This window comes from Equus asinus, chromosome 22, assembly GCF_041296235.1.
Source record: "Equus asinus isolate D_3611 breed Donkey chromosome 22, EquAss-T2T_v2, whole genome shotgun sequence".
Lineage (NCBI taxonomy): Eukaryota > Metazoa > Chordata > Mammalia > Perissodactyla > Equidae > Equus > Equus asinus.
Genome location: NC_091811.1, coordinates 65,830,159 through 65,974,337, shown reverse-complemented (window position 1 = coordinate 65,974,337; position 144,179 = coordinate 65,830,159). Strand labels below are relative to the sequence as shown.

Below are 144,179 nucleotides of genomic sequence, written 5' to 3'. Positions count from 1 at the left end.
CATATGATCTCACTCATAAGTAGAAGATAAAAACAATGACAAACACATAGCATTGGAGATTGGGTTGGTGGTTACCATAGGGGAAGAGGGGAGAGGGGAGAGCAAAAGGGGTGACTAGGCTCACATGTGAGGGGATGCACTATAATTAGTTTTCGGGTGGTGAACATGATGTAATCTACACAGAATTCGAAATACATTATGATGTAGATCTGAAAATAAATTAATTAATTTAAAAAAAGAGAAGTGGTTGAATTAATGATAGTAAATCATATTAAAGAACATTATGCAGCTATTAGAAAGAAGTAAGTTAGATACATGGTTCTAAGCTGAAGGATGGCAATGCTGCATAATTAAGTGAAAGCGCCACGTTGCAGAGTAATGGGTAAAGTATTATCACATTTTTGAAAAACAAAAACAAAACAAAAATCCACAGAACTGTTTTAAGACCACAGGAAAAGTGTGGCTGGATACACACTAAGTTCTTAATATCAGCTACCTAAAAGGTTTGGGAATAGAGCAGAAAAACAATTTACTTTTTCTTGAAATACCTTTGTATTGTTTCATTCACTAAAATGTGCACATTATAGTTCTTATTTCTTTAAACTGCCGACAACTCCATAACAACTTGCTTCCTATGACCTCATCAGCCCATTTCATTCATTCCAGCATTTGCTGATCTCCCACATGTGTCAGGCACTATGCCAGATGCAGAGTTACAGGACGGACAGAGCGTGGTGGGGGTGGAGGGAGGCAGGTGTGCTTGTGTTATGTCCAATATGTATTTGGATTTTTAAAAAACTGAATGATTTGCCCCATTTAAAAATCAGAAGACTTCACATTAAAATTTTAGGCTTCTCTTAAATTGAGAATATCTGGCAATACTGGGCCTTCCTTCCCTTGAAGCAAGAGTCTGCTGAAGCTCAGTACTTGGCGCACCTTTCAGCGAGGCCTGCTGTCTCCAATTGGTCCTGGCCTTTGCTGCCCCTGCTAGTGGCATGTGTCTCCTCTCACTGGTTTCTCTCCCGTGGGCATCAACTCTCTGACTACCAGCCTCCGCTAAGGCAGGAGGTGGAGGCAAAGGAGGTGATGAGTGCAAGAGATGTTGAGTGGACAGACTCGAGAGGGCTCAGTGACCACTTGAGGGTGGGGGACAAGGAGACTTGGATGGGTAATGATGTCACTATCTAAGACACGGAACACAGGCCGAGAACCCAGTTTGTGAGGGAATGATGGAAAAGAAGTTTCAGTTTTGGACAATTTGAGGTGTCTGTAGAACATCTGGAAAAGATTTCTAGATAGCAGTTGAATATACAGATGCTAGGGAAATGGTCAGAACTAAAGATAAAGATTTGGGAGTCAAAGAGGTTGTTTTCATGGTCATTGAAACAGTGATAGTGGATGAGATAGTGTAGGGAGCATGAGAGGGAGTGAACTGGGAGGAGAGTAGAGGGAGGCTCCAGGAAAGGAGGCAGAGAAGGAGCAGCCAGGAGAAGAGGAGACAGCCAAGTGGAAAACCGTCATAGAAGCTAAGGACCTACAAGAGTTTCCCAGGAGAAACCAGTTTGTCTACTAGACAAACATCACAGAGCGTCCTATCACGTCCTTCAGAACCTGATCTTAGACACATACAGGAGTCCTGGCCCACCTCCCAGCTGTGTCACAGGCTTAGCGTGGGACCTTATGTACGGCTTTATAGTCTGGGCTGGGGAGCTACATCTGTAAGTAAGGAGGCTGGACCAGGCGATTCATCCCTAAGGTCTTTGAAGTACTAACATCCTAGGAGTCTTAGAAGCCTCCTCCTCCAGCAGGTTATCACTACTACCTGTCCTTCCTGAAGCCGTGCAGCTGTAAGTGTGTGCATGTGCGTGTGTGTGTTTCAATCACTTCTACATACAGAATAGTAACCGAGGCTAGATTCTGTCAGTTCTGCCTACATCGAAAGAGGAAGCAAGCAACTGCTCTCTGAGCAAAGGATTTAAAGAAGACCCTCTTGATAACTTCCCCCATTTCATAGATCAATTGGAAGATACTCATGAATTTTCATCCTTTGAAGTTACTTCCAGAAGTAGATTCATATTACAAAAACAATGCGTTACGAAGGGACCAGTTGTTTTCTGGCAACCTGCATCAACCAATTCTTAGAGGGAGGACCTCCCCCCTGGTTTCTAATGTTTTGTTTTATTAACTAGATTACGAGTTTCTTAATGGGGAAGCCTTTCTCCTACATAGTAGGCCCTCAATAAATGTGTATGGAAATGAACGTGTGTCTCAAATCACAGAATGTTCATGTTTATCAATTGGATTAAGAATGGATGTCTCCACTCAATTAGAAAAATGTTACATTTAAGAAGCAGAATTTCAAGTGATCTCTAACAAGAAAATGAGCCTTAGGGAAGAGGAAATGTCATAGGAAAAATGTGTGGAAAGTGGCAGATTCTGGAATAAGAGAATTGGATCGTTATGCAAATTGAAAGACCGCAAGATCAAGGAGAGAGAGCGGATGCAGGTTACAACGGTGACAGTGTGTGGAGTTAAACAGTTATTAATCTACGACCACACATGAGATGTTGCACAGCCTCTTTCAGCTGTTAGCATCTGCTGCATTGCTTGCATGGGCGACCACGTCTCCTGCAGGACAGGAGAGAGGATCTGTCACCCTGACTGCTCTAGGTTCCATGGCAGAGTCTTCCCCTCCAGGGCGAGCTTTATTTGGCTCACCTTCAGTTAGTCAATCCCCTGTGTGACGAGCACCCACATTTGATTTTTTTTTTTTAGATTGGCACCTGAGCTAACATGTGTTGCCAATCTTTTTTTTTTCTTCTTCTCCCCAAAGCCGCCCAGTACCTAGTTGTATATTCTAGTTGTACGTCCTTTCTGGTTGTGCTATGTGGGACGCCACCTCAGCACGGCCCAATGGGCGGTGCCATGTCCATGCCCAGGATCCAAACCAGAAAAATCCTGGGCCACTGAAGCGGAGCATGCGGACTTAACCACTCAGCCTCGGGTCCGGCCCACCACATTTGATTCTTGTAAGCTCACCATACCCCTTCCCCATCAAATCCCCTCTGACAGCTTCCTGATAAGGACCAAAGCCGCTTTTCGAGCATCAGGTTCACATGCGATGGCACTTAGAGTTGCTAGGCAAAATACAGGACACCAGTTAATTTGAATTTCAGATAAACAACAAATAATTTTTAACATACTTATGTCCCAGAGTGTCCTGTATTTTTATTTGCCAAATCTGACAACCCCGCACTTGGCATTCCATGACGTTTCTGACTTCCACATTTCAACCACCCCCTCCAGGGCCAGGGCTTTTGCGCCTCTGCTGCCCTCTACTGGCCACAGTTGGTCACTGGGAAAGGCGCGGTAGCTTGGGTCTGTAACAACGTGGGGAAATGGGAACCAAGCTGTCCACTGAGCAAACATTCACTGAACACAATGTTACTAAGTTCCAGGCCCTGTGCTGAGCTAGCGACCAATTCCATGCCCTCGAGGAACTCCCCGCTAGAAGATGAGAGAGATTTGTACAGAAAATATACTGGATTAAGTCAGAAGTCTCAAAGAAAAATGTTCTGGCCTAAAATCCATCACTGACAAGTCATTCAACTCTGAAGTCACTTAGACTTCTGGGACTTCCGTTTTCTCATCAAAATAGAGTATAGACAGCAGAAAGGAAAACATTACTGTTTGAAAAACGCAGTGGAGTTCATCTTGGAGATAGAATCCTTTCGGAAAACCCTTGGCTCTGCAAAGCCAAGACCCAGAGCCTAGCAAGGACGAGAAAAATTAAACATAAGTAAATAAAAGTGTTATAGATAAAAGGGAAAAGGGCATTGTTCTTGGAGGACTGATTTAGGGAAGGGGCTGGGGGCAGAGGGTTGGGGGTCTTAAAGAATGGTGGATTGAGGGGCCAGCCTGGTGGCGCAGCGGTTAAGTGTACACATTCCGCTTCTTGGTGGCCCAGGGTTCATGGGTTCTGTCGACAAAAATAATCCATAACCAATCTATAAATGAAAATTTGGGTGAGTTTATTCTGAGCTTAAATTTTAGGATTATAACCCGGGAGAGTCTTTCCACAAAGGAACAGAGCACTCCAAAGAAGTGGGGGTATAAGGGTGGTTATATACCCTCAAAGAGGGTGTTTCACATATGATTGAAATGTCTCTCCCACAATAGTCACAAGATTGCCCTGTCTGCACAGCGCTTGATGGACACAGCAGGTAGTGGGTCTGTGGGCATAGCAGGAGGCAAGTCTATTGTCTCGAGCTGGGCGGTCACAGGTGAGCGCAGCAATCAGTTTCTAGCCTAAGAAAAGATGCTTAATCCTTAAGGAGACGCCAATGTTGGGAGGGGGAGAGAAGTTGCACCTTTATCTCAAGGGCCTTTTGCTCTTGCCATAGGGAATCTCTAAAGCAGATATACAATACATGCTCAACGGCCTCGGTCAGGCCCTTTTGGAAAGACAAGGTCAGGCTGAATTAGGTTTACACCAAAATGGCTTCCTCATATATTCCAATATATCCTATTACTTGCCATTTTTATTTGACTGTTCGGATCCTGGGTTCAGACATGGCACCGCTTGGCAAAAGGCACACTGTGGTAGGCGTCCCACGTATAAAGTAGAGGAGGATGGGCATGGATGTTAGCTCAGAGCCAGCCTTCCTCAGCAAAAAGAGGAGGATTGACAGTAGTTAGCTCAGGGCTAATCTTCCTCAAAAAAAAAAAGAATGGAGGAGCAAGGAGCAAGGTGAAGAGGTTTGTGGTAAATGGAGCACTCTAGCACCACGGCAGCTGGTCAGGCCAAGGAGGCCAGGAGAAGACCAGCGGGGGTGAGGGAAAGTCTGATATCTGAGTCTAAAGTTTCTTATTTTGCTTAGTAATTCTACTCTATTTCCTTCGAGCCTTTGACAGAGCAAGTTACAGACAACAGTGCTGGGCTCATAGGGTCTTAGGAATAAAAGGCTGGAGCTGTGCAGCCAAATTAGAGTGAAGGGGTTCAGAGAGAGCTGGAGCACCCGGGAAGGGGAGGAAGGAGGTGACAGACAGAGGGGAGTAAGGAGAAGAGCGGAGCACCGGTAGTAACAGATGACAACAGGCCACGCAAACATCCTCCCGGGAACAGCAGACAGCAGACAGCGTTGGGCGGTGACTGTATTTCCCGCAGTTACACTGCATACGGGCCTGAGATATTTTATTTGTAAAGGAGGACCACAGAAGGTTGGAGCATTCTGCGACTCTTGAGGCTCATATAAAACCGGGTTGTTGCTAATCTGTGAGATCCTATGCAGATCCAACAGTCTATGGTTCCAATATGTGCTCCAACAGAAAGAGAAATGACACACTAAATGAGCACGGAGAAATGGGAGACATGTGTCAACTGCTGGGACCCTGGAGGGACTTCCTGACACGTGTGTTACACCTGACTCTCGTCCATGAGCTTGTTGAAGGGTTCTCTCCTCTCCCCAGTTGCTCAAGCTGAAACCCAGAGGCATCCTCCACTCCAGCCTCTTTCCTCCCCACCCACCCCAGCAATTTCCCAAGAAGCTCTCTGATTCTACCTCCTGAAAATGTGCTTGCTCTGTCCACTTCTCTCCATCTCCTCTGGACCATTCCCGTCCAAGCCGTCACTCTCTCTTCCTGAACAGCCTCCTAAAACGTCTTGCTCACTCTCTTATTGTGTTTCTCTGATCCTTTCTCCACAACGCAGTGTGAGTCATCCTAAAAATGAATCCCATGAAAACTTTCTCATTGCCCATGCATTAAAACATGATTCAAAGGTTCTTTCTGAGCTGGCTTGTGCCTACCTCCTGAGTTTGCACATCACTCCAGGCTCCAGCCACACTGAACTTTGCACACTTCCTCCATGCATTGGGCTCTCTCTCGCTTTAGGTCTTTGTGCAGGTGCAACTTCCTCAAAGGAGCCTTCCCTGACTCTCCCCTAGAGGGAAAGTCTCTCGTTCTGTAGAGACCCTTCTCCTAGTGATAATAAGGACAATGAGTGAAATTACAGTGCCCACTCAGCCAGGCCCTGGGCTGAGCTCTTCACGTGTGACAGCATTTAAGCGCTCCTATTCCATACTTTCCATATCAAAGAAATCAGAACATTTCATTTAATTTGCTCTCTTAATCATCTAATCCCCTCATTATAATGTGAATTCCAAAAATCAAGGACTCTCTGTCTTCACTCTTGGAGCTCCAGCATCTAGCACAATGACTATAATTCAAGCTAAGCCTTAAACATGGATGAGACTTTACTATCTAAAATCAGGAAAAGTGCTTTCTAGATAGAGTCAGAGTTGGAAATTGGCAGGATGTGTTTAGAGAGAGAAGAATAATTTGCTGTGGCTGAAACAGAGGGTACGCAGGAGGTAGGTTAGACGCTTACGGAGGAGGCAGGCCGTGGACGACCACTCCTAGGGAATTTGGAGCAACAGAAATTCTTAATTTTATTGCACTAAAATGCATCAATTTATGTTTATGAAAAGGCACTGCCGAAAGAGTGAAAGGCAAGCCACAGAGTCAGAAAGATTTTCACAACAAATTAAAACCAGCCTAAGACTTATAACCGAATATATACAGCACTTCTACAACTGGGTATTCACATGCAAAAGAATTAAGTTGGATCCCTATCACGAAACATATACAAAAATTAACTCAAAATGGATCATAGACCTAAAAGTAAGAGCTGAAAAAATAAAACTCTTAGAAGAAATACTAGGAGTAAATCTTCATGACATTGCATTAGGCACTGCTTTCTTAGATATGACACAAAAAACACAAGTAACAAAAGAAAAAACAGAGAAATTGGACTCTATTAAAATTAAAAACTTTCATGCTTCACTGGATGTCATCAAGAAAGTAAAAAGACAACACACAGAATGGAGAAAAATTTTTTGCAAATTATGCATCAGGTAAGGGACTGGTATCCAGAATATATAAAAAACTTTACAACTAAAAATAAAAGACAAACAACCCAACTTAAAAATGGACAAAGGATTTGAATAGACATTTCTCCAAAGAAGACATAAAAATGGCCAATTAGCACATAAAAAGATGTTCAAAAGATGTGCTAAGTCATTAGGGAAATGTAAGTCAAAACTAATTAGATACCACTTCATACCTACTAAGTTGGCCTTAAAAAACAAACAAAACTTGGGCTGGCCCAGTGGTGTAGCAGTTAAGTTCGCACATCCTGTTTAGGCGGCCTGGGGTTTGCTGGTTCAGATCCCGGATGTGGACCTATGCACTGCTTGTCAAGCCATGCTGTGGCAGGCGTCCCACATGTAAAGTAGAGGAAGATGGGCACGATGTTAGCTTAGGGCCAGTCTTCCTCAAAAAACAAAACAAAACAAAACAGAAAATAACAAGTATTGGCAAGGATGAGGAGAAATTGAACCCTTATACACTGCTGGTGGGCTTGTAAAATGGTGCAACCACTTTGAAAAACAGCCTGCCAGTTCCACTTCTGGGTATACACCCAAGAGAACTGAAAACACCTCTATAGAAAAACCTGTACATTAATGTTCATAGCAGCATGATTCATAACAGCCAAAAAGTCGGGCAGTGACTGCTAATGTGTATGGGTTTTATTTTAGAGCTGGTAAAACATTCTAAAATTGATTGTGGTAATGGTTGCACAGATCTAGGAATAGACTAAAAAATAAATTGTGCACTTTAAATGGGTGAATTGTCTGATACATGAGTTATATCGCAACGAAGCTACTGAAAAATTGAACCCGCCCCCCAAAAGCATGGACATGATTACAATCAGAGTCATGTGGTATTTTCCTTTGGGGTAAGGTTGGAGACCCTGACTAGGAAAGGGCTTGTGGGGGCTTCTCAGGTGTTAACAATACCCTATTTTTGGGTGTGGATGGTAGTTACATGGGTGTTTGTTTTTGTGATGACCTGCGAAGCCGTGCACTTACACACGTACAGCTTGTACGTGTGCTTTATTTCACAATAAAAAAGCGTTACAAAGTATACTAGGCAAACACTAATTTAAATAAGACGGAAAGGATGGGATGACAGTCTGACTCGGCCATTGCATGCCTGCCAGTTACCAGCAGTGTGCACCAGACACCGTAGCTCATCTCTTTAGCCTCAGTTTCTTCACCTGCGAACAGGGATCCTACTGTGCCTCTATCGTAGGTCTGAATATTTAACTGCTGGAAACGACCTCCCCATTTGCTCAGAACCTTACAGGACTTTCACATGATCTTAACACCAAAAAATGACCTGAGAAAATGCCCACTTCCTGACCACCAGCGAATCCTTCCTTCCATGCCCGATGTGGCGCAAAAGGCCCAGGAGCATTAAGACGTGGAAGAGACTCACACTGGGGGCAGGACGGGACCCTTTCTGGTGGGGACAGGAATGAGGCCTTCTCAGCTGAGTCCAAACAGAGACAAGATTGGGGCTGGCCTTCAAGCACCAAAGGGCATCTACCTCTAATGCAACAGGAGAAATGTATGTCCCTAAATCTCTGAGCCATGAGGATCAACCTCTGTTAATATCCAAAGAAAATAATTGAACCCTCCATCTCATATAATTCAGAAATTCCAGTACCTGTATGATATTTATCAGGGTATAGGGACGAGGCGGGTAGCTTGCCTCATCACCTCTTCCTGTGCTCCATTCTCCATCCTCTAGCTGTCTTGTTTCTTCTCTTGTCTGTGTCTGCCCTCTTTCCCTGAAACTTTGCCCTTGGCTTAGGCGCAGCTCTCCCTCTTTCCCAAAGCACTGATAACACAAGCCCGCTCCATCTGGCGGCAAATAAGGGTTTATTAAAGACTTGGGGATCAGGGGTCAATAAGCACAAAACAAACCATTTAAATTAAACATCAGGCATACCATCATATTTTAATGATGGCCCTGGCCATCCTCAAGACAGCAGGTACATTAGTAGCCACTTACCAGCTGTGCCTTGTAGGGGAGGAAGACATTTCCTCTTCCCAAATGGGGGTTCGTCTGGCCGGAGAACAAATTAAATTCACATGAGACAGAATAGCAAGAGGAAATTAAACAAAGCTTTATGAGGAACCATGGCCCGGGGCCTTTCTTCCCGAAGGAAGAAAGGACACCCAAGAAGTGGGGTGCACATAGTGGTTATATACCCCCAAACAGGGTGTTTCACATGTGATTGAAATGTCCCTCCCACAATAGTCACAAGATTGTCCTGTCGGCACAGGACACAGCAGGTAGTGGGTCTGCTATCTCCGTGGGCGTAGCCGGAAGCAAGTCTATTGTCGGGAGCTGGGTGGTCAGAGGTGAGCGCAGCAATCAGTTCCTAGCCTAAGGAAAGATGCTTAATCCTTAAAGAAATGCCAACGTTGGGAGGGGGAGGGAAGTTAGTTACAGGAGGTTACCAGACAAGCACAATAAAATGCAGATTTAAGTCCTTGCCTTTGGCATTGATTAAGAGTTTCTAGAGAGAAGGTCATCTCCTTCTTCCTGGTACAGAGAGGGAGGCACCTTTTACAGATAGAGATTTACCTTACAAGTGTAAATGTGTCCTAACAAAGGGCAAGTTCCATTCCTCCTTCCCTGTCCCAGTTTATCAAAAGTAATCAGCCTCAAATAATCCTGATGCCAAAGAGACATATCTTGGGGTGGCCAATTTCAGGTCCCTACAGCCTCCTTGGGTGAGTTACTTAACCCATCTATCAGTCTTAGTTTCCTCTCTGTAAAATTGGGGTATGAGTAAATTGCCTCCCAGGGTTCCTGTGAGGACTGCATCAGCAATATATTTGAGTACTTAGAATAGCTCCCGGCATCGTAAATGACACCAGTAGTCACAGTAGGAGAAGGAGAAAGGAGAGGAGATGTTGAGAAGAAGGAGAGGGGAGAAGGAAGAGAGAGAGAAGGGGGAGCAGGGGAGAGGCGGGGAAGTAGTCCTATATTCTATCTCCTGCTTGCTGACATAGTCCAGAGGTCCACTTCCTCCCCACTGCATCCCTTCTCCCATCTATTCCCTCCCTTGAATTTAGAATTCCAAGTCCCCAGCTGCAAAGGAAAACAGCCAGCATTTCTGTTTCTCTATTATGTAGAGCACTTTACCTTCCTTTTCCTCAATCCCGCCCACTGGGTATCATCCTGGACCTTCTCTGATTTCGTGTCCAAAAGATTCCTAAACAAAGGACCCTCAGCTCTAGAGTCAGGAGCTCTGTCTTTGAAGAACTGACAGAAACTCTGAAGATGGGGTTTTCTCTAAGCCAGTTGGAAGTCAAAGGACTTCTGCTCACCCCCCACCGCAGGGGAAAGGCCAGCAGGCGTTTCCTCCTCCCTTTCCAGAACAACCTATCTGTATTGCAGTTTCAAAAAATTCTGTATTCACCCTTTGGCACGTTCGTACCTGCATTTATTTATTCAACAAATAATGTACTGAATGTATTTTGCACCAGACACTCTGCTAGGGAATGGGGAGCAGACGTGTACCTGGAGCTCTCCGGAGCTTCCAGCTGAGTCCGGGAGTCAATAATTAATCAAATAATCGTCTCTGTTAAATTAATTAAACAAGGAGGCCATTAGACTGAGGGGGCTCTAACGCTGCAGTGGCAGTAAGCAAACCAAAATGCAAGTTGTAAATGCCTCAGGGTGACGAAACTGAAAGCTGAAGACAGCCGATCACAACCCCCTAGGCTTCAAGCTCGTGCCCATGGACCATTTCCTTTCTTGGCCTCCGCCCTTTCTCTATATATAGTCTCTCCCCAGCTCGGTCTGCCCAACACTCCAAAACACTCCTGGCTTGGCGCTGCCCGATTCCAAGGGGTTTTTGCTTAAATAAAATCTTAAAAAATTTTATATGCCTCAGTTTACCTTTTAACACCAGAAAAGCAATGCAAAATTGCAGTAGTGAAAAGTGCTGCAAAGGAGAAATATTTGGAGCCAAAAGGGAACTCAAAACAGAGGTTGGACCTCATCCGAGAGGTCAGGGAAGGTTTTCTCTGAGGAGGGGGTTGAGCCAAAGCCTGGAGCGGCCCCATGGGGCTGTCCCGGGAAGCGCGGCAGAGGGCACCCTGCCTGCAGGGCGAGCGCCCCGGGCGAGGGCGGCGACGTTGCTGCCCGCGCACGCGCACGCGGGGCAGCAGGTGGGAAGGAGAGCAGAGCTGGGGAGCGGCGCCGCTGCAGGCCGGATCCCTCCAAGAATTCTGCCCGAATCAGCTCAGCGTGGGCAAAAAGGCAAGCTGAGGCAGCAGGGCCTTCCCCTGAGGGTTGCACAAAGTGGTGTGACCAGCCCGAATACCCAAACCGCCGTGCAGTACGTGCATGCACATGCTAAGCTCACAAACGTGGATACACTCTCCCTGACGCTGTGGAGAAAGGGCCGCGCCCACGTGCGTCATGCCAAGGGGAGGCTTCTGTACCGGACCGAGATGCTTCATGGACTTCCCCAGAGCTGGCTGGACAGATTCCTCGCAGCCCATTCCATCAGGAAAACGTCCTTTAACTAATTCCTCCCTTGTGCTCCCACAGCACTTGGTCTGTGGATGCACTTACCTCGTGGCATTTAATAGTTTGTTGATGTCTCTCTGTTTCCTAGAAGGTTGACAGGCAGCGTAATCTCAGTGTTTCACCCTTTGCTGTGCTGTTACATATTCAGTGTTGCTAAGAACAACACTTTCCTTTAAAAACAGAATCTTGATACTGGAGAGGAAGAAGAAAGTTCCTCTACCCTCTAGGTCCTTGTGCTGGTCTAGGAATTAAAGTGACATGAAACAGAATAACAGGAGAAAAATCAAACACAGCTTTATAACATGCATACATGGGAGACACCCAGGAAAACTGAGCGACTGGACAGAATGGCGGAAGCTTCCACCTTAAATACCATCTTCAGCTGAGGACAAAGAAGGATGTCTCGGGTGGTAGTTTGGGCCTTCAAAGGGGAGGAAAGCAATTCACATGGAGATGGAAAAGCAAATGTTTGGTAGACAGAACTTTGATAAGAGTGGGCTTAGCAAGGATCATCTCAGTCTATGGATACCCAGAGTTATCCATAGTGATGGCCTGTCCTGGGGATGGGCCTTTATCTTAAATTCTTTTAGGCAGTTAGGGCGAAGGTCAAAGTTTCTTTCAGCATCTTTTGTTCTCAAAAATAATCAAGGCAAAGAGACACATTTTGGGGTGGCCAATTCTGATCCCCCGCAATACCATGGCTGCTTTGCAGGCCAGGCAGGAATATTGCGTTGGAGGGAGTAACCCAAATATTAAAGTATGATGTCCATGCTATGTGTATTGGTACTGCATTAAGAGGCTACCAATTCTTAGTAAAATCAGCTTCTCCCCCTTTGCCTCCCCTTATTTAAATCTCTGCGGTATTAGGCAGATCAAGATGACCAGTAAGAATACACCGTTAATTTTGCAACTGAGGTTAAGTGAAAATAAGTGCGGTAAAGAAATAAAGGTTTAGAACAACAGGTCTTTGGGGTGATCTAGAAACATATTTGAAATGAAATAATTAAATATTAACCTTATCTGAGGATGTTAACCTAAAAATATGGAAGAAACGTTCATAAAAATTCAGTGATCTGAATTCTTAATTTGCAAAATTAAATGTCATGTTCAATTTTGTTTTTTACACAAACATGAATATTGACATTATCCGTAACAGCAGAAAGAACTGGCAATCATACAGTGCTTCGAGGCTTGTGCGACATGGCAGAATTTTAGTTTCCGTTAAGTAAACAACAAATGACTTTAAAAATTAAACACAGAGCTGAATTTTTCATCAAGAACTGATTTACTAAGTGCCTTCACCGTTTCTTCCTAGAATGTACAGAAAGTGACCCCTAGTGGAATTCTGACAAAGTCTTTCTCCAGTGTTTTTCGATTGCTGTCTAGATGCTTCGGGTCTGCTGTGTGCATCGTGCTCAGCTGTGGGGACAAAGACATGACTGGAAAGTGGGGTTTGGTATGGCTGAGAGGCAAACAGCTATAGAAAAGACTGAGCAGAGCTGTGGGAGGGAAAGTTGGAAGTGGTGTATCTGGCAAGGGGCTGGGGGAGAGATGGCTGGGCGGCTGCACAGGGGAGGGTAGAAGTGGAGATGAGATCCAGAAAGAGATTCTGGAGCAGTATGGCACCTTCTGGAAACTGTCGGTGGTTTCCTTTGGCGAGGCAGAGCACTTACAGGCGAGAGTGGATAAGGCGGAAAAGTAGGCAAGGACCCTTATCCTACTGGACAGTGTCCCCAAACTGTGTTCCTCAGATATTAACAGAGTCGCACAAATACTGCACAAAACCACACTGAGAATATCAGGATGAATGGGGCCTTGCACAGGCATGGGAGACTCCTTAAAATGGGCCTCTTCAAGCTGCAGACCTCAGAAGGACCAGGTCAGGGAGAATAGAGGATGAGTCGAGTCAGGAAGTTAACATACTTCCTAGGCATGAGAGGAGTGGAGATCATGCAGCTGGCCCAGATGCTGCGAATATGGACAGAGGGAGGTGCCAGTGGGACAAGAAGAGGTCCTACAGTTAACACTACCAGCTGCTGGGAGGCAGCCTGTGCAGGTGAGATCCTGCAAATGCCCACAGGGCCTGGGTAGCAGTTACCTTTAAATAACATCACTTGAGCAGCACCAGGATCATTACCGTTTACTGAGTCATTTATACATGCCGGGAACTGTGCTTTTTCTGTGTTATTTTAATCCTCACAATAAGCCCACTGTATATATTTATTATTAGTCTCATGTGCAGATGAGGAAACAGCCTTGCAGAGGTTAACTGGTCTGCCCCAAGTCCATCAGCTAGCCAGCGAGTGGCTGCTCCATGCTGCTCTGGTCCAGTGGGCCTGGAAGCCAGCACCGTGGAGTCATCAGAAAGCAGAGGGTGGTTAGAGCCAGGATAGCAAATGAGTTCCTGGAGGGGGGTTGCGAGAGGGGGGAGGGGAGAGGGCAGAGGCGGAAGCCCAGAGGATGCCAACGTCTGAGGGACTGTAGAGGAGGAGGGGAAAGCAGAGAGGGAGAGGGAGAGTGAGGGAGGGGTCAAAAAGGTAGAAAGATAACCAAGAGAGAGCCATATCCTGGAAGGGAGAGAGAGCGAGCCAGCGCCTCCCCAGAAGCGGGTAGAATTCAACGACGACGTCAGACGCTGCGGAGAAATCAAGTGTGGAAAGTCTAAGAGTTGATCGCGATCACGAGGGTTGGCAGTTGGGAGGCCACTGATTATCTGAGAGAGAAACCTTAGTGGAAAGGAGGGCAAACCCTTCACTGAAGGAGCTGAGGAACGCAGGGAAGAGGCAGCAGCGAGGTAGGCAGCGCGAGAAGGGCATGAAACCTGCTTCTCAGAGAGCCCGGCTGAAAGGAGCGGGACACCAGAGAGGATGCCAGTGAAGAAGGGGCCTTCGCCCTGAGTACTGAAGATGTATTCTATGAAGGGTTCTATGTTGGGCAGAAGCGGGCACGGAAAATAAGAGGTGGAAGGTAAAGTGGAAAGGATAAGTGACAGTGAGGAGAGAAAGGGATCCGGAGCACAGAAGAGAAGGGCCGAGAAGAGAGGCGGAGGAAAGGAGGGGAGGAGGGGAGGCACGCTCCTGGGTCTGTCCTCAGCAGAGGACGAGGGGTGAAGCCCAGCGCCTGCCTTGTCCCTCTGAGTAGAAATCGGGGACAGCGGCTCCGAGTCAGAGGACAGAAGAGAAGGAGGCTCGAGGAGAAGCCTTCTGACAACTGCTGTTGGGTACGGCGGTGGCAGACGACCTGAGACCAGCACACAGACAGCAAGGCAGCAGAGGGGGGCCGGCTGATGCGGAGACCGTGGGTGTGCAGTGGCACACGTCAGCCTGGCAGAGACCGTGGGTGTGCAGTGGCACACGTCAGCCTGGCGGAGACCGTGGGTGTGCAGTGGCACACGTCAGCCTGGCGGAGACCGTGGGTGTGCAGTGGCACACGTCAGCACGGCCATGCACCTGACTTTCCAGGGCTTGGGCACAGGAGCAGAGGAGGCAGATCACAGGAACTAGAGAGGAGCCAAACCGCTGTTTGCAAATCAGTTGTTTCCTATTTTTCTGCCGTATCTGAGAAGAAACTGACGATCCTGCCAAGATTTTTGAAAAAGGGAAGTGAAGCCTGGAGATGGGGGGTGGGGACAGTGTCCCGTAGACTGACAGAAAAGGGAGAAATTGCCAGTCCGAAGATCTTGATGCTGGGTAAAAGGTAAGAGGGATGGGCAATTGTGGTCCAAGGGGGGAAACACTAGCCATTCAGTGAGAACGCCTGTGTGCTGGGCACCATGTGGGGCACCATGCGAAGGGTGTCCTAGATATTATTTTATTTAACCTTGCAGTAGACCTATAAAGTTAATATTACTCTCCACATTTTACAGGTGGAGAAACTGAGGCTCAGAGACAGCAGCTAACTTGCGCAGTGTCAGGCAGCTGGTGGATCCGCCCCACAGCTTGTTCAACAATCACAAGGCCGGGATTGAGAGGCTGAGGGTTGAGTAATGAAAGGATGGGGGCAGCGGACTCAGGAGGGAACTGTTCTCCTGGACTGGGTTGGAGGGTCGGTGAGATGGCGAGCTGGATGGAGACGGTCTGACACATGAGTGATGGTTACTGCACCATGGTGGCTTGGAGTGGGGATAAAGATACCAGCCGAAGGAGGAAACTGCATATACAGAGCAAGAGTGCTGAGGACGGAGAGTGAAATAGCCAGATTGCATGACATTGGTAACATTTTGGTACAGGGCTGGGTGAGGCTGGCTATGTGATTTGTAGGGCCCAGTGAAAATGAAAATGTGGGGGCCTTCGTTCAAATATACTGCTGTTAAAGGTACTAAAATATAAAAAGACTTTCCTTTTTTCTACAGCCTATCTCTTGACCTGTCATGGTGTTTTTATTTGCTGTTTCATGTCATGGTCCCTTGGGCACAGGGACACTTGCAGAGTCCATGCAGACCCTCACAGCCGCCCAGTGGGGGCTCTGTCCAGTGACTCAGTATGAGGCCTACTGACTTCCGAGTTCCACCTCCCCTGATATGCTGCACCCCAGCTGGATGCAAATGAACCGGTCTCCCCTTCCCACAGCCCACCACCCCAACCCAGAGCAGAAGGAACAACAACTTGCACACCAGGACATACTTGGTCCGGGGAGGGCGAGAGGGTCACCCTGCCACGTGCCCACCAGACAGACACACTGTGGCACTGCCAGCTGGAAATAGGGATGGTGCTGCCATGCCCTACCTGAAGATGCCGGGGCGATGATGTGTACCCAACCTCAGCCCTGCCTGCCCCTGCTCTAGTTCCCTGCCTGGGACAGAGGGCAACAGTGGGACCCGCTGGACTTGCTCTGCTGCCAGGACCCAGTCAGCCCCAGGGAGGCGACAGGAAGGGGCAGGCTGGGTGGGACCCAGGGTGCTGAGGGCAGGGGAAGCAGGAGGCCAACACACCAACCAGGGAAGGAGGGGAGACAGTGGGAAGTGGGACCCCACACGAACCAGGGCTCCAAGCCCCTTGAGCATGCTCCACTAGCCACCAGACTCAATGATGGCACCCAAATTAAAAGATGAACTTGTCATATTAGTTTGCTAGGGCTGCTGTAACAAAGTATCACAGGTGGCGCGGCTTAAACAACAGAAATTTATTTCCTCACATTTCTGGAGGCTGGAAGTCCTAGATGAAGATGTCGCTTGCATCTTGGTTTCATCAGAGGCCTCTATCCTTTAGCTTGTAGATGGCCATCTTCCCTCTCTGTCTTCACCAGGTCTTTCCTCTCTGTCTGTATGTATCCTAATCTCTTCTTCTTATAAGGACACCAGCCATATCGGATTAGGACCCACCCCAGTGACCTCATTTAACCTTAATTACCTCTCTAAAGACCCTGTCTTCAAGTACAGTCACGTTCTGAGGTACAGAGGGTTAGGACTGCAACATATGGATTGTGGGAGGACACAATTCAGCCCATATCAATTTTTAAGAGTTTCAAGATGGCAATTGCAGAGCATTAAACCCCAAGCACAGGCACGTCTGTGCATGGGACCCCGTGAGCCTGCACTGGACACGTGCCCATGAAGCCAGCCCTGGGCGGGGAGTTCAGTGGTATAGGAGCAGCAGTGTGGAGCTAGAAGGATCGGATCTCCTCCTAGAGCTGCAAGTGCCAGGCTCATGGAGGAATGAGCACCTTCATTGGACGGAATTGTAAAGGAAGCAAGGCGACGTTCTTGGTGAGAGCCAGGGTTTGCTAAGTAACGGGAAGAGTGACAATGTCTTCGAGCAGGCGGAGAATGAAAAGAAGTTTCTTCAAAAGCAAAGGAGCATTCCACGAGACAGAGCAGAAGGGTCTGGGAGGGAGGTCAGCAGTGAGTGAATAAACCCTGGAGGGAAGAGAAGCGTATGAGGATGAGAACATGAGAAAGAGGACACACCGGACGACTTCCCGTCTCATTGCTTTCGGTCATGCTGCTTTTAAATTCCCTGAATTTAGCAATTAAATTAAATTGAATTGAATTGTAGTTAAATATTAACATTCCTTGGGCTAACTTCTGCTGCATCTCACATACGAACCTGCTATTATTGATTGGCCAGTGCAAGGATATTTCATGCTGAGCTACCGCTGTTCTCTCGTGGTCTCCGTTCCAATCACGCAGCATTTGCAGAGGATGGACTGGGAAGGGGTACCTTCTGCAGCTTTAGTAGACGGCCTGCTCTCCCACACTGGAAACAAAATCGTAATTGTTATCACGTCACCGTAGTACTCTAACAAATTAAGCTTGGTTCCTTGAATATTTGCTTGGGGGTCATTATTCTCAATATCTTATTATAGTCACTCCCAGAGAACAACAAAAAAGCCTTGTCTGTATTTATATGGATAGAAATACAGGCGATTAATAAGTTTAAAGAGCTACTGCAGCGTCATATCAGTATAGGAAATTAATAACATGTGAAGTAGAAAGATAAAAGCAGCTTTACACAGAAGGCTACATAATGAAAATACTGACATATTGTTGCATATGGTTTTAATTTTCTAAAGTCCCATCAAATAAGATTACAATAATTAATTTTTAACTGTTCTAATAATGACAATCATTGAAAAAATTACGGTAAAACATGTTCATTGCAGAAAATTTAGATAAGCAAAAAAGAAGGGGGATTTCATTATAATCCTAACATCCATTTTCTTTGAGATTTGTTTTTATTTTCTTCTAGTCTTTTTTCTACAGCTATACATCCATATACTTTTCTTTTTACAAGAAGCAGGATCCTTTCTTGCATAATGTTGAGTAATCTGCCTTTTACCACTTGACAATGTAGGACAAACATTCTTGTATAGCATTGTGTTAATGACTACATTTAGTTATAATCTATTTAACACATTTCCTGTTGCTGGACATTTAGGTTCTTTTCAACTATTTACTCTTGTAGACAATGTAGCAATAACTATCCTCGTAGCTATAATGTGTGCACCTCTATGACTATTTTCATAGTATAGATTCATGGAAGTGTCAATAATGTGTCAAAGTGTGTGCATATTTTTAAGCCTTTTGAAAAAAATATTTTTAATAAGGTAAAAAAGGCTAAGAACTAGTCTGCTTGACTAATCATTGAGGATTTCCACATAGAAACATATAATAGAGAGCACAGCAGATTGGAGCAATAAGACCAGGGTTGCATTTCTGCCTCTTCCACTGCCAAGTTATAAGAACTGGATTAGTCCTTCAACCCTTTCAGGTCTTGTTGTCATTAAGCAGGGCTGACAATGAGGTGGAGATACAGTTGGCCATGGAGCTAAATTAGTTAAATCCACACACAATAAATATGAACAGGAACAAACCAGGAGAGCATCCATGAATATATAAATGGGAAGAATAGGAAGTCAAATACGAATATAACGTGGTCACCAGACATTTAGCGAAATTTCCTTAAGTACTGTTTGGGCAGAGAGATGTGGGTTGATCACAGCTGCACAGGAATTGGAGTGTTAGCGGACAAGTTGAAGGCGATCCCTCAGGCTCTGCCCAGAGAGTGGCAGTCTTGGCTAAGCAACCTCAAACATCACACTTTCCCGGGAAAGACCATTTCTCTAGTGCATGAGATGGTCTCAAGCTTCCTTCATTGAAAAATACTTAAGATCAACTCCTTCCCCTGTGCCATATCATGTTGCTTCATTTAGAACTTGCCTACAGGGAGACAATGCACTAACAGGTTGACCTGAGAATTTCAGTTCTCTGGACAGTTACATTTTTCATTATAAAGTAGTAAATTATTATGCTGATTTTTTTTAACCTCCAAGAAATTGGTCAGTGCAGATCCCCTATTGAGAGTAAGTCTATTCCAAAGACCAAGGAATTCTGGTCCTAAGATGGCAAGGCTAAGATGGACCCCAGAAAACTCACCAAGGTCAGTGCTACCTTGATGGAAGCCGGTCTGGGTATCAGTCAGTCCTACTGGATGCGACCTGCTTTCTTTAAACTCAACAAGCAATGAACAAGGTATTTCATTATGTTTTTCATTTATTCAATGGATATCAATGAGTATCTAGCTTCATATCCTGGAGGAGTTCACAGTCTTAACACTGAAAATAATATGGTAATGATTACAAATAATAAGAAAAATGTAAAAGTGGACAAACAGAGGAGGGGGTGATTAATCACTCAGGGAAGTTTGGGAAAGATTCACAGAGGAAGCGGTATTTATCCTAGATCATGAGTGAATGGTGTACAAGGATGCACCGGGCTGAAGGTGGGGGTAGGGAGAGGAGGACATTCCAGACAGCTGGACCTGCATGTGCTAAGCCATGGAGATGAGAAGGGACATGGTATGCTTTAGGAATTATAACACATTTAGCAGGACTAGAATGAAAGGTACAAGTCTATGGAAAGGGGGCAGGAAGGAGGTAGAGATGGGATTTAAATGATGGACAGATAGTTTGGGACCAGTTTGTGAAGGTTCTTTTACACTATTTAATGGAGTATGGATCATATCTTCTACTCAAGATAGAGAAATATATGTTGGAAAACGAGATGAAATCAGCGTTCGTTGAATTTATTTCTAAAGATTTCTTAATTATCACAAAGATGTTAGCCTGAGAGAGGGTACTTGGTGGAAAGCCACATGGTTCTGAGATCAGCTTTATCCTGTAGAACACTTTTTATCAATAAGTTCGTGGATAGAGAAAGCAACTTCATCAAACTGGCCAATGATACAAGTGTGAAAAGAAGAGCTAAAAGTTGGATGATTGAGTTAAAAATTTAAAAGAGTAGCTAATTCATGTATCTGAAAAATGTTTATTAAGCATCTCTTATGTTTCAGGGAGTTTTCTAGGTGCTAGGGATCCAGTGGTGAACAAGTCAAAGTCCTTGGCCTCACGGATTTTATATTCTGGGGAAGAAGATTGATGATTGACAAACAAATACATAATAAAATGCCATGCATTGACACATCAATTGAAGGAAACTGACACCTTGTAAAAGGTGACAGAGAGTAATACCAGAGGGAGAGATTCTGGCAGGAGAGAGTTCCAGGCAGGAGACCAGCAAGTGTGAAGGTCCTGAGACGGGAACAGCTTGCACATGAGAAGGCCAGTGTGGCTGCAGCTGATTGTCGAAGGGGAGACTGATAAGAAATGAGAGAGGTCGGAAATAGACAGTTAGCCAGGGGCTCCCTCCAAAGCTGGATAAATGAGTCAAAACAAAGATGGCATTGAACCACGATGTACATTGTCATTTAAAAATGGTTGGATAGTGTTATAACAATAAAAATACAATAAACTCTGGGTTTTATTTCATAAAAATCATTTACAGAAGGAAAGGATGAAGGGATAGGTGTTATCAGTAGTTTATGCAAAAAATGCCTCAAGACCTTGGTAGACCCACAAGCTCCACATGAGCTAAAATGAAATGATGACTTTGAGACACACACACACATACATACGTGCATGGACATACCTACACTTAGCACAACCTTAGACTGAATTAACAGAAACATACTCAAATTAAATAACAGAATAAACTAACGTTCTTTTTACCTACTGTATTTAAAGTATTTCATTTGATTTGGTATGAGAAATTTTAAGAGAGCTATTGATGATTTAAAATTTTTCCCATTGACCAGGATGCTGAGAAAAATAAAATAAAAATAGCTACTCATATTTATTTGATTTCCCAACTCTTCAACTCTGAGATCATCTAATTTAAAGGTCTTAGATCTCAAGGGAAAAATGATCCCATGTGGACACAACAATGGTTTCACTGACCTGGAACTGAGAGACTGTCACTTTGGGCTCCCCATGCCACATGCCACTGAACCAACGAGAGAGAAGTTGGACACTGTACTGGCTCTGGGTATTGATTGCAGTTACCCAGGGAAAATCAGATTGGTGAGCACAAAGAGCGCCGGAAGGTTTAAGTTTGGAATCCAGAGTGCTCGGAGTGCCAACAGGTCCAGGCACAGTAGTGAAAGCTAATGTGCACAAAAATAAGGGCATGACCACCAAGGACTCACACCGTCAGGAGTGAAGGTCTGGCGCACACCATCAGGGAGGGAAACATGGACAAGCAGTGTGCCGGCTGAGGGCCGAGGGACATGGACGGAGAGGGAAAGAAGCATCTGATCAATGCAAATCGCAGACTTGTGACAAATTATAGAAACAAAGACTACAGCAGCTGTGCTATTTCCTTTGTTCTGTATTTGTTTGTGTATGTTAACCAATTATGTATTTTTCCCTCTCTTTTCTCCTATATTATATAAGCATTGTTGGTGATGATTATCTTTGTTCTTAGAAAATTCAGGTGGAAGAAAAATTAAGATCACAGAGAGAAATGATGATTGATGGGACCTTGTGTCCCCTCTTTTGGGAAAGTGAAAGCATCTTCAATTATTTAAGGGATATTTGTATGATATTCTCACTGGAAGTTTAAATAGAGGGCAGAGGGGTGGGAATAAATGCTGAATAGCCAAAGGGTAGGATTTTTCTGTTGGCTCTTAGCTCCAATCTTGCCCCTCTGTGCTTTCCTCTGTAGTTCAGAGAAAACTATTTCCTAGATGTCCTTGACAGCTAACTTCTTGTTATGGACCACAAGAAAAATGGAGAAGCTTTTTCTTTCTCTGCTTCTTCTTGGGCCCTGGCAGTGACCACAGCAGCACAAGTGGCCGTCCAGTCCCGGTTCCTGCGTTCCTCCTTGGCAGCGCCACTCCAGAAGCATCAGCAGCAAGTGCTCAGGGGCCTTAGCAGGACAGTGGTCATGGACACTTAGTTGCACATTTTCCCTTTTTTCTCCTTCATCCAGAAGAGAGAGAATGGCTTCCTGAAGTTAATAATCTCTGGATAATTTCACATTTTCCTTTTTTTGCTCTTCTAGTCTTTCCAACCCTTTGATAACCAATTCCCAATACTAAATTCCACCTGTTTGAAATACCTAGTAAGGGTTCTATTTCTCCATGAGGGCAATCACTGATACAGACGAACCCATGGCCCAGATGATGCAAAGACAAACATGGAGTAGATAGGAGAGGAAGAGGATGGTCATTGACAGGCCAGGACAAAATGGAGAGACCAGATAATAGGAAGTTTTTATAAAGTCAGCGAAAGTAGACTATGATTTCTGGTGCGTAGCACTTTCAGGTGGTGACAGGGTCCAGCGTATGGCCTTGGGAATCATGGTTGAAGTGAAGCGTAAGCATAGTTTCACTGTAATTGGTGAGATCTTTTAACTATGATGCTGTGATGCTACTTGGTTTACTCCAACGACTATTGAAATCAGGAATGCTGATGCTGGGATTTGAGCAGGGGAGAAAGATGAGGACATGTCAGACTATATCATCTAAAATACGGTGATAATTTTTTATTAGGGAAATACATTTTAATGGCCAAGACAGGATACTAGTAATCACATGAATTATTTCTCTCTCTTCAAACTGCTAGACAAACACGTAATGAAAATGTCAGGGATGACTCCGCCTCCTGTCTCAAGCAATAGTCTTAGAGCTGCTGGCAGTGAGTTAATATAAACGTGCATATTTGGCTTTCCAGCATACTGGAATGTAAGCATACATTTTCCTCCATGTATATAAAATAAAGACAAAAAAAAGTCATAGATTAATATTTGCCCTTGGCTGAAGTCATTGCAGCTTTTTAAAAAAATCCTTTGTTACAAACATAAAAGAAAAAAAATACCACAACGTCCAGTGTTTAATCATCCAGCACGTGTGCCCTAATTAGCCTGCACACTTTCAGAATGATGTGAAATTATTCTTAGTGAATAAAGGGATTAAGAGGATTAAGAAGACTACCAGAAGTTGTTTATACCTCCCTCCTATGTGCTGTTCCGAATGATTCCATTTGAAGTGTCAAATTTAGGTTTGGGATTTAGGTATGGGATTCCTTCACTTCTCTCTCAGAGAAATTTTTGTGGGGATGGTACAGTTGGTATTACCTGGCATTTCCATTCCTTTGGTATCACATATACCACATTACTTTGGTATCAAAAGAACAAAATTTGTGGCTGTGTTCTGCTCTTAAGAAGCCAGCACTAATTTGTCTTTTGGCAGGATTTGCCTAGGAAGTGTTTTTGTCATTATTTACACACTCTGAAACTTAGTTTTGCCCACAAAGCAGTCCCTCCAGGTAGAACTCGTTAGAATCGGCATTTTGCCTGGAGGGTACTTTGCCATTTCCCTTTATAATGAATGCGTTATCATGGCCCCCATTAGCGATGTTACAAAGGCTCCATCTCCACCCGGCCGAGAAAAGTCACACTTTCTCTGCACTATCACAATCTTTGTTTTCAATGATAACTACAGAGCAGAGTCTACTATATTCAGTGAATTAAAATTTTATGTACCGTAAAAAGGGATACTGGGGCACAAATCTGGGGAATGGATATTTTATGGTAAAAAATTTATCTCCCCAAAGAGCTTTTAATTTAACTATAGGTTACTCCTTAAAGCATCGATTTGTAAGCATAGATCTTCAGGGTAACTTTCAAAGATTTCACCAAAACTAACTAATCTTTAATTACAAGTATTCCCAGTTGTGCACTGTGATCTGTTCTCCACTCTTCTGTATTTCAGCTTGTCTGGTTTTTGTCTCTTGAATTGCTTTTTTATAAGCCCTCTCAAAACTGGTTACTCAGGGGATACCAGACAAATCCACGTGGGAGCTCCAGTCACTAAGGTTGAAGACAGAAATGATAAAGGACAATGGCATAGTAGCATTATCACTAGTTGCCAGTTGTCACCAATGGCACAACTAAGCAAAGAGCCAGGCAAATGTAGAAATGTAGAAAACATTTTTTTCCCAAAATAAAAATAGCTTTATTATTTTTTGATAACAAAAATGATACATGCTCATTATAAAAATTTCAAATACATAAAAGTCTAAAAAAAGTAAAGATCACCCAAACACCATAGCCCAGAAAAAACCATCATTAACCTTTTAGCAAAAATCTCTCTATGAAACATATATTATTGAAAAATATCCAAGGTTATAAATGGACCCATATTAAACATGCCATTCTGTAGTCTGCTTTTTCATTCCATATTTCAAGGACAAATTTCCATAGCAATAAACACAGATCTAAATGGTCTTTAATGACAGTTGCATACACCTCTACTGTATATATGAGCCATCATTCATTTAACTCATCTTCTATTGAAGGATATTTAGGCTGTTTCCAATATTTTAATATCATAAACATCATAAAGTACATCTTTGTGCTCACGTTTACATACCTGTGAAATTTTTATTCATTAGGATAAATTCCTAAACAAATTGCTGAGTAAAAGTGTATCATAATTTAAGTGTTTGATACATATTGACAAATTTGATACATATTGCCTTCTAAAAAGGTTGTACCAATTTCCCCTCCTGCCAATAGTGAACAAGAATGCCCATTTGCCCACATTCTTGTCAATTGCTTTAATCTTGACCAATCTGGGAGGACAAAATTAACAATAATATTAAAACAACAAACACATACATGTATTTATTAGCTGTTTTCATTTTCAAATAGGGGATACTTTTAATTTTTAAGTTACCCCTTTTCAGAGCAGATATTTCCAGGGCTTGAATAAAGAGTTTTGGTTTGTATCCCCATTCCGTCATCGGTGTGACCCTGGGCAAGTGTCAACTTATTTGAGCCTCACTTTCCTTGATTTTAGAGTAACAGAATGCAGCTCAATAGGCATTTAAAGCTTAAATGATGTGTGAATGCATCTAGCACACTACTAGACACATCGATATTAACTGAGTCTGAATCTCCTGCAAGTAAACTCTTCCTACCTTCTTACCCTCCATCCCAATTAGTGGTCTATAAGAAAATTTTAAAATTAAGCATCCGATAAAAAACCTTGGAATTATTCTCGTGCTATTTATAGAGATGACCACAAAAGTTTGCAACAAAGCAGATGACGTCAGTAAGAATGCTCCTAAGTGAAGGTTAGGTAGGCAATGTAGATCTTTGGAATAAAAATGACTCCCAAGAAAATACTTGCAAGTCAAGTGTAATGGACCATCAAATATACATAAACAATGTGGGACAGACAAATGGAAACAAAATACAACTAACATGAGTTTATTCCCTGTCAAAATGCTGGTCCATCATTGCTTGGGCACGGTTTGGGATATTTTCCACCACGAAGCAAATTTATAAGCAATATACACACTGTCTAATTCCTCTTTTCAAAGACAGCTCAGATATCAGTATTTGAAATTAATAATTTTTATCCCAGAATGGTGAGATGAAACCATTTAAGCAAATGATTGATGATAGTCTGGATGTTAGATAGACAAACTTCAGGTGCAATCTAGATAGCAGTCTTGGTACACCAGATACCAGCAATTTTGAAGATATTGTGAAGAACTATATGATTCATTCATTTTACAAATATTTACGGAGCCATATTATGTGCCAGGTACTGTGCTGGCTTTTAAGGACAGAAAAATGAGCAGAATATAGGCCTTGCCCTCAGGGAAGTTTCCATGTTGTGGAGGAGAAGAGAGATGTCAACTGTCAATTCCAGTATGGGGCAATAGAGGGAGGCACGCATAGATTCCGTAGAAGCAGCCTGCTGAAGATGGCATCAGCCGTCAGGTGAATGCCCTGAAGAACTCATAGGTCAAGGGAAGAAAAGGCTGTGTCAGTGACTGCTTAGTGCACATTCACAGAAAAACGCTGGGTACAGGGGGAGATATCAGCTATTCAACAGGATAAGGGGAAAAGCTCTCTGAAACCCGACAGAGGAGCTGGCAGAGAAGGCAGGGTCTACATCCGAGAACACTCTGAGACGGCTTTGTGTGGAGAGCTCACGGAGAGCTGCCAGTCAGCGTTAGAACTGAGATGAAGCTCTCCCACGGAGTTCCCTATTCACCACTCGTTCATTTATTCCCTCAAACCTAAGTTCCACGAGGGCACGGATCTTAGTCAGATTCCATCTTGGCTGTATCCCCAGCTCCTAGAACAGTGCCCCTGGCACAAAGGAGGCTGTTGGTAAACACTTGTTCAATGAATGAATCGATGGATGAAAGAATTCACTTAACTCACATCAAATGACCACAGAGGTGGGTGCCCACAGCAGAGGAGCAGGATAATGAAAAGGGCAGAAGGCGCGGCGAGGCTTCTGTGCCTACTGAAAATTTCTGGAATCAACAAATGACTTTTCACATCCATTCCTTTTCGTAGGAGCTTGAATCTGCAGTGCCTTCTTTGTGTAATGTGCAGGACAAGAAAGAACACAGGCTTTGAAGTCAGACAGATGCGGGTTCAAACGCTGGCTCCTCCAGATCGGGGAGGACCTGAGGCAAGTCACACACCCTCCCTGCGTCAGTTTCCTTACCTCTAAAATAGGAATTGTATCTTCCGGTAGGCTGTAAGGGTTAAACAAGAAGAAACGTGCACAGCTCTGGGCCCCGTTCCCTTGGCCCTCATGCCACCCTTCTAGCCCCAGAGACGGGGCTGTGCAAAGCTCTGGTAGAGCCGTGGGCCTCCAATTCCCTGTGTATCCATCCTGGAGAGCTTCTCGGGCACTCTCCTATTTCTCTTAATCCCTTCTGTCTTTCCAGGAGCCTTCTCCAAGAGCCTTCCTTACTTTCTCAAAAGTGTACAGTAATCTCTACCTCCTTCCCCTTTTCCCCACCCTCACTTTCGGTTCCAATGATTTGTGGTTCACATAACAGATGTCACTGTTCTGTTCACTAGGGCAGACGCCTTTCCTTCCTTCCTAAAATGCTTGCATCTTACTTGGTACCCAAGTAGCCAACACGGTGCCTGGCTTCTGGCAGATGCTTAATGAACATGACTCATGGTAATCCTCACTTGCCATACTCACTGAAGCTCAGGTCAGGAAAGTCATATTACACAGGCTGATGTACCAACTGTGACACATCACTGTATGCAGTGAGTGACAGACCATCATAACACTTCTCAAGAAGCTAATACAACTGATTATGTCAGAAACCCCACAGCTATTTTCAAAGACAACATATTCTCCATGTTTGGGGGAAATTATAAAATGTGACAAAAACCCTAACAAGTACATAGGATCTGCCTGGAGGATTGCCCATGGGCGCTCCAAGGATAAAGATGAGTGAAATTCTTTACTCATTCCTGTTTGCTGATCGGAGAGAACATTCGGAGGCTCTTTCTTGGTTTCGTCATGTATCTTAGTCTCCATATCACGAAGTCATGGAAGTATTCTCTCATTGCCCACAGCAGGATGCAAGATTTCACTCCTATCAATTAACATTGATGAATGCACCAATTAGAAGGCAAATCTAGTCAGGAGGACTGGATCACTCAATAGAAAATTCTGGTAATCCAGCCACAGTGGCATCTGCTTACCATATCATTAATCGGTTATTGCTAATCTGACTTGGTCTTTAAGATGTCCACAACAGTCACACCCTAGCAGGGTGAGCTAGTCAAAAAGATCACTGATTAACAATATTTCTAGAGTTCATTCTCTATGCTAAGCAAAATCCTAAGTAATAGGGTGAATATAAAAGAATTAAAAGAAATGATTATCTCTCAAAAATCATACAAAGTAAATGGGAAACTAGAATCTACTGATCTATAACAACTTGAGGACACTTAAGGGAGTGATTCTCAAAGGGTGGCCTGCACAGCAGCAGCAGCAGCAGCACCTGAGAATCTGTTAGAAAGCCAAATTTCTAACCCCAGACCTACTGCATCAGAAACTGGGTGGGGCCCAGTAAGCTGTGTTTTTAACAAGCCTTCCACATCATTCTGATGCACATTAAGTTTGAGAAACTCTGCTTTACGTCAACTAAGCAAGTTCAAATCAACAGAACACCAAGAGGTGACACAAGTGCTGAGTAATGACACGGGCCTGGGTTATTCAGAGCATCCTCGATGACCTCTCTTTGACGGTACTGGCATATCCAGATGCAAAGCGAAAAGCAGTTTAACACAGAGCCATCAATCCTTGATTGTCTTGATTACCTCCTCTGAATTATTAGTGGCAACTTCACACGATTCCAGGCTCATTTCCCCAATTCAGCCAAAATACTTTCAGACTACATCACTAAGATAAGCTAAATTGGTCTCAGAATGGTTTACAATATATAAAGGCAAATTACTGCTTCCTTTCATAACATGTGTGATCCGGAGCTGCCAGACTAGGACAGGTCACAAGAATTAAAATCATACGAAGTCTAATCCAACTCCGTCCCCTCCTAGTCTTAGCACACGGTCAGTCTGGGAGCGTTGTGAACATGCAGGCCATGATCCGATGGGGAAGACAGCCAGGCAGGTCCCCTGCACACCAGTGGTGAGCACGGCCTCCCCCAACTGCTTACCTGGGGCCTTTATTTGGCCTGTCAATCAGACTAAGGCTTACTGTGTTTTGAATCTCAGTTCCTGTCCTGAGATCCTTTTTCCCAGCACTGTACCTCCAGGTTACTGACCTTGGTCTGTTAACCTGACCTGATTCCTGATGACTTCCTTATTAATCGTTCCTGAATCTGGACTCCAATCTGACTAAGATTAACGCAACCGTACTCATTTAGCAAAAAAAAAAAAAACACCAAAAAAACCCATGAGCCTATCTCTTTGATGCACAGAAGGCTAGGGATCTACCCTTTTATTATAAAGTCCTGGAGGGGGAGAGGCCATAAATCCTCTGGAAATGGTTTTCGTGCAGTGTTTCTATCTATCATCATAAAGACAGTCATTATCCCCACTTTGTTAATTTACTCAGCAATGTTTACTATAGCGAATTTTTGATTATGTGAGTTCATAGAGATAATTTAATTCAATTTAACTTATAAGTAAACACCTGCTCTGTATAGGATAACATGCTAGGCCCTGAAGAGATGGCCCTACACACTCAGGGAATGTGATAGACAGAGGAACGGCCCCCAAAGATGTCCAAATCCTGATACCAGAGACCTAGGAATATATTACTTTACAGGAGAAAAGGGACATTCAGGTGTGATTAAATTAAGGATTTGGGGATGCAGATATTTTCCTGGATTATCTGAGTCGACCCCATGCAGTCACAAGGATTCTTATAAGAGAGAGGCAAGGGGGCCGAAGTAAGAGAAAGAGGTGATGAAGACGAGGTCAGAGAGAGAGACAACTGGATTCAAAGATGCTACACTGCTGGCTCCAAGGATGGAGGACGAGGCCACGAGCCAAAGAAGGCAGACAGCTTCTAGAACCAAGAAAAGGCAGGGAACGATTCTCCCTAGGGCCTCCAGAAGGAATGCCAAGGACCTCTGACCTCCAGGACCATAAAATAATTACTTATGCTGTTTTAACCCACTAAGATTGTCATATTTTGTTACAGCAACAACAGGGAGTTATAATAAATACAGAGAGTTATAATCTAGAAGAGATACAAGATGACACAGACACCTTTGCCGTAATTCAGAAAGTGGCAAGTATAAAATAGACATTGCTATAGAAATGTGAATAAAATGAGTACTTCTGGCTGGAGAGATTAGGGAAGCTTCCTGAAGGATGGCAGTTCTGCTGGGCCCTGAAGGCTTGGGGAGGATTTCAAAAGGGGGAAATCCAGGAAAGAGAAAGAGCAAAGGCAGAGTTGGAAGGTACAGAATCAAACAAAAAGCCAACCTCAGCCCTTATGACCAGGCATTTTCTTAAGGACAAAAATCATTTGATGAAAACTTGATATATTCCACTCAGGATATAGTAGGTCTCCAAGTTTGTAAAAAAAAATTGTAATAGGGGCTGGCCTGGTGGCACAGCAGTTAAGTTTGCACGTTCCGCTTCTCGGCAGCCCGGGGTTCACCGGTTCGGATCCCGGGTGCGGACATGGCACCGCTTGGCAAGCCATGCTGTGGTAGGCATCCCACATATAAAGTAGAGGAAGATGGGCACGGATGTTAGCTCAGGGCCAGTCTTCCTCAGCAAAAAGAGGAGGATTGGCAGCAGATGTTAGCTCAGGGCTAATCTTCCTCAAAAAAAAAATTGTCATAGTACTCAATAACCATATTATATGTGATAATCTATCCTAAGAGTTTAAATACAGAAATAGAGATCTTGGGGAGGAATTCCCTCTCTCCACAGAACACGACAGAGCTGAGGATGAATCTGGCTCATTTTCAGTCAGGCAGGCTTGACAGAGATGGACAGAAACACTAAGGGTCAATCGAAATAAACAAGAAGGTAATTCTTTAAAAAGGCATCTATTACCGTTCACAAATTAGACATTTCCTAAGCCCTGGCAGGCAGATGAAACCATACAATGGACTCCAAGTGAACTGACCATACTCAGCAGACCGGAGGCTCTGAGCTCACGCGGATGCTGATAGAGACCATTAGGATCCAGTCCCTTTCCGGTAGGTTTTCATTGTTGTGCTTGTCCGAAGCCAGAGCCCAGGTTTGATCATGAAGCAATTATCCTGATAAAACAAATTTTTAAGCCACCCCGTTTTTCGAGGTAGAAAGGAAGGAATAGAATTTTCCAGATTGTTGATCAGCATTACCCAAATTCACCATCACTCATCCTCTTGGCATTACTCATGAAAGACAATGTCTCCCCATGATGACACCAGCACTCAGGTACCTCAGCAATATTTGCTTTCTTCCTTATCTTCTGGTGAAATTGACTCCTTTTTGTACTCTTCACATTCATTCCAGGAAAATTCAGAAGACCAGCTAATCTCCATTGGCCTGCTCCTGTAAGACTGGCCCAGAGCTTCTACAGAAGGGTCCATAGTCACACCACAGGCGCTGGAGTCCTGGGATGGAGCTGCATCCTTTGGAGACCAACTCTTTTCACAAGAAGAACTGGGTATGTTGCAAGCATCCTCATTTCTCTGACTCCCTGTCTTTCTCTCAAAGCCCAGAAACGTAACCTCAGACTGGCTACACTCAAAGGGAATTTTCTGAGTCATTCTCTCTTTTCTCCAACCTTTATCAGGAGGCAGGGAAGAGTTATTCTGGTTTTCATCATTTTCCACTGGAATACTTGGTACGTTGTCCAAGAACAGAGGAGAAGGACACCTGAAGGACTTCAGTGAGGCGGGAGGGTCTTCAGCAAAATACAAGCTGGCCGGAGCGCTCTCAAGAACGGTCAGGACCTGAGGAACCAAGAAGTCAACACTGAGTTCAGCTTGAGTCACCTTTCTTCCTTTCTTTATCTATCTATTTATTTATTTTTGTGAGGAACATGGTCCCTGAGCTAACATCCATGCCAATCTTCCTCCACTTTGTATATGGGACACCGGTCACAGCACAGCTTGATGACCCATGTGTAGGTCCACGCCCGGGATCTGAACCCCTGAACCCCAGGCTGCTGAAGAGGAGAGCACAACCACTCAACCACGGGGCTGGCCCTGAATAACCTTTCTTTTTACCTTCTTTCTGTCTACCTATTAAGGAGTATTCTCTGATGCTCACAAAATAAGTTCAACCATAGAATTTTGAATAAGAAGGGATTAAAGATTAGGTAAACCTCTTCATTTTAATGAGTGTATTGACATGAAGCCAAGAAACTACACTGAATTAAATTTCAAGAGACCTGACTTCAGACCCAAATTTGGCACCCACTACTCTGTGACCTTGGGCGAGTCTCATCATTCCTCACTTCCACCTTAATCTGTGGAGCGCTGGAAGGGGCTGGGGGACAGCAGACTCGATCTGGGTTCTCAGATGCCAGGATTATCTAAGAGAGCTTTCAGATCCCTTAGCCCCAACCTAAAGATTAGCATTCAAAAAATATGGAGATGGGGGGCCCAAGAATCTGAATTTTAAAAGCATCCCAGTTGATTTGAATGTGTAGCTCAAAGTGAGAACTGTTGACCTGATATAAAATTATATATAACATACCTTCATATACACATGTAATTTAAAAAAAATATATAGAGAGCTTTACAATTTACAAAGTGCTTTCACACACATCACCTCATTTTTTTTTGTATGCTTTTTGGTGAGGAAAATTGGCCCTGAGCTAACATCTGTTGCCAATCTTCCTCTTTTTTTTTTCCTCCCCAAAGCCCCAGTACGTAGTTGTATATCCTAGTTGTAGGTCCTTCTAGTCTTCTATTTGGTACGCCTCCACAGCATGGCTTGCTGAGCAGTGTGTAGGTCCACACCCAGGGTCCAAACTGGCAAACCCTGGGCTGCTGAAGCAGAGTGTGTGAACTTAACCACTTGGCCACGGGGCCAGCCCCACATCACCTCATTTAATCTGCATAAACAATATTACTATTCTCATTTTATAGATAATAAAGTTGAGGCTAAAAAAGGGAATCACTATCACCAGCCACTAAGGAAGCAGACCTGTTGCTTGACCTCAGAACACCTGGCTCCTGGTTCCACGTTCCTTCCACTATACATCACATAGCTCCTCTTGGTCCCAAGATTCCAGTTCACACAGGTCTTACTGGTGGTGTCAGGCCTAGAATACAGTTCTCCTGACTCTTAGGCAGTGCTCTGCATATTCTGATTAAGTCAACTCCTTGCTTAAAACCCTTTCATGGCTCTGTGATAAAATAGAAACTTCTGGAATGGAATTCATGTCTTACCTCCTGGAACCTTCTATCTTTTTTTTTTTCCTTTGGTGAGGAAGATTGTCCCTGAGCTAACATCTGTGCCAATCTTTCTCTATTTTGTATGTGGGACGCCGCCACCCCATGGCTTGATGAGTGGTGCATAGGATCTGAACTGGTGAACACCAGGCTGCTGAAGTGGAGCATGTGAACTTAACCATTACACCACTGGGCTAGCCCCCAACCTTCGATCATTTTACCCACGCCGGCTTTTCCCTCACCCCCTCCCACTTCCATGATGCTGAACTACCTGCAGTCTTAGTGCCTTGAAATCCATCACCTGTGAGCCTCTGCAGGTGTAGATTCTCTCTGCCTAGGATGTCCTTCCATCCTTACTGCTGCCTAAATCCAGTCTGTTCTTCAGATCACAGCCTAACTATCACCTCCATCAAGAAGCTTCCCTGACTTCCACAGGCTGGTAAGTATTCTGACTCTCTGCTCCCACGTGGGCCTGGACTCCCTTCTGCTTGAGGACAGCGACTATATCTTGATCACTTGTATCCCCAGCACCCAGTACAAAGTCTGGCACCTGCCGAGTAGGCACTAAATAAATATTTGTTGAACAAATAAATAAGTGAATGGCTGATTAAATCCCATGAACAGATGAGTACATAAAAAAATCAATAAGGGAAATACACACTGCATTTTTAATGGGCCAGATCTCTTAATGAAGGTTGAATAAAATATTCTCTCCAAACGACTTAGGTCTTTTCACTAAATTTTCTGTGGTGCCTGGTTCCACTCAATAATGACCCCTACCAGAGTATCAAATAATGTGACCTGTTGACCCGGAAAAGCTATCTATTCGGTTAGAGTTGTCTGTTGAGGGCTGGATTTGTCTCAATGATAAAAAATTCACTTAGACACACAATTTATCCAGTTTACATTTTCCAGGGGCTTAGTTTTGAATAAAACCATGTGCATACATACTTCATCCATCGATGGTCTCAACTTGGCCCGTGTTGCAGCACACTGGCCCGCCAAAGAGAACAGCTTGGCAGAGAAATTCCGAGGACAGGGACACACTTTCTTATCTAGATATGAGAGACATGAATCAAGGCCTCTCTTCTCCATCAATTCCATAAGAAGATCCCTCTAGGAACAGGAGAAGACAAGCTTATCATTTAGAACTCCATCGGAAAAACGACCAAGAGACAGGCGCAGAGACGAACACAATTCTTACCAGCTGGATGTGCTTTGGCTCATCCAACACCACTTTACAACCTGTCAGAACTTCCATGATTACCTACAAGGAATACACAGAAAGTCAGCTACATTTGTTAAATAGATACACACAATTGGTTGCAACAACTAACCTTGACGATGAATATAGTTCATTCTAATTAACGACTTTATATTTTATTGCTTGACTGACTGCATAATTTTAATGTAAAAGACAATAAGTAACAGGAAATCAATAGGTCTAAAAGTTAATGCCCTTAAAAAAATTCTTAGAATTTAGAGCCTTCTTGGCGACAAATACCCCCCTTGGTGAACTCACAATCCCAAAGCTGTAGACGTCGGTTTTGACGGTGAGTCGGCCCTGCCTGACGTACTCCTCGGGCATGTACCACAGGTGTTTCCTGTTGCAGCCGGTCACGCTGATGGTGCAGTGCTGGTGTTCAAGGTGGGGTCGGAAGTGAGCCACGGCAAAATCAGTTAGTTTGGGTTGAAACTGATCATCCAAAAGTATGTTTGCACTAAAATCGGGATCAAGGACAAACAAGACAAAACATCACAAAGGCATTCGGGTGAAAAACAATGTGACAAGCTCCCCTTCACATCTGGTTACTTCCAAGTGTGGACAAAATAAAGCCATATGCAATTTTCCACGAACTAGAGCACATTTTCCCATTTTTCTTACAGTATAAATCCAAGTGTTGTATAAAACCTAAAACAAAAGCCTGCCCTAGGAAGACTGGGCATTTCCTACTTACAGACACATACATGCAGTTGGTGGACACAGCCGATGGCTTGTCAACAGGAGAAACTAAAGTTCACCAAGCAGCTTTCCTTGGGCTCTCCTTACATGTGACAAGAACAGTAACGGAGCTCTAATCAGCTAACAATCACGTGTCTGCTGCGTGCATGGAGCTGTGTGTGCAACGCTCGGCTTAGCAGAAGAGAGCCACTAACCTGTGGTGATCTGAGGAATCTTTGGGAGACCCTGCCTTAAGGATACCCTACTGCACTATTCTACCTCCACGGCTTATTTGTGCTTGAGTCTTATTTAAAATGCAAATATCTGCAGAGGCCAAGGCCAAGCGCTTGGAGTCGGTGTTAGCTGTTCGTCCCATCAAAAGCTTAATGATCACTTCACCTCATGGCTGAGTGCTCCCTTCGGAGGGCCATCCCAGCAGGGATGGGAAAGGATGCGCCCATGCATTTCACGTGGCACACAGCCTGCATTGGGGCCAGCTCTGCCTTTTCCTGGCTCTGGAACCACTGGCAGGTTACTTCACCCCGTAAACCTCAATGTCATCTTTCCTCACATGTGAAATGAGGGAAACAACAGAACTGGCATGGAGAATATAAATAACCTACTCCTGGTACACCGTAATGCTCAACAGATGGTTGGTAAGACGAAAACGAGTAATTAATCATAAGAGAGCAGATGGATGTTGATAAAAGAGGTGGGTGGGCCAGGAGAAAGTTGCCCATGTCTCAGTGTTGGTTAGGGCTTTTTGTCCCCTGCCAACAAAGCTTCTAATACCAGGCCTGCCCATCCAAGATGCCAAGTGGCATAGTTGTAGTACTACACATTGTTATTAAAAGCGGTAATAGCTACAGGATAAGAAGAAGCAATTCTTAATGCTGAACAAATACTGGACCTTACAAAAGCTCCAGAAGCCCTTGCTGTCCCCGTACAAATAGCCAACAGGCAGACAGTAGTTCCACGGGTCTGAAGTGCAGGTATGATAACGATTCAGAGGATTCCGAGTCCTAGTTCTACTTAGAGGACGTGAAGCTAAGGCTTCAAGGATTCTAGTCCACACCTTGTCTAGCACTGTGTTGATGACAAACAAAGTGAAGAGACACCCTAGGGCCCTTTAAGGATGGAGAAGGACACGTTCTAGACTTTGTCCACTCTCTCTCCTCTAATGCTGGCAGGAAAATGGTGAGATCCAAAGGGACGCTCTTCGGCATGGGCCCCAGGGCCCTCACCGGATGTGTGACCCTTGGGTTTATGAGGAGAAAGTCAGACACGGCCTGGCCCTCCAGACTTGTATCAATAATCACAGTCCTCATTTTTCTCCTTGCTTTGTATTTTCTCCCCAGATACTTCAGGCCTGGCAGCTTCTAAGGCCAGCCTGGGCCTCACGGATCTCTGTCACTCCTCATCCATCCTCTGGTTTTCTCATCCAGAGAGCAGCGTTGACTATGCTGACATCCCCTGAGGATGAGGAGTACACCAGAGCCTACGCTCTCTCCAGCTCTAGATAAGAACAGACACTCAGTTCACAATTACTTCTTCCACAGGTGCACGCTTCACTAGTTCACATCAAGGCTGGGGCTCCTGGAGATGCCCTGACCACTCCAGAGTGCTGGGGCATTGAGTGCAGGAGACTGCCAGGGGTGCCGGGAGCTGAGGCGGGCACAGGGGGCCCCTAACTCTCATTCCCAGGACCCAAGCTTCTGACCCTCCAGCTGCTGCCTCACCAAGAGCCTGGCTCTCTTCTGCACACAGCCACCCTCCCTCGCCGTTTCTTTCAGCCCAGGAGGAGGATCGAAAGATTCTGAATGCCGAAGTTTCAATGTCAGACATCTAGCCCTCTTCCTCTTCCCCCCAGCTCTAAAGAAGGAATAAAGTCATAACACGCCAGAACCATGAGAATACAAAGGCTGAATTTGTGAAACACTTAGAATCTCTGAAGAACAGGTCTTTTCTAAAGACAAAAGGAAAAAAAAAGCAAAGACAACAAAACCCATAATCTAATCCATTTATTGACCCTCAGAACCACTGGGGGCAGCCTTCAGCAACTGGTGACTCATGCTTCTGTAAGTGTCGGGCAGTGTGCTGGGTGAACACAACGAGTTACCCAACAAACCACAGGGGACACTGGGTCAGGGAGAGGCCGTCAGGAAGAATGTGCAATTGTTCTAGGGCATTGCGTTTGCACTTTGAATAATGGTATTTGGTCAAAAGACAAGTTGTTTACCAGCGGACTTTAGGGTGTAACATAAATTTTGAGTCCAGTGATTTACTCTGTTCTAAATAAAGGTTAATGGAGCTGAGGAAGAATGTTCTGTTTTAGGAAAGTGGGAATTGCAAAAGGCCCTTCGACAATCAATTTTACCATAATTCCATCCCCTTCTTCAACCTTAAATAGAACGTTCAAACATAAAATGCCTTCAGCCACCATGCAGGTCAACTGATTACGTTTATCCTGTGGGCAAAAAAACAGACTAACAAAATAAAGACAATATAAAATAACTAAGATCATATAACGATATAATGCCAGAAACGGTGGCTTGCTAGCTACTGTGGTCACCAAAAGAGAGAAGAGAAACATCCCACAGCCTACACCTTCACTGTAGTGTTTCTACAACCTACTTCTTTTTTTCTTTCCCACGAGGCTACTTCCTGTAACAGAAAGGCCATCGCCTCTCTAGACAATTCCTCCAGCAGAAGGATCAGCCGTGGTGCACTAAAAAGCAGGTGGGGAAAATCCGACAGCAGGTGGTGAACTGGGATTCTGACCCTGGGGGTGTTACTTAATCTCTCTGTTGCTAGGGGTCTCTAGGACAACTCTTTCAAAAGCTACAAGAATTGCTTTCTTTGCTCACTAGGTTGTCTCCTAATTTAGTTGAAGCTTTTGGGCCTTAAATATAAAGGGAGATGATACACCTAGATTATAACACAGGATTTGAATTCAAGCGCAAATGCCACGTTTTATGTGTAAGTGCATGATTGGTTTTTAAAGATATTTATTTTTAAAGTATTTTAGGGGGAATTTTAAGTGCCCAGTAGTCTAGCCCCTGAGTGCCTGGCAACTCTTAGGAAAAGTTCAGGCTCCACCCAACCGGCCCCAGAGATAAAGAGGATCCAGCTGGCTTCTCCCTGACAGCCTGAAGCAATAGGACATCTTGCTGTCTGTGTCACTCCTGTTGCAACACCATGACACCCCTCACCATGATACCCTTCTTTCCCTCATCAGATGAGGCAAGACCCAGTTTCTCCAGGAACCCACAGGTTACTGGAAAAGGGCACACTCTCCTCCCCCATTTCAGCATGCAGCGCATCAGGCCTGAAGTGAATAAAGCTGAGATTGTTTACTCCCCACGGGGTTATGGAGCTTTCTCTTTCCTTCCCATGGAACCCAGGCACGACCGAGAGACATTATTCAAGCTTGTTTTTGCTTAACTGGTGCCTTGTGAGTCCAGGCTCTCTGTGTACAGGCCCAGCCAATAAGGGGTAGTCCTGCTTTATATGTGAAATTGTGTCTCTAACCAAACCAGCACAGCTTCCCTGAGCCTCAGTTTCCCTGCAGGAAAAAGGATGTAACAATGTTGACCTCACAGAGCTCCTACCAGGATTAAAGGAGAGAACGCAAGCAGGGCGCCTGATACACACGGAAGGCCTGGAAACGCACTTTAAAGGACGGAGCCTGGCCACTGTCCATCCGACCGCCGCCCCCCGTCCCCCACACCCCGCACCTTACCTTAAAGCCCCAGGAAGCCCCAAGGTACCCTGGCTGGTTACCGCTAGAAGTTCAGGGACACCAATTTAAAGGAACAAAGGTCCAGAGGGCGGCAGGATCACCCTGGAGATCTGAGGACTTTCAAGCCATCAGCTGAGTTTCACAATAGTTCCAGAGAAGTTGTAGAAGAACAGACTAAAGTAACATTCCCAGATATTTTAAGACCATGGAGAGAAAAAAATATATATTGTTTGGCAATGTATGTATCCATGTGTATAAATAAATGAATGTTGGGGTTTAGAGACGGTGGTGATAAATAGAATTAATAGGGGAAATTTTAACTTATGTAATATTTAATTGCTTTGGCATCCCTTAGAAAAAAATGAACATATTTAGATATTTTGGAAGAAGACAGACACTACAAGGAAAATAGGAAAGTCTGAGGAAAAAGAATTGTTAATACCTAAAATGTTTCTAAAAAACAAAAATAGTTTTTCGGGGGAAGAGAAAGAGAGGGAGGAGATTGGTTCATTAACCAGTCAGTCAAACAAACAATCAGACTCTGCATTCCCTGAGGACTTGGCCATCCCTGCCACCTGCCAACACTGCGGTGGGGGCAGTGAAGAGCTTGGGTCCTCAGGCAAGGGTATCGCAACGTAGGAGGGGGCCCACCTGTGGCTTCCTACCCTCCTTCCCAGCCCCTCAGTCTTTCCAGTCCCTCACAAAGGAAATCCTCCATGCACTTACCACGACCACACACCTCTAATCAATTTCTATTTTGTAAAAATTCATTTTTAAGCAAACAGCATCTTCCTTCCTTTCTTTCCTAGGCCACCTCCCTTGTACGAAAGATTCTTTCACTTGGCAGGACACAAACGACAATACCGACGAGAGAACACGATCCTATAGGAAACATTACACACGTTCACCAAGATTATCTGCTCGCCTTGGAAACGTTAGCAGGAAAGACTGTCTGGGATGAAAAATGCTGGAGATAAAATGCATTTCCATTTAAAATTGCTCATAAATGTGAAAACAATTAAGCTCGCCATGGGATAGGATGGAAATAACAAGAGTTTACTGCTTTCAGATGCTCTTATGTGATCCTGTAATTCGAAAACATCTTCGTTTCCCAAATAAAAATGTGAGGGTCTTTTGCCAAGATCGGAGATGTCAACTCTTCAAGATTCTTTCTTTTAAATCCTTTTCCTCCTCAAATTCTACCATCTGGAAATGAATTTTGTTTTTATAACATTCTCTTTGAAGAGTTCAAATTACCTAGACATTTTGTGCTAACTAAACCACCAGACTTCTTGAAAATACCTTTGAGATGTGGGCTTGGCTTCCTCCTTGGGTGTTCCGCAGCTGTGTCCTTGATAGTCTCTCCCGGGAAGGTTATTTACTCTCACTGCTTGAACAGGGCAAAGATGCCGAATGCAGATCTCTAGGCCGCATCCCCCTTCCAAGGCGGCTGCCTACTGACATTTCACTCGGAGCCCAAGGTCAACATTTCCGAATCTGCACCTACGAATTATGTTCTCTCCTGCCCAATTTCCCTGCCTCCGCCGGGGAAACCAACATGCTGCCAGGAATCCCGGCTCGGAATCCTTAATTACCTAAGAAGAGCGTGACTGGTGGACCCACACAAACATGGAACCCCACCTTCCTTCCCATCTCCAGACACGTGACAGGGCCAGACTAACCTCTCCAGTTCTCTGCTTTCTCCTCTGCCAGGCTGAGACCAGTGATACCTAAACTCAGCGTTGTTGGGAGCATTAATAAGTTATTCAGTGGGCTTTCACGTGAGGTCTAAAGTCCTCTGGCTTTGCTGAGCTCCCCAATCCGTCTGCAGCCCAGCAGCTCCCCTGCATGTGTTAGCATTTATCAGTGCAGTCAGGATAGACAGCGCTTACTGCGGTCCCCCTCACCTGCAAAGTACTCCCCGTCCCTTATTTTTATGGAAATCCTCTATGCAGCCTAAGATTCACTTCCTCAGGAAGTTTTCCCTCTAAAACTCTGGATTCCCGTGGTCCTCCTTTCTCCAAGTTCCTGCTGTACAGACTGTATTTACCATTTGGCACTCAGAGACCAACTAATGTTGTTTATATAAGCATAATGTTGAGTTTATAGAAGATACTAGGCAAACATTTGTTGATATCATCAGTCTGTTAGAGAGAATTTGAAACCATAAGTAGCCTTAGACCACTCTGCATGTGGCAAATATGTGGCCCAAATATCGCCAAAACTCCCTCCACGATTCTTGGCAGACATCACTAATTGAGTTCAGAACACACTCACTCCAGAGTCCCTTTCAACACTGCAGGTAGAAAGTCATTACCAATCAATCAAAGAAGAAATGTGAGACGAAACTCATTTGTCATCGCTGCGGGTTCGTTTTCAGATTCGGTAAATGAGGCCACGTGATTGAAATGACTTGTTCTATGCAAAATGGCTTGTTAGTGATAGAGCCAGGACTCCAGCCTCGCTCTCCTTTTTCCCTGTTCCATGCTCTGTCGATTTATGCAGTTAACTGGAAGAAACATCTTTTTATTCAGCTACTCATAAAAGATTAAAAAACTGTCGATTACAAAGCAGAAATGAAATGAACTTTTATCTCTTCTTTTCTTTAACTGTATGTAGATAATCCCAGTGGCAAAATAACGGCTGATGGGTGAGTCATAGGAAGACAGATTCTAGCTCAATATAAAGGAAGTTCTAAGAACTAGAGCTGCACCCACATGGAACTCTAACCAGGTGTGTGCCAGGATCGCAGGACGGAGGATGACATGCTTACGGGAGTGGGAGAGGCCAGTCTCCATTACGGGAGTAATCAAGCTCACTGCCAGCCCTGGGCTGCACTGTGCACAGATGACCTCACCTCATGTCACAAGCAGGAGGAGGGGCAGGCTGCAAGAGAGCAGACCCAGCCTCTGGAGCTACCTTACCCGAGGTTGCATGCTAGGAAGTAGAAGAGCAGGGATCCGGGCTGAGACCTGAGAGACCCCAAAGGCCACACCAGTGACCAGTGACAGGAGACAGGGACCTCAGTGAGGCCACTGCGGTGGTTCCTGAAAAAGAGGATGGGCAGAGAAAAGTCTAGAGAGAGAGTGTTTCTGGAGAAGAGGTATTTCAGGACTCTGCCTAACCTGCTCTCTGGAGGTGCTGCCCTAATTCCTGGGCTCATCCTTGCTCCGCAGCAGTGGGACTGGTAAAGCTTGGTCAGGATTCAGGAGAATGTGGGGTCATCTCGTTCCCCGGTCCCCAGATCCATGAGTCCAGAGCACAGTACTAGATGAGGCAGGTGTAAGATCACGGAATTTGGAAGCGCCAGCCTGACATCATCTCGGTTGATGCTGGAGGTACAAGTGAGAAAACCGTGACCTGAGAGGACAAGGCTGGGCGCACACAGTTGCGCTTTGCTCACACAAAGGGTGTTGCCCACACTTTGGGCTCCAGGCTGCTGAATAATGACCTTGCAATCTTCGTTTATTAAACTATTTTAGAAACCATGAAGGTATTAGGTTATCAAGCTCCTTTGTGGCTAGAAGTAATTACAGAGAACGAATGAACTGTTAGGGTACCTTAGCAATTAGACACTCCATCTTGGAACTTCTGATTATTCAGTTTGAGGTGGAAGGGTCTCATGGCAAGTTACTTTTTTCTAATAAATTTTATTTTTATTATAAGAGTAGAACATAATCCTTAAATATAATGTTTAAGACACAAAGTAGAAGTAAAATGCCATTACATAAAAAGCCATAGTCTCTCCATCTAAACAAAGCCTTATTTATATTTTGGTATGATTTACTTTTAATTTTTTTTTAATTCATGAATTTGTAGTTCTACAGAGTTATAATTGTGTACTGTATACTACTCAATTTGGCTTTTTTTCACTTACTCTCACTTAACGCATATCGTGCCATGTTATTTCATGCTGTGAAAAACGTTATTTAATAATGTCAAATGATGTAGGATAAACTCTTCTGTGATTCATCAGTCTGAGGCCCAAATGCAGGACAGAAAATAAAGGCAATAATATCTTCCATTGCTCACTCTAACAAAAACAGAGCCTTATAGAAAAAGTCACTATTTAACACATTTTGAGGTGTCCTTTTTAAAAATTTTTTGGTGAGGAAGATTGGCCCTGAACCAACATCTGTGCCAGTCTTCCTCCACTTTGTGTGTGGGTCGCTGCCACGGCATACCGGCTGATGAGTGGTATAGGTCCATGCCTGGGAACTGAAGTAGGGGTGGCAGAAGCTGAGCACGCTGAACCTAACCACTAGGCAACGGGGCCAGTCCCAAGGTGTCCTTCTTTGAGCCAATTCTCAGGGCTGTGCAATAAAAGACATCTCTCCTAGAAGCTGCCTTTCCCCATAAAGAATTATAAGATTAATGTGGCAAAGGCAGAAAAAGGGATTTCAGAGCTCCCTAAAAGCACTAGGCTGTCCATAGAGGGACCCAGAATCAGGGAGGCCCAAGTTCAGAGCGAAGTGAAGGATTCATTTAAAAGAGATTCGGGAGGGTAGTCTAGGTCAGCCAATTCACGTTTGGCCAGGACCGCTGGGGACCAAATGTCATTACCATCTGACAGATGCTCAGCACCCTGAATGAAATGAGTGGGTCTCATTCCAGTTTCTCGAGAGCAGCTGTGCACATCACCAAGGAGACGGGGAAACCACCTGTCAGAGTTGGCACTTATCAGCATCTTTGCTCTGGGCTCAGCAGAAGGGCCGAGAGATCAGTGGCTATGGAAGGGGCTCATTTGCTCTGGAACAGATGGGGACACAACGGTGAGCCCTTGTGAAACACAATTCTCAAATAAATGCCCGTGGCCCCAGAACTCCACACCCTGACACATGCCTGGGTGGGCGTAGTCTATTTATGATTATGTTTGAACCTCGAACCCTTTGGAAAACCCAGAAAAGCAACAATCATCAGCAGCCCCTTAACCAAACTGAAAAAATAAAATATGTTGCTAGCTGCATTTCCAGTTTATGTCCTGCCTCTTCCATGAAGGTCTGTCTCTGATCAGCTCTCCTTGGTATTCTGTATCTACACTGCCCCTTGGGCATTCTGTCCAGCAGTGCCATCTCAATGATTTTACAGTTCGGCACGACTAGACAAGTCCTGGAGATACTGGCCTGGAAGAAATGGCCTCCTTTTCAATTGTGAGACCACCTAAGAGACTCCAGAACCTTTCTGTTCCTACCTACACCGCAGAGAAGCCTCAGAGTCCCTTGCCAGAGCCCGGCTTGTCCAACCCAGGTCCTCAGCCAGTTATCATTCAAGGCTCCATGCCACCCTGTACCCAGCACATTCCTTACTCCTTTCCAGTCTTATCTTTCCTTATTCTCCAGCCTCATCCTTTCCTCTCCAATCAATTCATTTGTCTTGCTTTCATTATACACTTGGCAATTCTCTACTCTGTTTCCTTGAACAAATTATTGCCTCACCAGGAATATTCTCATCCCTTTTTTCAACCCATCCACTGCCATCACCCGTCTCCTCAAAGGCTTGGCCTGGAACTCTCTCACTAGAAGAAGCCCTCTCAGCCAGCCTTGCACTGGGCATCGGTAGCACCACACGCCTACTTTCTGTGTGTGCATTCTCTCTCTGATCACCAGGTTCAACCTTGAAGGACAGGACTATGGTCGTCACTGTCTTCCCCTGTGGTCCAGTACCATGCTCTGCACACAACGGATGTCCTATAAATACACGGGAACTAAAATGAATGTGACTTTCAAAATGTTCATAAACATGTTAACACAGAAGCGATTTTTATTAAAATAGAGCTCAGGTGGTGGGTCCACTTTTCAAACATGAGGACTTGATGACAGAAATAAGTGCTATGGACTGAATGTTTGTGTCCCCCTAAAATTCATATGTTGAAATCCTAACCCCCAATGTGATGGTATTGGGGAGTGGGGCCTTTGGGAAGGGATTAGGTCACAAGGGTGGAGCCCTCATGAATGGGAGCAGCGCCCTTAGAAATGAGGCCCCAGGGAGATCCCTCGCCTCTTGCACCAAGTGAGGACACAGAGAAAAGACGGCTGTCTGTGAACCAGGAAGCAGCTCTCATCAGACACAGAATGGACCAGTGCCATGATCTTGGGCTTCTCAGCCTCCAGAACTGTGAGAAATAAACATGTGTTGTTTATAAGCCACTCAGTTCATAGTATTTTTGTTATAGCGGCCCAAATGAATGAAGATAATAAGTAAAAGAGTGATAACTAAAAAGACTGACCATCACATCTCTTAGCCTCTATCATGGACACTCCTGCCACTTCTTCTTTTTTTTTTTTTGCTGAGGAAAGATTCCCCCTGAGCTAACATCTATTGCCAATCTTCCTGTTTTTGTATGAGGAAGATTTGCCCTGAGCTAACAATTTGTGCCAGTCTTCCTCTATTTTTTTTGTGTGTGGGTTCGTGCCATGGCATGGCCACTGACGAGTGGTGTAGGTCCACACCTGGGATCTGAATCCGGGCCACCAAAATGGAGTGCACCTAACTGAACCACTAGGCCGTGGGGCTGGCCCCACCTGCTGCTTCTTGACCAACTGCAACAGAAGCCACCATCTGAGTGAGTGCTCTTTGCCGAGCACCATATACACTCTCTGTCATTTAACCCTAAAAGATAGAAGCTATTATTCTTTTATTAGCATTTTGCAGAGGGAAAAACTGAGGCTTAGAGAAGTTAAGCAATTGGCTTAGAATCACGCTTTAAGGGGAAAGCTGACTTCTTAACTCAGATCTCTCTGATTTATACAACAGCGGACACTGAACTAGGAGGAAGGGGGGGAAGAAGGCGGGGTGGAAAGTAGATGAGAAGGGAGAATCATTTGGTCCCGTCAGCTCCTCGCCCACACCTGCAGTGGTTGCCATAGTGCAGCCCAGATTCCCGCCTTCAGGACCCAGAGCGGCACTCGTTCGCCAGCCAGGGAGGGGTGGCAGCTGGTGGCTCATAGCAGAGCCCCAACTGGGACCTGCCCTTGGGGGAAGGAAGCTGCCTCACCCAAGTGACAGCCCTACTCAGGGCGGGTTGGATGCCGGGGCACAAAACCCTGAGGCCCATGCTGCCTGCCTCCTTCCCTCCCTGACTTTTTTTTTTTTTTTTTTTTTTTAAGATTTTATTTTTTCCTTTTTCTCCCCAAAGCCCCCCGGTACATAGTTGTGTATTCTTCGTTGTGGGTTCCTCTAGTTGTGGCATGTGGGACGCTGCCTCAGCGTGGTCTGACGAGCAGTGCCATGTCCGTGCCCAGGATTCGAACCGACGAAACACTGGGCCGCCTGCAGCGGAGCGCGCGAACTTAACCACTCGGCCACGGGGCCAGCCCCCTTCCCTCCCTGACTTGTGTTGTTCCCGAGAGCACTCTGAAGAGTCTCCTGCAGGCACACCTCGGCCTCTGAGCCTATTTCCTGGGAACCTGCGTGCAGACACTACCTGACAATGAGAAAGCAGAACTCAGGGCCACAGCCTGTGCTCCAGCCTAAGACCAGGGGAGACGCCGGAGGGGCACGGGCCTATCTCCTCCCTGGTGGGAGCTGCAGAAGACCTGGTGGTGCAGGCGGAGCCTGGGTCTACACCCTCCACCCTGAGGGTCCCTCTGCCCCAGTCGGTGGCCTTCCCCGCCCCCCTCCCCCATCAAGTACCAGAACCTCGACACTCTCCCTTCTCACCCTCCTTTCCTGTCGAGCTACGCTTTCAGGAAAGGATTTGACAGACTCAGTCACACCACAGGAAAATTAATAAAATTAATGTGTTAATGCTTAATTAATACGTTAGTACTTAATCCTTGGCTTATTGAAAATAAGCTCATGCTCACTTTACACAAAGGAAGACTATGTATAGCAATATTCTAGGCATGCCTTTATTCGCTCAGTGAAAACATACATTTGAGCACCTGCTACGCCGAGCCTGTTGTGAGCTGTGTGGAGGAGGGGATGTTTCAGGTTGCGGGGCCACCTCAGCCCTTTGGAACTGACCCCAGGGGTTCATTCCACCGACCCCTGGACCTTCACTGTCCATCTTTGTCCCAGGTCCACGAGGTGCAGCAATGTTATGCTGCTTCTCTGGGCCACCAGCAGTTGGTGAATTACCACCCTGCAGCAGGAGCAGGCAGCGAAGGGTCGCTCCCCCTCGTCTCCCAGGACCGAGCGAAAATCTCATGTTTTTATGTGGAGTTCATTTCACCAGAAAAACAAAGAAGTAAGTAATCAGTCCCTCTTCTGCTCAACTTAAAAGCACACTCAAAGGTTTTTTCAAGATCCTGGGAGACGGTTCAGAAGAGGCGGCAGCCTTTTAAACGCAGTCTTCCCTGCTATTCAGCAAAGGTGTATTTACCCGCTCTTGGACAGGGTCAAGATGAAGGGCACCCAGGGAAACTCACCAGGGGGTTGCTACAGGGGACGCACTCTCTGTCGGAATGATTCTCTATGTCTACTGAAGAAGAAGAAAGATGGAAGATGTTGCTTCTGATTTTCTCATGTCTCAAAAACAAACTCTGGAGCTGCCGCTCGGCTAGCACAGAAGAACACATAAAGCTCGAGGGCAGCAGGTGCAGTGCAATCAGCAAGACACTGGAGACTCAAGGACCAAGAGTTTTAACTGCGTTTACTACCGTCCTCTTGCTAGGAATCCCTCTATAAGTCACTTAACCGTTCCTTAAACCTCAGTCAAAAAGAGAAAAGGGAGATGAATATAGACTCATTCCACAGTTTGGGATCAGGCATAATTAATAAAATACACAAATCTGTCTATCCTACATTATTCATTAATAATTCCCAAAGATAATATAAACTTTCCCTTTGGCAACACAAATGTAGCTTTTTAAATTTGGTAGACACACTTTCATTAATAAAAAGGTAAGATTTTAAATGCTTAGATGAGAGTTCTTCACACGAGCACATGCATAACGAGGGAAACTATGGACAGAAAATAGCGTGAAGGGTGACTCACTCGTGATGAAGAAAAGGGCTTTCGGGAGCAACCTAAAGCACTGGGCTCGCTTACCTGGAGATGCTGCCACAGACAACTGAGCACGGCTCGATGTTGTGCAAATACTGGATGGCCTTGCACGCTCCTATTAAGATACTGATTCGAATGTGCCAAGAGAGCGGGGCTGTGTTACCCTAAAAAGACACAGTAGATGGTTTGGTTGCACTTTCTGAGCAAAACCCATAGAAGTATGCCAGAGTAGAAGCATACGGTGAGGGGAGGGGGTGAGTCAACATTTTGGTTTGCCGTAACCTGTTTTTAATTCAAGGTAAGTTTTCCTCTACTACTGACGACCTTTCTAGGTCTCTTTATAACCAATGGAAAGACCCGATAATTTTAAAATTAGCTTAATCAAAATATGGCTAGTAACGCAACTGTGTTTAAAGTTTCATTAAGTAAGATTTTAAAGTTATTTGTGGCACGATAGTTTGGGTAATTGAGAATAATCTGTTTTTACGCTCATCTTAACTGAAACAATCTATTTGGAATCAATTTTTAACCTTAGCTTTCAAAAACATCTTGTGAGAAATCATGGCAATTATTCCACCTCCTTCTCTGCAAGGAGTCGGTATCCCCTTTATATCTCTCCTTTGTATTGAACGGTACTTTGTGCAAAGTTATGCACATAAGAAGTATCTGAGAAATAAGTTGATGCAAACTCATTTGAAAAACAGAATCAATAAAGAGTAAAGACCAGCAAATATTTTGGCCATTATGTTGCACAACACACAATAACTCAGATATTTATGCAGCCTTCTAAGAATAAGAAGTTAATTTATGGAGGCGTCCTCTGCTTTCTTGGGAAACCCATTGTTGCCTATCCCCTCATGCGGACACTCATTGGCCTCCGGCTCTCAGAAGGTTTCAGCAGCTCCCCTGGGGCTTCAGAGGGTCAGGGCATCAGGCAGAGTGATAGACAGGACTTACTACACACTGCAGTCTGTCAAAAAGGGACCCATTTCTCATATACGGATAAACCAGGCAGAACTTGTCACTCTCTGTAAAATATGCAGCCAACTCCAGAATGTTTGGATGATGAAACCTTGAAACAAAAGATTTTTAAATCCATCAAATTGTTTATTCAAATAGGAAATGAATAACACTCTGGTTGGGAGTGATGAAGTGGGGTGGGGAACTGGTCTAAAGCGGAATATAAATTTGACTAAGTGAGAAGTAATTTCACCAGACACGTGACACAGATTTGTTTTCCAAATTGGTCTAAGCGTTCTGACAAATACTAGCCACTCTGATTGATTATGATCATGCAAATATAAATAAAATATCCAAATATAATACAGAAAATTTAAGAAAGTAAAGCATTCTTAAGATTTGGGATGTTGGGAATTTTACAACACATAGACAACAATATTTTATATTAACTTAGTTTTATCAACATGAAACCCAGTATAACTTATTAATTAAATAAATTAAGATAATGCAACAGAAATGACCCATTTCATTGCTTTAGGCACAGATGTGTAAGCATAGGCACCAGAATAGAGTAGAGAAGACTGTTTTCATTCATCTGTTTACTGAGGACTACGGTGTCAGGTACTGTATGAGGCACCATTCACACAGCTAAGAGACCTCCAATGTTTTCACAAAGCATGTATGGTTATTGAAAATCCACGTGACCAGTAAAGTTTGATGTTGACAAACACATTACCGATTTTAATCACAGAATTCTACGTCAGTGTAATGCACATTTTTCAAGCTCCTTTCCTTAAACACTCTATTTCCTGAATGCATGCGTCATCACTGTGAAAACCAATGGGATGCAGGTAACAATTAAGAAATATAAAACAGGTGCAATTCACACACACTGTGAACTCAGTTCAATTCAACAGTTATTTATTGAACACCTTTTATGTCCTAGGCATGCTTGGGGATATTAAAAATAAATAAAGCTGTTGGGTTTTTTTTTTAAAAAAGGTTCTATTGTTTGTTTCTTCAGTATCAAAACTTTCCTATAAGACACGTACCACACACATGCTTACATCTGTGGCTCCCATATATACACGTACACACGTCTTCTGATGCTTTCTATTCCTCCTCTCAAACACAGAGAGAGACTTTCATTTCTAAATATGTAAAGAACTTCTGTGACACAAGATCCTTATACCTGTTATGATTCAGACCATATCTATATGATGAAAAGCAAACAGCTGAAAAGGAATTGAGCTAGTGTACTTGGCTGCTTAAGGAGCTAATCTATTCCACTAGTTGGTTGATTCTCCTGCAACTTAAAATATTTCAGAGAGAGAAATTTTTTGGAAAGCAGTAAATAGCAGACCTCATATAGACACAGCCATGGCCTGGGGCTCTGCTCTCCTGCTCACAGAGCAGAATGACCATTTGCTTATTTTAAAATATTACCAAGCAAGCAGAAAATGAGTCTATGGACCCATCTCACCCATCCTTTATTTTTAAGTCAATGGGATTTTAGATTATAGATCTGAAGGTCAGCAGATCTGACACCTTTTGAAATCAATTCAACAAGTACTTCTGAGTGTCTAGCACAGATAAAACAGGATCCAAGGCACCCTGATGTGGGAGAGCAGGAAGGTTTGAGCCTCCGACAAAGCTGGGTTTGAATCTCTGGTCTTCTTTTTATCCACTGTGTGAACTTGGGCAAGTTATTTCATCTCTACGATCTGCACTGTGTCCCCCACCAAATTCATCTGTTGACGCCCTACCCCCCATGTGATGGTATTTGGAGATGAGGACTTTGGGGGATAATTAGGGTTAGATGAGGCATGAGGGTGAGGCCCTCAGGAGGGGATTGGTGCCCTTATAAGAAGAAACACCAGAAGTCTGCCCCCTGTCTTTCCACCATGTGAAGACCAAGAAGGTGGTCATGAAGAAGACCAAGGAGGAGAGCCCTGAGCAGGAAGCAAACCTGCCTTGATCTTTCCAGCCTCCAGAACTGTGAGAAAATAAATCTCTGTTGTTTAAACCACTCAGGTTATGGAAGTAGACAAAAGACCCACTTCCCGAGATTCTTATGGAAATCGAATGAAAGGTGGAACCTTTAGGCAAGGGCCAGTTCCTCAAAAATTGTCAGCTCCCATCCCTTCCCTTGAGGAAGGTGGAAAAAAAAGAATCAGAAGCCACTAGCTAAGGAGTTCACAATTCTATTTAAAGGCACTGGGATTAAGTAGGTCCCTTAATATTAAATGAAAACAACTCTTCCTCAAGTCTCAGTTTAGATGTTACTTTTTCCAAGACGCCTACTCGGCTGCCCTCCCCACAAGCTACCATTTCCTCCTTCTTTGGCTCTGTGCCTCCTCAGCTTAGCACTTAGTTTACTGCACCTGCCTGTTTACTTGCGTATTTCTTGCCTGATCCCACTGCAGACAGTATGTTCTGCAAGGAGAAGGCTGCATCTGACTGACTCATGGGTAAACGTCCGAGGAGAGGAAGACCCAAGATGCTTTAGGCAACAAGATGCATCCTGTAAAAAAGTAGGATCTCCCTGAGTTTCCTAACTGCAAAATGGGGATTGTTGTGAGGATTAAAGAATTGCTACATGGGAAGCATTTGGTGTGGGGCCTAGAACTAAACAAACATTAGCAATATAAATAGTAATGATGGCACACCCTGAACGCTCACCGTCGTGGAGGTGTGAACCCTCTCTAAATTAATATGTAAGTACCTCACCAGAAGAAATCCAAATGGATCAGATATATATCTGTACAAAATGAAATCATAAAAGTGTTTGGAAAAAAAATGGCTGAATCATTTTATAACCTTCCAGTGGGGAAGGCCTTTTAAACTATGATATAAAACCCAGAATCCATAAAAGAAAATACAGATTAAATTTCAACTACACGAAAACCATTTCCACATGGCAAAAACTAGAATAAGCAAGAACAAATGACAATCTGGTAAAAAATTATTTGTATCTTGTAACATAAAAACGGGGCTAACTTTCTCTAATATATAAAATGTTCCTATAAGCCATAAAGAAAAATACCAACAGCCTAATTAAAAAATAGGCAAAGGATATTATCATGTATTTCATAGAAAGGGAAATATATCTCCTTATATGTGAAAAGATTCATTCATAATAGAAAAAGAAATCTAAACTTCACTGAGAAACCATTTCTACTTAGTGGACTGGCAAAAGTTAAAAGTTAAGAATAACACTGTGTTGATGAGAATCTGGGGAATCAGGCAGTGTCCCGTATAGCTGGCATAGTGTAAACTGGTATAACGTCTATTGGAGGACAATTCGTTAATATGTAATGCACATAACCATTTGGTCCTATAATTTTATGTACGAGAATTTATCTTAGATATATTCAAACAGGTATGAAATAACATATATATAAGGTTTTCTTGTTGCAGCACTATTTTTTAATAATAAAAAATTAGAAAAAAATCTAAAAATGCATCAATAGGAGAATGGATGATTAAATCACAACACAGCACACCAGAGAATACTAAAATAAGAACGAGAACAATGTATTTACACTACCTCTTGTGCGACAAGAGGAAAATAAGAAAACAAAACATATATATGCTTATGTATAACATATCCCCGGAAAGATACACAAGACACTGATGACTCTGTTGCCTTTGGGGAAATCAGCTGGGTGGCTGCATGGTAATAGTGGATGAAAATCTTTTCTTGGTTTACCCTTTTGCAATTTGGGAATTTTGAAATGTTCGAACTTCACCAAAAACACCTAAGCTTTATTTTTTATTTTACTTTTTTCTTTTTGGTGGGAGCCAAAAAGCAAATAAATAAAGCTTAAATATAAAAACCCTCTACTATTCCAATCTTGGTATAGTTTTTTGTTGACTAAATGATATATATTAAGTTTTTATGATTTTCCGGCCCTGGATGTAAAAGGAGAAGGATTTTGTGTAATGCCTTCCCCAACCCCCACTTCACATATTGGTTTAGAAAACATCTGAAAAGAACATTTTCTCTTCATAAAGGGTGATGAGTGAACTCTATAGGGTTAGGGGCCCTCGATGAGGCCGGCTGCACAGCTGCAGAGATGAATATATAAGAAAATGAAGTCATTCTCCTTTGTCTCCAAGGACTCCTAGGCGCATGAATGAATTCCCAGAAAATAATATGCACATCAAAAGCACTTGATTTCTTTGTCTAAATCTCTCTTCCTGAAGACGGTTATCCTGATGAAACAGTTTCTTTACTGGAATGTCTCTAAGGAAGGGGAAACGGTAAAATATATACAATTCTAATGTTCTAAGAATTACTTTACATTCAGCCATGTTAGTCACACATGATTTAACCCACTTCCTTGTGACAGTTTCTTGTTAAAACATGTTCGAGCGAATTATGTAAATGGTCTACTTTAAAATGTATTCTAAGGAATATACCAAGGCAGATGTCAAAAATTTACCCAAGGTTGTACTATCCAAGCGGCAGTTATGACATGCCAACCACGCCAAGCTCAGAGCTGCAGAATCAAAGATGAAAACCAGGCACAAAGGGAGAAATTCCAGACAAGAGATACTCACAGTAGTAAAACTTCAAGCTCAGATAAAAAGCTCTTCCATTGTTGCTTACATTGCATTTTTTTCTCCTAAATATCACACAGAAACACAAGAAAAAAATTCAGGAAAAGATCTCTATTTCTGGGATTCTTAACTCAGAGTCTACAGTCTCCCTGAAATTAGATCAAGTTTTTGGTGTAAACGCAAATGAATATTTTTCTGGGGAGAGGATCCTTAGCTTTAATCAGATTTTCAAATATCCATTAACCCCAAACAATCAGAACCACCGCTCTCAGGCTGTGCTTTCAGGGGCCATGTCTATAGTTCGTTACTAGAACCATTGCTCTTGAATTAAAAGTTTTTTATGCAATGTACCATGTTGTCATATTTTATATTCAAACTCTTTCACCATATTTTGCACACATTTACACAAATTCAAAAATGTTATTTGTATTCAAAGAAAATCCCATGACAGTTAGAAACTCCCCACTTGACCTCACAAAGAATCCAGTTCGTAATAGCTGTGTTCCGGTAAGAAGCGATTACACTAACTCGGCATTTATGACTTGGTCATTTGCATGTGTTGGTTCAAGTTTACCTTTGTACTAATTTTGAAAACATGGGCTTACGAAGCAAATGAAAAATATCACTCCTTACTTCAAGGAGGCTTCAGAAGCTAGCCCAGTGCCTGACACACGAATATTTACTGAATAAAATAAAGAATTCAGTAACGTTGTACTGAGCATCTACCCTGTACCGGGCACTGCCCTCGATGGCTTCTTATGCCTGAGACCACTGCACATCTCTGCATCTCAGGTGCCTAACTCCCACCACGAAAGGGTTAAATTAAGAGCACTCCCAGGCCCCTTGGCTGTGAGGTTCTGTCATTTACAAGCTGTGGGACCCGGCAGTTTGTAGAGCTCTCTGTCCTCAGGAAGAAAGGGAGAGAAATCCAACAGGAATTCTGGAAGCTATTTTCCAAGTTAATCCAGGAAGTCAGAAACAATAAACTAGGCTAACAAATCATTTTCAAGGACCACTTTATGAGAATTTATATTTTCAAAAACCCTTGACCTGGGAGCCAAGTGGATTGGGTTTCAGGCCCATCTCTGACACTCACTATTTGTGACTTTTTCTCACTTAACCTTCCTGAGGTCAGTTCTCTTAATCGGGAAAATGAAGGGGCTGGTTTGCGTGTTCATGCTAACCCAGCACGCTTGCTACGCAAGGTGTGGTCTGAGCACGAGGAACGTCAGCTTCACTGGGAGCTGGCGGGAAATGCTGAATCTCAGCTTCCTGCCCAAATGTGCTGAATCAGAATCCACAGTGTCAGAGGATCTGCAGGTGATGTGGATGCACCAATCTAACAAATCTAGTACATTCCCTCTGAGAAAGGTTATGGAAGTTAACGACCCAGTGGCATAAAACTGCACTTCTTGTAAGAAATGCTCTGTGACTAAGGCTTCATTAAATCATCTCAGCTTTCCTGACAAGTTTGTGTGTGTGTTTGTGTGTAGGACTTTGTACAGTCTCTAGGTCATTAGTAATTTTGTTCCCTCCTGTCTTTTGACTACTAGTGATCAGTAACTAAATTCATGAAAAGGACATATGTACTTCACTCAATTCATCCAAAAACATTTATTGAGCAATGACAACAGGCCAGGCCCTATAATAAGGCTCTGGGATACAAACATAAACAAGAGCTCTTTAAAGAAAACCATCTCATCTATTGGGAGAGGTGCATGGAGAAATCAATATGTACTATGAGATAATGCTATGATCCTGTGGCTACACTTAAGAGGGTCACAAAAACCATACTGGAGGGGTTGGAAGCAATCAAGGAAATGATGATTATCTTGGAACAGGAAGGGAAGGAGATCTAGGGGCAAAGACATCCCATTTTGAAGCCAGATGCCTGGAAAGAAAACCCCCAGAAGAGAGTGTGAGTTGGTGGCAGCTACAGAGAGATGAGGAAAGTGGATGGATGGAGCCTTTGGGGAGATGGCCCTGGGCTCAACCATAAGAGAATGTACAAATGGGGCCAGGAAGACACCGGCCCTAAGAGACAGGTTTCAGTTAGGCCTCCTCTCAAGCAACCACGTTTTTTCTGTTGAATAGTTTTACCAGTCGATTGTTTCATGACTTTATTAGACCATTCATCTTCTCAGGAATCTTGAGATGTTTATATAGAATTAGTGGCAAAATGCAACTTGGGGAAATAGAGAAATCAGGTTAATATTTTTTCTTAAAAAAAAAAAGACCCTGTAATGTCAGCTGCAAAATAAGACTCACCTTAGACCCCTCCTCCCCCCCCGTTTCCCAGCCCTATCTAACAGGTCACCAGATGTGGTCCATGTCATGTCATCTCTTAGGCTGACTTGCTCCTCATCATCCCCACTGCGTCTGTTCTGATGCTCAGTGGTGATCAACACTGGCTACACATCTCAACCACCTGGGAAACTTTTTAAAAGTACTGATGCCTGCCTCCCCACCACTACTCTGACCTAACCGGATGCTAACGGGCTCATTTTTTAGAAGCTCCTTAGTGATTTTGAATGTTAGAGTTGAGGACATTGGTGTAAGCCTTATCCACGTCTTAGTTTACACATCGGAAATATCACTCTACCACGTCTTTCTGCCTCCAGTCTATTCTTGCCGTCTTTCCTCCAATATCTCCTGCACCTTCAGTCCATCATCTAACCTGGAATAAAGTTGTACTTCAAAAACACAAAGCTAGTCCTTTCCCTCTCCTACTTAGAAACCATCCATGGACTTAATCTATCTTTCCAGTATCATCTTTTGTCACTACATTCCCACCCCCAACACTAAACTCTACTCTACTGAATGATCTGTTATCCATGAGTAAGACACACGTGTTCATGCCTGCTCCTTTAGGCCTTTGCACCTGCTATTTCTCCCTCACTGCCTGCCAAAATTCTACTCATCCTTCAAAATCCAGTTGAAAGGTCACTTCCTTTCATCCACTTTTCCGTTTGTTTATTGCAGAAATGTTCATTGAGGGTTACTCTGTGCCAGGCATCCTTCTGGGTGCTGGATGCGCCCCTCCTGCGGCTATCTTTTACATGCTCCCTTTTGGACAAATCTCTGCTAAAGTACTTCTCACACCGCAGTTGAATCTTTCTTTAGCTGGCTGTTTCCCCCATAACGGAGAGCTCCTTGAGGACGGAACTACGCTTCATTTGTCTTTGCGTGCTCAGCCCTCAGCCACAGAAGTTTAGTAAAGCTTTATTGACTGTTGACTAACAATTGAGGACACAATGAGCATTCTTCTGGGTGTATGCACCCTTATCTCTTCCTGACTCCTGAGTTTGATCCATACCTTTTCTGCTTTGCTGGCTGCAGTCACCCAGTGTTTCCTAACCTCCTACTCTGATCTCTTCCTACCTTCCTATCCATGTGACCTGTGATAGAAGATAATGTATCGAGGAGCACCGAATGCTGACCTGTTGCATTGCCTGTGAAGCTGCCTGGAGAAGACACTGCCCATCCTAAAAACCATGAAAACTGGAGCAGACCAGCACAATCTGACCATCTTAAGCAAAGTCCCGAAGGTCCTACAAAGCTTTTCAGAAAAGTCTTTCCCATACAGTACATCTGGGGATGGAACGGATCTAACTTCCACATTCCTGCAAGACATGCATTCATTTCTCAGTCATTTCTCCAGTCACCTGAGGTCATATATCTTATTTCCATTTATGAAATTTTATTTTCAAATACACCTCCTTTCAACATTGATGAAAAATGACACGTTCTATATGAAATATGAGCAAATAAATGGAGGCGATATCCTGCGATAGTAATTCTTTCCATACCTGTTTAAATAATTTAACGGCATACGTTCGGTTTTGGATCTCCACTCTGTACACCTCAAAAATCTCCCCTTCTCCAATTAGGAAGTCTTTTTGGAAATTTTTGGTTCCTTCTGTGATGTTTTGAAAGCTGATAGAAGGTTTAAACAATATTCCTTAGGAAGGAAAGTAGGGAAAAAATAAGTTACTTTTCTCTTTTTAAGAATCAATGCCATCATTAGAAAGAATTAGAAAGAACCAGGACTTCCATAGAGGAAATCCATCAGAGCCCAGTGGAAAGTCAGGAGAGCAAGGCCCAGCCCGCCAAACTGAGCAAGCCATCCACTGTGTGCTCTCTGCACATTTACTCGGGTCTGTCTCCGCCATTCCACACAGCAAATGGCTTTTTAGGTATTTGAACAACAGCCCTCTGATTCTATCACTTTCCCAAAGAGATCAGCTGAGGAGCTTAGTGAGGGAAACTTGTCCAAGACTCCGTGTCCTCATCATTAGATCAACAGATTCCTGTTGACCCACTATGGACCTAAAACCAGTTAAAAAAAAACTACCAAAGTGCAAATCTTGATATGACTAAACAATACTCCCCATGCATGACCAACAGAAACATTTTTCATGAGCCAAATCCTCTAAACGCCTAACTTATTTCCTCAGAGTAAATAAGGAAGATGCTTCAGCTTTTTAAAAATTCATCTAAAGCAGAGATTGGGAGAAAACGTTTAAAAGGTAATCAAATACAAATTCCAAGGGAAAAGCCTGGCTTAATCCCTCCGAGCCCAATTTTGGCTCTATTTCCACAATTCATGTTTGACTTAGACCTTACTGCTAAACCTCGAAGGACCAAAACCTTGTCTAACTTTTCCAGTTCTCTTTGGAACCAAAGAAGCATCAGATCTAGTGGCAAAGATTAGGCAAGGCAGCCTTAACTAGCCATTAAAGCTCATCAGGATGATTCTCAGGGAGAACTCAATTATTCTCCCTGCTAATAAAGTAGGAAAGTTGATATGGAAAAGAACTGGATTTTCATAGTGACCTTCAGCATTGCTCTTCACACATCTCTAAAGAGCACTGCAAGTGCTATAAAAATTTCTAAAACTATATAAAGCCCAATGTAATTTTTTAAATGTTTTCCCATGACACATAAAAATAGCAAATTTCACTAACAGAAAATAAGAAATCCCCGTAAGTGAAGAAACCACAAGTATGTTCCTCATTGGCCCATGGAGTTTTAACATGACAATAACATATCACCCATCAGAACCATGTGTCAGTCAAAATTGTGACTGTTTCGATATCCATGAAAATTTTATTGTGAATCTGCATAATAATGAATAGTTAATATGTTGATTGAATATTTCTCCCACTAAATTCACTTACAGGAAAGCATGATTTAAAGAAAAGTTGGGTTTTTGGTTTTTTTCTTACCTTTTTCATTATGTTTAGGAATAAGAACATTATCCACTGTGACATTGGTTGTTTCCTAAGAGAAGAAACACATATTAAAGTAATTCCATTTCATAAGTCCAGAAAGAAGAGAACCTCAACAGAAATCCAAAGCTCCCCTGGGACTATACAGTGCAGTAGAGTGGAATCTAATTTAGGAGAAAGCTAGTAGAAAGCAAAGTTATTCACTTCATTCAATAGTATTCATTGCCATATATATTTAAGGCTTCCATACCAACTCTAAAAACTCAAGTATCAATGTCATAGTCCATTACAGTCAATTTTTTTTTTTTAAAGATTGGCACCTGAGCTAACAACTGTTGCTAATCTTCTTTTTTTTTTTTTCTGCTTTATCTCCTCAAACCCCCCCCGTACACAGTTGTATAGCTTAGTTGCAGGTCCTTCTAGTTGTGGGATGTGGGACGCTGCCTCAACGTGGCCTGACGCGCGTTGCCATGTCCATGCCCAGGATCCGAACCCTGGGCCGCTGCAGCGGAGCGCGTGAACTTAACCGCTCGGCCTCGGTGCTGGCCCCTACAGTCAATTTTAAATGACTTCTACTGCTATAAAAATGATCACTGCTAATTTGCTCTAATAACAAATAGCAGCAACATGCAGAACGCCACCTAGAACAGAAGAATTAAAAGCTGGGTTAAGACAAAGGCGTAACTCAGAACACTCTTAATAGTTCTAAGTGTCCTCTCTGACAGAACGCCGAGAGGAGAAAGCTCTCAATGCTTCAAACAGCTACGAAGCTCTAATTTCCTGAATCCCCAACTAAACAAAGAATAATGAAAGAACTAAGGCTTTTCTGGTTTTAAAACAGTATTTGCACATGCAGCATTTTTCTATCTGATAATTTCATTCTTTATGCTCAATTATATATGCAACAGAGTTCAAGGGTCATCATCTATGCACACATACTCTACCTTGGGTAACATGCTTGGAAATCCATCTCCCAGGTGACTCTGCTCTGAAGGATTCAAGGCTGCTCCTGAAAGAGAAATAAGGGGAGCTGGATACAAGAAAAATTCTGTGTTCCTAATAAACATGTTTTTCTTTCCTTCTTAGATTATGAAAATAAACACCTTGATAGTGATGTCCATTTCTAAAGCTCAGTGTCATTTCCATTGAATGGTTACAAATGTATGTATGTGAATAGCTTCCTAATGGCAAATATTATAACAAACACACTTTTGTTCATTTAAAAATTAATACCTACCTTAAATTATTGCTAGACATCATTACAAATATTAAAGTATAAAGCCAAAAATTGAAAGAATAAAGCAACACTGTTATCAGCTTTTTGTACATATATTTCAAATTTTTACAGTTATGGGATTATACCTCCCTTAGTTTTTTTTTTATCCCATCTTGTGCCATAAGGTATTAGAGGTGTGTGTGTGTGTGTGTGTGTCTATGTGTGTGTGTATTATCAACCACAAACACCCACCACCCCTCCCCAGTTGTAGACTATAACTTCTGTCTGTTACAGTTCTGTCTGGGCTGAAGTAGTCTGTGTAGCTTCCTAAAAGATTAAAACCCTGCAATATTTTGCCATCACTTCTAACATTTTGGTTCAGGCTTTAGAAAAATTCTATTTCATCTTCTAGTTTTTCTTAGATTGTGTTCTAATGTTTCTTAAATTATTTTTCTTAGAAGATTGGCAACAAAACATAATCAATTAATAACAAACTTCCTTGAACAACACTATAAACAAATTAGACCTAATAGTCATCTATAGAACAAAACAGAAGAATATACACATATTTTGCAAATGCACACTGAACAGTCTCCAAAATAGACCCTATGTTAGGCAATAAAATGAGTTTCAGTAAATTTGGAAGGATGGAAATCATACCAACCATGTTCTCTGACCACATGGAATTAAAGTAGAAATCAGTAACAGAAGGAGATTTGGGAAATTCACAAATATATGGAAATTAAACAACAACTCACAAATAACCAGTGAGTCAAAGAAGAAATCACAAGGGAAATTAGAAAATACTTTTAGATGAATGAAAATTAAAACACAACATATCAAAACTTATGGGATACAGGCTCAGAGTGAAGGGGTGGAGGACAATACTTCAAGCTCATAGCAAGGAAAAAAAAGCAGGTGTTGCAATTCTTATAGCAGACAAAGTGGATTTCAAAATAAGACAGGTAAAGAGAGACACACAGGGACAATATATAATGATCAAAGGGACACTTCATCAAGAAGAAATAACGCTTATAAATATCTATGCACCCAACATAGGAGCACCAAGGTTCATAAAGCAGCTATTAACAGACCTAAAGGAAGATGTTAAAAACAACACAATAATAGTAGGGGACCTCAACACCCCACTCACATCAATGGACAGATCATCCAGACAGAAAATCAACAAAGAAATAGTGGAGCTAAACGAAAAACTAAAACAATTGGACTTAATAGACATATATAGATCACTTCACCCTAAAAAAGCAGAATACACATTCTTCTCAAGTGCACATGGAACATTCTCAAGGATAGACCATATGTTGGGAAACAAGGCAAGCCTCTACAAATTTAAAAAAATTGAAATAATAACAAGCATCTTCTCTGATCATAATGCTATAAGGCAAGAAATTAATTACAAGAAAAAAGCTGAGAAAGGCACAAAGATGTGGAGACTAAACAATACACTACTGAACAAGCAATGGATCATTGAAGAAATTAAAGAAGAAATAAAAAAATACCTGGAAACTAATGAAGATGATAACATGCCATACCAACTCATATGGGATACAGCAAAAGCTGTGTTAAGAGGAAAATTCATTGCAATACAGGCACATCTTAACAAACAAGAAAAATCCCAAATAAGCAATCTTAAACTACACCTAACTGAACTAGATAAAGAAGAACAAACAAAGCCCAAAGTCAGCAGAAGGAGAGAAATAATAAAAATCAGAGCAGAAATAAATACTAGTGGAACGAAAAAGGCGGTAGAAAGGATCAATGAAACAAAGAGATGGTTCTTTGAGAAGATAAATAAAATTGACAAACCCCTAGCCAGACTTACAAAGAAAAAAAGGGAGAAAGCTCAAATAAACAAAATCAGAAATGAAAGAGGAGAAATAACAACAGACTCTGCAGAAATACAACGGATTATAAGAGAATACTACGAAAAACTCTATGCTAACAGAATGGATAACCTAGAGGAAATGGATAAATTCTTGGACTCCTACAATCTCCCAAAGCTCACTCAAGAAGAAGCAGACAATTTGAACAGACCAATCACAAGGAAAGAGATTGAAAAAGCAATCAAAAACATCCCAAAGAATAAAACTCCAGGACCAGATGGCTTCCCTGGGGAATTCTACCAAACTTTCAGAGAGGATTTAATACCTATCCTTGTCAAGCTATTCCAAAAAATTAGGGAGGATGGAACACTTCCTAACACATTCTATGAGGCCAACATCACACTGATACCAAAGCCAGACAAGGACGCCACGAAAAAAGAGAACTACAGGCCAATATCACTGATGAACATAGATGCAAAAATTGTAAACAAAGTTTTGGCCACCAGAATTCAGCAATTCATCAAAAGGATCATACATCATGATCAAGTGGGATTCATACCAGGGACACAGGGATGGTTCAACATCTGCAAATCAATCAACGTGATACACCACATCAACAAACTGAGGAATAATAACCACATGATCATCTCAATAGATGCCGAGAAAGCATTTGACAAGATCCAACAGCCATTTATGATAAAAACTCTGAACAAAATGGGCATAGAAGGGAACTACCTGAACATAATATTGGCCATATATAACAAACCCACAGCCAACATCATACTCGATGGACAAAAACTGAGTGCCATCCCCGTGAAAACAGGAACGAGACAAGGATGCCCTCTATCACCACTCTTATTTGACATAGTACTGGAGGTCCTGGCCAGAGCAATCAGGCAAGATAAAGGAATAAAAGGAATCCAAATAGGGAGGGAAGAAGTGAAACTCTTGCTGTTTGCAGACGACATGATCTTATATATAGAAAACCCCAAAGAATCCATTGGAAAACTCTTAGAAGTAATCAACAACTACAGCAAAGTTGCAGGGTATAAAATCAATTTGCATAAATCAGTAGCATTTCTATATTCTAACAACGAACTAACAGAAAAAGAACACAAGAACACAATACCATTCATAATCGCAACAAAAAGAATAAAATACCTTGGGGTAAATTTAACTAAGGAAGTGAAGGACCTACATAATGAAAATTACAAGGCCTTTCTGAGAGAATTGGATGATGACATAAGGAGATGGAAAGACATTCCATGTACATGGATTGGAAGAATAAACATAGTTAAAATATCCGTTCTACCTAAAGCAATCTACAGATTCAACGCTATCCCAATCAGAATCCCAATGACATTCTTTACAGAATTAGAACAAAGAATCCTAAAATTTATATGGGGCAACAAAAGACCCCGAATTGCTAAAGCGATCCTGAGAAAAAAGAACAAAACGGGAGGGATCACAATCCCTGACTTCAAAACTTACTACAAAGCTACAGTAATCAAAACAGCATGGTACTGGTACAAAAACAGGTGCACAGATCAATGGAACAGAATTGAGAGCCCAGAAATAAAACCACACATCTATGGACAGCTTATCTTCGACAAAGGAGCTGAGTGCATACAATGGAGAAAAGAAAGTCTTTTCAACAAATGGTGCTGGGAAAACTGGAAAGCCATATGTAAAAGAATGAAAATTGACCATTCTTTTTCACCATTCACCAAAATAAACTCAAAATGGATCAAAGACCTAAAGGTGAGACCTGAAACCATAAGGCTTCTAGAAGAAAACATAGGCAGTACACTCTTTGACATCAGTAGTAAAAGGATCTTTTCGGACACCATGTCTTCTCAGAGAAGGGAAACAATAGAAAGAATAAACAAATGGGACTTCATCAGACTAAAGAGCTTCTTCAAGGCAAATGAAAACAGGATTGAAACAAAAAACAACCCACTAACTGGGAAAAAATATTTGCAAGTCATATATCTGACAAAGGCTTAATATCCATAATGGTAAAGAACTCTCACAACTCAACAACAAAAAATCAAACAACCCAATCAAAAAATGGGCTGGAGACATGAACAGACATTTCTCCAAAGAAGATATACGGATGGCCAATAGGCACATGAAAAGATGCTCATCATCGCTGATCATCAGGGAAATGCAAATCAAAACTACACTAAGATATCGCCTTACACCCATTAGAATGACAAAAATATCTAAATCTAATAGTAACCAATGTTGGCGAGGTTGTGGAGAGAATGGAACCCTCATACACTGCTGGTGGGAATGCAAACTAGTGCAGCCACTATGGAAAACAGTATGGAGACTCCTCAAAAAATTAAAAATAGAACTACCGTACAATCCAGCCATTTCACTACTGGGTATCTATCCAAAGAGCTTGAAGTCAGCAATTCCAAAAGTCCTATGCACCCCAATGTTCATTGCAGCATTATTTACAATAGCCAAGACATGGGAGCAACCTAAGTGCCCAGCAACTGATGAATGGATAAAGAAGTTGTGGTACATATATACACAGTGGAATACTACTCAGCTGCAAAACAGAACAAAATCATCCCATTTGCAACAACATGGATGGACCTTGAGGGAATTATGTTAAGTGAAATAAGCCAGTTAGAGAAGGATAATCTCTGTATGACTCCACTCATATGAGGAATTTAAAAATGTGGACAAAGAGAACACGTTAGTGGCTACCAGGGGAAAGGTGGAGTGGGGGGTGGGCACAAAGGGTGAAATGGTGCACCTACAACACGAATGGCAAACATTAATGTACAACCGAAATCACACAAGATTGTAACCTATGATTAACTCAATAAAAAAAAAAAAACTTATGGGATGCAGCAAAAGCAGTGCTTAAGGGAAATTTATAGCTATAAATGTCACCTTAAAAAAGAAGAAAGATCTCAAATCAATAACCTAAACTTGCACCTTCAGGAACTTGAAAAAGAAGAGCAAACTAAACTGAAAGAAGCAGAAGGAAGGAAAGAATTAAAATTAGAGTGGAAATAAATGAAACAGAAAATAGAAAAACAAAAGAGCAAATCAATGAAACCAAAATGGGTTCCTTGAAAATCTCATAAAATTAACAGTCCTTTAGTTAGACCGATCAAGAAAGAAAGAGAGGAGACACAAATCACTAAAACCAAAAACAAAACAAAACAAAAAAACAAAAGAGAAGACATAACTACCAGCCTTACAGAAATAAAAAGAATTATAAGGGAATACTATGAACAACTGTATGTAAAAAATTAGACAACTTAGATGATAGAGACAGATTCCTAGAAAGATACAAACTACTGAAACTAACTCAAAAAGCAATAGACAATCTGAATGGACCTTTAACAAGGTAAGAGACTGAATTAATATTTTACGACTTCTCATAAAGAAAATTCGAGGTCTAGATGGCTTCACAGGCGAATTCTTGGTGGTGGTGGTGGTACCATCAAGTGTATTCCAACTTCTAGTGACCCTGTGGACAGCACAGTAGAACCCTGCTCAGCCTCTGTGTGCCATCCTCTCACCTTCCAGCATTATATCAGACAATCCTCCTCTGCTATTCATAGGGTTTCAGAAGTGGGTGGCCAGGTCCTTCTTCCTAGTCTGGTCTAGAAGCTCCACTGAAACCTGTCCACCATGGGTGACTCTGCTAGTATTTGAAATCCCGGTGGCATAGCTTTCAGCATCACTGTAACATGCAGCCACCATATGTAGACAATGGCAAATGGGTTGTGTGGTTCCCCGACCAGGAAATGAATCTGGGCCACGGTGGTCAGAGTGCTGAATCTTAACCACTAGACCACCAGGGCTAGCGAGGTGAATTCTACCAAGCCTTTAATGAAGATTTGACACAAGTTCTTCAAAAATTCTTCCAAAATAGAAGAGGAGGTAACGACTCCTAAATCTGTCTATGAGACCAATATTATCCTAACACCAATGCCAGACAAAACACGACAAGAAAACTATAGAATAATAACTCTTATGAATCCTCCACAAAATATTAGCACAGCAAACCCAGAAACATATGAGAAAAATTATATAACATGACCAAATGGGATTCATGCCAGGAATCCAATGTTGGCTTAATACCAGAAAACCCACGAAATCCAATGACCTAAAATGATAAAAACCCTAGGAATAGAAGAGAATTTCCTCAATTTGATAAAGGGCATCTGTGAAAAGCCCACAGATAACATCATCCATAATTGTGAAAGACTGAATGTTTTCCCTTTTAGATCAGGAACAAGAAAAGAATGTTTCCTTTTGCTACTTCTATTTAACATTATACTACAGGTTCTAGCCAGGGCAATTAGGCAAGAAAAAGAAATAAACATCCTAAATAAGATATGATTGTGTAGAACAAAATTTGAAGTTTGGGGGCTGTAAGGGAACTAAAAGTCATTGCCCTTTTGTTGCTCATAAAAAGAGAGACAATACTTCATTGTCATATGAAATTGAAGATTCAAAATGGCTCATCTAAGAAGCCAGCAGAAAGCTGTGGATTTCATGTCAAAACTAGAAAACAACTGCTGATCACTGAAATATAAATGCAAAATGTGATATGTAAGGACATGCATGCCAGGAATATAATGACGGCAAGTGAAGATTCTAGTTTCTTGAACAACTTGCCTCTATCCTGAGACCCGCGGGAATGTTTTACGGATGAGACGAAAGCACCTAGTGGCAGACACCTGATTGCAGGAATAGTGACTGGGAAGAAATACAAGGCCTTTCTCAGCAGGACTCACAAGAAAATCTAAACCTACAAAGTGATCTCTGGAGGCTGGCAAATGAAGGGTAAAAAATTCCTCTAAAGTGAAAACCATCCCACCAAACTGAACGATTTTAGGGAAAGGTAGACAAAAATGGATATCTGGATGGATAAACGATTACTGGATCACAGATAACTCTGTTCACGGTAGCAACAAAGAAAAACTAGACCTTTAGATGCCTTTTCAGTTGGGAGCTCCAAGTCCTAACTCAGTGAGTAGGTCACGGGAGATACCTGTTCAGCAGGCTGCACGTAACGTTCCCAATGAATCAGCACACTGCTGCTTTTAATAAGCTATGCAATTAACATTTTTAAGATTATAATGCAAAGCATGCACTCAATAAATTGTAATTAAGTAATGCTGTTTTCCTCAGCAAAGGACTCACAGCAAGTGCTGGCCTCCTCTTCATCGCAGATTGACCTAATTCCTGGGACAAGGGCAGTAAATAACTGTCTTTCCACCAACTAGCTAATCTCACATTTTAAAAAGTGAAATCAATTTTGCATGTGCAATAGACCAGGAGGCAACCAAGAATGTGGAATTTCTGTTTACTCACAGTCCACATCATTCTCTGCTGCATAAATAAACCACCTGGAGAGTGGAAAGATACCTTAAAATCTATTCCAGAGCACTGAAGCATAAAACATACCCGTGTGTCCTATCAAATTGGTGTGAGTTTATATCGTGTGGGTGGTTTCAGTGGCTGGAAAAGGCTCAGATAATGAAAAGGCATTGCGTTTACAGTTCCCAGGGACTCTCTGCATTTTACTTGATCAGCCAGCTTCATAGTGAAGCATTCTGCTCAATGAAACTAAGGGAAGAGAGAGTGTGCAAAAGACAAAAGGGATTAGCCAAGTTAGACAGATAATATCATAGTGGAAGCGTATTGGGAACTGTCTAATAACCCAATAACACGAAAAATCTACAAAATTAGAGTCAATCTGAAGCTTCAGTTTTCTGGTACAAATCCCTCAGGATTTCTTCTTTGTGTTTGAAAGCTTTGGGTGAAAAGGTAGAAGCTTGGGTGCACTAAATATATTATCAAACAGTATGTGTGCAAATACACAGAACTAACAATATGCCTGGATGAAAGAGCCAAAGAAGAAGGATGCTGATTCAAAAGAGTTTCCAACCTAAGAGCCTGAGTCTAGAACTTAAGACCCCAAATCACTTAAGATCATTCTCGTTGAAGTGAAGAAATCTAGGGTGCAATCAACAGAACAGGTGACATTAGGAGATTATTTTATTGATAGAGAATGAATGGTGAAAGCTTCATGAGCTTTACGTATCAGGTTACTCTAAATGTAACAGAAACACAAGGCAAACAGAGGGAAGAATGAGGCCACTGTGGAATGGATAGCAAACGAGTAAGGCAGAGTTAGAGGCCATGGAGTAAAACAGCACTGAAGATAAAAGAGAGATCCCAGGATTATTCCAGAGGTATCATTTGCACTGAAATACAGAGGGAAAATCCAATGATACTTTTGAGTTCTAATCACATAGTAAAACAAATTATAGCATTATCTATATTTTTCTCGTGTTGTGATTCTGATTAGGTCTGTGATTCAGAGTTTTCAGAGTTTTGGACAGAGAGCTGATTCTCTTAGCTAAGAATGAAACATTTAAAAAAGTGTAGTTTGTAAGTAAATACTTTTAGAAAAATCCAAAACCATAAAGTAGTAGAAAGGAATCGGTTGTATAAGTTTGGCAATAAGGAAGGAAAGTGTCACACACAAAAAAGTGAAGCTGCAAAGCCCCCCTTCAGATAAAAGCCAGAGGTAAGAAATCACTGACACAGCCTGATCAGTCAATTTCTTGGATAAAACGCAATATTTACATTTACAAATTACAATTCCTATATAACGGACTTGAGAGCCACCTCATAAGAATCAGTGTTTACCATGGTTTGTAATTAAATGGATAGCTCGATGATGCCCCATCTCCTGGAGGATCTGTAAAAGGTCACCGATGGTCTTGTTTTTCTGTGCCCAGGACCAAAGCAATTCTCTCGTTCCACTTTTCCCTTGGTCTACATACTTTTCAATGTGACGAACATCCAGCCAGCTGCTTGAAAGTCGCTCCGCTGTGGAAAGTGTAACAGGAAGAACCAAAGAGTAGTTTACTTTAATTGGAATACTTGGTTTTGTGTACCTTGTATGTTTTATTTCATTTTATTTATAATTTTTTACTTTGAACTAATTTCAGCCTATACTCTCACCCAACTTCCCCTAATGTTAACACCTTACATAGCCGAAGTACCATGATCGGATGCAGTGACAACTGCAGACCTTATTCTAATTTCACAAGCTTTTCCACTGACGTCTTTTTTTCTATTCTAAGATCCCATCCAGTTCCCCACATTCCTGTTACTTTTCCTTCATCTGCCCCCATCTGCTGTTCCCGGATCTTTCAGGACAGTGAAATGCTACTGTGTCGGTCTCAGTGCATAACAAGGGGTTCATGATGTTGATGTCTCATCACTGGTGAAGTTAATTTGAGGGCTTGGTTAAGGTGGTGTCTGCAGGTTTCTTCACTATGGCTTCTCAAGAAGTTCCAGGCTCATTTTGTATTTCCCCTGCCCCAGCTTTGGAATTAATTACTTTTCCGACGAGTCTTGGTTCCCTTTATTGGAAAATGGTGTCTAGAAGGCAAGATCGAGATGCTAGCTGTGCTCTGCTGCTGGGGTTCCATTGCTTCTAGGCCCTCCAAGCAGGCGGAGCTCGGAAATACATGATGGACGCTACCCCATGCATCCATATTTCTCTGTCTGTACACTTAGGAAAAACTATGATTTTATACTGACACCTCGGATTCTAAGCCAACACCACATGGTTCATTTTAGTCCTTCCTCATTTATAACTTCATTCTCGGACAGCGAGAAACTTTGTTCTCATTATCTACAATATATTTACTTGTTTGTTCAATTCTACCATGTATGCAAAGTACTTTCAGAATTGCTAGCCCATACTTCTGTGAGAAACACATTAACTAACCAAATTACAGCATTTAGGTACAATTCTTTTTGTCCTTAGCCTGAGAATATTCAGGTCAGATCCTGTTTTCCAAAGTCGCATAGGTTAGTTCTTTTCTTGCCCCCTCCCCTCACTGTGATTACTCACTTGTAACGCAGTAGGTTCATCTGTTGAAGTTTTTATGGAATGCTGTTTTAAATTTGTTCTATACTGTTTTGCTGCTGAACATTTTGAGCAACTAAAAGCAAATATCTGGGGGGCTGGCCCCGTGGCCGAGTGGTTAAGTTCGCGCGCTCCGCTGCAGGCGGCCCAGTGTTTCGTCGGTTCGAATCCTGGGCGCGGACATGGCACTGCTCGTCAGACCACGCTGAGGCAGCGTCCCACATGCCACAACTAGAGGAACCCACAACGAAGAATACACAACTATGTACCGGGGGGCTTTGGGGAGAAAAAGGAAAAAATAAAATCTTTAAAAAAAAAAAAAAAAAGCAAATATCTGGACAGGGTCAGAGAAATGTTCCTCTGGGACACTAGGCTTTTAATTGCTTTAAAACAGTGTAAATGACTTATTTAGGGTCTGTTTAAATATCTTAAAGTTGTACTGAAAGTATGTGAGTTTTTGTTTTTGTTTTTTTTTTTTTTTGAGGAAGATTAGCCCTGAGCTAACATCTGCTGTCAATCCTCCTCTTTTTGCTGAGGAAGACTGGCCCTGAGCTAACATCCATGCCCATCTTCCTCTACTTTATATGTGGGACGCCCACCACAGCATGGCTGGACAAGTGGTGCCACGTCCACACCCAGGATCCGAACTGACGAACCCCGAGCCGCTGAAGCAGAACATGCGTACTTAACTGCTGCACCACCACGCCAGCCCTAGTATGTGAGTTTTTATGGCACCCTTAGTTAACAGGATTCTTCAGGTAAAAAATTATACTGCCTTTTTGGGAACCCTCAAACACTGCTGGTGGGAATGCAAACTGGTGCAGCCACTATGGGAAACAGTATGGAGATTACTCAAAAAATTAAAAATAGAAATGTCCTATAACCCAGCTATCCCACTACTGGGTATTTATCCAAAGAACTTGAAATCAACAATTCAAAGAAACTTATGAACCCCTATGTTCACTGCAGCATTATTCACTGTAGCCAAGATGTGGAAGCCACTCAAGTGCCCATCGACTGATGAATGGATAAGGAAGATATGGTATATATACACAATGGAATACTACTCAGCCATACAAAAGACAAAATTGTCCCATTCGCAACATGGATGGACCTTGAGGGTATTGTGTTAAGTGAAATGAGCCAGAAAGAGAATGACAAACACTGTATGATTTCACTCATATGTGGAAGATACACTAATACATAGACAAAGAGAATTGTTAGTGGTTACCAGGGGGAAGGGGATTGGGGGGGGGCACAAAGGGTGAAGGTGCGCAGTTATATGGTGACTGACAAATAATAATGTGCAACTTGTGAAATTTCACAATGTTGTAAACTATCATAACCTCAATTTAAAAATAACTAGATAAAACAAAAAAAATTATACTGCCTTTTCATACAACTTCCAAATTTTAAAGTGCATTTTAAGGCAAAGGAGGGAGAAAGAAAGCAAATGACAGATTGAAAGGGTGGCTTTCTTGTCCCTGGACCAACCCTCTCAGATTAGTCCAGTCCCGTTGAGCACTAAAAGTAGCAATGTGTTTTGGGGCCAGTGACGGTGACGGCAGCATCCTCTCATACCTTCATCCTCCAGAGAGTCTAAAAATCTTGGGAGGCCAGACACAGGTCTGTAGATAAAATCCACCTGTCATGGGGACCCCCAACACATCACCATAACTGGTTATGGCAATCAGCCTCCTCTCCCTCTGCCATGTACAAATTTGGAAGCTACCCTCCACCAGTAACCACGGTAACCTCGTTGAAGGACTCATCTATCCACCAATGATATTCTCCAAAGGCTGATGTCCTTTTAAAAGACACACAGGTGCCCAGAAGAGCAATAAGCCCTACGGAACTATGTTCTGACTCCAAAGTTTAAAAATTTCTTACGGAACTACTACACCAGTTATAGTACTTGAATCAAGACATCAGAATAGCAAATGTCTTCCACTTTAATATGGCATCCCCTCCCCCGACATTTTCAGTCCTACAGACGTTTGGTGGACTCTTCAATTTCCTTCAACTTTATGTTCCTGCTGAGACTATAAGCAAATCCTGAAAGTTGCAAGAGATCACAATATGAAACCACTACTGTTCTTTCTGTGAGCCAAAAATTGACTTGGTAGATATTGCTGTGGCAGGGATGGGAGCCTGGGGAATTGCACCCTGGTTCTTCGGTGTTTCTGGCTGGAAGAGACACATAGGCATAACTAACCCAGGGCAGGAAAGTCTAATCCTCTCTGACGGAGTAGAGGACTGGAAATGGTGATGGGCACTAGCAATAATAATATGGGATGCCATATTAAAGTGGAAGGCATTTGCCTTTCTGGTGTCTTGAGTCAAGTACTATAACTGGTGTAGTAGTTCCGTAAGAAATTTTTTAAACTTTGGAGTCAGAACATAGTTAGGGCTTATTGCTCTTCTGAGCACCTGTGTGTCTTTTAAAAGGACATCAGCCTTTGGAGAATATCATTGGTGGATAGATGAGTCCTTCAACGAGGTTACCGTGGTTACTGGTGAAGGGTAGCTTCCAAATTTGTGCATGGCAGAGGGAGAGGAGGCTGAGTGCCATAACCAATCATGGTGACATGAGGGTGCCTCGAGGTTGAAGCAGCTTGAAATGCTGGGCCACTACATGGAGGTCAGCTGTCCTGGACTCTCAGTGCTCTTCCCATGAGCAAAGAGTGAACTTCTGTTATGTTAACCACTGAGATTTTGGTGGTATTTGTTACTGAAGCATAACTTAGTCTCTCCTGACTAACACCCCCAAGTTTTATCTTGAATTTTCTGTTATTTCAGTCACATCTTGTACCAGAAGAAAGTGACGGGAAGTGACAGCTCTTGTGAGTAAATGAAACAGGGGAAGATAAAGTTGAGACATTCAATTTGAATGAATGCCATGACTGTGGGGGGAAAAACAGCTACAGTAAAATGTCTGACACCACTGAGTTGGAATGTCTTTGTCTTCCCTCCATATTTTAATTTCGGCAAGAACATACTTATTCTTCATCTCTTTGAAGAGATGATGTCTCATGAAGATGCAGGGACTATCCAGATGCCAATATATGTTTTAGATAGCTTATCACTAAAAAAATAGAAGGGAGATTCAAAACAAAACTATTTGGCAAGACATGATAAGTCTATTTTAATGTATTTCTTTTTAATAACGTAATCTGCCTATTTGGTTGAGGCATACTTTTCGTAAACACTTTATTCAACTATTTCTAGAAGCTCTTGGGCGAAACACTGCAAATCAGTGTAGTTTACACATTTGCTGAGTATTTACTGTGCACCAGCAGAACAGTAATTGCACGCACCATGTATGAGAGAAGCGTGAATCCCTAACTAAAGATGGGGACATCATGGAAAGCTTCCTAGAGGAGTGGTTTCTGGAGGCTGAGCCAAGTTTAAAACTATGAGTATTTCTAAAAGAGGCCAATTCTTAAGAAATTATTGGATAGAGTATGCTACCCTGGGGAGGAAAAAAAAATCATTGGGGTTTCAGATTGAAAACAAGACGAAGTCTGAGCCCCATAGACTATACTGTTTTCTAAGGAGAAAAGTCACCAGTCAAGATAGAGCATCTCGTGGGCCCCTGGGTATATGCAGGAACATGAGGGTTTACTGGTGGCTCTGCCATCCACCTATAGTGCAACTCCAGGCAAGTCGCAGCCTCACTGAGCAATCTCAGACTTCTCATCTGTAAATGTCCTTTGAAGGAGTCCCTCTCAAAACAGATGCTAAATTTGGTTGCCCTTGTCCAGCCTGCTGATTATATGAGCCCTGTCTTTAAAACGCTTCCCAGTCTCCAGATTAACATTCCAATGGGGGAAGGCTGAATAGGAAATTTCAGCAAAGGCAAAGTTTAAGTTTCCGCTTGTTATATTAGTAAATTAATTGGCTAATATTTGTAGAATATTAGGCATAATGTACTATATAAATTAATAGTTAATATGTATATAACATACTACTGCTTTTTTTCTTTTTTCTTTTCTTTTTTTAAATAAAACAGTTCCCTCTGCATTTTGAATCTTTGGGATAAGTGATAAGCACCTAACAGGGGTGAAGAAAGAAGATGCCCTTGTGGGCGACCACAGTCAGAGAGGGAGCATGCAAGTGGTGGGACATCGGCTGGCATTGAAACAGGAGTGGATTGGGGCCAGGTTTACCTAGGCTGAGGGAAGAGGGAAGAGCCTGTCCAATGGGGAATTGTTCTAGAAATGCAGAAAAGGGCCTAAAGGGGCAAAGAGGGGACCAGTGTGCTTAAAGCAGAGGGTTCATGTTAAGAATTGGTGAACTCCTCCGTGTTACCTCTGTAGGAATGCTCTTAGCACAGAGTCGATGTTTAATACGTATTTGCTGAATGACAGACAGAGGCCCTGAGTGTGAGCATAAGAACTGAGACTTTATTCTGAAAGTAGATGGGACCAATCTAAGATTTCTGAGAAGGTGCTGCAGAGATGGAAGCTTTACTTTTTGGAAGATCCATCTGGTGGTGATAGTAGCACAAATCTCATATACGACATTTACACATAAAAAGGAATAAACATTTTACAGCTCACAATTCTCACAGTAGGAGAGGAATAGTTTTATAACTATTAAGGAAATCTGGAAGTAACTTTTCAAGTCCCAGGGGGATGTCAGATTTCCCACATAATTCCATTCCTTGTTTTTCTTTTTCTTTTTTTAATTTCTGAATTTCCGTTCTAAAAATACAACAGGCCATGATTTTGTGCCCTCTGTCCTGTGACTTGGCTGAGAAATTGCTAATGTAAGATGTTCTCCCTTGAGCACATTTCTGAGACTGAGCTGGAGGGTGAATGAACAGATGCCAAATGAGCTGGGGCTTCTAGTTCCCTAAGACTAATCCTGCTCAAGGGCTCTGAGTCTGCGCGAAGTCTAAGGAAAGCTAGATTAGGCAAGGGCTTTTTTCTAATAGGAGTAGTTTACCGTGTGAAAATGAGCCGGGCTCCGTTCAAATGGATCCTGCAGGCATCGGTTGCTTTCAGGACTAGAAATGAAATCTTTGCTCTTTCTCTAACTGGTGATTCACAGGGCAACCCTAATAGCTTCTCTCCAGTGATGACGCATTCCGAACAGAAACACCACTAAAGAGTATTGTTAGCATTCATAAAATGTATGATTCATTAGATCAAAGTCTAGAAAACAATAACTTCAATTTGATGCGACAGGAATGCAAACTCTTCACGTTAATTATATTCTTCAATATTCATAGTTTCCCCTAATCCTTCCTACTTGTTTCTTCCCAGCACATAGAACTTTGTTTATTCACAGTACTAAATAAATAAAAATAAGGAGTAAACTTCTCAGTGACTGTGTTGTTAAAGTTAAGAACATTCTAAATGAAAAGATAAATTAAGAAAAACATGCTGTAGTTAAGCATCGTTTAAAACCATTTTGATGGAACGCAAACCTTTTATCTGAAAGAAATCTTGGCACAATATAAGCCAGAAAGTCGACCTGAGAAGTTCAGAGTTTATCCAAAGACGCCGATTTCTTACTAATCATTCGATGCTCCCCGTCCTTGAGGCTCTGTTTTGAGAGCGCAGGACTATCTAGACAGCGCTAACGGCCGGGAATTCAGCGGCACAAATCACTCTCCATATGCAAATATGTCTCTGAAGGGGTTTTTTAGAATAACGCAACACACCCCTGTTTAGAATCTTTGTATTTGCATATAGCCACGTGCCAAAACCCCTAGGAAACTGACAGCATTCTCACAAAGTTTGTTTTGAGATAACATAATGGGAAAAGGAAATGACGCCTCTCTTCTTTCTTCCTACAAAGCACACAAAGAAATTAGGCAATTTTAAAAAGAACATTCCAGATTGAAGATCTTTTTAATTCCAAAAGAAGTAATACAAAACTAAAAAGTGAAGGTTAGTTCAACTCCTCTTACCAGACCATAGCATTAACACCCACTAGCTAACGAATTTTACAAGAATACCAGGTACCCCTCCATCCGTGCTTCTCTCAATCCCAGACACAGGTCAGGACCGACTATTAACTACCTCTGGGAGAGAATTTAAGAACAGCTCACCCTCAACACCAGAGTTCCAGTCTAGAACTCAGAAGCTGTGTAATTCCAGACCCAGGAAAAGATCAGTACTATTTCCCCATACTTTCTTCCCTCATTAAACTTCTTTATAGCATCTATATAGGCCTGCTGCCTACATTACACTGGAAAATCTTTACGAGCAGGGACCATGATGTTATGTCTAGTACAATGCTTTGTCTAAGATTCTGCCCAATAAGGTTTTACATGTTTAATAGAAAACTGTTCATTCACGCATTCATTCAATCTACAGATATTTTCCAAATGCCTACTCTGTACCAGGTACCATTTTGGATGCTAGAGGAATAAGCAGGAGGCAAGGCAAGCAGAAGTCCCCCTGCCCTCAGGAAGCTTACTTCTAGATGGACAATAAACAAAGAAACCAAGAAATTATATATATATAATCTATAAAGTCATATATCTATAAAGTTATATATATGTATATATATAAAGCTATATATGTATGAAGTCTGTGAGGGATGATAAGTGATGTAGAGAAAAATAAAGCAGGAAAGGGGTATGAGGGTGGAGGGTGTCAATTTTAAAAGAGTGGTCAGGGTAGGTAACAATGCATCAAAAACATGAAGGAGGTGAGGAAGTGAGCCTCAGGGTGACCTGCAGGAAGAATGCTCCTTGCATGTCCAAGGAGGCCAGTGTAGCTGGAGTGGAGCAAACAAGAAGGAGGAAGTGAGAAAAGTGATGTAGGACTTTGGTGTTTACTGTGAGATGGGAAGCCGCTGGGGGTCTGACATAGGATAATGATATAATATACTTCGCATGTTTTACAGGCTCACTGGCTGCTGTGTTGGAGAGAGACTCAAGCAGGGCAAGGGCAGTGGCAGGGAGCCCAGTGAAGACACTGCTAAAATCACCCAGGAGGAATCTGCTGGTGGTGTGGACTGGGATGGCTGTGGTGGCAGTGGTAAAAGGCGGTCAGATTATTAGATAGATCCTGAAGGCAGAGTCAACAGTATTTGCTAAGAAACAGGAAGTGGTTTGTAAGAGAAAGTGAGAAGTCAAAGAAGAATAATATTTTCAGCCTGAACAAATGAAGGATCGTGTTGCCATTAACCGAGATAGGGAAAAATTGAGAGGGGAAGGGAGCATTTCTGGACTGTTAAGTTGGAAATGTCTGTTAGGTAGACAAGTAGATGGATGGAGCTGATGTTCAAGATACAGACCCAGGCTAGAAATTTGGGAGTTATTAGCAGAGAGATGGAATTTACAAGAGAGTGGGTATAGCAGATAAACAGAAGAGAAGAGGCCCAGGAACTAATCCCGGGGGCACTCTGAGAGACCAGAGAGATAAAGAGAAACCCATAAGAAGAGAAGAAAATAAAGAGAGTGTAATGCTCTGAAGCAAAGACAGTGCTTCAAGGAGGAAGGAGTGATCAACTGTGTCAAATAAGATAAAGACTGAGAACCGACCATTGGATCCAGCCAAGGTGACTTTGGATGAGAGGAATTTCAGTGGAGCAGTCAGGGGTGAAATCCTGATTGGAACAGGTACAAGGGAGAGTGGAGGAACTGGAGTATAAATAGCCTTTTTGAGGAATTTTACTGTCCAGCAGAAGACAGAAATGGGGTGGTAACTCAGAGTAGAAGTGAGATCTAGACAGAATATTGTAAGATGGGAGAAATAACATGGCAGTCAAAGAACACAGGTTCTACTCCACTTTCCAGGAGGGAAAGCATAACTCTCTATTCCTTAAGTGTGGGCTGCACACAGTCACTTCCTTCCAAAGCGTATAAGATGGAAAGAAGGGGAAAAAAGAGCAATTTTACAGTGCAGAAACCTGCCAGACACTGAGTCACCCATGGTTAACGTCAACAGTGGTAAGTCACATAAACAGTGTGATACGATGAAATGAAAAGGGCACTTCACTTCTGTGGTCTGCCTCCCCAAATCCATAACCTCAGTCTAATCGTGAGAAAAACATAGACAAACCTCTGTTCAAGGACAGTTTACAAAATAGTAGACCAGTACTGACCAGGACTCCTCAAAACTGCCAAGGTCATGAAAAACTAGCAGTCTGAGAAACTGTCACAGCCAAGGGGAGCTGAAGGAGACAGGATGACTAAATGTGATATGGTCTCCTGGATGGGACTGTGTAAGAGAAAAGGGACATCAGGCAAAAATGGACGAAGTCTGACTAAAGTATGGACTTTATTTAATAATAATGTATCAATATTATCACAAATGTACCATACTAATGTAAAGTGTCACTAACAGGGGAAACTGGGTGCTGAGTATATGGGACAAATATAGAGTATATGGGAACTCTTCATACTACATTCTAAATTTTTCTGTAAATTTAGAACTGTTCTAAACAATAAATTCTATTTAAACATGTTTTTAAGAAGAACATGGGCTCTGGAGCCCAACCAGCTGGTTAGAATCCTAACCAGCAATTTACTAAACTGTGACTTGTGGTAAGTTACTTAAACTCTCCATGCCACAACTAGAAGGACCTGCAACTAGGATATTCAACTACGTACTGGGGGGATTTGGGGAGAAAAAGCAGGGAAAAAAAAAAAAAAGATTTGCAACAGTTGTTAGCTCAGGTGCCAATCTTAAAAAAAAAAAAAAATTACTTAAACTCTCTAAAGTCAGTTTCCCTAACTATAAAATATAAATAGAAACAGTACCTACATTACAGAATTTCTGATAAATAAATGAGATAATCCACAACATTGCTTAGCACAGAGTGTCTGGCAAACAGTAAACAGCCAACAGATGACAGCTATTATTACTATTACTATTATTTTAAATCTTTATTGAGTATTCAAATACACATTTAATGTGATTTTACATTTAATTTCTTTTAAAGTGATTAATAATTTCTATGATAATTTTCATTCCTTTTTGGAGAGGAAGAAAATTGAATACAGTAATCCTCCCTTATGCATGGTTTTACTTTCCACAGTTTCAGTTACCTGTCGTCATCTGTGGTCCAAAAATATTGAATGGAAAATTCCAAAAATAATTCATAAATTTTAGATTGCGAGCCATTCTGAGCAACGTGAGGAAATCTCGTGCCATCCCGCTCCGTCCACCCAGGGACATGACACATCCCATGGACGCATGTCCAGCAGATCCACGCTGTATCGCCACCTGCCCGTTAGTCACTCAGTAGCCGTCTTGGTTATCAGATCAGCTGTCTTGGTAGCACAGTGCTTGTGTTCAGGTGCCCCTTATTTTACTTAATAACGGCCCCCAAATACAAGAGCAGTGATGCTGGCAATTCAGATATACCACAGAGAAGCCATAAAATGCTTCCTTTAAGTGAAAAGGTGAAAGTTCTTAATAGGGAAAGAAAGAAAGTTATATGCTGAGGTTGCTAAGATCTACAGTAACTTTTATTACAGTATATTGTCATAATTGTTCTAATTTATTATTGTTATTCGTAATCTCTCACTGTGCCTAATTCATAAATTAAGCTTTAGCATAGGTATGTATGTAGAGAAAAAAACATAGTATTTATAGGGTTTGGTACTATCCATGATTTCAGGCAACTGCTAGAGATCTCGGAACATATCTCCCATGGATAAGGGGGGACTACTACACACCCCATTACATAGTATCTATAAAAAGAGTTCTTTCTCGGTGTATCATAAACGTTGAGAGATTTTACAGAGTGAACTGGTCCAAACAATTTAATTTAAATACCACTCTATGGTAATGTAACGAAACAAGTCGTCACCAGAGGCTCTGTATACAAGTTATCATGTCTGGAAGGAAGTGTGAGATAAATAACATTCTCCAATTTGGGTTCCTACTTTCGTTAGAAAGCCATAAAATCATCAATATCAAACAGAGAATATATTATCTTGTGATTACACTATTTTTAATAACAATACTTGATAAAAGTAGTTTGAAGATTAATACATACAATGTGTTCAAAGATAAAAAGAATTAAGTGGAGTAGCAAAATAGTGCGGTAAAATGACTGTTACGTTAAGATGCTATTAGAGAAGAGAATTTGGCCTAAGCAATGGCTCCCAAACCAGGCTGTGCATCAGACTTACCCATAGGGCTTAGCAAAAAACAGAAAGATGCTGGACCCTCAACACAGACCTACCGAATCACCAGCTCCAGGGGTGGGGCCTGGGCATTTGTGTTTTTAAAAGATGGCACAAGAGATTCTGGTTTGTCAACGACTAGTCTACCTTATTGTGTATACACTGATCCTATCACAGCGCCTGCCACACGATCTACCTTTGTTGGAGCTGCCTTACGTAAATACAGCCTGATGTTTACCATCATCAAGAATCATGATCAGTTAGAAACAGTCTTACCTATTACCATTACAGTTGTTTGTTATATGGCGTAAATTTTGGACCCCCTATATCTTTAGGCTCTCCGTGGTCCTGAGCATAACAGAGACTGTCTCCTTGAGTCAGTCTTCCCACACACTCCCCTGTCCTCCTAAGGTCAGGTTTTCCCTTCCTGCACCTCGTCCCTCTTTCTCCTTCCACTGTGCCAATAAAGAAACTCAGCATCTCTAACACAGTTGGTTGCCCTCCACTACCCTGAACTGGGCCAGCCTTCCCTCCTCGCTGAGCCAACAATGCACAAAGCAGCTGGTCTGTTCCAGGTCTCCTTTCAGAGCTATGCAGTCCTGGCAGTCAGTAGGCACAACCCCCTGCACTACGCAGGGAGGAGACATTAGATTCTCCCCTGTGAGAGAACAAATACACGTAGGAACAATGGCCAGACTACACATAAAAATAGAGTTCTGACCCACACTGTGCATCAACCAGCCCAGGAAGCCAATCTCCTCCCTGCAGCAACTAGTCCAGGAAGCCAAACAACAACTCCTAGAGAATCGGCCCCAAACAGTCAGGAACTGATTAGTAACTGACAGCTTCCTTAATTTTTGCCCCTCCTTCCAACTCAGAGCCAACTGGAGAAAGCCAAATAAACACCCCTATACAATCACATTGAATGCCCCGCTTCTAGTTAGTCCGTCCACAGCTTCCCACGCCAACACCTCCGATCAGGGCAGGCCCGAAGCCTTCTCTTCTGTCCACTAGAAAGCTTTTCCACTCCTCCGCCTGCCTTTGCATCTGTGTCAAACGCAAGTGATGATGGCTGACTCCCTGGCCTTGAAGAAATAGCCTTTGCTTGCTCTCATTTGGGTGGTTTTCATTTATTTCCATGACTAGGAAAATGGGGCTGCATGTTTGAAATGGCTCACTGAATTGTTCTTTCATGGCTGTACTTTAGGGAGGCTGTGAGATGTAGCAATACTCATGACCTTTAGGAAGTCACAGTCAGGAAATGGAGAATAGCTGCGGGGTTAGGGCACAGGCCCAGGATCCAGACTGCCAAGGTTCAAGTCCTGGCCCTCCCACTTCCTAGCTGTGTCAATTTGGGCAAGTTACTCAACTGATTTGTACCACAGTTTCCTCACCTGTTAAAACACTGGTGACAGTAATAGCACCTGCCTCACAGGGTGATCGGAAGGGTTATATGAGACAGCCCACGTGAAGCATGAAATCTGAATATCAATGCTGAGAGGGAGAGAGACAGACAGACAGACAGACAGGGAGAGAGAGGAGATCCAGCAGCACTGGGCTGAACTTCCTGAGAAGCAGCAGTGACCCGGGACTGAGTACCAACAGCCCTGTCTAGATGAGACGTAAAAAATGGTCTTCCATTTTTCGGTCTGCACTGACCCACCTCACTTGTTTATGACACCTACCCAACCCCACTCACTGCCTGTGAACTGGACTTAAAACATCTTTCTCTCACTGATTTAGTAACTAGGAAACCACGGGGCACAAAAACTGCCCATGCCATCCTCCATTTCAAAAAGATCTGGTCTGGATGGATCTTATCCCTCAAATGCATACTAGAAATCTCTATGCTTTCCACATCCTATGCTTTCCAGAAATCAAAGGATCAAGTATCCTCTTCTGAGATGTTTACTTCAGGGCCATAATTTAAAATTACAGAGCTTATAATATAGAAAAAATGTTTATACAACCAGAGGCGGAATGCCACTTTCCAGAAAGTGTGGCCACATTGTTCATCAATCACAAATAAAACTCTTTTCCTCAAAGGTTTTCTGTTTTTCTCGATAAGAAAAATAGCTGTTTAAGAAAATCAAGGCTAAGTCATTTTGACGTAATTGTGTTTATTTTCAACTAACATTAATTAAAGACAGCCTCATGGAGTATCAACTGTAACCCCAAATGCCTGTACTTAACAAAACAGAGATTTTCGTCTGAATTATTTCTGATGATCACATCCGACTTCCAACAAGCAGTCCCTCAACATCCCAAGGACAGCATAACGTGCTTGAAGCCACCTTTCTAGATTAAAATAAAAAGCCATTCTCTAGCATAAACCTTCATTCCACCACATTGGGTAAATAAGCAAGATACATTTAATCAAGAAACCTGGGAGCCACGTTAATTACAAAGAGTATTTCACTTTAGTATTTCACCTGAAATTTAATTAAGCTGGGCACCTGGGAGTGCACTGAAAACACCAAAGGACAAATATTTTAAAGTTATAAAAAATGTTTTAATGTGAAAATTATATTCCGGGGTAATTTCGCAATTACAAGACATCACATATGCCTTCTGACATAAAGTATTCTGAAGCAAGCAAGGCAGGAAGAGTTGATAAACATTAGCCGCTGTCACGCGAGTGTGTTTCTACCAAGGCTCCGCTCACTGCACCCTGCAGCCTTACCCAGGGTCTCTTTGAAAGAGAAGGAGGAGCTTGGGGGGGGGGAGGTGGTCATCTCAGGGAGGATCCGGGTCCTGCCCCAGGCGAGGAAGGGGCAGCTCCCCCGCCCCACCGTCCAGGACCCGACGGAGAGACCCCCGGCGCGGGGCGCACGGAGCGTGCGCGGAGCCTCCAGTCCAGCACCCAGCCAAGCGACCCCAGGCACGGGGCGCACGGAACGTGCGCAGATCCCCTGGTCCAGCACCCAGGCAAGCGGCCCCTCGCACGGGGCGCACGGAATGTGCGCAGATCCCCCGGTCCAGCACCCAGCCAAGCGGCCCCCGGCGCGGAGCGGGGTGCACTGTGCGTCCACGGAGACTCGGTCCAGGAACGGGCGGAGCGGCCCCAGCACGGCGCGGGGCGCACGGAGCGTGCGCGGAGGCCCCAGTCCAGGGGCCGGTGGAGCGACCCCCGGCGCTGGGGGCACGGAGCGTGCGCGGAGCCCCCGCCCGCCAGGGCGCACTCACCGAGGCGGCGCCAGCCGAGCGCGCCGTCGCAGCTGTCCAGGACGGCGCAGAGCTCGCCCAGCAGCACGGGAGGCAGGTCGAAGAGGAGCGTGTGCGCCGAGAGCTCGCCGCGGGCCCCGCCGCCGCCCGCCGCCGCCGCCCAGGCCATGGCTCTGCCGCCGGAGAGCAGGGCCCGGTGGAGGAGGGAGACGAGGCCAGGCCGCTGCGCGCCCGCGGGGGGCAGTTACACAACCGCGGAAATTCTGCTTCTACGACGGCGGCCCGGCCGGCCGGCCCACGTGACGCCGAGCGCGCTCCCCGGGTGCCCGCGGCTGCAGGCCGGGCTCCCCGCCCGCTCCCGGGCGTCTGGTTGCTCCGGATGTGGGACGTGCCTGAAGAGGCAGAGCCGAGGGCGAGCTGCCCCAAGACCCGGAGGGCCGAACTATGGGGAGTCCGCCACCCCAGGTCCGTCCCGGCAGGGGCTGTCTCCTGGCGTGGATGGATAGGGAATCTGTCGTCACTTCTTTGTAAAGTTGACTTCGTGTTTTCCGTTAGAAAAGCGAGACACGTTCATTGAGGAACGCTTGGAAAACACAGAAAAGTCGCACGAAGAAAATAATCACTCAGCTGAAGACAGACACTCTCAACGTTTGGCACGTGTTCCTCCTGACTTTGACTGAATTTAAACAGATAAGCGTGCACGTATGAAGTGGTTATTGGAAAAGGTGGACGTAGATACAACAATAGAAAAAAGACAGAACCAAGTGGAGTGAAATTGTGGTCCTTGAAGAGGCTGCCCCTTCTCCATGCTCTGTCTGGTTTTACTCCCTTCTCTTCCTCCTGGGCTCTACTGATGAAAGCATGTTCGACCACGCTTCTGTTCCTCAGGGTGCTTCCTTTTAATCTTCCTTTTGCTTTGAACATGGAGTTTAAGTAAAACGGACTATTGTTCTGAAATCTCCTACTGTCCATGCAGTAACCTCCCACCGCATGCATGATGTAAATAAGAGGAGACGCTTCGAAAGTGGTCAGAAAAATCCCGACCTTAACGAATGAAGAGTGCACAATGGCCATCGACTAAAACCCACACCTGTTTGAAACCTTTCAGATTTGTACTCTTTGGGAACGGCGCCCCCTGGAGATCAACCGTGATGCTACGCGACCATTTAGTACCCCAACCTGAATTTCCAAGTGTTTCTCAGCTGAAGTATCCCGCAAAATACGCTTGAAAATTGATAAACCCAATACTGTTTGGGCAAAAGTTTCTGTATCCCTCTGTTCAAATAGCTAAGGTGTTAATGCCAATCTGTACGCGTTTAAGAAGCCCTATAGTTCTCAAAGAGGCTACTTGAATAAGTTGAGCAATAGAGCCAAGATACGATTAAGTACTTGGTAGGCATTGAATTGCTAGAAAAGGGGAGCCAAACTCAAATATGCAGAGGAGCCAGGAAGTCACTGTGGGTGAGTGAAGCAACCAGCAAGGCCTACTTGGCCACATGTTTTGATTCAGAGAGAAGCAAGGATTTTATGTGAAAGCCGATTTTGTGAAGTCTATATGGATTATGTGAAATCTCTTGTGTTTTTAGGGTTGGCAGTTACTATCAGACCGTGCTCTCTCCCTATTCTCTAAAGCTGCCTTTGACTTTTGAATTTTATATCATCAGGTTATGTGCACTACTCTTCACTGTCGCTGCCGGGCCCTTCTCTCCTGCACCTCAATTCCTCCTCATTTTTAGAACTCATTTGTTGAACTGTCTTGGCAAATCTACTATCCTGATTAAATCCAGTTTTCCAATTTTTGTCTCTGTACCCATGCACCTGAGTGTAGCTGGGGGTGAGGGTGAGGTGGGACAAAAGTGCTGTTAATTGGACTCAATTGAAAATCAAAGTCGTGACTCTCAAGTGTGTCCTTTATCTGCCAGCTGGTCACACTATGTGCTTTTGCTCCATTTACTCTTCTGGTCTCCTTGACAACTGTTTTATGACTTTTCTTTTCTCCTCAACTCCCATCACCTTCCTCCCCATCCTCATGCCCAGATGAGGGTCTTGAGAATATGGATGCATTGGGGTAAAACTTCCACAGAGTCATACTACCACATCGATGTAGCTCCTGGCATCTATACCGCCATATACTCCCTGGTCTTTTCCATAAATGAATTATCTAGGCTCCTATCCGAGTCTAATACCTTCACTTGTACACTAGCTCCTGTCTCCTACTCAAAGACATCAAGGGCGACTTTTCTTGTTCCCTGCTACATCATCAATTTCTCACTCTTTACTGGATCAATTCCATCAGCATACAAATATGTTCCACTTTAAAACAAACAAAAGAACTTTCATGCCACTTCCCTCTTCCATCAATCACCCCATTTCTTTGCTCCTTTTGTGGTAAAGAGTTGAATATTCTCACTGTCTCCAGTTTCTCTCCTCTCATCTTCTCCTGAACCCACTCTAATTAGAGCCACCCCTCCCACCTTACTCCACTGAAACTGCTCTCTTCAGGGTCACCTATGTCCACACCATTGCTGAATATAATAGTCAGTTGTCAGTCCCTCATCTTACTTGATCTATCAGTAGTTTTTGACACAGTTGATCACCTCCTCCGTGTTGGACATTCTCTTCATTTGTCTTCCGCATTCTCTTACATTTTTGCTTATTTCACTGGTCACTCTTCAGCTTCCTTTGCTGTCTTTCCTCTTCTCCATTAACACTTAATGTTTGGGTGCACCAGGACTCAGTCTTTAGTTCTTTTCTCTGCCTACACCCACTCCCTTGGTAATGTCAACCAGTTTTGAGGCCTTAAATACCATCTCTCTACCGAGGACTGCCAAATTTATATGTTTAACACAGACCTTTCTCTTGAACTTGACTCATGTCCAAAATTGAGCTCTTGATCCTGCCCCCTAAAACTGCTCTTTCCACATTCTTCCCCATTTAGGTTACTCCATCCTTCCAGTTCTTGACCCAAAAATGAGAGTCTTCCTTGACTTCTCTATTTTTTCATGGCCTGTATTCAATCCACCAGCAAATCCTGTTGACTCTATTCAAGATATGTCTAGAATCTGATACTTTTCTCCATTCCTGCTACTGCCATCACAGTTCGAGCCATCATATCCTGTCTGGATTACTATAGTTATCTCCTAACCAAAAGCGTCTTCCACTATTGCTCCCCACAGGCTTTCCTCAATACTACAGCCAGATTGATCCTTTTTTGGTTTTTGTTTTTGCTGAGGAAGATTCACCCTGAGCTTTCATGTGTGCCAATCTTCCTCTGTTTTGTATGTGGGTCACTGCCACAGCATGGCCACCAAGTTGTGTAGGTCTGTGCCCAGGAGCCAAATTTGGGCCACCAAAGTGGAGCCCCTCAAGGTTAACCACTAGGCCATGAGGCTGGCCCCCAGATTGATCCTTTTAAATGAAATCTGATTATGTCTTTCCTCTGTTGAGAAGCCGACAATGGCTTCTAATTTCAGTCAGAGTAAAAGTCAAACTCTTTATAGAACCTGCATTCTCTCTCCCTCTCCTTATTCCTCTCTACCCTGTTACCCTCTGATCTTGTTTCCTTGTTCATTCTGCTAGCCGCACTGTCGCCTTTCTGGTCCTTGAACACACCAGGCCGAAGCCTACATTAGAGCCCCTTTGCACTTGCTATTTCCTTGCCTGGCATGCTCTTCCCACGTGGTGAAGGTCCACCCTGACCTCCATATTTAAAATAGCAGTGGACCAGGCACTCAGATTCAGGCTGGCATGTGACTGAAATTGGCAATAATACATGGCTTGGTGGGACCAAATCTCATTCAGATGTCTCTCACTGCATCTGGGTAGAAACATGCAACAGCTCTGGCCTTGCCTGGAACCATTCTATAACGACAGGAGGTCAATATTAGAATGAAGTGAGCCCTGGAGATGGTCTAGTGAGAGAAAAGGCAAGATCCTTGATAACCTGTTAAGCAGCTCATTTATTCTATACCTAGAGAATGTCCTACTTGTGGCCTTCTAATTATATGACATAAATTCCCTTATTAAGTCAGTTTTTAAGCTGAGAGTCTTGTTATTTGCAGCCAAATGCATCCTAACTGATACCCTGAACGGACATTTCGTCATACTCCCTGATTTGTGGAGGGCCTGTAAAACCGATGGAAAGGAAACTGACCTCTGCCCCAAACTGGAGTTCAAATGTATACAGCTCCATCTGTGGAATGTGAGATGGTTGTGGAAACTGTTTTGCAGAGAGAGTCAAGTGGGCCCCCTGAGAGAAATAAACGTTAATAGAGAAGGATTCTGGCAGCGTGAAGTTCTGGAGGCATGTGAGACTGCGCTGGGATCCATGCAGACCCAGAGCCTGTACCACACCCCACCCACTCCAGCATACATGCTTTCCCGGAAAGAGAGGGCTGTGGCTAAGCCACAAAACATCGACCTAGCCCTTTGCCGTGGGATGCTCCCCAACTCCACCCCCCACCCTCCAATCTTGGATGCTAGAAGAAGACAGTGCTTCCATCCCAACTGGAGGGAAGACAGTAATGAACTGTAAAGAATAACAAACAGAGATGCTGAGGAAACCCTGAAGGCTGTGGTGACAATGGCACCAATACACGGTCTTATTAGTGTCCAAGCCACAGCCAAGCACAGGCATCAAAGCCTAAGAAATCTGAAAACAGGTGAGTCAGATAACAGCTCTTAACATATATGAGATGATTATCTTGGTGGCAGCTATTGATCCAGCGTCCCTAAGGATGAATGTTCAAAGGATACCCAGGCTTGTGGGACGTAGGAGATTTCCTGGTTTTGGAAATAATTTTCAAAACAAAGATCGATAACCTATCCCATCTTTGAGTCTCATCCCGTCCCCGAGCCTTAGAGGGTCCTAGGTGCACTGGGGTTTGGGGTGAGAGCACTGGTAGTGCACATTACTTGGTAATTTTAAGGAGTGAAAGTTGGATGGTTTCTTAGGCTTACATCAAAATGACCTCATGAAAATAACATGCAATAATTATTCCCCCAGTTCTGTGTGTGTGTGTATGTATTTTTAAAGGACATTAGGCTTGCATTATCTTGTAACCTAACCTTTTCTCATTTAAGATAGCAATACATTTTTCTAAAAATCTTTATTTCACAAGATGATGTCTACTAAAATTTTAGCAGTTATCCTCTTAGGGTTGATGGAAAGGATTACTGGTGATTTCATTTTCTAACTTTGTGTTTTCCACACTTTCTAAAGTGAACATATGTCATCTCTATAATTAGAAAACTCTCAACTGTAGAAAATAATTTCTTCCAACACCGTCATGGTCGATCCCGTTTGACTATTTTCTTTTTAAATCATTTTCATGGCACTTTTCACCTCAGACTATGTTGCTGTAATAACTTTTTCCTAGTCACTAGTGACTTTTAAAGGTCTGATTTTTATAACTGAATAGTTTTCAGTCAAGGTCTTTTCATAATAATTTCAACATTAGCTAATGTTCTTTTTTGAAGCAAACATTTATTTACCTCTAGAAGAACCCAAAACATGTGTAAAAATCTGAGATTATGGCGAAATATTTTCTCTTGCAGTAAAATATTTATGTGACTGAGCAAAAAGGGGCTCATTCTGCTCACCACAGTCTGGAGCCAATCAATTGCAAACAAGTTGGTGGTTGAGAAAGGAAAGTTTATACAATTAGCCAGCATAATTGGAAGATGGCAGACTAGTATCCTGAAGAACCATCTTAAAATCACACAGATTCTTGAGGCAGTTCTATTGGGGAAATGGGCAGGGAAGGAGGGTGGTTAGGGATGTCGACCATCTGGTGTGAAGAAGTTCAAGGCGCCACATTATCTCTTTCTTCTGTCATTCGTGATGGGTACCAACACAGAATTTTTCTTTCTGGAGATTGTCATGTTCCTGGGGAACTCAGAGAACAAAGTCGTCTTGTCACAGCTGGGAGATAAACATAAGCCAGAGTCACAGAACTAGCAGATCACATGTTTTGTAGAAGAGACAGGTGGTTAATCATCTAGGCTACCTGCAGGCTAGAATGTATTCACAGAGGCTAGTGAGTCAGGGCCATAGCTACAATATTGCTTCCTTTCCCTGAGCCAGCTTGCCCCACGTTAACTTAAGATCTAGCTGTTACATTTACTCAGACTGTTTGCAATTTGAGACTGGAAAAGGGCTTAGAGATCCTAGTCCAATTCCTGCATTTGCAGATGGTGCAACTGCTGCCAGTGAGGAGAACTCTGGATGCCCTGCTTGTTGGAAAAATACTTACAGAAAAAAAATCTCGTTGAAGATTCCCAAAATGTCCTTGTTAAGTTATAAGCATAAATCTAACGTATTTTCCCTCTCAAGGATTTGGCTCTCTTTTCCTTGCTGTTGAGTAAATCCCCCAAATAAATCCTGTATTCATCTGTTTGGGCTGCAATAAAATTCCACAGACTGCATGGCTTACATAACAGAAATGTATTCCCTCCCCACCCTGGAGGCTGCAAGTGCAAGACCAAGGTGTCGACAGGGTTCTGCTTCTGGTGAGGGCTCTGAAAGAGAGAGAGAGAGGGCTCTCTGGAGTTTCTTCTTGTAGGACACTAATCCTATAAGATCAGGGCCCCACCCTTATGACCTCATTTCACCTTAATTACTTCCTTAGAAGCCCATTCTCCAGATACAGCCACACTGGGGATTACAGCTTCAACATATGAATTTCGGGGTGCGGGACACAAGCATTCAGTCCATGACAAGCCCTCTGCACAGAAGTTCAAGAAATGATGTCGCATCCTCAGGTTTCACAGCTCACATCCTCACGACCTTGGTAGTGAGTTATCCACATCTTCTGGCCTTTCATAGTGGTCATAGTTCCTCTTGTTCTATTACTGAATTTATTTCATTTTTGTGAACCCTTGAAAGAAAAATAAAAGCTTGGATTTTAATCTGTTGCCTTCATAATAAAGGCAGTAACAACTTTGTATATGAAAATATCTAGCATATTTGGGTCTAAAACTGTTAGTAATTTTTCAGATCAAATGGCCTTTCCTCGGGGCTTATTCTGACAGTACCACAGCATTAGTCCCTCATCATACCATCTTTCTTGAATTTTTGCCTTTTTTGTCCTCTATGATGATATTCAGTATTTTATTTCTACATTATTGATTGTTTCTTCTGTTTTCTTAACTGATTCTTCCTCTGGCCTGTGCTATGCACCTGCAGGCCGAGTTCTTTGATCTTTTTATTCCAGGTCTTGGAGATTCATATAATCTCATTCTTCATCTATTATCTCTACCTGGACCATTCTCATATTTGTGTCCTCAGCCCTAACCTGCCCTAAAGATCCCTTTTGCAACTCCTTGTCTCCGATATTTATTGAATAACTTCATTTAGATTTCTTGCTTTCATTTCAAATCAGCATGCCCCAAGCTGATCATTTCCTAGAAAATGAGCCTCCTTGTTTCTGGTCGCATCTGCCAAGGGAATTCCTGAAATTTTTATCGACCGATTGACATATTCAGAAGGCTGTAGTGAGTACCTGCTGTGTCAGACATTGTGCTAGGGGCCTGTATCCCATAAGTCAACAAACCTCGTTCTTTTGTAGTGTCTCTCACATGTGAGTCCTTTCCAATTTGTCTGTGGTAGTTACTTCATGTTTGGATTTTTTTTAGTATCTCCTGCCTGGTGAACTCCTACTCATCCTTTAAGACCCAATTGAAAAGTCACTACCTCTGTGTTGTGGGTTGACCCCCCCAAAATATATATTTTAATCCTAACCACTGATACCTTTCAATGTGACCTTAATTGGAAATAAAGTCTTTGCAGATGCAATCAAATTAAGACAAGATCACACTGGATTAGGGTGGGCGCGAACCCAATGACTGATGTCTTTATAAGAAGAGGGAAATTTGAACACAGAGGCACAGAGGGAAGAAGGCCTAGTGATGTTGAAGCCGAGATTGGAGTGATACAGCCGCAGGCAAAGGAACTCCGAGGATTACCATGCCAGCAACCACCAGAACCTACTAGAGAGGCATGGACCAGATTCTGCCTGAGAGCCTCTAGAAGGAACCACCCCTGCTACACCTTGACTTCTGACTTGTGGCCTCCAGGACTGTGAAAGAAGAAATTTCTGTTATTCTAAACCACCCAATTCATGGTAATTTGTTACAGCAGCCCTAGCAAACGAAAACACTCTGAGACCACTTATAATCTCCCTGGAGTTAATCACTTCTTTCTTGGTTCCATAACAGTCAGTGCTTATTTCTGTCATAACTGTTTTGTTTTAGGTTTTTCCTTATTTCCCTGTGGGCTTGTTGAGGGTTGGAGTGTAGTGGAAGAGTCATAGTCATCTTTGGGTGCCTTTTATACTCCTTGGCACAGAGTAACTACTCAGAAAATGTCTAATGAATGAAAGAAATGATGGCTTTGCATCTAACCAGTAATAATTACAGTTGCCATTTATTGAGCACTCCCTGTGTAGCAGGCATTGTGTCAGTGCCGTACATACTATGTGCTGACAACTATGTTCTGACACCAGTTGGGTGTGCTACAGTTCAATCCAATTCTAACACTAACTACTGGAGTTAGCACAGACCCCACAAGTTAAGGGCAAAGTCCTCCATTTCTGACACTAACTTTCCAGTTAATGCAGACCCTGCAAGTTCAGGGCTCACTTCCACCAGACTGCTCCCACTTCAGATGCTGGCTGCAAGTCGCAGGTATCCCCAAGCTACTTATACTTCTGCCTATTTGACTACAAATTTAGAGTTTCCCATGACCCCACCCCCAAATTTGATAATTTTCTAAAATGACCTACAGAACTCAGGAAAGTGCTATATTTATGATGACCATTTTATTGTAAAGGACACAAGTGAACAGCAAGGTGAAGAGAGAAACAGCACACATGGCGAGGTCTAGAAGGGTCCTGAGCTTCCGTGCCTTCTCCAGGTGCGCCATCCTCCCAGCACATTGATGTGTTCACCAACCAGGGAGCTCCTCGAGCCTCACTGTTTACGAGTTTTTATCTGGGGTTTCATTACATAAGCACAATTGATTAAGTCATTGGCCACTTGATTGAACTCAGTCTCTAGGAGATGTGGCTGACAGTTCCAAGCCTCTAATCGCGTACTTGGTCTTTCTGGCATGGCCAGGCCCTTCCTTGTAACTATCTCAGGGCCCACTATAAGTCACCTCATGAATTAGCATAAATTCAAATACGGAGGAAAGGGGCTCATTATGAATAACAAAAGACACTCCTATCATTCCAGAAATTCCAAGGCTTTTTTAAAGCTCTGTGCCAGGAACTGGGGACAAAGACCAAATATATTGTTTACTATACCACACATGTTATCACATGAGGACTCCTTGAGGCAGGTATTGGTGCAGCCTGCATTTCACAGACGAGGAAACTGAGGCTTAACCTCAAAACTGTGCTGCCTTTCCAGCTCAGCTTTCTCCCAATTCTTTTTATTTCCAAATTAATCTACATTAAACAGAGTTTTCACCACATGACTTCCTCAGAACCTCTTCAGTGGCTCTCTGTTACATAAAAAGTCCTGTCATTCAAGGCTAACATCTATTTCATGGTGGTTGTGTTCGTTCCTACCTCTGCCCGTTTTCCTGCCCCCTTCTAATATTCTCTCCATTCCTCCATAGCTGTCAGATCCACCTGTCCTTTTAGGTCTAGGGAGGGAGTGATAGCAGAGTACTTACCACCACAGAGGTAAGCGCTTTACAGATGTTGTCTCATTTAATACTTCAACAACCCCGCAGGTTAGGTATTCTAATTCGTAGTATAATTCTAATTTTTAGGTGTTCTAATTATCTCGTAGGCCTGGAGATATTAGTTTAGGTGCTCGAAAGTTAGTGAGTGACTGAGCTAGGATTCAGAGTCAAATTTATTTAGCTCTAAAAGCCTATGGGGGACTGGAATTGGCCACCCCAAGATGTGTCTCTTTGGCATGAGGATTATTTTGGGCTGGTTACTTTTAAAAACTGCAGACAGGAAAGAAACTCTGAAAAGTAGAATTTACTTACCCTTTGTTAAGAGACATTTACATGTGTGAAGGAAATCTCCATCTGTAAAGGTGTCTCACTCTCTGTACCAGGAAGAAGGAAGGATGACCTTGTCTCTAGAAACTGTCATCAATGTGGAATGCAAGGACTCAAGTCTGCTTAATAACCTGACTCTTGTTTACTGTACTTGTGTGGTAATCTCCCATAGCTGACTCCCCCCACTCCCAACATCCTCCTTTGTCTTTAGCTGAGGGTGGTATTTAAGGTGAGAACTGCCGCCATTTTGGTCAGTTGCTCAGGTTGCCTGAGCTTCTCCCATGTATACATGTTATAAAGCTTTGTTTAATTTTCTCCTGTTATTCTGTCTCTTGTGAATTTAATTCGTTTTCCGGCCACAAGGACCCAGAGTGGGTACAGGAAATGTCTATAAGCCCATGCTGTTTTTCTGTAATCCATGAGATTTACAAACCTCCACTGTTCTGACCCCTAAAGCTGAGTTGTAGATAAAACTTCAAAATAAGAAATTTTAAAAAGATGGTAGTAGTTAAGTCTCCACTGCTTTAAATGTCAAATGCAGGTTATTATCTAAAAGCCAAAAAGAAAATTATATGCTTTCTAGTCAATCCAGGAATAGAACAGAATTATAGTCTGAGAATAATCTAGAAGAGATTTTAGCCTGGAGTTGGTAGAACAAACATATTAGATAAAAAGAAGAAAGAAAGATGAAGAAATGGGTATAAGAAAGAGGAAAGATGCAAATAGGTCTTTAAAACCACTAAAAATCCTTTTAGATCAATGACTTTATTTACAAAGCACTTTCCTTGAAATTTCAGCTGTAAAGAAATAGCGGATACTGAGTTATTGGGTTCCATATCTGTAAGTAAATGCTTATTGTGATACCTTTCTTATCTAAACTGAGAGGGAGAAAATAATATTTTTTTCACTTTTTAAAAAACAATTTAAACAATTTAAGTATAATACACAGAACAGGACATAAACCCTAAGTATAAACAGCTTGCTATGTTATCACGAAGTGAACATACGTAATCAGCTGGGAAATAGAACATTACCAGGATCCCCAAGTCTTTCTAAGTGCCTCCTCCCAGTTATTACCCTCCCCAGAGGTAAGGCATTTCCTGACGTCTAAGTCCACGGAGAGATTTTGCTTTTCAACTTTACATGGAATCGCACAGCATATATTCTTTGTATCTGGTTTCTTTTGCTCAGCATTATGTTTGTGAGGTTTGTTCCTCTTGTGCACAGTAGTAATTTGTTCATTTTCATTGTAGAAAGTATGCAATTATATGAATATACCACAATTTATTTATCCATTTTCCCAATAGTGGGCATTTGGCTTGTTTCTAGTTTTTGGTTATTATGAATAATGCTGCCATGTGTATTGTTGGACGTTTTTTATAAACATGTGCATGCATTTCTGTTGGGTATATACTCTACCTAGGAGTGGGATTGCTGAGTCATAGAACTTGTTGTGTATGTTCAGCTTTGGTAGATTCTGCTAAACAATTTTCCAAAGGGCTGGCTCCATTTACACTCCCTCTAGCATAGCCAGCTACATAATATATGGAGCTCAGTGCAAAATAAAAATGTGGGGGCTTTATTCAAAAAAAGCAGGAAAAAGTCCCACTAAAAGTACTAAAATATAAAGATTTTTCATTTCTTAGAGAGTCTCTTGACTTCCTATGATTTTTTTACTTGGTATTTAATGTCATTTTAAGTAAAGAAAAAATATTTAAAAATATGAAAACAATTTTACCATTCATCTTTATGTTGTGCAATGCCAGCTTTAAATGCTAACTCACCAAATTACACAATTTGTATTTCCTAGCTCGTATATGCATATGTATTTCATTCTTACTAGAACTATGGAAAAGCTGCCCAAAACTAACTCAAATCTTTTTATTTCACTTCTTGATGCATGCGCATGCTACCAACACTCTACCTTCAGCTTACTGATAAGGATGGACTGAAAGGAAAAGAAACTACAGTTGCCCTCTTTCCCCTTCCTTCTGTATCTTCGTTTTTAGTGTAAGTTGTTGGGTAACACTGGGAAGTACACAAGTCAAAAAGGATATGATAGGATTCCTTGGTAATTCTTGTTTCTTAGAACATCATTGCCTTCTTTCTGCATTCAAAGTAACTTCTGATTTGTAAGGAAAGCTTGGTCTCTTGGGGCTGTCTGCACCCTCCCTCCTCCTCCCTTTGCTAAGTCGTAGATGTAACACACTTATCTTGTACTGGTTTTGAGTCTAGCCTAACTCCTGTGCACTGTAGGTCCAATAGAATTCTCTGCTCATGGGGCATCATGAATGCTGAATGCTGGTGGTTGGCAAGGAAGAGTGAACACTCCTATATTGTGTGTACCTCTTCTGTTCATGCTCATGTGCTATTGTGCTTTCACTTATAAAACATAAGTTCAAAGGCAACATCATTAAGAATTTCAAAATGGTGACAACTGACCATTAAACCAGGTACAAGGTCCATCTGAGAGCAGGGCCCTTTGCATAGCTGCCTTTGCAGGGCATTTGCACAGGTTGCATGCCTGTGGTGCCAGTTCTAGTTTAAGAGTTCCAATTAATCTACAACCTTTTCAATACGTGGTATTATCAACTTCTTAATTTGAGCCATTTGGTGGGTGTGTAGGGATATCTCACTGTGCCATTTATTTGCATTTCTCTTATCATTAATGAGGGTTAGGATCTTTTTAATATATTTATTAGGCATTTGGCTTGTGTGTGTGTATGTGTGTGTTTGACGCCTGTTTGAGTCTTTTCTCCATTTTTCTATCGGCTCCGTCTTTTTTTTTCTTTCTTTGTAACAATTGTTTTTATATTCTGGAAAGGAGCATTATGTAATAATATGTGTAGCAAGTATCTTCCTCCATTTTATGACTTGCTTTTCACTCTCTTATAGTATATTTTGATGACTAGAAGTTCCTAATTTTAATATTGTTTAATTTATCAATCTTTTCCTTTGAGGTTAACTGCTGGTTTGTATCTGGTTTCAGAAATCTTTGCTTTCCTTCAAATCATAAAGATGCTCTCCCATATCATCATCTTGAGTTTTATTGTTTTGTCTTTCACATTTAGATCCACCTGGAATTTATATTTTGTCACTGGCAAGAGGTGGGGGATCAAACTTTGCTAATGCTGCTTTTGGTCAATAAAAAGATGGGTTCCCAGTTCAACTCCAGTTATTCCTATATAATAAATCCCATTATTATGATTTCATATTAAAATGAATAATATGCTTGTAAAATGTAAAAATCATAAGAGGTAAGGTTTTTTGCTCTTTAGGAAGTGAAGTTAGTTCTTTTGACAAAAGCTGCCACTAACATCAAGGATTTAGCTTCAGAACAGACAGTTCCACAGCTATTCTGAGTTCCACATAGTACATCTTTTGAGTGTTATGGTTAAAGTGGGGACTGGGAAAATGCAGGTGGGTTGAAGTAAACTTATCAAAGAAATCCCAAGGGACCCTGGGATGATATTACTCTGGGTATATCTACATCTCATCTTTGTATTGGAATGACAGCAATACCATGAATATTCACTCTGATTCATCGTATTTGCCACGGTCATTTCTTTTAGATTAATACAATATTCCCTCTTCCCTGCCTTTGATCATGACACTCTCCAATGTTTTCTACATTTGGCACACAGTGGTCTGGCTGTTGTATATCTACCCATCCTCATGCTTTGACATCTGTACGCTACTCCGACTGAGCTTTGCCTCCTCCCCGACCCCTGGTGGATGTTGGTCCCTTGAGAACCTGCTTACATCACTCTACTCTTCTCTCATTGGCTCCTACTTGTCTTCTAGAAGTAAGCATTGTGTCATTCAGAAGGGCTGCTTTAAAGAAAGAGCTCAATTTTTGGATCATTATTATTATTAAAAATAATAAAATTAAGTGTCTTCCTAGTGCTTATTGAATGAGATGGGTATTTGTTGAGCGGGACTTCGAGTTGGTCACTTTTAGCAACTCCCCAGGTGTGACAGATGACACGACTGGAGCCATATTATAGTAGGGACAGGGCAGCTCTATTCCAAGGAATTGCCTTGCACGGCTTGTCTTCTTTATCTTCCAAACTGGACCAAACCCTCAACATTCCAAGAAATCAGCAAAGACAAGAATATCTTGTTTGTAAGAACTGATGGCACTGGCCTTTGCTGATGACCAGATTGCTAACCAATCAACGAAGCACAAGTCTAGCCTTTTGCCTGATGATGGAATCTCAGGCCAATCAACGAAGTACAAACCCAGCCTTATCTCATCAGCACCAATGAACTCCTCCTTAACACAACTCACCTCATCCTCCTTTTCCCCTACAGAACCCCAGGCCCCTCTCCTGTAACTGGGACGCTATGTCCCAGTTTCCACCTGAATCTGTGCTCTCGGAATTGCAATTCTTTGATCCCAAATAAACCCTTTGCCTCTTCAACTGGCTTCTGTTTTTGTAGGTGGACACAGGTCAGAGGATTTCGAAACTTTGTCGAGGAAAATCTGAGAAAAGTTTCACTTCAGATGCGACCTCGAATGTAATTTTTCTTCCTCCCACCCTAACTGGCAGCAAGCAATCTTTTTCTCAGCCTAACTGGATTGTCCAGGCGACATCACATCGATTAGCTTGGGCTTCGCTCCGCCCCGGCGCTCCGCTGTTTCGGGCTGGAGCGCGGCATCCCGGAAGTGGGCTGAAGGCCTTTAGGCGTCGGCGTCGTCGACCTGGAGCAGCGGGCCGCCTGGGAGTCCCACTGCCGACATGGCCCCCCAAGACGCGCGCTACCCCTGCTCCTCCATCGAGGACGACTTCAACTATGGCAGCTGCGTGGCCTCGGCCAGCGTGCACATCCGCATGGGTAGGTGGCGGCTCCCCGGCGCCCCTCGCCCCTCGCCCCTCGCGGCCCTGCTGCGCAGTCGGCCCGGGGAGGCGGATTTCTGGGTTCTCGCGCCCGCGCGCCCCGGCCCGCTCGGAGGGCGAGCGGGGTGCGGGGGTTCCGGGGCAGAGCCCTTCCGGCCTCCGCTGCCCGCGGGGCTCCGGGGACGCAGGCTCTGCCGGAGCGGCGCCCCGAGGGCGGGGGTCTCCCAGCCGGGCGCCCGAACGGCAGCCTCCCGCTGGAACCCTGTCTTCTTCGGTTACACGGCCACCCCGGAGAACTTCGGCCGCCTTCGCTTGGCAGCTTTCAGTTAAAAGAAACTAGGGGTTGCTTTTTTGGTGAAATAGGTTTATTGGGCGACCGTGGTGACGTCCGCCCGAATGTCGGCGTCCCCGCTGCGTGGCTTCGGTTTCGGTTTGGGGACCGCCTGTCTCGGGTCTGTCTGCGTGTCCTTGCGGGACTGTAGGACGGTGGGCGCGGGGGCCTGTGTCCCCCGCGGGGCCTGGAAGGCAGCGTGTGTCCGAGCGTTCCCGGGGCGCCGCGGGCCTCCCAGGTGGATCAGGATGCCTGCTTGGTTTCAAGTTGCTGTGCAACCTCCAGTGGGCAGAAGTTATTATGAATTTGAAATGCCCAGCTTCCCGTAGGGGGGATTCATCATCCGCTCTGGTTCAGCCAGTGGGTCACAGAAGCGTCCCCCGGTGTTCTTCCTGTCTGGGCACCTGGAACTTGTTCTGGAAAAGGAGCTGTGAAGCTCTGATAAACTAGTGATCTCTATCCCTACCATCGCTATTTCTGGAATCGAATTTTGGGATTATTTTGGCAAGTGAGCTCAGTTTTTTTAATTAAAAATTTTGATTTTTGGTGAGATACAGATAGCGTGAAGAATGTGCCAGTGGAACTATTTTTGAGTGTACAGCTCAGTCGTGTTAAGTGTATTCGCGTTGTTGTGCAACCGCCCTCCAGAACTTGTCCTTCTACAAGACTGAAACTGCATCCATCGAACAGCTCTTCATTTTTCGCCTCCCCCCAGCCCCTGGCAACTGCCGTTCTGGTTTCTGTTTTGTGAATTTGGCCACTCTGGATGCCTTGTATAAGTGGAATCGTACAGTATTTGTCTTTTTGAGGCTGACTTTTTTCCATTAGCGTGTTTTCAGAGTGCATCCGTTATGTAGCATGTATCAGAATTTTCCTCCATTTTAAGGCTGGATAATATTCCATTGTAGGTATAGACCACATTTTGTTTTATCTATTCATCTGTTGGTGGACGCTTCAGTTGCTTCCACCTCCTTGTGAATAATGCTGCTATAAACATAGGTGTGCAGGCATCTCTTCGGGACTCTGCTTTCAGCTTTTTTGGATCTATACCCAAAAGTGGAATTGCTAGATCATGTGTGTTTTAGTGAGAAACCTCATTTTTCCTCTCCTGAGTAGTTCTTCCTCCTGTGTTTGTCCTGTGCTACTTACACAGAACGCAACTTCTGAAACTTCTGGTCACCAAAAGCATGGGGGTGTTTCCCCACACCAAGCAATTCTCCACACCACCAGCTGGGTGTTCTACAATTTGACTCAATTCTGACACGATCTAGTATGAGATGGTGTCAGATCCCACAAGTTAAGGGCTCAGTCCCACAAGACTGCCCCCCTCCACTTGAGGTTGGAGTTGCAAGTAGCAGGTCCCCAGGTTCCCCACAGCTTCTGTCAGACTGGGCTACAAATTGGAGGTTCCCAGAACCCCCTTATTAGGTTTGATTAATTTGCTGGAGTGACTCACAGAACTCGGGGAAACACTTACATTGACCAGTTTATTAAAGGATGTGATAAAGGCTGCAGACGAACAGCCAGATGAGGAGATAAACAGGATGAGGGCTCAGAGGGTCCCAAGCCTGTTGTATTGGGGTGCATCACTCTCCCAGTATGTGGATGTGTTCACCAACCTGGGAGCTCCGCAAAGCCTGTACTGTTGGGATTTATGGAGGCTTCCTCATATAGGCATCGTCAATTATCAACTCCATTTCTAGCCTCTCTCCCTTCTCAAGAGAATGGGAGGCAGGGCTGAAAATCCCGAGCTTCGAATCATGGCGAGGTCTTCCAGCCTTCATGCAGGAGGCCACCTAGAGTCACCTCATTAGAACAAAAGACACTCCTATGGCTCAGGAAATTACAAGGGTTTCAGGAGCTCTGTGCCAGGAACTGGGGACAGAGACCAGGGTATATTTTCTGTTATCTCACAATGTGGTAATTGTGTTTGTAATTTTTTTGAGGAACCAGCATACTGTTTTACGTAATGGCTGCACCATTTTATATTCACACCAACCTTACACAAGAGTCCAAGTTTCTTACATCATCACCAATGCTTGTTTTTTCCCTGGAAGTTGCCATCCAAATGAGTGTGAAGTAATATCTTATGGTGGTTTTGATTTGCATTCCCTAATAATTAGTGACCTTGGGCATGCTTTCATATACTTATGGGCCATTTGTAGATCTTTGGAGAAATGTTATTCAAGTACTTTGCCCATTTTTTAAAATGGACTTTATTTTTTAAAGCAGTTTTAGGCTCACAGCAAACTGAGTGGAAAGTACAGAGAGTTCCCATATAGCTCTGCCCCTACACACAGCCTCCCCTACTATCAACATGGTGCACCAGAGTGGGACATTTGTTACAATCCATGATCCTAAATTGACACCTCATTATCACCCAAAGTCCATAGTTTATATTAGCTTTCATTTCCTGGTATTGTACATTCTATGCGTTTTGACAAATGTATGATGACAGATCCACCGTTATAACATCATACAGAATAGTTTCAGTGCCTTAAAAATCCTCTGTGCTCCACCTCTTCATCTCTCCCTCCCACCAACCCCTGGCAGCCACTGATCTTTTTACTGTCTCCGAGTTTTGCCTTTTCCAGAGTGTCATATAGTTGGAATGATACAGTATGTAGCCTTTTCAGATTGACTCCTTTCACATAGTAATATGCATTTAACATTCTTTGTGATGCTATTGTAAGTGGAGTTTTTTCTTAATTTCCTTTTCCTTTCCAGCTTGCTCATTGTTAGCGTATAAAAATTCAACTGAGTTTTGCATGTTGGTTTTGTATCTTGCAACTTTGTTGAATTCATTTATTAGTTCTAACAGCTTATGAAATCTCTAGGGTTTCTACATGTAAGATCATGTGCGTGAACAGAGGTAATTGTGCTTCTTTCTTTCCAGTTTGGATGCCTCTTACTACTTTTTCTTGCCCAGTTACTCTGCCTGGGACTTTTCTGTTGAACAGAAGTGGCAAAAGCAGGCAATCCTGTCTTGTTCCTGATCTTAGAGGAAAAGCTTTCAGGTTTTTACTGTTGACTATGATGTTAGCTGTGGGGTTGTCATATATGGCTTTTGTTATGTTGAGTTAGTTTCCTTCTCTTCCTATCTTATTGAGTCTTTTTATCCTGAACAGTTGTTGAATTCTGGCAAATGCTTTTTCTGCATCAAGTGAGATGATCATGTGCTCTTTTCCCCCCATGACTCTGTTAAAATGGTGTGTTACATTGATTGATTTTTGTGTGTTGAACTATCCTTGCATTCCAGGAATAAATCCCACTTGGTTGCTAATTCTTTTAATCTGCTGTTGAATTATGCCTGCTAGTCTTTTTGCTGAGGATTTTTGCGTCAGTATTGATCAACGATATTGATCTGTAGTTTTCTTTTCTTGTGGTGTCTTTGGCTTTGGTATTGGAGTAACGCTGGTTCGTAGAATGAGTTTGGAAGTATTCCCTCTTCTTTGGTTTTTTATAAGAGTTGGAGGAGGATTCGTGTTAAAGCTCAGCTTTTTATTATATGTTTTTTAAACCAGTGAGGCATTCTCTGCTTACATCCATCTACAGCATGGACGGTGATGATGTGGTGTGTTAACGTAATTGAGAACTGGTGCTGCAAGTACTAGGGGTGGTTTAGAACTCCTGGCTGTCTCGTGGCTGTCAGATGAGAAGGAAGTTCTCTGCTGATCCCAGAAGTGATAAAGAAAGAGAATGAGTCCCTTCAGGGAGGGGCAGGGAGAGAAAATGGCAGCCACTGCAGGACATTAAGTTTCTGTGGAGATGGTATTGGGTGTGTGAACAGAAGGCATTTATTAGAGAGATCTTGAGTCAGGGTGCTGCCATTAAGGAAACATTTGGATCATTAATATACATTTAATGAAAAAAATGCTTTATTTTTAAAGCCATCCCTTTTTACTGCATGTAAAGGTAGTGAGAAATAAAGTTTTGGAAGTCACAGTTGCTGTCCTTAAGGCATTAGGTAGGTTGGCCAGTAGCCAAACTAATCTGTGATAGCAGGTCGATTAAATCCTCAAGTGCCAGGTCTGGAGGGAGTGTAGGGAGGGAAGTGAGAGTGTGTGAACTGGGATAATCTAGGAAAGCTTCACGGAGGAAGCGGAATCCCAATGGAGAGCTGGGTTTGGACATATGAGTGCTAAACAAATTTTGTAATAACAACATTATAATTTTCCTTGGAATTACAATCCCTAACATAATATATACATATGTTTTTCAGAAAACCTAAGTTTCAAAACACTTATCTAAAACAGCACAGTTGTTTGCAGTGAGGCTGGGGGGCCTAGAAACCAGGCTTCATAATCCCCAGATGAGTGCTCTGTCCACCTGTCTTGGATATAGTTCCTTAAGAACAGCTCCTATGAGTTCATTTCCTCTTGAAGACTCTGGAACTAAAGAGACAAATTATCTGTACCTATACATCCAATGTTAGGACAGGCATAATTTGGTGGGTATTTTTGCCAATAAAATTCTTCAGAAAGCTTTGTGGGTCTCCTGTGATTCGGTACATAGTTGTGTATTTTTAGTTGGGGGTCTTTCTAGTTGTGGCATGTGGGACGCTGCCTCAGCGTGACCTGATGAGCCGTGCCATGTCTGCGCCCGGGATTCGAACTGACGAGACCCTGGGCCGCTGAAGCAGAGTGCACGAACTTAACCACTAGGCCCAGGGCCGGCCCCTCCCATGATTCTTATTAGCTAAAAGCCACACCCGAAAATATCTTAGAGTGAGTTTGGCTGAGACTGCTGAGGGACAATCCTCAAGCTTCCCAGAAGCCCTATTGTTTAAATGGTTTTTCTGAGGTACAATGTTGGATATTTGTGAGGTTTTAACAAAGGGTTTTAAAATCGCATCCTCTGTCTCTCCTCTTGCATTTTGGTATAAGCAGCAAGAAGCCAGCAAGTACCTTCAATGCTTTGTTTGGAAATCACCTTAGTTTGATCACCCACTTCATTAGGCACATTTTTCTACTTTCCATGTTCCCACAGGTGACAGTGTTGCTACATTTTTTGTCGGTTCATAACAGGGATTCTCTTCCCTGCAGTTTTGTAAGGTTTTCCTCACTTTCCTTTCAGCCCTGACCCGCAGCCTCCTCAAAGGCGTCATCCTTCTACAAACAGTTTCTTTAAGGCTTTTTGAGCTTTCACCTCAAGGAACTGCCAACTTCTATTCACTGAGTGATTCCAAAACTCTTGCATATTTTAGGTTTTTGGTATGGCAGCACCCCATTTCCACATACCAAAAGCTCTGTTAGTTCTCTGTTGTGTTAGCAAATCACCACAAAACTTAGTGGCTTGAGTAAACATTTATCATCGGTTTGTAAGAGTCAGGTGTCTGAGTGATTCCAGTTCAGGGTTTGTCATTGGCTGTGGTCAAGATGTTGGCTGGGGCTGTGGTCATCAGAAGGCCTGACCGGTGCTGAAGGACGTGCGTCCGAGAAGGCTCACTCATCACGAGTAGCAGAAGGCCTCAGTTGCTCCCTGGCTGTCGCCACCACGTGGATCTTTCCATGGGGCTCCTGGCAGCGGCTTCTCCTGAAGCTGTCATTCTCAGTGGGGACAGTTTTGCCTCCGAGGGAGTGAAAATTGGCTCTTGAGGTAGAAGGCAGAAGAATCTCAGATACCGCAGTGGTTCGCAGCCTTCCAGAGAGCGGCCGTACATAACCAGATGGACGGTATGTCTGTGGCAGTAAAGTTTGATTGAGAGGCTGTTAGGAAAGCAAGGTCCAGAAGGCTCTCCCTAGGTGGGCAGTGATGGAACAAAGCGTGAGGAACTGCCCTGCTGCGAGTGAACTAAGAAGGAGCAAGTAGGTGCCCTGTTGCCTTTTGTGGTTGTCGAGATATAATTGACAGGCATTGCCTTTTGTGACTCAGTCTCAGAAATAACACACACTGTGACTTCTGCCTTATTTTTTTGATTAGAATTGAGTCACTTGAAGGGAGTGTCAGAGCATGTGGACGTATTTTAAACCGCCATTCCGTGTGAAGAAAGTGAAGGGCGTTCCAGGCAGAGGAGGCAGGAAGGGCAGAGGCCCCGAAGCAGGAAGGACTGGGCGTGGTTGGGGAACCGAGAGGCAGCCACTGTGGGGGAACAGAGTGAGGAAGAGGAGCAGTGGCGTGAGAGGAGGTTGGAAAGGTTCGGTACCACGCAGGGCCTTGGAGGCCCCGTAAAAGCTTTTAAATTTTATTCTAAGTATAAGGGAAGCCATTAAAAGAATGCAAGCAGAAAGCCACGTGATATGGTTCCTTTATGAAAAGATCACTGACAGCTGTGTGGAGAGTGGATTGGGACAGTAGGTGGCGCACAAGTGAGAGCAAGGAGACCAGTAGAAGGCTGCTCCTGTCCAGGCCAGAGATCATACCGACATTGACTAGGGGGGTGGCCGAGGAGCCCAAGGAGGTGCATGCGCTCTGCGTGGCAGGTGGAAGCTGCAGTAGTTGCTGCTGGAGGGGAGAAGGGCAGGGAACCGGAGAGCACTCCGAGGGTTTTGGCTTGGGGCTGTTGGTGCTGATTACTGATGAGAAGGCTGCACAGATGTGGGTAGAAATGAAGAGTTCCTGTTTTGGCCATGTTAAGTTTAAGTGGAAAGGGGAGAAATAGAAATAGAAAGGGGGAAGGTAGAAGAGGAGAAACCAGAATTCCAAAAAAATGGAAAGATATTACTGTTTGGCTTATGTTCTTTTCGTATCGGATCTTTTATTTTTCCCTGTGAGTATATCCTTTGCCACTTTTTGTATTAGTTATTCAAAATGGGTGTCAAGTGTTGCTTTTTCTTGGGTTTTGGTTTAAGGTCCCATTTTTAAAGAGTATAGGAAAGTTGTGATCTAGAATATCTGTGTAAGGATTATTTTTGTGATGAATCTATTGGCTTAGCCAGGTTTCTTTAAAATTTTTTCTATTATAAAAGTAGTGTTTATTGGTGATATATAAAAAAACACAGATTAGCAAAGAACTGAACATGAAACTCATCCTCAGTCATACTGCATGGAGAAAACCATTGTTGACACCTTGGTGTATGTCTGTTCTTCCAGTCTTTTTTTATGTACGCACTGGGGCATACATGCATATACAAATAAACATTAAACACGTGTTTTGAACTGTAGGACACTTCTGTGAAACGATAAGGATTAACGTTAACTTTCACTCTTGAGAATATATATTAAATGGAATAGATTTGAGTTACATGAGGTATGTAATAGCGTATCAAAAGTAAAGAATATGAGTTTTTTGCAGTCCAGAAAATCCCTTGGGGGAATACGGTTTGACCTTTGGTTTAGGAATTAGATTCACAGAAAGATAGCCCAAAGAAGAGTGCCCATGGCAGTAATATATTCTTTTGTCTGCTTTTGTGGAAAAAGTGGACATGACCTCCCAAAGCATGCAGACATCAGGGCCTTTCTTTCTTTCTTTCTTTTTTTGGTGAGGAAGAGTGGCCCTGAGCTAACATCTCTGCCAGTCTTCCTCTACTTTGTATGTGGGACGCCTGTCACAGCATAGCTTGATGAGCGGTGTGTAGGTCTGTGCCTGGGATCTGAACCCACGAGTCCCAGGCCACCGAAGCGGAGTGCGCAAACTTAACTACTGAGCCACCGGGCTGGCCCCATCAGGGCCTTTTAAGAAAGTAAGTTGTAGATCTGTTGTGGAGATTAGCACGGTTTATCTCCTTTTTGTTCCAGATGTATTCCTACACCTAGGCCAAAATACAGCTGATACTCACTGTTACGTGAGTCATTGGTTAATTAAACTGTGTGTTGAGGAAAACCTGTTTAAGACATTAGGAAAACCTCACTGTATATTTTGGAAAGGGTGCCAGAGGAAATATTGATTAAGATTTAATTTGGGGGCATTTTAAGGATTAAGTCTTTAGTGTTTATGAAGATCCTCCTACTCTTGTAAAATATTTCTTTGTTACTTGGTATTTGGCTGACATGCCATCAGAGCACTTGCTCCTTCCTTGGGAAGCCAGGTCCTCAGTAGGCCTGGTCTCAGAAGGAACATTTGTCATCGCATGTTGCCCTGAGAGGCAGGAGACAGCCTCACATCTTCCTCTGCTGGGCACCTGCCTGAGCACAGCGCTCTGCAGAAGTTATGTGGCTCCATTGTTGCTTCAGAATCATACCTTTTCTCTCCCGGACTGGCAAAATACACCTTTCATTAATTCAATGTAAACTTATTTAAAAGTAAATAAGATTCAGTGAGTATTTATTCCGTGCCATCCACTTGGCTGGGTGCTGGGGTGGGAGAATGACTGAGACGTGCCCTGTTACAGGGAGCTTTTCAGTCTACAGTCTCCTGGGAGTGAAGGACAAGTAGTTAATAGTTAGAGAGGAAAGCGACGTGGAGTGTGTTCAGGGTCCCTTGGGCATACGAGGAGGAACATTTAATTCAGACTGGGGAGCTGAGAAAGGCTGAATCTCGAAGGACTGTTAGCAGTCGGCTAAGGGAGTGGGGAGGGTGGTGCTGGCATCGCGTATACGTGGAGGAGGTGCGACTGTTGCTGTCTTCTTTCTGAAGCTGGTGTGAGCTCGGTGGCCACTGTATTCCTTATATCATCTATGCATCAGAAGACTTTAATGAGTGTTATTTAATCATTAAGCCTTGGAGTCAACTTAGAGATGTTGATAATAAAATATTCTGAAAGGGAGAGTTTCTTATTGTATAAAAACCAGAGGCAGGGGGCCGGCCTCGTGGCCGAGTGGTTAAGTTCAGGCTCCGTTTCAGTGGTCCCGGGTTTCACCGGTTCGAATCCTGGGTGTGGACATGGCACTGCTCGTCAGGCCACGTTGAGGTGGTGTCCCACATGCCGCAACTAGAAGGACCCACAACTAAAAATACACAACTAGGTACAGGGGGGCTTTGGGAGAAAAAGGAAAAATAAAATCTTAAAAAAAAAAAAAACCAGAGGCAGAGGTACTAAAAATGAAAAGTAAAAATAGGTGAGAGAAAATAAATTTGTATATTATTTGCCTTTTAAGGATGTTTCATTTTGGGGCAACATTTCTACTGCTTAGAAATTAAGATTTCTTTTTTCAATTTATATCCAGCCATAAGCTTTCTGTTCTTGCTTTTCAGTTTCAAGATAGATTTGTTCTTTAAAAATGTCCCATTTTGGGCTGGCCTGGTGGTGCAGCGGTTAAGTGCCTATGTTCCGCTTTGGTGGCCTGGGTTTCGCCAGTTCGGATTCAGGGTGCGTACATGGCACCGCTTGGCAAGCCATGCTGTGGTAGGCATCCCACGTATAAAGTAGAGGAAGATGGGCGCGGATGTTAGCTCAGGGCCAGTCTTCCTCAGCAAAAAGAGGAGGATTAGCAGCAGTTAGCTCAGGGCTAATCTTCTGGGAAAAAAAGTCACAGTTTTAAACTTTTGCTTTGTTGTATGCTGCTGTGTACAAATAAGCATTTAATATTTTCATTTTATTTTGATGAAAACATTTGCCTTCCACCCCATTAACAGTTTTTTTTATGCTCATACTTTTGGGAGGGTAGTTATCACTTAGAATTTTTTATTCCTTTAGAAGTGTTTTTTTTTTTTTTTTTAGTTTTAGTTACAGATTATGTGAATTAAGAATTAAAATGTAGAAAGAATACATATAAAAATGTAATGTTTCTAAGAAGAAATTTGATCTCGCTGTTCTATGATAAATGCTTAAGAAAATAGTCACGTGTCATTGTTTTCTCTTTCAGCCTTTCTAAGAAAGGTCTACACCATCCTTTCTCTGCAAGTTCTCGTAACTACAGTGACGTCTGCACTTTTCTTGTACTTTGAATCTATACGGACATTTGTACATGAAAGGTAAGGTAATGCAATGATTCTGAATCATTTTCAGCCACTGCATATGATCAAAAGGGCATACCATAAACAAAGTTCATTTTTTCTGTTAACGTTTGAGGTTAGAATGTAAAAAAAAGTTCATTATTAGCTTCTATAACTAAGGTTAGTTTTGTTTTGATAAGGAAACTGTACTACAACATGGTATTTACCTCTGCACTGTATAGCTTACGGTTTCATTGGGCTAAATCCTCATCTCCTGGAGTAGCATTAAGGATTTTTACTTTATGCGGGTTTTTTTGTCTTATTTTTTTGCTTTTATTAGACTTATGCCCTGTCCCCAAAGCCTAAGACAGTGCTTGAAAAATAAAGGTGCTTAGAAAATGTGTGTTTAATTTATGTCAGTATTGGCTCCTAAGTAGGATAATTTCACCCAGGAGTTTTCAGAGGAGCCCCGTATGATTCAGCCCTAATTTGTTTAAGATCTCACCTCCAGAGTGATGATTTCCATGGCTAGAAGTGGTGTAGAATCTTTATATTGAAGGAAAGGAGAAATAAAGACTGAATACTTTCTTAGAAGGAGACAATTTCTGTCCTCCTTCCCCTCTGAAAGGGGGGCTTCACTCTCTTAGTTTCCTATTTGGGGTGAAGTTCTTTAAATTACAGCTATGTAGTAAATACCCTAAAAAAGTAGTTAGGTATAAAATTTATTATTTAATAACTTTTCTTTATTGTGTTTTAGTTAAAAAAAAACAGTATGCTAATTGCAAAAATTCCTCAAATATGCTAGAAGTTCATGCAGTAAAAGGAAAAGTCTCCCCCTCACTGGGGGCTCTTTTCTTTCTGCTGCTCCTCCCGTAGCACACTCTGCACCTTCCCAGATGGGGAAATAATTGCTTTTGACAGTTTGGTGTGAATCCTCCCAGATGTTTTTTCCTGTACTTTCACAAACACATAAAATAGACAAATTTTATTAAATTGGATAAAACTATCTATGCTATTTTTTATCTTGAAAATGCATTTAATTTTATGTCTTTCAGTCCTGTCTTAATTTTGGTGCTTTCCCTTGGATCCTTCGGTGTGCTTCTGGCATTGACTTTGCACAGACATAAGCATCCGCTTAACCTGTACCTGCTTTCTGGATTTGTGAGTACTTCACAGTATCTGTCCCTTTAACATTTATTCCTGAGTTTTAAATTTATTTCATTAAATGCATATACATATATAACAGTAGCAGAACAAAATTGAGTTTTTAAAAAACCCAAATATTTTAGGAAATTACTTGTAATTTTCTAGTCTTTTAGAATTTTTACCATCCATCAATTTCCTTGTTTTTCCTGTCAGTATTATGATATAGTGGAAAAATAATGAATTGGAATCACATAACGTGGCTTTGCCACTCTCTGATTATGTGACATTTGGCAGGGCATTTTACCTGTCTCTACCCAAGTTTTCTCACTTGTAAAAGGAAAATATTAAAGTAGATTATCCCTCTGATGTTTTTGACCCATAATGTTCTGTAATTTTCTTGGGAAAAAGGAGGTGGCCTTGATCTTGTGGCCTTAATTTCATAGACCTTAACTTCAAATCTTTCTGATTAACTCTGTTATTTTTATCATATCACTCTGTTCTTTTAAAGGAGCACTTTGCTCTGTTGATATGCTTCACTAAGTTGTTTCAAAATCGTAGTTGGGACAACTCAGCCTTAAGTCATGTTTGTTGAGATATTAATGAAAATTAAACGCAACTACTACCTAAAAATTCAGTCTTAGAATATGACCAGAGGAGTTGCTAAGGCTCAGGTTGCTTATTTGAAAAATTATTTTTTCTGTTCTCATATCTAATATGACTTTGGGTTCTGACCTCAACATTTACTTCAAAACATTGCAAACTAATATTAAGGATATTTATCGTCAAACAACAGTGAAAATCTCTTTATCAGATTAAAGTGCTTTCAACTAAAGGAAGTCTGTGAATTCTGATAGCAAGTTTATGTTAATAAGATGAAAGAAAAGCTCATGACTTTGGAGCTTCTAAGAAAGGTTATTCATTTAAATCTTAGGCTCTTTTGTTTGCCAGGGATCAATACCCTAACCCAAGTTATCTCAGGTAGCAGGGAGTTTATTTTAAGCTTATAGGAGCTTGGGCACCCACCAACCCAAACCCACCAGGCCTCAAGAAGAAAAGGAACTAGAGGAAGTTTCTAGAAATAATGCTGTTGTAGGGGGTTCAACAGCAAGCGTTTGGGGTCTTCTCTCCCTTCTTCCATTACATCTCTTCTCTACCGTACATCTGTCCTTACACATAGTTTTTTCCTTTGCTGTCTTTGGTTTTTATATTGTCCATTGTGGGTCCTCATATGGTTAATTAACCTTTTAGCTTTAGCTCCTGCCGCCATTGCTTCATTCTCTGAGTTTAGATTCCTAAGTGAGAAAGAATCTGATTGGCACAGCTTATTATTGGCATGGGTCACATTGTAGATTGTTAGCCAGTATATGGGTTGGCAGCCTTTGGGTTAGATGCCAACTCCCGTCTCAGTCAGCTGTGTCCTAGGAGAGAGGGAGGAAGTACAAAAAGAAACAGCATCATAGAGTTCCTGTTCAGCTCTACACGGAGCCAGCCTCCTTTCAAAGACCGTGATTGACTTCTGTCTGGGAAAAGGGCATGGACCACCTTTGGTCCAGCAGAAAGAGGACTCACTGGAAAAGCATCACCCAAATGCTTAAGGGCAGGTGATCATTTAACTGCTGCAGCTGTTGAACATGTCCTTAGCTAGAATGGCCTAACAAATAAGGAAGCGTGTAAAATACACTTCAGATCTCAGAGACCTCTGATACTCGGTGATTTTGTCCTGCTCCCCCTAAATAGGAAAGGAGATGGATCTTATGTCGCCTTAGAAGGCGTGTGTCTGTGTGTGTATAGACACACATTTTAAAAGGGGCATTATTTGGGGGCAGTGGTGTGTTTTCCTAGTCCAGTCTTTTCTCCTGTTTACACTGTCCTGTTTCCTTCAGATACTTGAGTATGGGGTAGGATTTCTTACCTAAATCATGTCACAAATATCAAGAATGTAGTATAATGATAGTGCCCAGAAAAAATATTTCTGTCATCTTTTGCCACCACTTCTCTGACCCTACCCAACAACGTTATAACAAAATGTGGCAGTGGCTTCATTGCCTCCACATTTGTATACAAGTTCTCATACCATTTTTGCTGTGGTTCTGATGGTTTCTTGATTTCGGGGAGGGGAGGGTCTGGGGAGTGCTGCTACTCGGACTGTGATTACACAGCCACTGTTCTTAATTTGGCTTTGCCTTTATGATCTGGTCTGTCAGATGGTTGATAAAATCTAACTAGAGTAAGCATATAAAACAAGAAAAGATATGTCACTAAGGGGAAAGAACTAGAGGGTAAAGCTCAACATCCCTGAATCTTTCATTTAGAATGGGAGTTCAGCTACTTGTGGCATGACCTAAACAAGGACAAAATAACAGTGGCTTAAACAAGGTGGTTTACTTCTCATTTGTGTGACACTCGAATGACTGTGGGCCCGGGCACCTGGTTTGGTTCAGGCACTGCTCAAGTGCTGCACGGTGTAACGTAGCTCACCGCTGTGTCCACATTCTATCCTGTTATTTTTAAAAAATGAGAAGAGAAAGGGGAGAGCAAACCTTGTTGCTTTTAGAAGTTGCACACTTCTCTACTCACATGCAGTCAGCCAGAACAGAGTCCTGTGACCGGATCTAGCTGCAAGGGAGGCTTAAAAATGTAATGTTTAGTCTGTTTAATGTATCCAGGTAAAAATTCTGTTACTAGAGAAGAGAGAATGAATCTTAGGAGACAGTTTCAAGACTTTCCCACACCAAAGTACTACCTAAGTATTCTATTCTTCTATGTTTGTTTGTGTGAGATATTGGGGTTTTTGTAAATGTGCACATGATTTGCAATTTTGCTTTTATTTGCATTACAGAGAGTGAGAAAAATAGAATTTTCTATGTTATTTCTATAATCTTCCTGTTACAGGTAGGAAAAGTCCAGTGAATTTAAGGAGTGATGGGATCACAATTAGAATCTAAATATTCTGAATACGTTGAGGTCTCATTTTCGCTATGGTGGGCTTATTATCTGTCGCACATTGTTCACAAGGCAGCTCTGAAGTTAAAGTGAGATCCTGTGCATGGAGTCACATTGAACTCCCAGAAATTAGAGCGTGTGCATGACATAGGGTACATTTTATGTATGTTTGTGTAATTTCAGTTTCTTTCTTGTAGACTCTGTTGGAAGCTCTGACTGTGGCCTTTGTTGGTAAGCCATTATTGTACTTCTCTATGTTACAGTAACTTTTTTTTAACTTTTTCTTGAGATTATGATAGTTTACAACCTTGTGAAATTTCAGTTGTACATTATTCTTTGTCAGTCGTGTTGTAGGTGCACCACTTCACCCTTTGTGCCCGCCCCCCCCACCCCCCCCATTCCCCCATTCCCCTGGTAGCCGCTAATCTCTTCTCTTTGTGTATATGTTTAACTTCCACATGTGAGTGGAGTCATACAGAGATTGTCTTTCTCTGTCTGGCTTATTTCGCTTAACATAATACCCTCAAGGTCCATCCATGTTGTTGTGAATGGGACGATTTTGTCCTTTTTTATAGCTGAGTAGTATTCCATTGTATATATATATATATATATATATATATACCATATCTTCTTTATCCAGCATCAGTTGATGGGCACTTAGGTTGCTTCCACGTCTTGGCTATTGTAAAGAATGCTGCAATGAACATAGGGGTGCATGGGACTTTTGAAATTGCTTATTTCAAGTTCTTTGGATAGATACCCAGTAGTGGGATGGCTGGGTCATATGGTATTTCTATTTTTAATTTTTTGAGAAATCTCCATGCTGTTACAGTAGCTGTTTAATGTGGGAAAATCTTTTGGGTAAAAAGGTGTTTGGGGCTAACGCTTAACATCATGGAATGTCGTATTTCAAAAGTATGGCATAGGGTGAAGATGTCCTAAAATAGAAGCAAAAATTAAATGTTTGTATTCACGTAGTTTAGCTGAGCTTAGAGGCAGTGGAAGGAATTAGGAAAGCAATAAGAATGGAGAACAGTATTCATGTGCATGTATCCATTTATAAAAATAAGACAACCGTGGGTAGTCTTTTTCCTAATTTAAAGGGATCTTAGAGGAACCAGAAACACAGGTTTTGAGCCATGTGTGTTCATCACATGGGCTTAGCCTCTGAATTGCCTGCACTGAACTGTGCTGTATGGTTGTATCCTCGGATTTTGTCAAATGGCGCCTCAAGAAACAGTGGTAATTTCTGTTTTGCATTTGGTGTTAAATATGTGTTTGAAAGGGAGTGTCTGTTATAATTACTTGAGGTACCCTATGTAATGCCTCAAGTAAAAAATGTCATGATTTGTTAACAACAGAAATTCCACTTGTCTCAAAATGATTGACCTGGTGTACCAAAAAAGTCAGAATTAACTATTACTTTCAACAACAGTAAATTGTTAATCCTTTTGGTTAATGTATTTATCTCTCCCTATTTTGTCATTACTGTTTTTAACCTTTCTACGCCAGTTTTATTCAATCTGTATATTGTTTGTATCTTCCTTTTATAAAAGAATCAGAATATAAGCAAATAATAATAACTACTAAAATAAATAGGATTGAAGTTTATTAACATAGAAAGGAAGTATTATTAATATTTACTTATTATTAGTGTTATTATCTATTAATGTTACTTTCTGTAAACCTTATTATCAAGTCTGTCTCTGGCCTCCCCTGCTCCTACCATTCATAAGGGGCACGAGAGAGATTTATTTCAGTGTTATTGGAATTGGGGCCAGAAATTTATAGATGGGCTAATCTGAGAACATCATTTTCTTCATTAATTACAATATTCTTTTCCTAATCATATACTGAAATTACTGACAAGAAGCAAGTATTTTCATGTTTTATCTTTTCTGTGGTCACCTTCCTAATCTTATAATGGCATAAATAGAGAAATTCCAATAATGTAGCATTTAGGAATAGAAAGAACTTGGATAATTAATGCTGAAAGATTAAAAATTGGTTAAATGGTTTTGGGTTCAAAGCACTTAACTTGCTTTAAAGAGGTTATAATTTAGCATTCTGTTAAAATGTTAAGCAGTTGTTTTACAGGAGTCCATCCAGTCCATCCAGATGGTCCTTCTAAAATTACAAAGGGGAATTTGGTATATATTCGGTAAACCACCAGTAATGTCCTCCAGGGTCCTGTAGATGTGGGTCGGAAGCAGTTAGTGGTTCATTTCTGCTCTCTGCAGGGTCAGTGAATGGCGGGTGAGCCCAAACAGCCCTAGTATTTTTCTTGCCCAGTTTTTTTGATTTGGGCTGATGAACTGGGTGTGTAGTTACCCAAGTGATTGCTAGAGTCGCTGCTGTCCGGAATTCCCAGCCAGCTGCAGGACGCAGAGTCATCCCTGTTGGTGTTGCAGTTATAGTGGACAATTGCCACAGATGGTCAGAGACTGCGGCTGGGACGGGGATGGGTGAGAAGCATTCCCCCGTGTCCCAGAACTCCTAACTGGCTAGCTGTGTCCTCTCTCGCCATCATTTCTTTAACGTCCTCATGATATGACCTCCCTATTTTGTATGAGTGAATATTTTGGAGCCTGTTTATTGCATTAGGGGTGTGGTTTTACTGTACCAATATTCAAGAGTGAATAAGGCATCTTTTCATAATTATTTTTATTGGCAAGTAGTACAGGAGAAAATAAAGCATTTCTGTTAAAAGCCAGAAAAAAGCTGTTTTATAATGAGTATGTTTATATGCGTTTTTAATCAGTGTTTTGTCATTTTACAGTTACTTTCTATGATGTATATATTGTTCTGCAAGCTTTCGTACTGACTACCGCGGTATTTCTTGGTTTGACTGTATACACTCTACAATCTAAGAGAGATTTCAGCAAATTTGGTGCGGGGTAAGTTATATATTCCTGGCTATGATAGATAGATACCTTTAATATTATAGGTGGTTTTGAGAGAAGTGCCACACTGTTAGCTTTGGATACTGTCTTTTAAAATGAGGGGTAATGAGAGGTCATCTTTTTGAGTATTAGGGCCAAAGCCTATGGTCCCAGAGCATAGAAAGAGGTGGAAAGTGGCTTCGAGTCATTTGCTTCCCCTCTACACTGAAGGGCAAGTGCATGTCTTTTCAGAGTGGCTAGGACTGTGTGCTTTATGAATGGTATGGAATTTACCTAAATTATTTAGGTCTCTGCCTTAACATAAATGTTACCAAGACCATCCACATTTTTGTGGCAAAAACAAGGTAACTGTGGGACCAGCCTGGTGGCGCAGCGGTAAAGTTTGTGCACTCTGCTTCGTGGCCTGGGGTTCGCTGGTTCTGATCCCGGGTGCAGACCTAGCATTGCTTGTCAAGCCGTGCTGTGGGGGCGCCCCACATATGGAGTAGAGGAAGATGGGTGTGGAGATTAGCTCAGAGCCAATCTTCCTCAGCAAAAGGAGGATTGGCAGCAGATGTTAGCTCAGGACTAATCTTCCTAAAAAAAAATAAATAAATAAAATAAGGTAATTGACCCAGGTGTTGGAGATGTCTGCATGAACTTTAAAAACTTTTTGGTCCATGTAAATTAACCTGTATCTTTTTTCAAACTAATAAATATATGGAATCATCCTTTTTATATTTGGATAATGGTACTGTGTTGCCCTCACCTGTTGAGAATGTATAGACTCTTTTCTAAGCTCACAATGGCTTTCTGTTGGCACATAATCACCCAACCATTTTCTGTTCTTTTTCCTGTTACAACACTGAAAATTTATAGAAGTCCACTCTTGCAAAACTTTCTTCCCTCCCCTTTTTTTCCCCCTGGTAATCCAGATTACCAGAAATCTCTATTGGGATAAAATATAGTTGGTCAGCCAACATGGACAATTGTGCAAGATGCTGAAATAGTTGTATTAGAATGGAGATTGATTTAGGGAGAGGCAACACTGTTTCTCATTTCCTTGTGTGTGTGCGTGGGGGATGTTTCATACATGTTTGCGTGTGAGATGTGCTGGAAGATTTGCTCTCGCTTCTCTTTTCCATCCCAGTCTCCAACTGTGCTCCTCCCCACCCGTCCTAGCACGCTCTCTAGAACTCCTGTTCCGCCAAACAGTCTCCCCTGTATTTCAGCCTCTTTATGATAGATTCTTTCTTCCTTATCTCAGCTGAAACTTGAGTCCTCCCTGAGAAGACTGTTCTCCAGCTGCTTGCTGTCTCACACCCTGTGTGGTTTGGGGTGGGGGTTACTGTTGAAACTGTTTCGGTCCTCTAGTACCATTTCACTGTTCCTTCAGCGTGGTGGAAATTCATTGCTTTAACGCTTACGCTGTCTGGCTGTGCACTTCCCACCCTTCCTCAGCACTGGCACCGATTCCCTTATTGCTGAAGCCTCCCTCATTCTTTGAAGACTTTTGCATTGAACCACTTTTCAGGCCTGTCCATCACCTTAGCTTCTCAATATCTCTGGCCTTCTTCTACTTGAGCACCTTCTGTCTCCCTGCCATGGCGACATTGTGGACCTTATCATAACTAGGGATTGTGCTGTTGCTGAAATCTTAAATGCCAGCGTCCCACTTTCTTCCTTCAACCTTCTGTCCTTCTAGCTCTCTCATTTCTTTACTGCCATGACACCTATCTACTATGCCTGTTCTTGAGCTACTGCTATTGCTGTAATAAACTATCCTTCATCTCAGACCTAGGAGTCTCCTGTCTTCTACCTTTATCCATGAAACTGTGCCAGGCTAACTTATTAGCTTGCAAGTAGGGTAAAATCTCAGATGCTTTACCGTTCCTAATACCACCTTCCCCGTACTACTTGGTGAAGAAGCTTTGGAGTTTCCCTAGGGTGTAGTAGGAAAAAGCAAGTCCTGAGTCTCCTTCAGTCTTGAAGGATCTATACTGCGAGGTGGCATGATACTTCATTCTCACTTAGATATGCTAGATGTATCCTGAGAAATTTTGTGGCCATTCCAGCAAAAGAACTGAGAGCTGGAATCTCACCATGCTCTCAATTCACCTTGAGACGTAAGTGTCTCATAAACGTCAGTTAGGTCAAGTTGCTTGACAGTGTTGTTCAGGTCTTCTGTATGCTTACTAATTTTCTGCCTATGTTTCCTATCAATTAATGTGAACGTGGTGTTGAAATCTCCAACTACAGTTATGGATTGGTCTGTTTCTCCTGTCAGTTCTATAAGTTTGGCTTCACGTTATTTGAAACTGTTTTTAGATGCATAAACATTTAGGATTATGTCCTCTTGATGACCCCTTTATCATTATGAAGGGGTTATCTCTGGTAATAATCTTGCCCTAATCTCTGTTTTATTAATATAGCACCCTGGCTTGCTTTTGATTATATAGCATGGTATATCTTTCTCCCTCCTTATATTTTTAGCTTATTTGTGTCTTTATAGTTAAAGTAGTTTTCTTTTAGGCAGCATATCATTGGATCTTGCTTTTTTTTAATCCAGTCTAACCATCCCTGATATTAATTGGTGTGTTTAGAGTATTTACATTTAATGTGATTATTGATACGGTTGGGTTTAAGCCTACTATCTTGCCATTTGTTTTCCTTCTGTTTGTCCAGTCTGTTCTGTGTTCCTTTTTTCCTCTATCCTTCCCTCTTTTGGATTTGATTCCATTAGTCTCCTTTATTGTTTATTAGCTATAGCTCTTTTAAATAGAAGTTAGGTTTTACAGTATACCTCTTTAAGGCATCATAGTCTACCTTCAAATCATAGACCATTTCATATCCACTGTACTTTCATCTCCTCTCCCTACCTTTGTGCTGTTGTTGTCATAACTTTTAGTTCTACAGTAGGTTATAAGCCTCATAACACATTGCTATTATTTTTGCTCTAAACATTAAATTATCTTTTGAAGAGATTTAAGAAACAGATGAAGTCTTTTATGTTCACCCATATATTTACCATTTCTCTTGTTCTCCATTTCTTTGTGTAGGTTCAAGTTCCCATCTAATATTTTCCTTCTCCCTGAGGAATTTCCTTTTAACATTTCTTATAATGCTGTTCTATTGCTCTCAGCATTTGTGTATCTGAAGAAAATCTTTATTTTAGGAAATATTTTTGCTGGGTATAGGATTCTGTTTGGGGTTTTTTTTTTTCTTGCTTTCAGTGCTCTAAAGATGTCACTCCGCTATCTTCTGGCTTTTTCTGACAGGAAGTCTGCTGTTGTTTGTTCCTCTGTGTGTAATATGTCTTCTATCCCCTAACTACCTTTAACATTTCCTCAGGAATTTTCAGTAATTTGATTAACGTTTTCAGTAATTTGATTATGATATTCCTTGGCATGGTTTTTTTCATGTTCCTTCTTCTTGGATCTGTCAGTTTAAAGTTTTCATCAGATTTGGAACATTTTCGGGCATAATTTCTTCAGATATTCTAATGTTCCTCCTTCTTTCTCCTCTCTAAGACTCCAGTTCCAGGGGTGTTAGGCTTCCTGATGTTGTCCCATAGTTCACTGATGCGCTCTTCATTATTTTTTCAGTCTTTGTGATTCATTTTGTTTAGTTTCTGTTGCTATTTTCAAGTTAAATAATCTTTTCTTCCTTAGTGTCTAATTTGCTATTAATTCCAACCAGAGTACTTTTCATTTGACAAACTGTATTATTCATCTGTGGAAATTTAGTTCAATTTTTGTGTTTTAAAAATATATATCTTCCATTTCTCTCTTCATGGTGATGCTTTCCTCTGCCTCCTTGAACATATGGAATATTTTTTAATGTCAATGTTTACTAATTCTATTATTGTGTCATTTCTGAATTTGTCTCTATTGATTGACTTTTCTCCTTGTTACAGGTCATATTTTCTTGGTTCTTTAGCGTGTCTTGTAATTTTTGATTGGGTGTTGGTCATTGTAAATTTTACATTGTTGGTTGCTGAATTTTTTTGTTTTCCTTTAAATATCTTTGGCTTTGTTCTTCCAGGAAACAGTTAACTTCCTTGGAAACTGCCTGAACCTTTTGAGGCTTCCTTTTAAGCTCTGTTAGGCAGGTCCACAACAGCTTTTAGTTTAGGGCTAATTTGGCCCCACTACTGAGACAGTGTCCTTCTGAGGATTCCTCCAAGCCTCAGGTCTTAGGAGGTCTCTCCACTCTGGCTGATGTGAAGGTGAACTGTGTGAGCTCTGTGTGAATGCGAACCTGGCCTTGTGTGAGCTCTAAGGGTTGTTAGCCTGCTCCTCTCTGGTGGTTCTTTCCCCAGCCTTTGTCACTTCCTCACATGTATGCATCGATCAGTACTCAGCTAAAGACTTGAGAGGAGCCTTCTGTATATCACCAGAGCTAGCTAGCTGTCTGTATAGCTTCTCCTCTCTGGAACTTTGGCCTGCAAATTCTAGCCACCTTGGCCTCTCCGACCTCTGAATTCTTGTCTTCACCACTCAGAGAGACCACAAGGCTCCATATGGGTTCCTGTCCCTACACTGTGGCCTCGAAACTCTCTAGCTGGGCCAGCTGTAGAGCTCACCTCCTTTGTTTCTCTTATCTCAGGAATCACTGTCCTGTGCTGCTTGCTGTGCAGTGTCTGAAAACTGTTGTTTCATATATTTTGTCTGGTTTTATTTATTTTTTAAAGATTGGCCCTGAGCTAACATCTGTTGCCAGTCTTTCTTTCTTCTTCTTCTTCTCCCCAAAGCCCCCCAGTACATAGTTGTATATTCTAGTTCAGGCCCTTCTAGTTCTGCTGTGTGAGACGCCGCCTGAGTGTGGCCTGATGAGCAGTGCTAGGTCTGCGCCCAGGATCTGAACTGGCGAAACCCTGAGCCATCAAAGTGGAGCGCACGAACTTAACCACTGGGCCATGGGGCTGGCCCTATTTCTGGTTTTTATTTAAGGAGGGAAAGTAAATTTGGCCCCTGTACTTCCTTGTGGCCTGAAGCAGCAGATGTGCATTGAGGCCTCCAAGTCTCATATTTGATAACCAAGGGCTGAGTTATTGGACATCTTTTGTCATATAATTATACTTTATATATATAATATGTAATTATACTTTATATAAAGGTGTGAATGACAGCTCATAAAATTATAGCAGTGGCAAGTTTACGTGCATAAAATTAAGTTCTTTAATACATCAGAATGAGAGAACATGGGGAACTTTAATGGATGTGCATGTTCACAGAATAACTTACTATTGTTATTTGGTTTAAAAATGCAATTAATGTCATTTATTCATGTATATATTTTCTAGAAGTTTTATGGATCTATGAATTAAAATACTTGTAATGGTATTTCTGCTTATATCCATATTTTCTTTGTATTCCAATTAAAAACTTTAAAAATGATACTCTTAACTAGTTTTGTACGCCTTAAAAACAAATATTGAATAGCTAGCTATTCTTTCAATTTCTGGGTATTCTGTAGTATTCATTATATGTTTATGAATTCTTATATTTCAGTTATTCTTTGGCAAATATCAGGATGGATTTATTTCTTCAGAAAATGTTGAATGGGTTTACAGAGGTTTTTGGGAAGGAATAATACTCTGAATTATGAATGTTTTGTTTTTATAGATTGTTTACTGCTTTGTGGATTTTGTGCTTGTCAGGAATCTTGAAGGTAAGTTATTTTAAAATGGTAACTTGAAATAGAATTCTGGTCATGTCAATATAAATAATTTTTAAAAGCTATAAGAGGTACTCTTATGTTAGGACACTTATAATTATCTGGAACATTTGTATATAGAATGATTATAAAATTATCCTTAAAAAATCAAAGTCTTATGTTAATCAGTATTATTGCGTGAAAGAAAGATGAAGAACAGATGAGCAAAATTATACAGAAAGAGGCCCTCACATGTAATTGCTAACCTCCAAATGGCACATGTAATTCTGAAAATGAAATATATTTTTAAATAATTTATATTTGGAATGCTAGTGTTCAAAGTCAAGGGGGTAATTTAATAGAAAGGAGGATATCCATCAATTCATCCATTCATTCTTTCATCCAACAGAGGCGAGGGTGGACCTGCCTTGCCTTTTTCTCCTTTTAACATTTGTATTCAGAGTTGTACAGCATTATTACATATGTATGTAGCATATGTAACTTAAGAATTCTTAATCCTGTTCTGAACTATAAACTTACTACTTTAATCTCTCGCCTGTAGTTCTTTTTTCACAGTGAGACAGTGGAGTTGGTCATCGCTGCTGTAGGGGCCCTTCTTTTCTGTGGATTCATTGTCTATGACACACACTCGCTGATGCATCGGCTGTCACCCGAGGAGTATGTATTTGCTGCCATTGACCTCTACTTGGATATCATCAATCTATTCCTGCACCTGTTGCGGTTTTTGGAAGCAGTTAATAAAAAGTGATTGAAAGAAATGGATTCATTAAGTAATTAAGTTTGAAATATAATTAACTATTAAATACTTTTATTACTTCAGATCTATTACTATAATATAGTATAATAGCAATGTATGTATTACTATTATATATACTAATTATATAGTTATGTGCAATATAATATTAAATGTATAATATAATTACTAGATTATATAATTGTAAATCTTACTATTCTTTATGGTATCTTGTTTCTAAATCCTTGATTTAGAATCTCAGGTAAGAGATATCAATATTCTATTTTTCAATCCTAAATTTGCCATATATAGATTGTTCATTTGCAATTCAAAAATAATTTCATGAGTAGATTAGTTTAAGAATACCAATTTATCTTTGTCTAGTGATTTTATCTAAATTTTTTCTTAATTAATTAACATTAGATTTGATTTTGATTTTAAAGTACTTCTGTCCTTACCTATATAAAGTATAAATCTCCTTTTACTAGGAGATTTTAATCTTATTTAGAAAGAAAAAAATATAAAAGATAAATTCCACAGAGAATTGTTCAGTACTATATTAAAATTATATTAAAATGTCAATGACATTTCATTATAAAATGATGTATTAAAAATTAAGTCTTGGGGCCGGCCCTGTGGCTGAATGGTTAAGTTCGCATGCTCCGCTTCCATGGTCCAGGGTTTCGCTGGTTTGGATCCTTGGCGCGGACATGGAAATGATGCGGGGTTGGCGAGCCGAAGAGTCGAAAGAAAGATTTCTTAGACTCTTAAGATCTGGCAGTAGTGCTCTTTTATTTAGAGAATAGTAAGGAATAGCATGGGGACAGGACCCATGGGCAGTCAGAGCTGCTACGTGGGGACAGGACCCACGGGCAGGAGGAGCCGCTGCTGCTGCTGCTTCTGCTGCCCCAAGTTGAGGGTTAGAGCTAAATTTAAGGCATAGGTATGTGAGTTATCTCTTTACAAGACAAAAAAAAAGTTAAAATGGTACCAGTGCCGGTAGGGTCCGGCCATTGGGCGGTCCCACAACTTTTAGATAAGAATCAAACAGGATTGAGTAAATGGTAGAAGTCACCGCTCAAATATTATCTTCAGCTAAAGACAAAGGAGGATTTTGGGGTGGGGGGTCAGTTACATGAGGTTGCCAGACAGTAAACAACTTAAGTTCTTGCCTTCCCCATTAAGAGTTTCCAGAGATAAGGCCATCTCCCCTTCCTCCTGGCGCAGAGAGGGAGGCATGGAGATTTCCTTCACAAATGCAACTGTCTCTGATCAAAGGGCAAGCAAATTCCACTCCTCAGAGCCTGCTTCTCATCTGCAGTTTTAAAATGAACCAGCCTAAAATCCTCATCAGTACCACTCATCAGGCCATGCTGAGGCGGTGTCCCACATGCCACAACCAGAGGAACCTACAACTAGAATATATAACTATGTACTTTGGGGAGGGCTTTGGGGAGAAAAAGGAAAAATAAAATCTTTAAAAAAAAAATCTGAAAGTCAGGTTTTTGACATAAAATTTGACATTTTTTCAAGTACAGATTTTCCTTTTTAAAATTACAGCAGTGTACCAGTGGCCAATGAAACTGGCAAATTCCCAAAGAACCACGGCCGGGGGCGCTTAAACAGACATTAATTTTCTCACATCCTGAAGGCTAGAAGACTGAGATCAAGGTTTCGCAGGGCTGGTTTCTTCTGAGGTCTTGCTCTTGGTTGATAGATGGTCATCTCCCTGTGTCTTCACATGGGCCTCTCTCTGTACTTGTCTCTGTCCAAATTTCCTCTTCTTATAAGGATACCTGTCATATTGGATTAACGCCCACCCTAATGACCTGATTTTATCTTAATTACCTCTTTAAAGACCCTATCTCCAAATATGGTCACATTCCAGGGTGCTATGGGCTAGAACTTTGCAGTGGTCTGAATGTTTGTGTCCCTCCAAAATTTATGTTGAAACCTAATGCCCAGTGTGACGGTATGGGGAGGTAGGACTTTTGGGATGTGCTTAGGTCATGAGGATGGAGCTCTCATGAATAAGATGAGTGCTCTTATAAAAGAGACCCTACAGAGATCCCTCACCCTTTCTGCCACGTGAGGTGACAGCGAAAAGACCAGTCCATGAACCAGGAAGAGAGCCTTTAACTAGACACCGAATCTGCCAGCACCTTGATCTTGGACTTACAGCCTCCGGAACTGTGAGAAATAAATTTCTCTTGTTTATAAACTACCCTGTCTCTAGTGTTTCGTTAAGGCAGCCCTAACAGACTAAGAGAGACTTCATTTTATGAATTTTGGGGGGACACAGCTCAGCTCATAACACTCACTAAGCATCTTTTCCCAGCTATGGAAAAGTTTAAACAAATTAGTAGTATAGATTTAATCTCTGGTGAATTTTAGATGTAAATTTGACTCCATCATTATCAGTTATTTGTTGAATACCCAATTGCATGATGCTATTGTGGGGACTGGAATTGGCCACCCCAAGATATGTCTCTTTGGCATGAGGATTATTTGAGGCTGATTGCTTTTGATAATCTGAGACAGGGAAGGAGGCTCTGAGGAGTAGAATTTACTTACCCTTTGTAAGAGACATTTACGTTGTAAAGGAAATCTCTATCTGTAAAGGTGCCTCCCTCTCTGTACCAGGAAGAAGAAAGGAGATGACCTTATCTCTAGAAGCTCTTAATCAATGGGGAAGGCAAGGACTTAAATCTGCATTTGTTTATTGTGCTTATCTGGTAATCTCCTGTAACTGACTTCCTTCCCCCTCCCAACGTTGGCACTTCTTTAAGGATTAAGCATCTTTCCTTAGGCTAGGAACTGATTGCTGCGCTCACCTCTGACCACCCAGCTTGAGACAATAGACTTGCCTCCTGCTATGCCCACCAAGATAGCTGACCCACTATCTGCTGTGTCCATCAAGCGCTGTGCGACAGGGCAATCTTGTGACTATTGTGGGAGGGACATTTCAATCACATGTGAAATATCCTGTTTGTGGCTATATAACCACTCTGTGCACCCCACTTCTTCGGTGCCCTTTCTTCCTTCGGGAAGAAAGGCCCCAGACCATGTTCCTCATAAAGCTTTGTTTCTCTTGCGATTCTGTCTCATGTGAATTTAATTCGTTCTCCGGCCAGACGAACCCACTTTGGCTAGAGGAAATGTCTTCCTCCCCTACACTATACTCAAGTTTAACATAGCAGAGTAGGTAATAAGTTAGAATCCTTTCTGTGCAGCTTCCTTCTTGTATCTCCTTTGGCAGTTGCTCATTCTTCCTTCTTTAGGTCTTTTGCCTCATCTTTACAATACAATAACAATACCTAGTTTATTGGGCTGTTATAAGGATTAAATGAGATGGATATATCATATAAACTCAGTGTTAATGTCAGCTGCTATTAATAATATTACTATTGTCAGTCTAAAGGCAGAATGTACTGAATTGGAACTAAAGATAGTAAATAAACCAAAGCAGATTTGACCTTTAAAAAATATAAAACAATGCCATTCTTTTCAGAAAATTATTTTTTGGTTTGGGAAGTACATTTGATCGTTTTAGCCCAGTTCAAACTTGTCTTTGGGATGGCAAAGGAGTTTTTGGTAACAACTTTGAGGCAAAACTGACATACAGTAAATTTCACATATTTAAAGTGAACGATTTGATAAATTTTGGCATATGCGTACATCCTTGAGACCATCCCAGAAATGAGAAAATTTAAGGGCTGCAAATAGAGATGATCTCAGTTCGGCTTCTAGAAGAAGGCGTGATCTGGGATGCTGCGGTCCCAGGAGGTCCGTGAGTGCTGAGAGCGGTGAGGCGGACCTGGGATCTCAGGGGGTCCGCACTCCCCACCTCACCTGCAGGGGCACCTGGCCAGCATCACTCCCGGGTTGCGGGTCTCGGGGCTGCCCCGCCCACGCCCGGGACGCCGCCTCACTGGCGCCGGAGCCTCCGCCTGGGTTTTCCTCCGCCTTCCCCAGCTCCAACTTCGAAACCCACCTGGGAGGGGCCGCGCGCCGGGCCCGCGCTCGCCCCCGGGGCAGAAGGTGCGCGTGCGCAGAACCCCGCCTCTCCGCTGGGGTTCCCGGCGTGCAGTGCGCCGACCCGGGGCGGGGCAGTGGAGGGCAGCCCGGAAGGCGGAAGTGCGTGGGGTTCCGGTCGGCGTGCGCCGCGTGCGTCTGAGCGTCTGGGCGTCCAGGTGAGTTCAGGGTCTCCCGGGTGCGGTGGGCGTGGGACCCGCGTCTCGACGCCGCCGCCGCCGCCCGTGCAGAGGCTCACCGTGTCTTGGCGAGCGTGCGCCCGGCCCCGGAGGGCGAGGGTTCCCCGTGCGGTGCGAGTGGAGGCCGCTCTGGTCAGTGCCGCCCGGTAAGCTGGGCCCTCGAGGTGGTCTGCCGCGGCCTCGGTCCCTGCCCCTCGCAGGCTGGGGTTGTGTGGACGGGGGCACGGGGAGTGTGTGGTTGCTGGGCGTCCATCCCACAAACGCCCATTCAGCCTTGACTGGGTGCAGAGCGCTGCACATTGGGGGTCCGCAGTGAGCAAGACTGCTCAGCCCTGCTTCCGTGGAGCCCCCATGCCCAGGGGACTACGCAGGATTGTCTCAGTGATTTCAGCTTGCAGCGCGTGTTAGAAAGGAAAGGAAAGGAAAGGACCATGCGATAGAGAATAGAAGGGGGCGGTTGCGGGGTCAGAGGCGCCCTTTCTGAGGTCCTGAAGTGATGGAGCAAGGCTTGCGGACATCAGCCCCCAGACACGGGGACGGCACGTGTAAAGGTACTAAGTGGACGCAGTTTGGACCTCTTTTTTCTTTGTTTCTTGTTAAAATCATGTTTTAATGATTTATTTAACTGCTTTGTTGATGTATAATTAACACAAACTGCACATGTTTAAAGTGTGTAGTGTAAGTTTTTGATACATATACAAACGTAAATCCATCAGCGCAGTCAAGATGATGTTATAAATCACTCCCGAAAGTTTCCCTCTAAACTATATAATCCCTATTCTCTTTTCATTTCCACCCCTTATCACATCCCCACAGGGTCCCTAGGTTGTCATTGGTTGGACTTGTTTCAGATGTAATTGGTACTTGGAGGTGGGGTGGAGCGGGGAGCGTGAGACGAGACAGAGTTGAAGGAGGCAGGGGCCAGGCCACAAATAACCTTGTAGATCTTGAACATAGGAGATGGGAGGTCATTACAGAACTCCAAAAAAGGCAGTGATATGCTCTAAACTTTTAAAAGCTCACACTAACTACCTTATGGAAGAGTTAGGGCCGAGGCTAAGGGGTGGAGAGAAAGCAAGAGTGGAAAATAGACAGGTTGAAAATAGCTGGATTGATGGCTGCACCTTGTATGGGAACTCCAGGAGCTGTCAGATTTGGCTTGACTAACAGCTAGCCAGTGACCCCAGGGAGTTTCATTTGGTGTTCCTAATTATTATTTAATGGCTGTATCTGCCATGTGGATCCTCTCATAATTTGCGCATCATGCCATCATAAGTCGTGAAGACTTTTACTTTCCATTCGTTCATGTTTTGTAGAGATACCTTTTGACCTGTTTTCCAGGGATTTGCCTTTTTTGTCTTTGATAGTAAATATTTGCTTTTGAATATTTGTTGTTAACTTTGCAGGTAAAAGATGGCTAAAAGCTTGCGGAGTAAGTGGAAAAGGAAGATGCGTGCTGAAAAGAGGAAAAAGAATGCCCCGAAGGAGCTCAGCCGACTTAAAAGTATTCTTAAAGTAGATAGTGATGTTTTAATGAAAGATGTTCAGGAGATAGCTACTGTGGTGGTACCCACAGAATGTCAAGAGAAAACCCAGTGTGTGGTGAACAATGAAAAAGGTGAGTTTGTGTGCTTCATTTTTTAAGAAAAACGATTCCGTTTCCTTTTGTGACTCGCTTTCACTTTGTGTCTGTTCTCCAGTCATTCCCACACATGCTTCCCCACAAACCTGCCGTGCCCGCAGAATTCTCTGAAGGCACGTAGTGCTACTGGAGAGTCTGTGCTGAACTATTTGAAGGCCACTTCAAGTGAATGGGCGTGTTTTGGATTATTCAGAGTGGGCCTTTGGTGTTTATACGATAGCCTACGTGTCTCAGAAATGGACATACAGGAGCAGACTAACCTAGACACACCCCCTTTGAAAGGATACACAGTTCCATCAGGGACTAGGCAGGATGGAAGGTGGTCTTTCTGCATTTTACCCTTTGCAAGATCTAGTTCCCATTCTAAGAATCCTTTTGCCCTTATGTTATTATACTGAAACTCACAGTTTCCCTGTGTTTGATTTGGACAGATTCTAGGTACCTCTGTGTCTTACTAATAGTCTAAAGTTGGAGGCTGTATGTAATACTAGTTTTAGCACAGGAAAAAACTCACCGGTTTTCACATCCTAATATACTACTTTGACAGCAAACTCAATTAAGCACCCACAAGACCCAGGCTCTTCAAATAGAAGTATATTTACTGGTGTCCAGTGGTCAAGGAGGGGAGCGGCATTCCTCAGCCTTCCAGTCGTAGAAGATTCCTTTCCCGTTCTTCAGAACAGTCATTTCCTGTTTTCTCTCTCATTCTACCCCTTGCCCATCCCCTACAAATAAAAATTACAAAAAGCTTTTTACCACTTTAACTTCTTTGAAAAATAAGGGCAATCCACAGAAATAGCCTCATCTCACTATCCAAGTCTGTGAGTTTGAATGTACAGTCAGCCCTCATTAACCGCGGGCTCCCCATCTTCGGATTCAACCAACCACAGATCGAAAGGTTTATGATGGCTAGGTTTGTACTGATCACGTACAGACCTTTTTTTCTTGTCATTATTCCCTAAACAACACAGTATAACTACTATTTATATAGCATTTACATTGAATTAGGTATTAGAAATAATGTAGAGATGATTTAAACTATATGGGAGAATGTGCATGAGTTATATGCAAATACCATGCTATTTTATGTGAGAGACTCTAGCATCCACAGATTTTGGTATCCGAGGGGATCCTGGAACCAGTCCCGCAAAGATTCCGAGGGAGGACTGTGTGATCTGTGTTCCCTCTTTCATTAATGCCCTCTCAAAGGCCACTTTCTCCACTCGTGCTCTCCATTCTCAAGGGCTGTGCTCATGCATCCCTCTTATCACTCTCCTCCACTGAGTCATTCACAGCAGCATAAATGTGTCCTGGGTCGTCCCATCTCAAAAAGAAAGGAGGAAAAATCCCTCCCTCCATCTCACATTTCTCTCGACCTGCTGCTGTGTTTCAGCTGGCCTCCTTGAAACTTTGTACCCCTGCTGTCTCTGTTTCCGCACAGGCACACCAGCCCTGCATGTTCGCTCTTCTTGCCATCGAGCTAAAACTCACATAAAATAAAATTAACCACTGTAAAGTGTACAGTTCAGTGGCATTTAGTACATTCATGATGTTGCCCGACCAGCACCTCCATTTCCAAAACATTTTCATCACCCTAAGTGGAAACCCCATACCCATTAAGGGTTCTCTTGCCCTCATCTGGCAGTCATGTGCCAGATACTGTGCCTTCTGTTGATGGAGTTGCCTATTCTGGATATTTCATATAAATGGGATCATGTAATATGTGACCTTTTGTGTCTGAGTTTTTTCACTTTGCATATTTTTGAGGTTCATCTGTGTGACAACGTGTATTAGTACTTCTTTCCTTTTTAAAGCTGAATAATAGCCCATTTTATGTCTGTACCATTTTGCTTAGCCATTCATTGTTTGATGGATATTTGGGTGGCTTCCACCTGTGGTTATTGTGAATAGTGCTGCTGTGAACATTTGTCTACAAGTTTTTGTTTCAGTACCTGTTTCCACTGTTTTGGGGGTATGTACTAATGAGTGGAATTGCTGCGTCATTTGATAATTCTATGTTTACTGTTTTCTGTAGCAGTTACCATTTTACATTCCCACCAGCAATGCACGAGGGTTCCAGTTTTTTCCATCCTTGCCAGTACTTGTTGTTTTCCCCTTTTTTGATTATTGCCCCATCCTAGTGAGTATGAAGTGATAGCTCATGGTTTTGATTTGCATTTCCCTGGTGACTCATGATGTTGAACATTTTTTCACATGCTTGTTGGCCATTTGTATATCATCTTTGGAGAAAGATCTATTCAAGTCCTTTGCCTGTTTTTTAATTGGATTGTTTCTGTTTTTGAGCTAGAGTTTTCTCTCCCTTCTGGATACTAGGTGCCCATTCACTCTTGAGTCTCTTGGATTTATCCTCTTAGTTTTCTTTTCTATCTTGTTTTCTGTTTCTTTTGTTATAGACTCTGATTTTCTCAACTTGTATCATCTACTTCTTGTGTTGTTTAGTTTTGCTGTCTTATTTTTAATTTCCCGAAGTGTATTTTTCTTTTACTGTCTCTGTTTCATAGCCTGAGGTTCTTCATGGGTCTGTGTCTTCTCTGATCTCCCTGGGGGTGTTAATTATAACTTGTTTTAGACATTTTCGTCTACTTTATGCATTGTCTTCTTTCCTCTTGGGTTCTCCTGCTCCTTTCCATTCCTTTATTTTTGTCTCTCTCTCATGTTAGAGGCTTTTCTCCAATTTCTGGTGATCGGTGGTGTATGTTTAAAAGTGAGGCACTTAAGTGGTGATTGGAAGCTTAATGGGGAGGGGACATGGTGTGAGGGAGGGCTGATCAACTGCTAGACTTGTGAAAAGACTCGATGGGCTAGGAGGTTTTTTGTGGGAGAGCTCCTGTAGCAGAACCTGAAGGTCTCCTCTCTTCTCTTATCATCCTCACAGGGGACTTCTGTCATCTCCTGCCCGGGGCAATGTCTGGCTGCCCTCATTTTTGGAGTATTTCACGAGCTACCTGGGGTTGGAACTGAGGGCGAGGGCCCCCCCCCCCTTTAGTCATCCACCTGGTTTCAGTGTGATTCCTCAACTCAGCCGTTAATTTCATGTTTCTCCTTTTTCTACTCCTTCAGTTACCCACCCAGTGTCTTAAGTCACAAACCTAGTACTTATCCTTGATCTCTCTTTCCTTTGTCCCCACATCTAAGCCATTAGCATATCTTGAGTATCTCTAAAGTGCATCAGAAATCTATCCATGTTCCTCCTGCTTTCAAGTTAAATGACCATGATCTGTTGCCTGAACCGGGAGAGTAGCCTTTTCACTTCTCTCTTCAGCTCTAGTTCCCTTCTGATTCATTTTCAACCTGTCAACCTGTGTGATCTTTTTAGAATTTAAGTCAAATTATGTCATTCCCATGCTTACACACCTTATTGTCTTCCCCTGTGCTTACCAGAGTCTACCAGGTCCTGCTGGATCTGGCTCCAGGAGCTCTTTACAAAGCTGCTCACCAGAGGCTGAAGTTTGCTTTGTTCTCCCTCAGCAGAAGTCTGTAAACTCCGCTGGAGTAAGCGGCTTATTTGGACCACTGCATCCCCAGAACCTAGAACAGCGCCTAAAGTAATCCTCCAGCAACTGGCTGTGGAAGGGCTGATACGTACCAGGCTCTGTTCTAGGTGCAAGTGTACTGGAAACAGTGCGGTTCAGTTCCAGACCACTGCTGTAAAGCAAATATCGAAATAAAGCGAGTCCCATGGATTTTTTGTTTCCCAGTGCATATAAGAGTTATGTTTACACTGTGCTGTGGTCTATTAAGTGTGCGATAGCGTTATGTCTAAAAAAAACAATGTATATACCTTAATTTAAAAATATTTTATTGCTTAAAAATGCTAACCATCGTCAGCCTTCAACGAGTCGTAATCTTTTTGCCGGTGGAGGGTCTTATTTTAAAAACGTGATAGAGTGAAGCGCAGTAAAATGAGGGATGCCTCTACTGTGGAAACGGGTATCAGAGAAATGGCCTCCATCCTAATGGAATTTGCTTTGTATTTGGATGAGACAGAAAGTAAACCAGGTAGATGAATTAATATAACGTCAAGAGTAGAGATCATGGAAGACCTTGTTTGATGCCCGGTGAAGTTCCCAGGGAGGGACGTTGTGGGCACGTCCTGCGTGGTAGATGGGTTAGTGATGGATGTGCCACAGTGTGGCTGCCCCGAGCTTCCTGCCAAGTCTCCTCTAGTAGAGCTGGATCTCTAGGTGTACCTGGAGAGAAAAGTGTGGCACCCCACAATATATCCGGGTCTTTCTTCTCTGTCGTCTGCCCATCTGTCATCACCAGCCTGCTGCTTGCTCCTCCACCCCTTCCAAGTTCACTGCGTTAGAAGTGCCTGTGGTTCCTTCTCAGCTCCTGTGCGTCTACGGCCTGTCCGTCAGAAGTGTGGGTGCACTTCTTGGCTCCGCTATCTTGTGTAGCTCAAGAAAGTGCTTGATTTGAGAAGTGTTCTTTTAACTCATGTGCTCAGCACCGTACGCTTATCCTTGATGCAGTGGCTCAAAGCCATACATCCTGAATGCGTCCTGTTTAACCTTTACTGGTCCACAGAAGGACCATCATGACAACATTCTTTAGGAACCTCAGTGACTATTAAGTAGATGATGTCTCTAGTTCCTCACACATAGCTTTCGTGGTTGTAGGAACACATGGCAGCATGTGTGTGATTCCATTGAATGTGCTGGAAGGGGTTTTCAGAGTGTTGGTCAAAGAACATTCCACAAAGAAGGGACTGTTTTTCTTTTGTAGTTTCAGACCACTTTCAGTTCTGATGGTCTCATCACATTAATATGTTTTCTCATAGGTTGGTTTTTTCATTAGTGAGTATTAATAGTTTTTTCATTTTCTTATTCAGATGACATGAAAATGGAGACTGAAATTAAGAGAAACAAAAAGAGTCTTCTAGACCAGCACGGACAGTACCCCATTTGGATGAACCCGCGGCAGAGAAAACGGCTGAAGGCAAAGCGACAGAAACAGAGGGGGAGAAGCAAAGCGAAGGCCGCCAAGGGGCTGGCCTGGTAGACTCTTAAGAACTTGGAAGATGCCCCACGGGGAGATCTTTGATTAGAATGTATACATTGATTTCAGCTTCTACCAAATGAAAACTTCATTTCCATATTTTAACTTGGTCTTCTCTTCAATTCAGACCCAACACAACGCCTCAAATTTGTTTTGAGAGCTCGAATAAAGTATTTTCTGTGATGAATGAAAGCCGTACTGATAATTGGATGCTGTGCAATATGGAGGGATTATCAGACATCACAATTGTACCAAGTATTAATGTAGTTCTAACTGTTTGTTCTTAGTAAAAATAATGGTATTATTCTGACAGATTGAGCTAACTCATATTTAAAGAAAACTATTATGTAATATCTTAAAATATAATGTTAGTGGATCTTATAAGCAGTACTTGTTTGGAGTTCTGATTTTGTATAATTCGGAATAGAAGATACTTTGTGTGTAGATCTTGAAGATCGTTTCTTTCATATATTCTTAAGGTTTTCCAGTAGTAGAGAAGACCAATTCTGCAGTTAAATTTTTTTAAAAATCGTAAGTTTTTTAGAATATTAATATGTACAAATCAGTGTGTTCCATCTTTTTGGGAGATCAGAACATCCTGGGACCTAGTTTATTCTTCCTCAGTTTTTACATTATGTAGCCTAACATAATGCATTTCCCAGAGTATGTTACACAGAATCAGTTTTTCTGAGTGCATGATGAAAAAATGCATTTTGTGGTCACTTCAATTTAGGAAATGCTACATACTTGAAGATTCACAAAAAGTATTAGCTTAGTATTAGTGTAGTCTTATAGAGATCACGCAATAAAGAAACCTGTTTCCCTTTTTGAAACTAGTATTCTGAGGAACAGAATATGCTGTTGGAAATGCTGGTGTAATGAAATGATTTGTGTCAAATCTGTCTTGCTACAGTTTACTAATTTCACTCTAAATTTACTTTGAGTTAAACAGTCTAAACTTAGCCTTCCCTCTGAAATTTCACTATAAGAATATCAACCATCATCATGTGGTCACTGGAGCAACAAATTCTTTTTGAGGGCCTGCTGTGTGCCAGGGACTCTCCAGGTGCCAGGAGGTGGAAACAAGACAGGTGTCTCCTCATGGACATCTGCTTAGAAGTGTCTGTTAACTTCAGACGAGAACCATGTGAAAGTGAGATCCGTTAGAATCAGGTCACAGGTTTTGTGCCAGCCACACTGCTAGGTTGGGGCACAATATAGAGAGAAATAGGACATGACCCAACTCTTTTAGGAGATGAATCTATAAAATTTAGTGCCAGTAAAATACTAAAATTATTTTATATAATCGGCTTTCTTCAGTTTACTCAGTGGTTAGTTTACTGAGGAGTTAGTGGATAAATGCGTGAAATAAATTTTCCCAAAAGAAGCTAATAGAAGATGTGAGTTGGAAAATAAATATCATTCATGGCCTTTTGGTATAGCAGTTTATGAGGAAAAATAAATACGTAAATATTTATTCATCAAGTAAAAGGGTGCTAACATCCAAGTAAGCCATTGACAGTATGAGCCTAAAAACGCTAGCTAAGTTATTTACCTTCTTTTCCCATTCTAGAAATTGCGTCAGTGATGTTACACACTTGGTGCTTATTTAAATTTTGGCAGCATTCTCAGGTATTCTTCAAGTGGGTTTTCTTTACGCTGAAGTGAGGCCAATGCCAGGGATATGTATGTGCACGTTTTCTGTGGCTAATAACCTCCAATTTGACTCCAATGGTAGTAGCTTTGAACTTTCATCCGGGGCCTCAGTGATGTTAGGATATTCACTTAAGTTTGTCCAATCGTGAAGTTTGTCCAGTCAGGATTTAACTTCAAAGTTAAAATCAAAAATCAAAACACTACCAAAAAGCTTATTTGGGAAAGATGTTCTCAAGTGCCCTATGGCCTCTGGAAAGGTGGCTATTAAAGAGAGATTATCTTGCACCAGGTTGTGAGTGGGTCCGCTAAGGCACTGAGTTCCTGAACTTCATGCCAGCAAGATTCTTCCCTCCTCCAAATTTTGGCAGGAAACTGGAATTCTGTGATGTTGTGATTTATAAGAAATATATGTAATTGGGGGCCGGCCCCGTGGCCGAGTGGTTAAGTTCGAGTGCTCCGCTTCGGCAGCCCAGGGATTCACTGGTTCGGATCCTGGGCGAGGACATGGCACCACTCATCAAGCCATGCTGAGCATGACACATGCCACGTGCCACAACTAGAAGGACCCACAACTAAAATATATAGAACTGTGTACTGGGGGGCTTTGGGGAGAAAAAAGGAAAAATAAAATCTTAAAAAATATATATATGTAGTTGGTCATTCAGATGACTGAAATATATTTCTCACATGTATTTGCTGTTTGTCTGCAGTTCCTGACTCAGCTCCCAAAACCCTTGGAATTTCCTAAGTGTTGAGAGTGACAAAGGCATCTTTGGTTATGGTAATTAGGTGACTTGGAAAGCAATGCAGCCAACCACGTGATTAGAGGACTGGAACTTTCCATCCCATCCCCTGATTTCTGGGGAATGGAGTGGGGCTGGAGGTTGAATCAGTTGCCAGTGGCCAGTGACTTAGTAAATCATGACTATGTAATGAAACCTCAATAAAAACCAAAAAAGACAGCCCGTCAGCCATTTTTAGGAGGGCTTCCACATTGGGGAACCAGCACGTTTCCATGTGCCACCGTGCCAGGCCACAACCTCCACGAAGACAGGAGCTCTTTCGTTTGGGGACCTCACCCTGTGTACCTCTTCATCTCACGGTTGATTCATATCCTTTGTAATACATCAATAATCTAGTGAGTAAATGGGTTTTCTTGAGTTCTGTGAGCTGTTCTAGCAAATTAATGGAACCAGAGGAGGGGGTTGTGGGAACCTCTGATTTGTAGCCAGTTGGTCAGAAGTATCAATAACAACCTGGGCTTCCAACTGGCATCGAAATGGAGGGCAGTCTTGTGGGACTGGCCCTTCTCCTCATGGAATTGGATCTGTCTCTGGGTAGACAGTGTCAGAAGTGAGTTGAATTCTCAGATACGTTGCTGGCGTTCAGAATCGCGTGTTGGTGTCGGGGAGCCGCACACACGTTGGAGCTGGGTCCAGGAACCCTTTGCACATTCCAAAATGAGTGCAGGGGTATGGCCACTTCACTGCAGCTTTATTCCTACAGATTAAAAGCTGAGAAGTATAGCAGAGTCCTTTAATCTTTTAAATGATTAGCTTATTTTTTTAAAAAAATTGTCATCTTTTTATTTGATTCTGATGTTTTCCAGAGTTGCTGTAAAACCACCAGGTGGAGCTCAAGCTCAGCACCAAGTCACTTCTGGAATTAGACTGAGTGGGCTAAATCACATTAGGAGTTGAATGTAACACTTTATTTTTGTTTCTTAAGAAATTAAATTTAAAATATTTAAGGACAATCAAAATTGCTTTCCCTTATTGGTTGCTGTGTATGTCAGGCCTTAGTCTAAATTATTTAATCCTAAACTCTTCAATCAAAGTATTAACTCTTCTAATCCACCCAGCAATCCAATGAGTTTGGTACTAACATTATGTCTTTTTACTCATGGGGAAACTGAGGCACACAGGCCATATAACTAAAACTTGGAGAGCTGGATTCATATTCAGGCAGTCAGACTCCAGAGCCTATACTCTTTTTGTTTGTTTGTTTTTGGGGTTTTTTTTGAGGCAGATTAGCACTGAGCCAATATCTGCCACCAATCCTCCTCTTGTTGCTGAGGAAGACTGGCCCTGAGCTAACATCCGTGCCCATCTTCCTTTACTTTATATGTGGGACGCCTACCACAGCATGGTGTGCCAATCGGTGCCATGTCCGCACCCAGGATTCAAAACCCGGGCCACTGAAGCGGAACGTGCGCACTTAACCACTGTGCCACTGGGCCGGCCCTCCAGAGCCTATACGCTTACAATGCCATTCAGCCTCTCAAGGATGTGCAAACTTTTGCTAAGAGAGAAAGGCAATTTTTGGGTAGAATACCTATTTTTGGTTCAATCAGTGATGCAGGCTCAGGGGCAGATAAAGAGCAGGTTTCAGTAGAGAAATGATTTATAGACCCCTTCTCAAATCTCTGGGCCTAAACCAGACTGCAGTCCTCAGACAGGACTCCCATAGGACTTGCCAACTCCATCCTAAAGATGTGGGCCACAGTCAGTGGTACCCAAGCTACGAATCAGAGAAGACATGGGAACTGCAGTTGAAGCTTGAAGGCAGAATCAAGTAGTGATTTTGACCACAACTTTTTTTTCTAATGTCACATTGATGTAGATACGTTTTTCTCTGCACACGCTGCCTAGAAAAAATGTGCAGCAGAATATACTTACTTGTTAGGAAATTTGGGTATTTTCAAAATTTGGACCTGTCTATCTGAGATATGACTTTTAGGAGTTGGAGGAGAAAAAATAACGGCTACAAAGATTTGATTTAAATATCTAACACGCACTATTGGTGACAATGAGGTTAGTGGTGTGTAGTTTAGTGAAGTGCTAGCCACAAAATAAAATAAATGGGAGGAATCTAGAGGCCTCAAGGAATCCCCACATTTATCAACACTACAACAGAGATGCAGATACTGGGCTGCTGGCAAAGTTTACTAGCTGAGCGACTAGCTCCTGATGCCACCTGGCAGACTGTTTCAAATTCCTGCTGGGCACACAATATAATTCTTTTTCCTTGTATTTGCCAGCATATAAAAATGCCATTGCAACAGACAAGTATCAATTTGACAAGGAAATGTTGAGGGAGTGGGCAACTGTTATGCGCTCAGGCCATGTCAGAGGCCACTCTGCCGTTTCAGGGCCCTGTCAGGCAGGAGGAAGGTGGGTCCAGGTTTGTTTGCTTACCAACCCCCCTAAATTTTGCAGAGTTATTGCCAAGGGTCTTTGCACAAAAGACATTGTGATGTCAAATAAGATTCATTTGGTAGAATAAAAGTGATCATAACAACCAACCTTTAGAGAATGTGCACTGTGTTACATGCTTTACCTTAAAACAATGCTGTGGGATCAGTACTCTTATTATCCCTATTTTCAGATGAGGAAACAGCTTCGAAGAGGTGAGTAAACTTGTGCAAAGTCATGCAGCTGCTAAGGTGAGCAAAGCAGTCCCAGAGTGTAGCATGAGTGCCTCTGACGGGAAGCTTCAGACCTGGACTTCGATTCAGTCTAATGGAGAACCTTATAGACAACATGTTGGAACATGGAACAGGCAGCCTTGGGAGTACCACCTGCTCAAGCTAAGGCTGGATGGCCACTTGGTTGACCTGTAGCAGAATGCATTCAAACATTATACTTGGAATTTGGGTCAAAAGCTGCTAGAGTACTTTCCGGCTAGCAAATGCCTTGTAGGAAGTTGTCACGTGTGAAGCGGTATGCGTGTTTTGCCCTTATATGGACTCTCGGCACCACACGATTGCAGACTTAAGTATCTTTTTGGTGGAAATAACAAAATCTGAAATCTCCTTAAATTTGTTAATGTTGTTAAGTCTGGTATTCATTCCACTAAGTTCCACTTTAAAGTATGGAAAAACATTATAAACATCTTTAAACAATGAACGGGGCAAAGTCCTTCGCATTGTAATTTAAAGAATGGCATATTTTTATAATACATTAGGTTTATAATATGTAGAATGCATTTAACTTCCTAAAGCGATGACTTGTCTTGGCATTATTCTATCTTATGAAACACTTTCTCACTCTCAAATTGATTCTTTATAGTTTTCAATATCAGCAAAACCTTTAAATTGTCTTAGTTGTATGTTGTGTATCATTGTACAGTAACTGCGAGTACATATGGTATTTCTGATCCGTGTAATAAAGTACATTTGTCATGTATCTTGTGATCTGCATACCTTTCAGCTGTTACTTCATAAATCTGTTCCATCAGAGAACTGCTTTGTACAGTGATGGTTGAAGCTGCTTTTAATAAACTAATATTTTGTGTCTTTTATATGTAATCAACAAGGAGTATTATAGATTTGTGCCTCTGTGGAGAAACATTCCACTAAACTTCTTTTCTCTTGACAATAATGGAAAAAAAGAGCTTGGGAAAAGCACAGATGTTCAGGAACATATGTTGTTTGCTCCTAAAAAATCAGCTGAAGATCTTTTGTAGTGCTCCAGGGTTTTTTTGTTTTGTTTTTTGTTTTATAATGCTTTAGAGAATAAACTGTTGGAGATATGTGATGGGGGGAAGACAGAGTTACAAATTTCAGCGAGAGACCAGCATTGGGTGCTATTGGTCAAAATTCTAAAACGACTCTGGGACAGCTTTGCTCACCTCTTAATAGTTGCATGGTTTGGGGCAAGTTTACTTACCTCTGCAATTAAATTCTAATTTGCCCACACAAAGAGGTGATATTCCTGAGCAGAGCTGTAGGCAGTTGACCAAAGATTGGTCATTCCCACGTGCTTCCCTACTCAGACAGAAGCATTCTGCCCTAGTTTTAGCATTTGTTCTGTCCCAAACTCCAAATTGACAGTGTCTTAGCAAAAGCACAGGTATTTACTAATTCAGGTAATCCCGTGAAGAATGGGGTAGGGGCTGTGTTTTTCCTCGGCTGTAGAAATCTGCTCAACAAGTCAACTCTCCACAGACTAGGCAACTGGTTATTGATAATCATACAGTCATGAGTCCCTTAATGACTGGGATACGTCCTGAGAGATGTGTCGCTAGGTGATTTCGTCATTGTGCAATTTCATCCTTGTACGAACATCGTAGTGTTCACTTACACAAACCCAGATGGTATAGCCTACTACACATCTAAGCTCTGTGGTACTAGTCTTACGAGGCCACTGTCATATATACAGTTCATTGTTGACTGGAATGTCGTCATGCGGCACACGACTCCATAGGAAAATATTCTTGGAAAGTGCTTAAGAAAAGGAAGCTATATATGCCTTAGGTGAAGTTGGTATCAATGTCCTTTATAAGCCTATGAATCTTTAAGAAGAGTTGCCGTAAAGAGAATGGAAACCAGCTGTTCCAAATCTCCACTGACGAAACAGCTTTTAACTGTAGCAGAAGGGAGTCGGGTTAAATGTAAAGAGGAACTTCCTGAATATGAGGGTTATTTAAAGCTAAGTCTGCATTGAAAAGAGGCTGTTGAATTGTCTCTCTTGGAGGAGAGAGAGAGAGTGCTGGAGAAAGAAATGGAAGGGGGCACAGAGTGGGAGATCCCCACTTAATCGAGATGGTGTAAATGTAATTCTGGCCCATGGTTATGAGTCCTTTATTCTCTTTTCTTACACTCACATCTCAGGTTATGAGGCTTAAGAGGTCAGACCTGAAGAGTAGACTTTGGTCATTAAAACTAAAGTGCCAGAGGACCCCTGGGTCTGGAGGTCCTTTTGGTGTGATTCTTAATTGCAAGGAAATGCTATGAAGGTGCGACCAATGGATGAGGACATGGACTCGTGGTCACTTTTCCACCTTTGTCATTAAAGACCAGTGTACACACTGACCTCGCAGTGCCAGGAGGCACATGACATGGCCCAGTTTCTGGAGGGGCAGGTGGTGGGTGGGCTGAGACCGCTTGAGCTTGGGATGGCTTCGAGGGCTGGGGATCAGTACAGCTGCCATGTCACTGCTGGGCATGTGCCAGTGGAATATTTTCACCAGGAACTCTCCAGCAAGCCCCGAGTTGTAGATCAAACTTGGCACTTGGAATTCCAGAGGGTAGAGATTGTGAGGGAGGGAAGATGGACCTTTGTTCTTCCTCCTGGTATCACCAGCCTGCCCCATCCCCATTTGGGACCTCCCTGTGCCCCTCCCTTTTCTTTGCATACCTTCACTGTTAGTCTTTCTCCTTCAGTCTGTTTTTCTTGCATATTACTTGTTTTTAAATTATTTTTTAAAAAATAAAAACAAAGCTGTGAGTCAAACTTTTTTGTTTTTTCCTGAGGAAGATTCGCCCTGAGCTAACATCTGTGCCAGTCTTCCTCTATTTTGTATGTGGGACACCGCCACAGCGTGGCTGACAAGTGGTTTAGGCCCACGCCCAGATCTGAACCCATGAACGTGGGCTGCCGACTTGGAGCGTGCGAACTTAACCACTAGGCCGTTGGGCCAGCCCCCAAACATTTTTTATTTACTTCTAATGGGAGAAAAAAAACCCACCAAGTTTAGTTACAAGGGTTCTTTGTTTATAAATGACCCCTGGCATTTTTCTTTGCAGCCCAGTGACAATGGTAGAAATAGATCCCCTGCTTCTGCGCTGTTTCCTGTCATCACTTTGTCTTTCTCTCTTCCTGTCTTTCCCTCTTTTTTTCTGTTTCTACACTGGCCTCTTCTTTGGTGTGGAGGTTGCTTTAATCTCCTCCTCAGGCTCCAGTCACCACCTTTCTTGTCTTCTCCCTCTGCCTCCCCACTTGGCTCTCCATCTTTCATCTCAGTCTCACCGCTCGTTACGTTTTTCTTCCCCTTTTTTCACCCTCCTCTCCCAACCTTAACTGGACGCATGAATGGACACTGCGCTTTACAAGAAGGGCAGGCGAACGGGCAGGCCATCTGCTTTTGCAAATAAAGTTTTATTGGAACATAGCCGTGCCCACTTGTTCATGTATTGTCTCCAGCTGCTTTGTGCTACAAAGGCAGAGTTGAAAAGTTATGAATGAGGCCGTCCTCTGGCCTGCAAAGCCTAAAATATCTACTATCTGGCCTTTTAAGGAAAAGTTTTCTGAATCCTCCTTTAAAATATTTTCTGTATTTATTAAATGAAGGCTTGTGTTCTTTATTTGGAAATTCAGGTGAGTTGGATCTGTTTTATGTCTCCCATTTCTAACTTAATGAAATTAAGTTGCAAGTTTATATTTGCAAGTTCCCCTCAGATTTCTTACTCAAAGGCAGTGGTGTCCAAAAGAAAAAGGACAAGCTCATCTTCACTGACAGAGCAAGATGGGCAACACCAAAGAGCTGTCCTTGTGGGGTACAGGACGTTCAGATGTGTTCCCCACCTTCCACCTCTCACTGGGCTGTTTTTAGTCTTTGAACAACAACAACGACAAAAAAACCAGATGATTCCATTATAAATCCTTTCAAAAATCTGATGGCTAACTTTTCCTTTAAGGCTACGAACCGTTTTTGGGAATGCAGCTGCCGGGGAAAGGACTTTGTTCTGCTTTAATATGGCCCCTAGGATCCTGGCACACGAAACAGCAGTCCCATTTAGTTGGATTTGGTGGGTGGTCTAGCTGAAGTTGTTTTACACAAATACGCTTACAGATTGGGTTCATTAACATGAAATTAATATGAACTAAAATAGTCATAGGATTTAAGGCTGAAAAATGTTTTAGACGTCGCCTGTTTTAACCCTGTGCTTTTTAACAGATGAGGAAACTGAGGTCGCAATTTTCCCAAGATCCTGAGAGTTCATAACAGAGTCCAGGAGCCCAGGTCTCTTCACTCTCAGACCAATCTTTTTCTAAACCGTAATGCGGTGACCACTAGCCATACAAACATAACATTCTTACTAATGTCAAGATTAATTCTATTCCTTTCCTTTCTATAGAAAGAAGGACTGATAAATGAATCTGCCGTGTGTGACTGGTGGGCCATTTCCGCTGTGGGTAGTAACCCAACCTTCCCCATTGGTGGCTGTGCCTCTGCCTCACGGCGGTATAGCATCTTTCAGTTAAAACAAAACAAACCAACACAACAAACCTGCCCCCTTCCCCTGTCCCCCTCAGAAAAGCCTGGATTGGGGCCGCCCTGTGGCTGAATGGTTAAGTTCCTGTGCTCCACTTCAATGGCCCAGGGTTTCACCTGTTCGGATCCTGGGCGCAGACATGGCACCACTGCCGGGCCACGCTGAGGCGGCGTCCCATGTACCACAACTAGAAGGTCTCACAACTAAAATATACAACTATGTACTGGGGGGATTTGGGGAGAAAAAGTAGGGGAAAAAAAGAAGATTGGCAACAGCTGTTAGCTCAGGTGCCAATCTTTAAAAAAAAAAAAGCCTGGATTGTTTTCTTTGTCTATACTCTCTTCTAATTCAGCTGTGTAGCTGTCAATTTATTTTTTTAAAATAATAATAATTTTTTTCTCATAAAAGTAACGTGTGCATTGCAGAAAATTAGAAAACCCAGGAGATGAGGCCAGCCCGTGGCCGAGCAGTCAGGTTCACGCACTCTGCTTTGGCAGCTCACGGTTTCACTGTTTTGAATCCTGGGCACGGATGTGGTACCACTCATCAAGCCGTGCTGAGGCGGCATCCCACATGCCACAACTGGAAGGACCCACAACTAATACACAACTATGTACCAGGGGGCTTTGGGAGAAAAAGGAAAAATAAAATCGTTTAAAAAAAAAAAAGAAAACCCAGGAAAATCTGAATGAAATACAGTCATTCATAACGCCACCAACCAAGAAAATATGTACACGTATGTGAATGTTTTCATAATTGTCTTAGTTTTCATAATCGTCTTAACACTAATTTTATATTCTGCTTCCTTAACTTTCTATCGTGAAGATTTTTCCCCGGCTGTGCCACTGAAAGTTCTTTAAAAGCGTTGTTTAAAAAGTGCCCTCATACTCTGTCTTGTGGGTAAACTATAAATTTTCTTGTTTCTTGCCTATTTTTGGACATTCAAGTTTTTTCCAAAATATTTTTTTTGCGATTAAAGTATTTCCCTGTAGTGTTGATGGCGTTACTAATCCCTATCTGATTAGATTGTTATAGAAGCGTTCTAGAAGAGAATTTTCTTCTTCACTGAGACTTTTCTTAGTCTGAGTCTTCTTCAGAGAGTCTTTTCTTAAAAAGGCTCCTGATCTGCATGGCCAAACCGCTCTCCTGAAAGCTGAAACAATGAGTGGTCCTTCCCAGGTGGTCACTGCCCGCCCGCCCGCAGCGCACAGCCGGCCATAACCTAAGCCTTGGAGATATTCTTTTCAATATGTCACTCTCCAGCTAGGAAACCACCCATGGCTGCAAGATCAAATCTAAACTTCTTAGTGTACACTCTTGCATTTCTTCCCTTCCAACTGATTTCTCCACCGCTGCAACCTGGAGTCTGTCCCCATCCGTCCGCCCAGAGGCATCAAGGAAACAACCCCGGGCCAGACTAAGTGTCAGGAAACTAGGATTAAAATCCTGGCCCTGCCACTTCGTGGTATATGACCTCAGGCAAGTAACTTAATTTCTCTGGGCCTGTTTCCTCAGCTTTAAAATGGAAATAATAAAGTAGACCTTGATTTGTGGGGCGCCTTCGAGATAATAGACGTAGGCAATGTTTTTAATCTGTGGACACTGTGCGAGGGTCCTGGGTGATATTGTAATTGAGTCTCCTCTTGGGGGTAGTGGGGTAGCTGTTAGTGCAGTCCACCAAGTATTCCTGACTCCTCTTAGGCTTCTGGTGGAATTTCGCTTCCCCACCTGCCTCACTCGAGTGTGGCCATAGGACTGACTTTGGCCAGTGTGCGATGAGAAGTGACATGCGCTTATGTGCAAAGTCTTCTGCGAGCTGGGCCTGCGTCTGCCCTTTCTCCTTCTCTCTCCATGGGAAGGGCAGTGGCTGCTCTGGGAGCTCGGGGCCCGGAGAAGGAACATCAGTGTGGAGTGGAATCCCCAGCCAACCAGTGACACATATGTCACAGCTTTACATATGGTGTCTCCTTTAACCTTTATGCGTGAGAAAGGGTTCCAGCTTGAGCATCCCTGGTCTGCCCCTTTTTAAGCCTCGAAAGCAGGGAGTAGATTGGAACAGCCAGCCAGCTTGCTCTTCCACTTATCTACCTGCAGGACTTAGCCTCTCTGTGCTTGTTTCTGCATCTATCACATGGGGATAATGGTAGGTCCTACCTCAAGGGCGGTTGTGAGGATTAAATAAGAAAATACACGGGAAACACTCCCAGTGCCCACCTAGCACACGTCAGCTTCCTGTAAGTGGTGGTTCTGTTGTCACACATCCTCCTATCTCTCTCCTTCACTCTCCAGGTTTCCTCGACCTCCAGTTTCTGGGAAAACGTGCTTTGGAGAAGGAGCCCCATCATCAGTGTTTGTCGGGTCTGGCTTTGCACTGATGTCTACTATCAGGAGGCAGACATTGGTGCCCTAGCCTTGAAGGTCCCGTGATGTACAGACCGTGTTTGCCTTGTTTTCTGATTGAATCTTTGCTGTCAGGGGGTTCCAGCACTTTTGAGTTGTCATAATAATCCCTGCTCCCTGTCGTTTTATGCAGTCACTGATTGGACCTGGAGGAAATCCGCCTTCGGCAAGCCCGCTCTGCCTGCTGGCTGATTTCTTTCTCTGTGTACTCTGGTGCCATCGTTGCTGGGCATTCTTAGATTCTACTGGCTTTTCTCCTAGGAACATTAAGAATATCTTTACTTTTGTATTTTTTTATTATATTATGGTGAAATATACATAACATGAA

General features: G+C 42.6%; 4 protein-coding genes across 9 annotated transcripts in view; 2 read left to right on the top strand and 2 right to left on the bottom strand.

The window, feature by feature from the left end:
- The window catches only part of HELB (DNA helicase B), a 56,017-nt gene extending 44,374 nt beyond the window's left edge, over positions 1–11,643 (bottom strand). Inside the window, exon 1 of the mRNA XM_014830266.3 lies at positions 11,503–11,643. The gene's annotated coding sequence lies outside the window, so the exon portion shown is untranslated. The remainder of the gene's footprint in view (positions 1–11,502) is intronic.
- A 13,716-nt stretch (positions 11,644–25,359) lies between these two features.
- On the bottom strand, positions 25,360–94,179 carry IRAK3 (interleukin 1 receptor associated kinase 3). Of its 3 annotated transcripts, XR_006518031.2 has the most exons (13): positions 82,613–93,273; positions 68,094–68,276; positions 59,282–59,346; positions 58,335–58,389; positions 56,916–57,067; positions 53,107–53,171; positions 48,538–48,652; positions 47,626–47,744; positions 34,472–34,670; positions 34,154–34,216; positions 33,901–34,065; positions 30,684–31,500; positions 25,360–27,663 (listed from the first exon to the last, which is right to left on the bottom strand). XR_006518031.2 is itself a non-coding variant. In XM_044755564.2 (12 exons), the coding sequence occupies exons 1-12, from the start codon at positions 82,758–82,760 to the stop codon at positions 30,985–30,987; spliced, it is 1,845 nt and encodes a 614-aa protein (XP_044611499.2). In that variant the 5' UTR covers positions 82,761–93,273; the 3' UTR covers positions 25,360–30,984. The 3 variants fall into 3 exon arrangements, 2 of the variants coding, with proteins under 2 accessions (XP_044611499.2, XP_044611500.2); XM_044755564.2 differs by having other exon boundaries at positions 25,360–31,500; XM_044755565.2 differs by lacking the exon at positions 68,094–68,276 and having other exon boundaries at positions 25,360–31,500; positions 82,613–94,179.
- A 2,679-nt stretch (positions 94,180–96,858) lies between these two features.
- Positions 96,859–124,015, top strand: TMBIM4 (transmembrane BAX inhibitor motif containing 4). Its single transcript, XM_014838597.3, has 7 exons — positions 96,859–97,448; positions 107,466–107,574; positions 108,591–108,696; positions 111,822–111,855; positions 114,404–114,521; positions 120,134–120,179; positions 120,727–124,015. The coding sequence occupies exons 1-7, from the start codon at positions 97,352–97,354 to the stop codon at positions 120,931–120,933; spliced, it is 717 nt and encodes a 238-aa protein (XP_014694083.1). The 5' UTR covers positions 96,859–97,351; the 3' UTR covers positions 120,934–124,015.
- Positions 124,016–124,981: 966 nt separating this feature from the next.
- Positions 124,982–132,694, top strand: LLPH (LLP homolog, long-term synaptic facilitation factor). 4 transcript variants are annotated; one of them, XM_014838599.3, is made up of 3 exons: positions 124,982–125,111; positions 126,539–126,750; positions 131,630–132,694. In XM_014838599.3, exons 2-3 carry the CDS (start codon positions 126,546–126,548, stop codon positions 131,797–131,799), a joined length of 375 nt encoding a protein of 124 aa, XP_014694085.3. In that variant the 5' UTR covers positions 124,982–125,111; positions 126,539–126,545; the 3' UTR covers positions 131,800–132,694. The 4 variants fall into 4 exon arrangements, with proteins under 4 accessions (XP_014694085.3, XP_044611666.2, XP_044611665.2 ...); XM_044755731.2 differs by lacking the exon at positions 124,982–125,111 and adding an exon at positions 125,118–125,264; XM_044755730.2 differs by lacking the exon at positions 124,982–125,111 and adding an exon at positions 125,119–125,278.
- The last annotated feature ends 11,485 nt before the right edge of the window (positions 132,695–144,179 follow it).

Coding starts and splice junctions, on each gene's coding strand:
- IRAK3 (XM_044755564.2), bottom strand. CDS start 82,760: ATGGCCTGGGCGGCGGCGGCGGGCGGCGGCGGGGCCCGCGGCGAGCTC. Junction 59,347..68,093: donor CCATTTAATTACAAACCATG/GTAAACACTGAT, acceptor TTTCTCTTTCAG/GAGCAGCCTTGAATCCTTCA. Junction 34,066..34,153: donor AGCCAAAGCACATCCAGCTG/GTAAGAATTGTG, acceptor TCCTGTTCCTAG/AGGGATCTTCTTATGGAATT.
- TMBIM4 (XM_014838597.3), top strand. CDS start 97,352: ATGGCCCCCCAAGACGCGCGCTACCCCTGCTCCTCCATCGAGGACGAC. Junction 97,449..107,465: donor CAGCGTGCACATCCGCATGG/GTAGGTGGCGGC, acceptor TTTCTCTTTCAG/CCTTTCTAAGAAAGGTCTAC. Junction 108,697..111,821: donor TGTACCTGCTTTCTGGATTT/GTGAGTACTTCA, acceptor TCTTTCTTGTAG/ACTCTGTTGGAAGCTCTGAC.
- LLPH (XM_014838599.3), top strand. CDS start 126,546: ATGGCTAAAAGCTTGCGGAGTAAGTGGAAAAGGAAGATGCGTGCTGAA. Junction 126,751..131,629: donor TGTGGTGAACAATGAAAAAG/GTGAGTTTGTGT, acceptor TTTCTTATTCAG/ATGACATGAAAATGGAGACT.